At 42.3% G+C, this 137,589-nt stretch overlaps 1 protein-coding gene across 4 annotated transcripts; it reads right to left on the bottom strand.

The window, feature by feature from the left end:
* Positions 1 to 22,295: 22,295 nt before the first annotated feature.
* RC3H1 (ring finger and CCCH-type domains 1) lies at positions 22,296 to 86,860 on the bottom strand. Of its 4 annotated transcripts, none has more exons than XM_063428196.1 (20): positions 86,759 to 86,860; positions 49,946 to 50,334; positions 42,886 to 43,006; positions 41,726 to 41,965; positions 41,234 to 41,409; positions 40,480 to 40,680; positions 39,911 to 40,043; positions 38,245 to 38,396; positions 36,753 to 36,865; positions 35,805 to 36,083; positions 35,158 to 35,372; positions 33,185 to 33,552; positions 32,259 to 32,426; positions 31,509 to 31,661; positions 28,582 to 28,795; positions 28,019 to 28,109; positions 27,321 to 27,429; positions 26,569 to 26,745; positions 24,997 to 25,106; positions 22,296 to 23,319 (listed from the first exon to the last, which is right to left on the bottom strand). In XM_063428196.1, exons 2-20 carry the CDS (start codon positions 50,174 to 50,176, stop codon positions 23,169 to 23,171), a joined length of 3,402 nt encoding a protein of 1,133 aa, XP_063284266.1. In that variant the 5' UTR covers positions 50,177 to 50,334; positions 86,759 to 86,860; the 3' UTR covers positions 22,296 to 23,168. The 4 variants fall into 4 exon arrangements, with proteins under 4 accessions (XP_063284266.1, XP_063284269.1, XP_063284268.1 ...); XM_063428199.1 differs by having other exon boundaries at positions 38,278 to 38,396; XM_063428198.1 differs by having other exon boundaries at positions 39,911 to 40,037.
* Positions 86,861 to 137,589: the final 50,729 nt, after the last annotated feature.

Genomic DNA, 137,589 nt, shown 5'->3' with positions numbered 1-137,589 from the left:
ATGCGTTAAAAAGTCACCACCCAAAGAGCTTCACTATAATGTTGAGTGTGTTTTAGTTGTGATGATAAGTATGAAACATATTTTGGTGGAAGAGGAGTTTATTCACCCACAGTGTAGTTAGGTCACCCTTAAAGGACCACTATAGGCACCCAGACCACTTCAGCTTCATGAAGTGGTCTGGGTGCCTGGTCCAACTAGGATTAACCCTTTTTTCTATAAACTGCTATGTTTATATTAGTGTTAATCCAGCCTCTAGTGGCTGTCTCACTGACAGCCGCTAGAGGTGCTTGCGTGAAAATCACAGTGAGAAGACGCCAGCGTCCATAGGAAAGCATTGTAAATGCTTTCCTATTAGACTGGCTGAAGGCGCGCGCGGCTCTTGCCGTGCATGCGCATTCAGCCAAAGAGGAGGAGAGCTCCCCGCCCGGCGCTGGAGAAAGAGGTAAGTTTAACCCCTTCCTCTCCATCCAGCCCGGCGGGAGGGGGACCCTGAGGGTGGGGGCACCCTTAGGGCACTATAGTGCCAGGAAAACAAGTATGTTTTCCTGGCACTATAGTGGTCCTTCAATACAAGTTCTATCTGCATTTTGGATGATGGGGGCAGTTGTTCCCGTCAATTACAACTGGTCCCTTAAGACACATTTACAGCGTGGGAATAATGATGTACACCACCATCACCCCAAATCTCCACTTCTACCTAAGGTCTAAGTGTTATTTACTAAGATGAGAATTCAAAGTGAATTTCAAAATTAGGTCAGAATAGAGAACCAAAAGCATAGCTAACTTAAAGGGACACTACAGTCAACAGAACAACTACAGCGTAATGTTCTGGTGAGTATAATAGCTGCCTTCAGGCATTTTCATGCAAACACTGCCTTTTTAGAGAAAAGGCAGTGTTTATATTGCCCCTAGGGACACCTCCAAGTGACCACCCCTGAGATAGCCACTGGAGGTGCTTCCTGGGTCAGGGCTGCACAGTAAGCAGCACTGCCATTCAGCATTTCCACACTCTGCATGGGGAAGTTGCATTTTCTTCATAGAGATGCATTGATTCAATGCATTTCTATGAGGTGCTGATTGGCCAAAACGGCATTTGGCCCCACCCCCTTGCCGATTTTATCCAATCAAATGCTTTCCAATTGGATTGGTGATTCTGATGATGTCACCAAGGGGGCGGAGCTAGCGCCGGCGGACCTGCGCGGGGGGGGGGGGAGGGGGGGAGGAGCAAGCCACCTGAATGGTGGGTTTTGCACTATAGGCTCAGGAATACATGGTTGTGTTCCTGACCCTATAGTGTTCCTTTAAGAGAATCTTTCTATTTTGGCTATTTTCGCCATAAAGGGTTACTCCAACCACCATGACCACTTCGGCACTAGATTGCAGGTAAATAAAAAGTTTTTCAGGTTTTACAACAAAATGAGAGTGGGGGATCTTCCCAATAGTGGCCATTAGGGCACTTTATGCTGCAAAGTTTATAGTAGCCGCTTACTATTTTTGAATTCTTATTTTAGTGAATAGCCCTTTAAGGGAGACTACAGGAAGTATGTCAAATTATATTTATACGTTTTTGTCACTATAATCGATTTCGTCCTAAAAGGTTGGTGTGTGCACATAGGTATAAAATGAAGTTTTTTTTTTACTGTTTGAGTTTAACGGCACCAAAGCAAAGTTTAAACATTCTGTATTGGACACTGGCTGAGCAAATAGTATGTTACTGAGTAACCAAGCCATTATCTGTTAGCTAATCCCCCCTTTAGGAGCTTTGTGGGAGAACAAATATTTATTAACCTCATGATCTATTCTTTGCCACAAACATCAAACACTTACATTAAGACTGACTATTGGATACATTCAAGGAGTTCTGGGGGGCAGGGGGAGGGGGGTAATGCTCCCCACTATATCAAGAAATGATGGGTACAGTTTATAGTTCGTGTGGCTGTGTTTCAGCGTTCGTGAGAGGCAGGCCGCACTTTCAAAAGAATTGATTTGACTATGAAAAAAAAAAAGTATCACTTATACTATATATAAGTATCAGCTTATCTAGATAAAATACACTATACACCTTATAGTAATAGGTTCCTTTTATTTCAAACTCCTGTCCAGTTGGGGCAGTGAGGGTCTGTTTTCCATATCTTTGCATCCAGTCTGAACTCTTAATTTAATACAGGCATTGGGAGAACTCGACTGCACTACTGAACTTCCCAGGGTCCGTGGAGAATGATGGGTGTTGCATTACCACAGTTTTGTGTTGCCAATCTAATATTGGCACCCAAAGCATTGTAATAGAAGAGACCGTTCTCAGGAGATTGCATTGCAAAAAAAATAATTATATATAATAAATCTATGATGCACTCAGCTACAGCCCTACAAATATTGTCGCTATGGAGCTCTGTGATGCTCACACACCACAAATTACTGTGAGATGAATGAGGGTGGAGCTCTGTGATATTTGCACACATTACTGTGAGTATCACAGAGTACATTACTGTGAGTGATTATTGTGTGAGCTCTGTCATACTCACACTACATATAGCTATGAAACACTAATTTTACCACACGACAGGAGGCAGGGGCGTACCTGGAGCATTTGGCATATATTTAGCACTGAACAGTGTTTGTGTGTTTGAATGTAAGCATGTTTTTTTGTATGGAGTATGTGTGCGTGAATGTATGGGTACACACACAGGCAGTTACATAGAAACACAGTCATACACACATATAGACAAATTCTGACACACATACAGATAGACACAGATACAAACACATAGATACAAACAAACACAGATACAAACACACATATAGATACACACACATACAGACACACTGATACACAAACAGACACACATACACACACTGACAAATACAGATACACATATACCAACACAGAGACAGATACACAGACATACATGTATAAGTGTGTTTGTATAGTGAATGCAGTGTGTTTGTGTAGTGGATAGTGTGTGTGTGCTCTGATTAGATTTCGCGAGACACATGTTCTGCAGCTCTGCACACTGCAAAGCTGCAGAAAGGTCTCTGCAATGGGCGTAGGATGGGCATCGCACCCAGCGGCATATCGAGCAAGCCGCTGGGCCCCCTCGTGGTGTCGGGTCCTTGGTCAGTGACCCAGGACCCGACACAGTCTGCCCTGGGCACCCCCATAGTGAGAGGCACCCGGGGCAGACCGCCCCCTCCGCCTTCCCTTAGTATGCCACTGACCGGAGGCTTCGTATTTACATAACTCTCTTTACTGAAAATCTCCAGCCGCACAGAAACAGAACAGCCAATCAGAAAAAAGTCAGGTGATACCTAAAACGCCCTGACAGTCTCATCACTTCCTCTTTCTTTACTGCTCCAGACTGGCACACGTCAGAGTATTTTGTTTCTCCCTGTTGAATTACTGTTTAATTGTTTTATGTTTTCTAACTACACTGTTTTACACTTCCTGGCTCTCCTATACCTGTCTATTTTATTATAATTCTGTATCTTGATCTGTTTGCTTGCCTCAGCCCTCTGTTAGTTTTTTCTTGATCTGGTGTGTTCTCATTACCTCTCCCCTCAGTCTGTGAGCGTCGCGACTGTCAGTGCTGCGCCCACCCTGCGAGTCCATTGGAGGTCACGCCTGCTAGGGCTACCAGGCTTGGTGACAGGTTGGGGGGAGGCCGGGACGCTTATTTTGCGATATTGCGGCAGGCCGGCATTTGCAGGGCTTGCTTAATGTTGCGTGTGAATGGCGGCCATCTTGGATCTCACAAGTACCGCGAGATTCACTGCGGATATTTTCTCTCTCTATTCCAGATCAGGAATCACTCGATCAGGTCTTTAGGTGTGCTATTGAATTTGGATTTGCTTCAACAGACTGTCCCCTTTCCAACCTTTTGATCAGCTAAAGGTACCTCACATAAACTGGATTGTTACATTGCCTGTCAGTTTGCACTATTGATGCAGACTTACTTAACAGTACTGGATATTGGTTGCATGTGGAGTTTCTCTGACAACTGAGTGTATTACATGTTGCCCTTGAACAGGGATATGGATATATATCCATATTGATTCACAGCAGGCCATTTGCCTGGGGCTCACCCCAGGTGGTGTGCCATGAAAACCCAGAGGACACGCACATGAATGATTGAACGCTAGGTACAGTATATATATATACTGTATATATATACTCCGAATTTTGGCACAATATTAGTATGATATGAATAGCTGGGGGCTCGCCCCAGGTGGTGTGCCATGAAAACCCAGAGGAGACACACATGAATGATTGAACGCTAGGTACAGTATATATATACTGTATATATATATACTCCGAATTTTGGCACAATATTAGTATGATATGAATAGCTGGGGGCTCGCCCCAGGTGGCCCCCAGCTATTCATATCATACTAATATTGTGCCAAAATTCGGATGTGGGTGTCCTCTGGGTTATCAAGGCACACCACCTGGGGTAAGCCCCCAGCTATTCGCATAGGGGTCCTCCTGATGCAGACCTTACAGGGTCAAGTCCCCATATCGTGCAGGAATGCAACTGTTTATGGGGGCGGGGCCTGACAGGCTAACTGAGCAGACACACGTTGAATGAGCTCCTGGGCCAAATCAACGAAAATCACGATTAGCGGCAGCTAAGCAGCGGATTTTACCGCAAAACTCACGAGCTAAACAGGGGGGATCGCGGTGATCCGAACGACACCAAACTCGGAACCCTGCAGACCCGGATTACCAGCATTTAACCCACTGGGGCCTACAAGCTTCTTAGGCGTCGGAGAGACGGACGCTCGCCAGGCGCTGACGCTGAACCCCATTAATAATAGCGGACACCTGCATCCGCCCCCCCCCTTTTTGGACCGGGGGGGTTATCCCGGTCCCAGGAAGCCCTCCACGACTATACTCGCTACCTCTTCGGCTACACTGCAGTGCAGCATCCAGGATGGCAGAGTGCACAAGCAACTTCACAACCGAGGCCTACCTAGCAGCCTCTGAAGCACGGTTGAATCTGATATTTGAAAAATTTTGGGCACAATTGGCAGCACGGCAGATGGTCACACCACAACCCGTCCAACATACAGCCGAACCTGAGAACTCACAGACCTACCTGCACAGCCCTGACAAACGCCCAAAACCGCCAAGCACCCAGATAAACCTGCGGCGCCCCCGCAAAAAGCTACGAAAGTTGAAAATACATACGCCTGTCGCCCCATCGAGGCTTGCAAAACCCGGGGGAAAGCACATGGCGGTGAATAGCACAGACAAGGGCCAAGCTAACGGGACTCTAACACCCACAACCCCACAAGAGGGCAGACCTATGTGCAGGAGCACCACGAAGCACTCAGGCGCAGTACAGCCTCACACCCTCAAGAAAGGTACAGACCCGCAAGACATCTACCCATTGCAGAGCAAACAACAACCTCCCCACAGACTGGGCATCGGATGAACGGGTGAGAAGCCGCGGACTGTCTTTTGGCATGTCCCAGCAATGACCCTGGCACGGACGACAATGCAGACCCTGTTTAACCAGATGGACTCTCATTACAACTATGCTTTCTTTTTTGGTCCCATACATACCTCTACTCTAACGTTGCCTCTGAGACTGATACATGGACGCATTCTCTGCCTAACACCCAGAACAACAAATTTCTGAGTTTTGCATGCTAAACACCAAGCCTTGAAAAATATGCATTTTGTATTACTTTCTTCTTTGCACACTCTCCATGCTCTAAATGCTGTCACGGCAGTACACCTTTCCACTGACAGTGCGCCCACCATAGCTTGTTCACCTAATGTACCATCTGCTATATTGCTAAGTCTACCTGACCGCATAGATTATCGAAAGATTATCAATAGATAATATATAATGTACATATCGGGTTTATCCCACTGTAACAGCTACTATTAAGATTCACCGCTGTCTACTCCTGTAGCTAGACATCTTAGTCTAATCTACAGATCATCTTGTTATTATAATACCAGAATAGATATATTCTATATGTCTAGAAGTGTTCCCGCCAGACAAGCATATTACGCACTGATCGCTTTTAGACAGGAACACTTAATCTGAACATGTTGATTTTAAAAATTGTGCTGGTTTTTCACATGCTGACCAACTGTTAACAAATGTTTTGCCATATACTTGTCAATGCTGTTGGGGCATGACGAGGTAAATTGTTATACTTCCAAGCACTCCAAAAATAAAGAATTAAAAAAAAAAAGAAAAAAAAGAATGCAACTGTTTATCACGTGCACTGCATATTACTCATCTCAAACAAGGTACAGCTCTGATGTGATGAACCCCTGTTTTCCTACACCGATCACATATTAGAGGATCATCCTCAAGCATGTGCCATACCCCGTGTAAAGGAGTTGTCGGGTCACCCGCTACCACGAGACAGTCACATCTCAGCTACCACTCAAAGGTACCCCAATACCAATAGAGGGGAGCCGTCTAACAATGGCACTAAAACCTATACACTCACAGGCCACTATAACCTGAGCGAGTCCCAGTTGTACCAGGAGTCTGGCACCCCTACGTGCTGGCCCTAACAGCACTATCCCCACTGACTGTCACTGTCTCTTTCACAGGACAGAACCAGGTCATGGAAGAAACACCGCAACTGACCCAAGACTTCCAAGCAATGATTAATGCTGCTGTAGTGGCCTCAGTGGAGAAGTCTCTGCTACGAGCTTTATCCCAATCCCATGGAGATGCAGGCTTCCCAGACTTGGCGGAGGCCTCAGGTTTGGAAATCTCAAAGTCAAAGTGACATTGGAAGCGATCCAGCCCTCCAGCCTCTAGGGTCAAAGGCAAAGCGCTTGTCAATCGATCCAAATGAACAAGCCACAGGAACTCATTTCCCGACCACCACCATCCTCCAACGAGGACGACTATTGCCCACCACGTACCCCGAACATCGTGGATGAGTGGTGCGAAGGTTCACTGTCAGAAAAAGATGAATGGCAAGACCTACCTCCGACTTCCTCGAAATACATTAAGGAAACTATACTCTGTGAAGACGACCGATGCAGGGATATCTCGAGCGGCCCTAAGACCATGGTGGCCGAAGATGGGGTATTCCTGGACAAACAAGGGGTACCACTCTTCGATTCTCGCACTATCCACCACCCTCGATCATCAGAGTGGAGCCTCCCCAACCTCCTGGCGCGATTCGTACACCACGCAAGGGCATCGAGAAAGGCCTGAAGGTGGCACAAGATAAAATACTAGACTTGCTCGGCCCTATTGCAAAGATGCTCTACTTTGTGGATTTGGTGCTCTCCCAAGGCACCCACCTTGACCCTAATGCTATCCGCAAATGAGCTCAACATGTCTCCTGGGCAACACCAATGTGGCGCTACGAACCAAATGACGCAAATCTGCCTTGATTCACATTGACAACAAGCTATTGGAACTAGGAACAAAAGAACTCTGCCCGGAAGCAAATGGCCTGCTGTTTGATGAATCATTCATATCCGAACTTAGGAGGCATGTGATCTTGTTTACCACCTTAAATAAGGCACAATCATCCCTGAAGCAGGTCTTCCGTACCTGACCTGGATGAGGTGTTTTTGGGAGGGCTGGTCGGCAGCGGAGCCAAGACACCAGCCGCTTCTGGTCGACAGGCTCAAGATCGTACCCTCCGTCACCAAACTTCTTCCCAGCCACTACGCGGAGGTCCTCATTCTACAGAAGCGCAGATAGAGCCAGAGGCTGCAGAGGACATTGACGTGGTCGCTTCTCTACAGGTGAGTTCAACTACCTGCCTATCGGTTTCCAACTTTACCGCTGGCAGCCTTTCTCATTTCTTACAGAATTGGGAAACTATCACCAAAGATGCCTGGATACTCCAGACGGTACAGGGCTACGTCATTCAGACCTCTCCTGTGCCTCTAATACACGTCAGCAAACCAAGACCTCCTGGTAGATGAAGAAATACGCATCTTCTTCAAAAAAGGCGCAGTACAAAACGCGCCAGAGGGTGGTGGCTTCTTCAGCAATATCTTCCTGGTCAAGAAGAAAACAGGAAATTACCGGCCGGTTATCAACACCTGAATTATTACGTAGTATACAGGCATTTCAAGATGGAAGGAATTCATCTTCTTCAAGACCTCCTCATCGCGAACGACTGGTTTACTCGTCTATACCTCAAAGACGCATACCTGTCAGTTCCCGTCGCCCTAGATTGTCGTTGCTTTCTCCGTTTCAGGTGGAGAGGACAAGCATGCCAGTTCACATGTCTGCCATTTGGCCTCAGCTCAGCTCCGTGGTGCTTCACGAAGATGCTGAAGCCAGTGATGGCTCACATTCGAACCATGGGCGTGCTTTGTCTCGTTTATCTGGATGATTTGCTGATTTGCTGCGAATCCGCATCCAGGCTACTATTAAAGCCGAAATTTGTTGTTCACTTTCTGGAATCTTTGGGTTTCGGGGTGAACAGACAGAAGTCGTCTCTCCATTTCCTTCCCAATCTGTTCAGTTCCTCGGTTTCGAAATCGATTTGAGGAACTGCGTACTACGCCTTCCTACAGCAAAAATAGCATCCGGATAGAAACGATTCCACTCAGGATGCTCACTCAGATTGTTGGACTACTATCTTCCTCCATCCAAGCGATATTTTCAGGACCTCTACACAACAGGGATGCAACGCCTGAAGGCGAGATGCCTACGCTCTTTACACTCCTACGACCACTGGATCCCACTTTCAGCAGACGTTCAGACGGAACTCCTCTGGAGGCTCCTTCACATGCAAACCTGGAATGGCAAAGCTCATCCCCGAATTTCATTGTGGAGTCGGACGTCAGCCTCTGGAGCTGGGGTGCCCACTGCGTGGACTCCTCCACAGGAGGACCTTGGCAGTCCGAAGAGACCGATCTCCACAGAAACTGCCTAGAATTGATTGCGGGGTCCTTCACCATCCATAGCCTCGCCAAGGACATGTCGAACTGCTGCAATTCTGCTCTGCCTGGACAATATCTCGGTGGGTCCAGATCCCAGGCTCTCATAGAGGTCACAAAGGACATATACAGACGAATCCAGAAGTATCCCTACCTAACATTCTGAAAGCCTTCCAGGACTTCGGTAGGATATCCAATCTGAAAATAAACCTCTCTAAATCTTACATATTAAACATCGACATCCCGGAGCAACGGGCGACGCCACTACGCCAACACTACACATTTCAATGGGCCACACACCAAATTAAATATCTAGGTATCTGGCTAACACGGAAAGTGGGGGACCTATTCAGAGAAAACTTCACTACGATACACACACAGTTCCGCACAGAAATGCAGGAATGGGCATACCCTCACATGTCATGGCTAGGAAGGATACAAGTAGTTAAAATGAATTTCCTCCCTCGTCTCTTGTACCTCTTTCAAACCATCCCCATCTCGGTCCCCCGCACATTCTTCGCCACGCTCCGCACAGCCCTCGGACGATACGTCTGGAACGGGAAATGACCAAGACTCAGACACACACTGCTAACACAACCAAAAGACAGGGGCGGTCTGGCTCTGCCAGACTTCACCCTCTACTATAGGGCCTGCCACTTCCTCCGGATAATAGAATGGACCAAACACGGGGTACAGAAACAGTGGAAACAAGCAGAGGAACATGATGCTGGGGTCCCAGTCGCGGTATTGCCATGGCTACCACCCGGGACCAGGAGCGAAGGGAAGAAATGCTCCCCATACATAAAGGCTACCTTGCAAGAGTGGCACCGCACTAAGGGGAGACACGAACTAGCACCATACCCATCACCCCTACTCCCACTGACACACAACCCGAACTTCCCACCGGGACTAGACCCGAGAGCGTTCAAAACACTGGTACAAGACCCATTACCTAGACTCAGACACGTCTACACAACAAATGGCCTCAAATCACTTAGTGACTTAAGGGGGGACGTCGAACATAATCTTTTGACACGCTTAAAACATAAACAAATCCAGAGCTACATCGCAACGCTTCCACAGGGGACCATTTTATCAAGAGCCCCCACATACTTTAAAGAACTTTGCTTAACCCCAGACCCGCTAATTCATGGAGTCTCTCTCATGTACACCTCACTTCTGACATAAACACCGACCATATAACCTAGCTTTATTGGAAAATGGGAGGCAGCTCTGGGCCGCACATTCAATAAGGCGGAATTGGAAAAAATCTGCTACCTCACGCACCATTGCTCCAGTTTCAGTAAGACGCAAGAAACAGCATACAAACTGCTGACACACTGGTACTGCACCCCCGCCGCATTGGGCGTCCGCATCCCAGACTACCCCCCAGTGTGCTGGAGATGTGGCAAGGAGAGGGGTAAGCTCCTACACATCTGGTGTGACTGCAGCAAGATTGTCCCGTTCTGGAAGAACATACACACAATCATAGGGCAATTCGCGGATGACCCACTCCCATTTAGCCCAGCAGAACTGCTCTTACACCACACCAAGGTCCCCCGGACCCTATATAAGAAATCAATGACGATACGCATACTAAACATAGCTAAAACAATCATTCCACAACATTGGAAACAACAGATCACCCCGCCGTTGAGAACCTGGTTTACTCAGATGGAGGAGTTGAGATCCTTAGAAGATCTCCACGCTACCGCAAATAACACACACCAAACTTACCTCAACACATGGACGCACTGGCTGCTGAAGGCAACAAAACCAGATTTCCTGGGCGAATCCTAGGCCCAACGACAGGGACAGAACAAAAACCCCAACACACTGCAGACCTTGACGCTGACAGACCCCAGACAGACCCCCCCCGACGCTTTCCCACTACAGCCTACCCCTTCTACCCCAGTCACCCCTACCTACGGACCACGATATCCGCAAAACGACAAGGCCCACCTGAACCTATGGGAATAAGGGCGACCCGGGAGATACACATAGAGGAAGCCCTCCACATAGACAGGTATTCAATGACTTCAGTGGAGCAGGGGAGACGTCAGACAACCGCCACGGATCACTTAGAGATGGGGGCACTTCACCACCTAACAGGGTACAGACTGAGTAGAACACACTGATAGACGAGATCAGAATGGTACCAGCTTCACACAACGAGAAGGATGGTAGCTTTCTGTCACAACTCATAACGTCTTGATGGGACCTGCGAGTCCACATAGTACATGGGGCCTGCGAGCCCAAACTATTATACACCTTTGCAACGATGCTGGTTTTATCCCTTGCTCCTCATACCTACAAAAATAATACAAGTAACCAACGAGTTCATCCACAATGCGGGCCTGCGAGCCCAAATGTTGATTGTTCGCATTTTCCAAAACCAATGCTCGCATTCTTAAAACCAATTCTCACACATGTTGTGCACTTAATATCATATTCGATTTGACAAGGGACCTGCGAGTCCATCCACAACGCGGGCCTGCGAGCCCAAATATTGATCATTCACGTCTACTAAAGCCAACCCTCGCTGTTGCTAAAACTTACTCTCTCGCATGATGTACACTTGTTATCGATCTGAATATGTCAATAGAGACCTGCGAGTCTCACTGTTCATTACTTCCCTATCCTTGCAAAACAAATAAAAAATTATATTTACAAAAAACAAAGGACATATACAAGTTTTGGCTCTCTCGCGAAATCACGCTTCGGGAGGAATACCTGCCGGGAATTACCAACTTGATGGCAGACTGGTCTTTACGCCATTGGCGAAACAACAGCGATTGGAAACTCAAAGTCTCGATCTTCCAGGAAGTGAATCCTGTGAAGAACCCATTACATCTAGATCTATTTGCTTCCCGGACCAATCACCAACTTCCGAACTACTACAGCTGGCTTCCGGATCCAAATTGCAAAGCAGTGGATGCATTCCTATAAACATGGCGGATTCACGGGGCATATGCATTCCCTCCGTTCTCCGTGATGGCGAGGGTGCTCCTTCACGCACGTACCCACAGAGTATCTCTACTTCTCATAGCTCCACTTTGGCAGAGTCAGGCATTGTTTCCAGACTTATTAAAGATGTCCCACGATTATCCGCTTCTCCTACCCACATTCCCTCTACTTCTGATGGGACCATGGGGAGAACCGCTTCCCCTTGTGCTAGTTTAGAAGCTAGACCTAGTGGCCTGGATGATTTCAGGGGATCCTGGTCAGTCCATGGCCCATCAACTCGGCTAAAGACCTTTTATGGGATTCATGGGCTCCTGGCACCAGGAAATCCTATATTCCTGCATGGTCCGCATGGAGTAGTTGGTGTCTAGAGAGGGATTCTTATCCCTTTACTGCACCTGCCCCGTTAATCCTCAAGTACCTCTCACATGTTTTCATTAGGCCTGTCATACCGATACCTCAATGTGCTTAGATCAGCGATTTCAGCTGATCACGTTCCCGTACAGGGCATTCCGGGGGGTCAGGACCCATGGGTTGTTACGGGGGGCTACGAGACCTCCGGCACCGGAATAGTCACGTCTGTGGATGCGGTGCTATGCCTCTTTAGAGACTGGCCGGATAACTCGTACCTCTCTGAAACAACTTTCGGCCAAACTTACCCTCTTGCTGTGTCTTGTTTATTTTTGTCACGTGGCGGATGTCAGGGTGTTCAATGTCGACGGTTTCTCCTTCACTCCAGAAGGGGTTTCCTTTACGGTCTCCCGTCGTACTAAGTCGAATACCTCTTCTGTATTTTACCCGTTTTTCCAAGCGGACCCCAGGACTATGTGTGGTTAAGACATTAATGCAATATACTGAAATCTAAGCTCCCCTCTGAACCTCTTCGGGGGGGAGGGTCAGCTTTTGATTTCATATGTTAAGCCTCATGGACCGGTGTCTACTACAACACTGGCCAGATGGGTCCGCTGGCTTTTATAGTTAGCCGGCGTGGAACCATGCTTTAGGGCCCACTCGGTTAGGGTTGCGGCCGCATCACAAGCTTTCTCGGCAGGAGCATCTCTTGCCGACATTATGCGTTGTGCGGATTGGACACGCGAGAGTACATTCAGGGGTTTTTATTTTCATCAGACTTCTTACGCTTCCTTAATTCTTAGCGTTAAAAATGCAAATATGAAGCCTCCTGTCATTTGGTAAAATTGTAGATTATGCCAACGTAGTGTACCTATAATCTTAATTTTAGTAACGACAGGAGGCGAATATTTCCCGCCCTACTTTTTCCTCCCGAATTGTAGGTATGGCATTGTAGTGTTAATAATGTTTTTTTTCTCTGTTTAGACATTATAAGATTGTAATGTATCTAATTTATTTAGAACTAGCTTAACTGACGGTTTTATTTTTCCATCATGACATGCATAATAGATTTTCAATGATTCTGGTGTTTATTATATGCGGGCAACTTGCCAATTCAGATACCTTTCACTTTTTTCTTTTTCTTTCCGTGTAATTGGTTCTCTTCAAGGGACAGACTCGCCTTCCCGCATGAAGTTCCTACCCGGATTTAGGATAACACGGATTTGTTTAACGTTTTGACTTATGTTTCTTGTCATGTTTTTCTATGTTTTTTTTTTTACCTGTTTAATATTCGCTACAAAGAAAGAGGAAGTGATGAGACTGTCAGGGCCTTTTATGTATCACCTGACTTTTTTCTGATTGGTTGCTCTGTTCCTGTGCTGCTGGAGATTTTCAGTAGAGTTATGCAAATATTCGCCTCCTATCATTACTAAAATTAAGATTAGAGGTACACTACGTTAGCATAATCTACAATTCTCACACAAACGACACTTCTCAGTTTTCTTGCTGCCGAGCTCTGTGATACATTCATTCACACAACATATTAATGTGAGTTTATTTGCTTTGATGTACTTATCTAAGGAACACACAGTATATTAATTTATTTTTACTTTTGCTGCGGTTGGTGGATACACTTATTCACACACAATACATTATCCAATCAGTATTTTCACTGACAAAACAAGGACATTAAAAGGGTATTATAATGTAATGTTTATTTCGACATAGCTTCACTTTTCATGACCATGTTCTGTTTGTGCAATCAGCCTGTCCCAACTCCAATCTGCCAGTGAGGCTGCATAGCTAAGTAACACTAGTGGTCACCACCAGAGGTCAATACAGAGCACCTTAATGTCAGTGAGAATTTTGGCAGCAAATTTCAATTTAGTTTGAGTCAGTCTTTATTTATGTGAACATGTGAACAAAGCAAGGCAAGATAGGAGTAAATACAGGAGTACAGCAAGTTATGAGGACTAGGCATCCTTGGAAGGAAACCATGGTGAATGAGTTTTTTTTTTTATATGTGTAGGGAAAAAATGCAGCAAACCCAAAAAAAAAAAAAAAAATCAGTGGCTAATGAAACATCCCGTGTGGGCATAAGGTGTGGTAATATACGCAGTAGGCAACTTAGTGGTGCTTAATACCCATTGGGGATACTCTCTGGGGTTTTCACTGTCAGGTATCCGGTGATGGGAGGGAATTGGAGCAAGAATGGACAGATTACTATTGAAGACTGCTGTGGAACAGGAAAAGGCCTTCATACTGTTGAGGTGTAACCTCGTACTGCCCCTACATCAGGGGTAGGGTAGAACAATAAATACAAACAAAATATAAAAAAAAAAACTGCTGTACAAAAGAAAATGGTTAAAAGTATTTGGTCACTTAGGCTCTGCAGGGCCTATAAGTAACTAGGGTCCAGGTTGGTGGACAATGGCTGCTCTGGTAGGACAGGTAAGGTGCGTGGCATCTCAGGTTGCAGTCTGTGTAAGGGCTTGATGTTGGGTCCTGTTTGGAAGGAACTCTAACTGTAGAGGGATCTAGTTGTGCCAGGCCTGTCCCACCTCCTCGTCAGGGTTCAAGAAGGCGCTGTTCGCGAAGGATGGTGCTCAGCTTCGAGGGATTCCTTACTTGGTATGAAGTGCACTTGTACAAGAATAGCAGCAATTTCGGTAAGCCCAATCTATACTGGATGTATTTCTGTCTGAGGGATTGTAGAAGCAGCTACTGGGCCTTGAGCCACATGATAGTGCCCCTGTTAAGATTCGGGAAGAATGACAGAGAGGAGCCTTGGAGTAGTAAGGGAGTCTTCCTCAGTGTGGCTGCCTTTTCCTGTACAGACTGGAAGCGCAGGTCCAGGTCAGATTGTGTGGCTGCTGTGGAAGGCTTCGGCAAGCAGAACATTAATCATAGTTTTTTGACAAAAAAATAAACATTTTAGTTTTAATCGTATTTTAGACATGTGAATTGTTTTAGTCTACTAAATCTCTAGTAGATTTTAGTCGACAACTAAAATCTAATGGGTTTAGTTAAAGCCTCTTTTTGCCCCGTCCACAGCTCCTCTGGATGTCTCCCCCTCCAAGCCTGTCTGTCTATTGCCCCCCTCCCACCCCGTTACCAGGCACTCTGTGTCTTTCTCTCCCAGACCCTCTATGTCACTTTGTGTGTCCCAACGCTTCTATGCATCTCATCTCCCCCACGTCTCATTCCCCCAGCTGACCATGTGTCTAATTCTCCCAGCTGTCACGGGTCTTATTCTCCTAGCCCCCCTCTCTCATGTGTCAATAACCCAGTCCTCCATGTGTTTCAATCCCCTAGCCCTCAGGTGTCTCGGTTTCTAAGCCCCCCCCCCCAATGTGTCTCGGTTTCTAAGCCCCCCCCCCCAATGTGTCTCGGTTTCTAAGCCCCCCCCCCCAATGTGTCTCGGTTTCTAAGCCCCCCCCCCCCCAATGTGTCTCGGTTTCTAAGCCAGCCCCCCCCAATGTGTCTCGGTTTCTAAGCCCCCCCCCAATGTGTCTCGGTTTCTAAGCCCCCCCCCAATGTGTCTCGGTTTCTAAGCCCCCCCCAATGTGTCTCGGTTTCTAAGCCCCCCCCCAATGTGTCTCGGTTTCTAAGCCCCCCCCCAATGTGTCTCGGTTTCTAAGCCCCCCCCCCCAATGTGTCTCGGTTTCTAAGCCCCCCCCCCCAATGTGTCTCGGTTTCTAAGCCCCCCCCCCCAATGTGTCTCGGTTTCTAAGCCCCCCCCCCCAATGTGTCTCAGTTTCTAAGCCCCCCCCAATGTGTCTCAGTTTCTAAGCCCCCCCCCAATGTGTCTCAGTTTCTAAGCCCCCCCCAATGTGTCTCAGTTTCTAAGCCCCCCCCATGTGTCTCAGTTTCTAAGCCCCCCCCCAATGTGTCTCAGTTTCTAAGCCCCCCCCAATGTGTCTCAGTTTCTAAGCCCCCCCAATGTGTCTCAGTTTCTAAGCCCCCCCCCAATGTGTCTCAGTTTCTAAGCCCCCCCCAATGTGTCTCAGTTTCTAAGCCCCCCCCCCAATGTGTCTCAGTTTCTAAGCCCCCCCCAATGTGTCTCAGTTTCTAAGCCCCCCCCAATGTGTCTCAGTTTCTTAGCCCCCAATGTGTCTCAGTTTCTTAGCCCCCAATGTGTCTCAGTTTCTTAGCCCCCAATGTGTCTCAGTTTCTTAGCCCCCAATGTGTCTCAGTTTCTTAGCACCCAATGTGTCTCAGTTTCTTAGCCCCCAATGTGTCTCAGTTTCTTAGCCCCCAATGTGTCTCAGTTTCTTAGCCCCCAATGTGTCTCAGTTTCTTAGCCCCCAATGTGTCTCAGTTTCTTAGCCCCCAATGTGTCTCAGTTTCTTAGCCCCCAATGTGTCTCAGTTTCTTAGCCCCCAATGTGTCTCACTCTCCAGTGTTAATTTTGGCGGCAAATTTCAATTTAGTTTTAGCCATAGCCTTTTGACTAAAAAGCGATTTTAGTTTTAGTGGTATATTAGTCATCTGATCTGGTTTTAGTTGACCAGCTCACTTTGCTCTTACAGATCTTGATACCCCTGAATGCCCACCTATCCGATAATTCTAAAGAAAGCAGCTACCATGCCTGGGGGAAAAGATGTTTAACATAAAATAGAAGACATAGGCGAGAGACTCAAACTCAGTATGGAACAAGCACTCCCATGGGATAATATTATGCAAGACCACTTGGTGGCTTCAACACTATAGGGAATACATGTTTGTGTTCCTCATCCTATGGTGTCCCTTTAAAGGGAAACCAGAAGGCTCTTGCAGAATTGGGGCAGCAGCAGCGCCGCTGATTGTCTGAGAGCGTTCAGTTGACTGTCTCAGCCAATCAGTGGTACCCCATTCATAAAACTGGCTTAAAAAAGGTACCGCTCTCAGTCAATCAGTGGCAACGATTCTGCAAGAGTCTTCATATTTCCCAATTTAAAAAAAATTGAAGGACAGAGTGGCAGGGAGATTTGGCGCTGGAAGGTGCCAGCCATGTACCTCCTGGCACCAGAAGAACTTTATATAAATAAGTTATGGTGCCTGGAGCCCTTCAAAGTGCATTCCAAAATGTCCTGCAACTCAAACTTACCCATGAATTTGCATAAATTATCTTGGAGTGCTATTTAATAAAAGTAATTTAAAGTAGCTTATAAATGTATAATATAGTCAGCAGAATACTTTATCTATCTTTCCTTAACAAGTAAAATGGGCAAACACATTTTTTCATTTTGTTTATTAAACCTCTGCAGGGCACAGTCACAGAACAATCAATAAGATTGGTGAATATCACAAGCTCTTTTTCAAGCAAAATGCATCAAAAAGTTAAAAAGTTAAAAAAAAAAATTAAAACAAAAAACAAAACAAAACAAAACTGTTAACTCCACCCAAAAAGGTGATTAATAGCTGCAGAATGTCTCCGAGAGACTGGTATGAGCCAGAAGAACAGAAATTATTAATAATAATAATAATCGTAAACTGAATCCAGCCTGAAAGAAAAGAAATTTAATTTTGTTTAAAGTTATGTCCTACAACTGTCGAAATGTAGGGCACAGTCAGCTTTTGTGATTGTTAACTTTACGAGTACAAAAAAAATAAATATAAAAAACGTCCCAAAAAGCTAGAGAAGTAGTAACATGTCTGTATGACAAAACAGCACAGAAGTTTTTTTTTAACGATGCAGATTAAAAACAGAAGGTTGTGTCTGATACACATGTAATTCATTCCTAGATCCAATCTAGTAACGAACAATAAGGCTTGCAACCAGGGTTTCTAAAGCAATGTACTGTGCCCACCAAAAGCTTGGTGTTGGAGAAGAATAATGTTTATTCTCGTGGTCTGATAGCTTTGAATTGTTTGTATATATGACTGAATTCAAAGTCCAAACATGCTGATCCATAATGCTGTCAAAAAGATGTTGGTAGCATGGCAAACTGTTAACGCTTCATACAATTTTGGATGATTTAGCTACTAACAAGTAGAGTTAAACCGAGGTGCTGAAACACTAGGAAGAGTCCTGTGTGGGACCTCTCAGAGGTCTACTCTCACACAGCTACAATTACTATGCCCAATTCTGCTACAAATCAGCCAAACAATGACTATAGTCAAACAAGGACTATATGAAAGGGTACCAAAACACCCATGTAAAAATTAATGGAAACCCTGGATGGAAAATTAATGCCAGTGTTTTTATAGATTTCTGGCAAATCCTAGCAATCAACAGTGTGTAAAAGTCAATGCGATTAATTAGCTGTCCAAAAGTGGATTAAATTGATACTCCAGGAATGAAGGAGCAAAATCCACTTGGATACAGCCTCATGGATTTTTGTTTGTTTTGTAGTTGTCTAAATGTATGGCTTACATATATATAAAAAAAAATTACAGAAAAAAAAAAAAAAAAAAATACACCTTAGTCGTTTTGTCTTCTCTTGCTATGAATGAGGCAAATTTGGATTCTCCACAAACCATTACTGCATTATACAGCAGCAGGAGTGTGATTACCTCTCACTGATCAAAGAAAGAAGAAAAGATGGGTATTAGCGGTCTGGATACACTGGAGTGGTCCTTTCACAAATCAATCTAGTAGAGACCATTTGTCAACAGACTTTACGTCACACTATGTCATTATAGCGTTAACAGTTTAAATTCTTGTAAACCCGGGATCATAACTGTTTAGTAACAGAGATAAATTTATGGGACTACAAATATTTGATCACTACAAGCTGACAAATGCCCGACATTTCGCAGAAGCATGATGGGTTTTGCGTCATGCACATTAGCTGTTCTGACCGAAGAAGTCATCCTGAGATGTGATAGGTTTTTTTTTTGCAAAGACCACACGAGTCTGATCCAGTAACACAAACTTGGAATATGGGAGGCTTTAATCTGCAGATTGGAGTGCACTGAGAAATTTCATGACTTTTCATTTATTTCGGCCAATGTTACATAAAGTATATTGGAAGCAAAATCTAGTTTTAAAATGAATCTCGTAGGTCTTAAAATCTTAAAGCCACGACTCATTAGCTTAGGGTTAAATGACATACTGGCATCTGAGATCCATCAAAACAGCACCAAAGCATACAAACTAAACATTGGGAAACCAAAACAAGAAACGCAAGGAGACCCTAAAATCTTTCAACATCAGACCTGAAGAATGCAATCAGCTTTCAAACTGTTCACTGTTGATTATGCAATGTAGCTCAACTCTGTAACATCCAGCATTGACAAGAGCCATACAACATTACGGCATTAATTCCTCCATGGCAAAACAGGTATACGTAGAATCTTCATGTACATGTTCAACAACGCTTTTCACATTGAAAATTAAAGACCAATCACAACACCCTAGACTCCCTCAGGTCAGAACAGCTGTGCCCTGGCTTTCATTTGGAAACTTGGTCCTCAGATCAGTTGTATAAGATTGCCTACCAGTTAAGAGGCTTCCCCGCGTTTTTACATTTTTATTTTTTACATTATCGAGTTATAACACCATTAGAAAACAGCAACTTCACAGAAGTTATTGGCTAAACAAATTCGTCTGAATGCTTTTTCATTTTCTTTTTTTTTTTCTTCATTGTTTCGATGAGGCAGCTGATAGGAGTAGAGGTCTGATGGGAAGGTAAGGCAATTTTTAATTATATGACAGGGAAACATAGAAATGACTCTTGGTTGCCAAGTCCAAGATACATATGGGCAGATTCACTAAACAGTGAGGAGATTTGACAGAGCTGGAAAATGTAGGCCAAAACAGCAGAGTTGGGGGAAAGAACATAAAATTTGCAACTTCTGTCACTTGCCAATTTTGCTCCAAATTTTCAAATTTAGTTGCGAGTCCCTGTAATTCCTTTTAGTACATAAATTCCTCAGCTGTATATGTCACAATGCCCCAAGGAAAGAAAAACACAAAGCACAATGAAGTGGGTGGATGCCTTTCTTGCCCAATAAATATGGTAAGGTGCAGAAACTGTGTTTACAATCAAAAGAGGAAATTCAAAACAAACAAAAATCCAACAGATACGATTGTTTTCATATTAAAGAAGAGCCCTTTATATATGTGGAGCTTTCAAACAGTCTCACATTTTCACATGTATTTTATAACTGCAGTGTAGTGTTGAAAATATTGTTTTTAAGCAAAACAGACGGCCAAAATAATTCCATTATAGCAATACAAATAATGTGACAACCTTCTAAATTAGCTGAATATTTAGATGGTCAATGTGATTTGAATAATTAAGATTTTTCAGTGAAAAGAGTAATAAAAAAAACTAAAGGCATAACAGTCTTCATTAGAAAATCAATGAGAGCTGCTATTGTTAAGCATATATCGCTAATGATTTTATAGAATTGCAGAAATCATTATCCAAGCTACAAGTCACGCTTTGTTATAAGATGTGACAGGCTTGTAGCAATTGTGTTTTAAAATACTACATGTGTAGTCTGCCCATTTGTCTCTATAGTTAGGATATGAAAAGAAAAAAACATATATATAAGATTCACGGCAGAACTGTTAAGAAAAACAAATCATCGGTTGGGGTGACGCATCACGCTGTGCTATGCGCTTTGAGGCTATGGGAGATTTTATATGTCATGGCGTGAAGTATAATTACTTGATTAAAATAAACCGAGACATTACATTTTTAGCTACAACCAACATCTATGAAGACTTAAAAGGGCTGACTGTATTTAAAACTACTGGTTATTTAAATATGTAAACCTTTAACTGAGATGAGTACTGCACACTGGTGGCATGGTCAAATAGTTCAGAGCTTTTGAGAGAAGACATTTGATTATAGAAATAAATATAAGTAGGATGATCTGGAAAAAAGATCAAGAAAGCAAAATGCCATCATTTAAGGTGATGATGAATCTAAGATCTAAGGTGTTGACTAAGACAAAGGGCCCCACAGCATTAGTGAGACAGTACAAAAGAAAAGCAGACACGATTAGACAAAAGACAACAAAGACTCAGCACCAAGTCTAAAAGGGTAAATTTATATGTCAACAGATCACCAAGAACCTTCCCTGGTACTCCTATGGATTTAAAATCTGCATCAGACCTCTACTTTGTGCAATGGCTCACTTTCACAAGTGTAGCATTCAGACATTCCATACGTACATCCTACAGCTGCACTCAACCAAAAGGGAAAAAAATTAACCCTTAAAACATCATATATATGTATGCATGCATATATATATTATATCTACACACATAAATATATATATAGTTATATATTATCTGTGGTATCTTCTTTTTTTTAAATAAAAGAAAAAAAAAGAAAAGAAAAAAAAAAAAAAAAAAGAGTTAGCTTGAACTCCAAGCCAATATATGTAAATATCAAATGTGTGACCAGCAGGTCCGAAACGTTCAATTTAATTCAATGTGAAACAGTATATTAAACGCGGCGCCACTTCTTGGCAGTAAGAAAGGAAAAAAAAAAAATTTAAACAGGTGCTTTACATCGAGGCACCATCAGTTTGGAAACCTCAACTGGTAGGCAAATGAGGAACCTGAAACCCATATTTATTTTTGTTTCCCACCTTAAAAAAAGGTAGGTGTACTGTAAAATTTTCCTTTAGAAATTCTTTCAAAATAGGATTCGCAGAACGTAACGCTGAGGCGGACACTGACCCAGCAGGAGTTAAAGATTAAGAAAAATCGGAGAGAAGGGGAAAAAATTATAAACAACGAAAAACACTAAGAAAATACAAGAACAAAAAGTAATTAATTCTCGCTTTTACCCCACCATAACGATGTGGGACGATATTACATAGCCAGTTCTCTGCCTTGCAGAAATATATAAGAGAGGATCAGTCTTACTGATGTCAAAGTGACCCTGGAACCCAAGATACATGGAGAACTATGAAATTTCCAAATTAGTGTTTTCATTTAACACAGAGTTAAATATTTACCAATGATTTATTTATTTTATTTTTTTTGCTTGGAATCTGTCCTGATGTCACTACATGATTATGCACATCTTGCACCTTTCTATGTATCAACAGGATATTAAGCTTGGCAAAACAAAAATAAAGCCATTTCTTTGACATATCACTATAATAAAATAGTAAGGATAAGAATTGGATGCAAAATGCAGGTTTGTTATTTTTAAGATGGCATTTCTAAGATGAATTGAGGGTTTTATCTACAACCCCATATTGAATCCTTGAACTGGGCAATGCTACAAGCAGAGGACTGTCATAAAATATGACAGAATGCGTAAGGTGAAACCGTTTGGACAGGAAGTTAAAATCTCCCGTCATCCACGCAGTTGTGCCCATGGCTGAGAATGGGATGCAGCCAATGCTGACCTGGCTATGTAATACCATCCTAATAAAACAAGAAAAAATAAATGTAATCTACAGCAATAAGATCGTACAATTAATCAAACAGAGTATATATATATAATATCTTCCTTTTTTGTCTTTAAAGCCTTGCATCCAAGGCATCAAAAGGTATTAAAATTAAGTTCATTCACAGAACAAAAACAACTAATCTTGAATTGCTTGCAGATACTGCTAATTTTCATCTGTGTCTTTTTATATATATTTTGTATTCCGTATAATTTTTTTTTCTTTTTATTAAAAAAATGTGTTAATGTGAAAATATGTGCAGAGCTTGTTCTTACTAGTGGTGTTTTCAATGCACATCATATATGTAGTCGATCATGCTTCAGGAGAGGGAACAGGAAGGCAAGAGTCACAGATCTCTCCCATAACTGACCCCCAAAACGGGTCATATGAAGTTAGAACACTAAACTAGCCACCAACTGTTGACAACCCTTAACTGCTCAGTTCTCTCTCCAGAAAAACAAAAAGGGCTGTTCAAAAATAATAATAATAATAATAATAATAATTAAAGACAAAGACGCTCTTACACTTTTTTGTCTGCTTCCCACTAAACAAAAACACCTTCAAATAAACGTTTTTTTTTTTTAAAGGGTCAAGTATGTGGGTAAAAAGCCCTCGCTGTTTATGGAGCAGCAGTAGAGTTGACTCCAGTTCTAAGGGGATCATTCTTGTCCCCTCCAGACTGAGGATCTTCTGAAAGATTCAGTGAAGCAGTCTTGTTAGACATTAAGGTGATGTCCTGGGCCAGACCTGATCCATTTGGCACCTCATTGCTGAAAGAAAAAAAGAAGAGAAGAAGAAGAGGAGAGGGAAAAAAAAAAAAAACATGAAAAACAATATAGTAAATAGGGAAACACTTTTTTCTTAACTATTTGCTTCTCTGCTTTGTAATTAAACTAGAGAAAAGTTGCAGTTAAACAATGAATATGAAACGACAGTGACAACTAAAACCCATATTCTAAAAGAAAAACGTTTCTTGTTGATATCCCCACTTTTAGAACAATCATTCAAAAACGCTCTTTACACATAATCTCCATCCATATTGTAAAAAGTCAATTTGTATTTTCTTTTTGGTTGGAAAATAAATAATGAATTAGCTTTTCTACTCAGTATTTCCAGAGGCAGCTTTCTAGAATTTCTCTTTAGGACAGATTATACCCTTGCTATTTACCAGTAGATAAGCTTTTATTAAAATCAGTTGAGATCCAGGAAGAGAGGTCCTAGAAGATGTGTGATGGAGATGAAGTCATAATTCAAAAACTTAAGATTTTACGTTACTCCAAGCACCATGACTACTTCAGTGATTTGAAGTGGGCATGCTGCTTGGAGTTTGTTTGTGCAGTGTTTCACTGAGAAATGCTGCACATAAAGAGATAAAGCCTGGGATGGATAATGTGAATTCTATTTGGCGTGTTGTCAGCACGCTGGTGACATATGACAAACAGTGTGCCTCCTTTACCCCCCAGTCCATTTTCCCTGACTACCATCGCCAGTGAGGGAGAATGACAATGCCGGAGGAGGACTGGGCTGAGCCAGGATAAATGTTTTTTCTTTTATTCCATTTCTTTCTTTCTCGCTCTTTTTTTTTTAAATTATTATTTTAAGAGAGGGAGAGTCACATGACACACTGGTTATTTTGGTTGAAGCAACCCTATAATAGGTTTGAGATAAAACCATTGCAAAATGATCAAGTTATTTTATGCAGTCATTCTAGCAATGAAAAGTTCTACAGTTTGGGTCCTGCAAAAACCATCCCTTCCCTCCCAAAAAACTCTAAAAGGGTCTCTGCTGATATAAACAAACCACTGAATTCGTAATCTATTTGAATCCGTAATCTATATTTTTAACCTAAACTATATTAATTGCATCAATAATCAACATGCCTCATCTTGAAGGGTTACTCCAAGCAGCATAACCACTACAGCTTGCTAGCACCATTCCACGGTAAAGGGGCAAATTGCTTTGCGATGGTTTACACCCTCTTACCTGGGTCCCGCAGACACATGGTGATGGATGTCGATCCCACCATCCATTCATGGGCTGAGAGCGTCAACCAAGCTCTCTCAGCCAATGAATGACAGAATATGCACAAAATTGACATTAACTAGCACAGACTTCTCACTTTGGATTTGATGATGACATTGCCAGAGGTGGTGTTACGCCTCCAACAAAAACATTTAATATCTCTGTAGATGCATTGTTTAAACTAAAATGCTGCACATATAAACCCAAGCACCATGACCACTTCCAATCACTGAAGTGGCCATGATGCTTCGAGCAACCCTTCAAATAGTTACGGTTTTAATCACCCTGTATTTTACAGAACGTAATCCTATTTTTTTTTTTTTTTTTTAATAAATAGTTAAAAAGATAATAAAATATTTGGTGACACATCTCAATACCTGTACTGTGCATCAATGACTTAGGCTTTATTTGTGTCCTAAAACTACCTGAATGTCAGCGGGAGGTCATGCGGCAGAACCTTGGCTTGTTGCTCCAGCTGCCCATTCTCCACTTTGATGGCATCCTGTTTGTTTTTCATACCCAGAGAATGACTCTCCTTTGAAAACAGACAGAGAACATGTCTTACCATACTTGTGTATATATAATTAGGTGTATATACCTAGCTATCTAATGGAAAATAGCAGCAGTGAATAGACAAGAAAAGGGAAGCTCCTAGCTGCAGACTTGTTTAGTTATAAATTCACCCTGGCCATAATAAATAAATAAATCTGTGCAAAAGACTGATGTTTACAGGGATATGAAACAGGCAAGGGGAAATAGAAAATGTACTCAATAATTGTCTAATCAGACTAATTGTCAATGTAACAAGGCTGATTGTTGGTTTTCTAGTGGAAACAATGTGATATAGGTGAATAAAAGTCCAATCGTTTATAGTGCAAACAGATCAGCAAATTAGGACGTAGACACCAATTAGCTTCACGTTTCAACTACTTTGCTGATTAACACTTTCCTAATCAAATGTAACATACTAACCTAATTCATTAGGGATAATAAAAAAAGGCCCAATTTGTAGTTTTAATGGGCTTTACTAAAGAAACATTTTTAAAAAACAGCCACTGTTGTATCTATAGTGCCCAATGTGCTCTGATGCAGCTCCAGAGTAATTTGTCAAACTGTTTTGGAACAAATCAGGTCTTCTGATAGAGAAGCTTGATGTCTCTCTGCTGCTATGCATAGCCGATACCGGCCTGCTCTCTCAGCCAATGAGCATGGCCCTGATTAGCTCAGGGGAACCAATCGGTTTCCACTGCAAGGAGAATCCAGTGGAAGGGGCAGTGGGATTCAGGTAACTTGTGGAAAAAAGTTTGACAAATTAAACTGGAACAGCTCCATGGCACTTCTGGCATCATACGGACTACATCAGGCAGAAGTGGTTATGGCGCTTGGAGTGTTCCTTTAATTCTAACCCACCGCCAAAGGATACAAAAAGTAAGCAGCTATAGGTCAAATATATGTTCCCATTGCAGCAAAACCCTCTAAAAAAACATTTCACTTTGATTTTAATACTTTCAAAACAACTGTAAAAAAAAAAAAAAGTCAACTTATTATATCACTTATGCCGTTTCCACTGAGCGGATCGGTACAGTTTGGAAGGTTTAAAATGGACCAGTCCATTCTGGTGAGCGTTTCCACTGCAAGTCGGACCTTTCAGGGCCATGCGGGGTTTAGAAAAAATGCTCTTCCTGCCCACCATTCAATGGATTGCATAGTAGCTCTGCCCTAACCAAACCGTTCCATTTCTTATGGCCCTACATTTGAAGCAGGACCCTGAATGGATCGGTACGGTTCGCTTGTATGGACCACTTTCATAATGGAAACACTCAAAATAGCGAACAGTACCAAACCGAACCGAACCGATCCGCTCAGTGGAAACGAGGCATTAGCTACCATATCTGCAGTCAGTTTCACATTCAGCAGAATATAACAACTGAAAATAAAATCAAATGGACTAGCAACAGGGCACACTACATTCGTTCAAACATTTTGTTTGCACCTACCAAGCTAAGCTCAAGGGTCCTCTTCCCAATCTCACGCTCTACTTGATGAAGCTCACGGCTCAGCTGTTCACTGGACAACATACTGGAGGACCACTTGGCTGGAGGTGGAGGGGGCGGCTGCTGTGGACTGCCAAGTGAAGATGTCTCTCTCTGCAGCAGCAAGCGGTTACCCGCAGTCTATACATATAAGAATGTAACACATGATTTAAGGGCCAGGTGAGGCAGAGCAGGTACTTGTTGACAGACATGCCAATTCTTTTTTTTCCTTGCCAGGGAGCCTCCATACTTATGTCACAAAGAAAATAGGCTGCTCCTGTCACTGACAGCAAGCCACTGCATAAGGCAGTGGAAAGCTTTTTTTTTTTTTTTTAAATCAATGTAAGGGACACTAGATGGCTCCACATAGCTAGTAGAATCTATAAAAGGGTTTATTTTGCTGTGGTGGTACAGAGAATAAGTGTGCCAGCAACCAGTGATCCTGCAACAGCATGCACATCCTGACTAATCCCAACTGAGGCACAATTACAGATCATTCAGGTATTATCTAAATTTTATATTTTGCTTCTATTATGACGAATGAGAGAAACGCGTGAATGAGACTCTTGCAGACACGTGAATTAGAAGTAATTCAATGGCATGAAAACTTAGACTACAGCAAACCTTTTCAAAATGTACATAAGCACATAAAGAACATACAAATACACACAAAATAATTTTAAAAAGTACAAATCAAACATAAAAAATACACATACATCAATGCCACGCATCTGTGTATGCTGGCTTATTTGCTGGTTCAGCTGCTGAAGTTCCATCCTTAGCTGTTCTCTCTCAGATGTAGGTGAAGGTTTGGACATTCTTTCTCTGCAAGGATACGAAGCATTCCAATTTTTGATATACTGCATCACAATCCACTCAGGATCACTTTACACGTGGTGATAAGACATCAAGAGCAAAATTTTGGTCGATTATCTCACCAAAATACTGTGCTCTCTGAGACCATCTGATTTTACTCAGCTATTTTATGGAAGCGCATCTAGTGGCTGTCTACTACTATAAAAGCCTTAAAACCGAAAACTCTTTTTAAATGCATTTCCAGAGTAAATATTTGTGAACTAGGTGTGGTGATAGCCATGTTTTAAAAAATGTATTTTTTTTTTTTTTTTTAAAGAAAACCGAAAAAGCACCGCTTAAAAAAAAAAAAAAAAAAAAATGATATAAAAAATATAAAACAAAACAATCCCACACATATGTGTGATGTAAAACATTAGGGATAGAAACAGAAATTATACATTGAGAAACAATTTTAAAGTTTAAAAACAATATGTACATCATCTGCAAAATATATATAGCACAAAAATAAATAAAATAAATAAAATAGTGGCTAGGAACGCAAAGGGCCACAAGAATAAACAAGGGATTGGTTCAAGTTTCATTTTTACGTGGTTCTTACCTCTCACTCAAATGTCCCTGAGAAGAAATGTTTTGATGGTGTGGGTACTGAGGAGATCCCAAACTGCTGGGATTACTATATAAACTGTATTCTGGAAAGATAAAAATAAATAAATAAATAATAATCAAAGAAGGTACTCAAATTAAATACAAAAAACAAAACAAAAAAAAACTACAGAACTTCATTCACAAGTAATCCTAACCATTAATTTGATAACTTTAAAATGTGCAGAAGTGAGGTGGGGTCCATTTACCAGTTTGATTGAGCACTAAATAGGAGTTTCTGTGCGATAGGATGAAGAGAAAGATAAGGGGATTCTATAAGCTAGATATGCTTTGCAATGCAATATGAAGGCATGTGTATAAATGTTAAGGGGGAAGTGGTTACAAAAGAGTTTATTAGGCATATTTTGCTAGTAACATGAGAAAACATTAACGGATGTCACTCACTATTAGCGTACTAGCATAAAGAAAAAGGAATTAAATATATTAAAAAAGTGAAGGAAATTAGCTAGTTTTGCATGAAGTATTACTTCTCCCTTCTATATAGTATTGTAAACACACCAGAGATGCTGGATTTGGCAGCAGCACCTTGGGAGGCCAGTGTTGGCTGCATGGGTCCTGGTGTCTGATACATGGTCTTAGTGGTGCGGGAAATGGCACCAAAGCGAGACACTGTGGGTCGGTCACCAAAGGGTATGAGATCGTCCTCCCCCGCTTCGGTTGCTCTGCGTTGTAGCTCAATTCGCTGGTCCCTTAGGGCTTTGCTTTCAACATTCTGCAAAAAAAAAAAAAAGTGACAGTTTACTTAACTGAACGATCACGTCTCTGGAAATTACACTGTTGAATAAAATAATGAAATTACTTATTTTCACGCAATACTCCATTTTCTTTGAAATACATATAAAAGGCTAAGTGTACTTGGTGTGAGACCATGCTCAGTGCTTATTGAAAACCACATGGCAAAAAACTAAAGTATGTTTTAATAAAAACACGCTACAATAATGCCAACATCAAATACATCAAAATCAGAAACTAAAATACTGAACGTACTGAAAACTAATCTTTGGAACCTTTGCGTTCTTAAATAATTATGAATTATAATTACCAAGTCTGAAACATTGTACACTGTAAAACACAAACATTATTTCTATAAATTGTACTATATTTCTTAATGGGATACTATAGTCACCAGAACAACTACAACTTTTCCAATGGAATAGCCTGCCTACTCCCATCAGACTCTCCCCTAGTCTTCAATCGTTTAAGAAGTGCCTTAAAACCCATCTCTTTAACCCCTTAAGGACACATGACATGTGTCAAATATCATGATTCCCTTTTATTCCAGAAGTTTGGTCCTTAAGGGGTTAAGAAAGCTTATGTCCTCCCAGAGTAACCTACCTCACATACCTGTCTCTTGCTCTCTCCTATAGGGCAGCACTCTACTCTCTCATCCAGCTCTGCTTCACTCCCACCTTATTTGACTGATATTTCCTGTCATAACGTGTCTTATACCCCACCTAATATAGACTGTAAGCTCATTTGAGCAGGGTCCTCTTCAACCTATTGTTCCTGTAAGTTTTCTTGTAATTGTCCTATTTATAGTTACATCCCCCCTCTCATTATATTGTAAAGCGCTACGGAATCTGTTGGCGCTATATAAATGGCAATAATAACTTAATGTAGTTGTGCTGGTGTGTATCCATACCCCTGCAGGCTTTTTGCAGTAAACACTGTGTTTCCAGAGAAAATGCAGTGTTTGCATTGCAGCCTAGGGACACCTCCAGTGACCACACTAGAGGTGCTTCCTGGGACAGTGCTGCACATGCAATGTCTCCACCATCTGCATGGAGACACTAAACAGTCCTCATATAGATGCATTGATTCAATGCATTTCTAGGAGGAGATTAAGATTGGCCAGGGCGGTGTTTTGTTCTACCCCCATTCCTGCCTCCTTGGCTGAGATCATCCACCAGAATTGACAATATCAGCCAATCACAATGCTTTCCTATGGTAAAGCATTGTGATTGGCTGAGATCATCGCTTCTGATTAGGTCATCCAAAGACAATACAATATTTATGGGGACTATTTAGTGATTGTAACACTAAAGTATCAGGAATACATGTTTGTTTACCTATAGTGTTCCTTTAATGATGATTTCGGAGTTATGGGTAAGAGGATACATATCAGATATGTAGAAAAGACACACACAGAAACCAGACAATGCAAAACAGTATTGATTTACCAGAGGACATGGTTCATACTAAGATTCAGGCACCCTTTTGACCATTATGTACCAATTGTCATTCTTATGTAATTTGAGGAAACCTGGTTCCTGGATTGCTTTATAATTTCTATATAAGGTAAATTCAGTCAGAATAAAATGCATATTCTTTATTTTAGTTATATTAAGAAGTCACAACAAACACAATATCACAAACCTTGCCTTGCAGGGACCTACTGATGTTTGGGTGTAATTTACTACAGGAAAGGGAACAAATAAAAGAAATACAAATTAAAGGTATACTCTAAGCCAGGGGTAGGCACTCCAGATCCTGTGGACTACATCTCCCCTGATGCTTTACCAGCATTATGGCTGCAAGAGTATTATGAGAGATGTAGTCCATAACATCAGTAGTGCCAAAGGTTGCCTTCCCCTGCTCTAAACAATAAAACAACTTTACCTTAATGAAGCAGTTTTAGTGTATATATCATGCCCCTGTTCAATTCTCTGACATTTAGGAGTTACATTACTTGTGTCTGCAGCCCTAGCCATACCTACCCTGGCATTGACTAACAATCTCCATTAAAAAAAGTTTTATTTTTACAGCGCAGGGTTATTAACATTAGAAGTTTTTATCTCCTGTTCTGTCCATTAAACTTAAATCACACACATGAGGCCGCTGTCGCTTCTAGCATGCAATTAAAGCAGGAGGTAAGACATTCTAAATGAAAACACACTGTATAATAAAAGAATGTTTTAAAAATGTAGCTTTTTTTCAGGAGTTGTGTAGGGAAGACATGTGAGTCACAGCCAGGGGAGATGAAGTGAGTTGATTCATAAATGGCAGATAATTGAGCATGATCCATACTACAAAACCACTTTATTAAGCTCATGTTTTGTTGCTTAGAGTTCCTTTAAATAAGTGGAGGTTAATCTATTCTACCTGGACACTGTTTACCAATAATCATCATCTGAGCTGGCCTGTGCTACTCTTAAAAATGGATTCCTGAACCACAAGTTAAATTTAGCAGAGGAGGATGCATTTTAAAAACATGTGGGACCACAAAGAGTCTGCATGAGAAATACATGCAAATCTAAAGGTTTGGCTACTGATAATATCAGAAACATAAAACAATAGTAGGTGTAGCGAACAACCATCAGCATCAAAGATTATAAATATTTTATTCAAACAGACATTATTTTGGCCACAAAGGACTAACAATGAATAGAGAAAAGTACCACCCTCTGACTTCTATTTCCACTTACTGCTACTTCCATGCTGCCTCCTGCCGAAACGTCTTTGGGTTTGGCGTCTTTGGTTCCAATATAGGAGCCGATGGTGTCACAAGACCAGGGAGAGTACTGGCTATAGTCATTTCCTTTGTACTTTCCAGATACTTTCAGGTCCTCATCAAGGTACTAAGAAAATAGGAAAACAACAAACCTGAATTTCATTTTTAACAAAGGATGCAAATTGATTTTGTTGGCATTCACAAATTGTGGCCAATTAGCAGCAGTCTCAGTTTGTTCATGCAGCATGTCACACATTAACAGCCAGCCACAAAGATAATATTGGGAACATTCATAACATGTTACAAACAAGTTTAAGATGAACACACAGCATTCGTGTTTCTCACATGGGTGTTTTTTTCCATGAACCATTAAGATCAAATGAACCAAGGAGATAAATGCTACACATGGTTTTGAGAGCAAAACTACACAAATTAAGATATGATTTGCAGATCCAAGGAATAAAATAAATATGCTAATTAGAAGCATGTGATAAAACAAAAGTTGTTTGCAATACGAGAAAATGCAAAAAAGGATCTCCCACTCTTTCCAAATAAATGTTAAAAAGCACACAGCGGAGGGCTGAATCAATTAATTATTATTTTTAACATTATGGAGATAAAGATTATACTCTCTTTTCTGTTTAGGACGTCTAATCATGATTCCTTATCTGCCATGCTAGTCTGTTCCATGCAGTTCTCTTAGCACAAACTGGAGTCAATTTACCTCATCTGAATGGAAGGGATGAGAAAGTGTAGGTGATGGTGCAAATGGTGGAGGAGAGATCACTTTCCTTTCCTCTAGTTGAGCCATGATCTCCCTACGACGGCGGTGAAGGTCGTCCAGGCTAGGATGAGGCTGAGATGGGTGCTGAGGAGGCAAGTTATAGTGCTCCTGAAATTTAAAATGTATAGGTTGGTTAGGTCTCATTTCTGCATTTTTTTAAATACTAAAGTATTATAAAACATGTTATTTGAGGTTTACATAATTAAAAAAAACATCCTGATATAAATACAAAACATGGTGGGTTTTTAATGATTTTTCTCGGGTGGGTAAATTTTCCAAAGTGCTGTGGCCTGGTCCAAAGTTGCAACTGTGAAGATAACATGGAAATTTCTAAAGCACAGCTTGTTGCATACATCTTGCATCACCAAGAAGATTCGTGTATCAACAATAACATTCAATGGCTGAAAAATGTAATGCAGACAAACACCTATTAAACTAGTCAATTTCCATAACCTGTCTTTATGAAAAATGAACACATTAGGATTAGTCATAACTAGAGACATGAGTGGGCCAGGAATCCTGGTAAGCAGGGCGAAGGAAAGTGGCACTTCCATCCTGGTAAGCAGGGCGAAGGAAAGTGGCACTTCCATCCTGGTAAGCAGGGCGAAGGAAAGTGGCACTTCCATCCTGGTAAGCAGGGCGAAGGAAAGTGGCACTTCCATCCTGGTAAGCAGGGCGAAGGAAAGTGGCACTTCCTACCAAGGTCAAACATACTAATACGTTTGTGTCTATCCCCTTAAGAAAATGCAATAGAATTACAGATTTTAATAAAAACTTTTGCAAAATTAGCTCACATTAACAGAACATTTACAGCACACTTTCCAGCTCTAAACGGAGATTCCCCAAAGTACTGTGGAAAAACATACCCTATGATATGATGGTCTTATTTGTGGGTGTGGAGATACTGGATAGTAGCCTTCTACAGACTGGTATCTCTCTCTGGTTTCTGGCACATATGGAGACACGGCAGTAGGTGGCCCTGGACTTGCACGCACCAGTTCCTCTCTTTGATAAGACTGGGCATTAGAAGGATAAACTCGACGCCCATCGTAGTGTGGAGGGTACATTGGCTGACTCATGGGAGGATACTGCTGGGTAGGAGTGCCATATTGGGTACTGACCACCCTGTCCGGTAAGTAGGGGGCATAATGATCCAAATAGGTTTGGGCTGGCTCTGAGGCAGAAGATGGAGGTCTGATGAAACGTGAAACTGACTGAGTTGGGTAATAGACATCTGAAATAAATCAAACTCAGAGGTGAGAAAAAGAAAAATGAAAAACAAAAAAACATACTATTAACTCATGATTAAAATGCCTCCTTTAATCAAACCACCACACACTGTTTTCTGAAAATATAGCATTACAGCATTGGTTTCAAATGTGGAATAACTTATTTAGAACAGGAGTTGATGTGCCAGAGTGTTTTGTTTTAATTACTCTACATATATGATGTGGATTAAAACATAAAATTGTTGTTAGAGGGCTTTAAATTTCCACTCAACACTGGGAAGTAACTTTTAAGGCAGAATTTAACTTCTAAGCTTGAAGATACATTTTATAAGAGTGTATTCAACATTAATAAAGTATAGATGTAACAGTAAATGTTTAGGGTACTGCACTCCCCCTGCCTCCCGTCCTCCAGACATAGAATAAATGAAAAGTAAAAAACAAAAACAAAAAACAATGAGACAGCCACTAGAGGCTGGATTACCCTAGTGTAAACATAGCCGTTTCTCTGAAACTGCTATGTTTATAGAAGAAAGGGTTAATCCTAGCTGGACCTGGCACCCAGACCACTTCATTAAGCTGAAGTGGTCTGGGTGCCTATAGTGGTCCTTTAAAACCACTAACAGAAAAAATGGGCAAGCGAAAAGACCTGGGTGACTTTGACAAGAGCCACATAGTGATAGATAGACGATGGGTCAGAGCATTTCCAAAACGGCCAGTCTTGTGGGGTGTATCCAGCCTGCAGTTATTAGTACATACACAAAGTGTTGAAAGGAAGGACAGCCAGTAAAAAAGCATCATAATCATGGGTCATGCAGTTGAGCAACTGTGGGATGTGCTGGAACAAAACGCCAAAACCATGAAGGGCCCAACTCGCATCTAGCAGAACTTAAAAGATCTGCTGCTCACGTCATGGTGCTAGATACTACAGGACACATTCAGAGGTCTTGTGGAGTCCCTGCCTTGACGCATCACAGCTGTTTTGGCAGCACAAGGGGGACATACACCATAGTAGGCTGGTGGTTTTAATGCTGTGGCTGATCAGTATACTTTCCAAAAGCCCCAAATCAAGGGTTCTGTCAAATCTCCCAGGCTTGTTCCCTGATGTCCTGCATCTGGGGACATCAGGGAAAGGTGCCCATATAAGTGTTAGTGCATCAATAGAAACAATCACACAGTAAAGAATATTCTCAGGACCCTCAGGTCAAGCTCAAAGAGCTTCAATGGCATTTTGGGTGGTGAAGCTTGCTACAGCAACGGTTAGATAGTTTGCCATGCACACACTGCAGACACTTTTCATTCAGGTTCAACCAACACATAGACAGACCTTCTCTTTCACTACTGTCACTGCGCCTTCTGGCACAGCCTCCTACCCGTTCCTTCTCTACACCTCCAAATGTATTGATGTAGGACAATGTGCAGTTTCACACATGAACTTAATCAGCAAGGTGCAGGTAAAGGGAGATAAAAGAGTGCATATAGAAATGGTGCTTCAATGACTGCTGAAACCGAATTAATTAGACCTCATAATAGATCTGCATTGCTGCTCCACTAAGAGTCATGTAACACAGTAATGAAAAAGGACGTTATAAATAGAAAATGAGATTAATTACTTTGAGGGTAGGTAGCTTCAAATGGGGGGCCACTTCCACGAGGATCTTGGTATAGTATATCAGTCTGTGGAGGAGCATAGATTTGGGAGCTCCGTGGCACCATCTGGTACTGTTTAGACACAGGCAGTTGTTGCATATCTCCAGAAACACGAGGAGGTTGTTGGTGGGAATTGCCAGGTAAGGTAGCAATGGGAGTTTTCGGAACAGAATCCAATCTGGAGCAGATTAAGAAAAACAAAACAGGTCTTGATTATCCAACGATTACAACAAGAAGCCAAATTTCTGTAATGTGTGTAAATAAAAGTTAACTGCATGCAATGTAATCTATCGGTTCATTTGGTATGAACAGTGCTAAAAGTTGTGTATGCACACTCTAAACATTGATTTATCAAATATGGTCAAGGCATTGTCTGGGGTACCATGTTAATGTAAGAGCAGAGCTACCCAACTTTCTTTTTTTCCCTAACATCTGGGGTGACTTCAATGGCCATAATATGAAGCAGAAGAAAAGATTATAATGCTGCTTCGAAATAAACTACTTTCTTAATGAGGAGGGGTTGGTTGCATGTTCCAGCTGGTCACACAATTTTATGGGTATTGTCAACAAATCAAAGAAACAATTCTCAAAAAATTAGCTAGATACATACAACTCTGGAGGGGAACCTGGTGCACTGTTGCTTAGGTGATCCAATTTTCCTGGCTTCAGTACTGACTCAAAGCCAGAGTCTGTTCCCCTGGAGATGAGCTGTGTCACGGAGCCTCCAGTCACAATGCCATTGGGAAGGCCAGTTTGCTTCCGGGTCGGTAGGTCCATTGGCCCCTCGTCTGAGTGTATTGTCCCAGAAGGAAGCCCCACTTCGTTCAGCTGACCAAGAGAGGCACTCAGGGGCCGCCTAGGAACCAACCGTTTGTTCATTTTACGAAACCTACAAAATAGAGATCTGTTTAATCAAAAAAGCAAATCGAAAAGTGTTTGCCACGATTTATCAGTGGGAACTTATAAATCCCTTAAGGGCTCATCAGTCACATAAAAGAAAAATTATTTACACAAACTTGTATAAACATGAAAAGAGAAATAACCAAAAATGGACTACAAAACAGATTTTGTTTCTAGTTGTAACTGTATAAATCAATAAAACCAGGTTACAACACACATACCTTCAAGTGTAAAAAGGTAAACCCACTATAGAAAGCCTGATGTTTCAACCATCAGCAGGCGTTACAGAGAAAGCGTAAATGTGGTGGTTTCTAAAATTGGAACAAATGCCATGGAAACCAAAAACATTCTCCTGCTGACTCTACGTCTGGAACTTTTCCAAAACATGTATGTTATATATTGAACTTCTAGTGCATAGAAAGCCAGGGATTGTATCAAGTGCATGACGCAAACTGTACTACGGAATGCCTTAGAGTTACGGATGGCTGCGCTTTGGGTCACTATCGCACCTTACGTGTGAGAATCCATATGGAATGACTACAATAATACAACAGTGCACTTGCCACAAGCACATTTTTCACTAATTAAAAGTGTGTTATCGAAAAACATTTTTTAGAAGAATAAAGGGCAGCACACTTGCCCCAAATAATCCACTTACTTTTCCAACTCCTCCTGAGAATGAGCAAAGGTGCAACTTGCCCCACGGGGGCAACCTCCCCTCTGTTTCATATCTCGACACATATAAGTCTTGTACTTGCTGTGCTGGGGAGGCTAAAACAAACATGAAAGCAGACAGTTAAGTATTGCAATCATTCATTCACATATCACTATTGCCATCTATCAGTATGTTTGTTTCTTTGAAAAGAATATGTATTTAACATGGTGGTCATTCATGTTTTTACGATGGATGAAAAAAGCACACAAACACAAAAGGAACAATTTTGTCATTCCACCAAATTCCAGTTAATAATACGGTTACGTTTTAGTGAGTAACATACAACATTTATAAACATTTAGAAAGGTTAAGCAATTTACACGTTTAAAAAAGTGTTATGTGTACATCAAAAAAATCTGAGTATTACTAAAGTGGCCAATTTGAAGGGCAAAACCACCAAGCCAAACGGATATTTAATTCAATCTATGAATAAGCATTTATAGCAGCAATGTAAGGATGAATTGCAGCCCAGCAATTTCTGTTTGAACTTGTACTGTGCACTGAAAAGGGACATTTGCCATCTTGTGCTCTGTACACTTACGCAAGTTTGGACTGTGTACCAAAAAGAAGCAACATTAAAATGCTAAATTTTAAGCCTATGTATTTTGAAATTTCTAGGGTTTAAAAATAAATAAATACATAAAATAAAAAAAACTGACAGGTAATCCACCTGTAGAAAAAAACAAAACCGTTCAGCATGGTTTAGCAACAGACAAATGGAGAAAAAGAAAGAGACACGGAAAAGAGAAACACTGGGGGGGGCGGGGGGGGAGAACCACTCTGGGTACCATAACCGTATCAGAAGTACCTTTTTAATTTCTGATCTGTGAAAGGGAAGCTATGGATAGGCTGAGAAAGTCAGCAGACGGTGTATACTTATCAACGGTGCCTGGTTCAAGGCTCCCTTATTGAAGCCTTGGACTAGGAAGGAAGTGAGGGGACAGGAGCTTACAGGCTTCAGAGTGCTGACATCTGGGTTAACAATTTGTTTAACTCCTGAGGCTAAGCAGGAACCTGGGATCTCTATGCACATAACTGTAATCCAACTAAGTTGTTATGGTGCCCAGAGTGCTCCTTTACTGGTGATAGAGAGAAAACAGAATGAAGGAATGTTTAAATCTTATGGAAAGGGAAAGAATGTTTGGACAGACTAGACAAGATTGATGCTACATATATTGGAAAATATTACATATAAAAACAAGAGGAAATAATGAGTCCAGGATCAAACAACTTGCTGCTTTCAACACCTAGATCAGTCATTTCTCTGTACAGTGTGACAAATACCCATACACTAAAAACATTCAATTAATAGTGATAAGTGTAACATAATAACAAATGAAAAAGTGCCCATTTTATTCCTTCACCACAGCAAGTGTAACTAGCTCATTATCAATCCCCAAAGTGCAATGGTTTGAAACATAGTTTAGCTGGGTACCTGAGACATGAGGTAGTGCCTCGCCTCGCTCACCTGCTGCTGGTCAGTCCCCTTCTTGCTGTGATTCTGGATGTAATCCACCAGCCCATGCACCACAGTCTTCACTGCTACCAGACCATTTTCAAGTTGCTCCCATGTTGGAGGTGGAGCATCTGTAAGGGAACACCACTAATGTCAAAACTTGGACAAAGAAATGAAAAGAACAAAATGCTCTTAATGGATCAGTAATCCAAGGTTATAACTGGCATTTAGATAAGTAGAAGTTCAGCAGTAATTCCAGGATTCTGAATTTCAAGTCCTAGGGTACCAGGCAAGCTTGAAGTTACTCCCCCCACTGCAAACCACCTTTTGCAGCCTGACTGGTGAAAAAGGAAAGGGCAACAGCATTGTACAAGCATGTAGTCAACCTGACCCCTAATGACCTGCATAACACCTAACAATTCCAAGAACACAAGGCATACTTGAAGTTGAAGGTTAAAGTTGCATGTGAACTCCATATTTGTAGCCTTTAGCACTTTGCCAGTAATGTAGCAGCAAAGTCAAATGAAGTAAAAAGAATTCCAAATAACCTTTCTGCAATACATTTACAATTTTATTAGCATAACACATAAATAAAATGGTCTTAATACTAGTACGCAAGGCAAAAGTTAATCTCAGTTTAAAAGTTAACTATGTTCCATTAACATAATGGGGAAGAGGAGGGAGGAGCTCTCTCTGTGTCCTGAGTGTCTCGGGATGTCTGAAAAGCATGCAGTCTGTTTGTTCCAGGGTTTGAAGTACTCCTAGCACAGTGCATGTTGAGTGAGGACTGGTTGAAGACTAAATAAATCATTTTCAGAATCTCTGCAGAGCTTTAAACAGAGAAATAGGTAATAAAGGTAGGAGTTTAAAAAAAAAAAAAAAAAAAAAGTTGCATCTATTGGGGCCTCCACTCTTTTGTTTAACCGTTGCAGACATGAAGAGTCAAGCATTGTGCTGTCTATTCCCAAGAGTCAGAAAAAGGAATTAAGAAAATAATGAAATTTAAAAATTTCACTAGTCACTTGGAGGATGAGAGAAGTGACAAAGGGATGGGTGGGTTCAGAGCTGCGTACCAATTCTTAAAGAGGAACTATCACTTCCTCAATTTTAGCACAACTTAATACACATCCAAAATGTAGCTACTGGTTGTTCAACCTCAATCCTGAGAAGCTGTGAATATTAGTTTTACGCTCACAGTTCTAACAAACTATAAACAGAAGTAAATGCAGGAGAGGCTTTAAGCACACTCCTCAGAACTACATTTTTCACTCGCCAATCGCAAGTGGAAATTTTAAATCATGTGATATGCATTATACATTATATGTATTTCCGACAAAGCAGGTAATGAGAGCTACAAGAAGACAAAATAAAAATTTGAAAAAAAATGTAAGGAACCCTATAACATTAGAAATAACACTATCAAGCCCCTCTGCAATAATATATGATAAAATAGTAATATTGATTTTTCAATTAACATCTACGCTAATAAGATATAGGTAAAAATTACATGTTTATGGAATAGTGCATTCTAAAAATTATATATTCACTGAAAGGGCTACAAGCAACAAACTTCACAGTCTTCCGTCAATGACAGAAGAAATTTAAGATTTTGCAAAGAACATCAAAGAATCGGATGTGTTCTTACCTGGGCTTGGATCAATGTTTGCGAGCAGTTCCAGGTGTGGCCGTAGCCTGTTGAGGTTAGCAGGGTCTCCGGTCCTTTGCAGTGCAATGGTCAGTTCCTGGACACTCTGAGCAAACGAGGCCGGGGTCTGCAACTTAACAAAACCTTTCTTGTAATAAATTAACTAGAATTGGTGCCTGATCTACATGCTGGGCACAGGAACTGTGCTTCAAAATAAGTTTCTCTCTAAAAGAGTATGGAGTACTAAACAAAATATTTTTTACCATTAAAGCAACATGAAGCACCATAATTAATTTTACTCTGTCTCCAAGTGCCCTTTCAATATGCTGCTAGTTACTTCACTCAAAGTAATTGGGAGGGGAATTAGAACATAAATTAAGCCATTAAAAAGCTACTAGAAGCAACAAAGAAGTTTCTAACAGTTCGCTGGGTAATAATACGAATATCTGTTCATTAAGCTAAAGGGTGAATACTTAAGCACATACCATTTAGCAAATCCCTATTGGTTTTCTCTGAATGCCACAAATAAGTCATGCCAATGTAGGCAAGGAGAGGAAAGAGGCGGTTACCTTATCAATAATGGACTGCATATGAGATTTGTGAGACTGATCCCCATATAAGAGGGAGGACCACTGGTCAGGAGCTATGCGCAGGCCGGCCTCCATAGCGATCTGCACAATCTGTGAGTCATGCTCTCGACGCAGTGCTTCGTAAGTGCGAAATTCCTCCTTCAACTGCATTAGGGAAGAGTCTTCATCACGCTTTGTGACCTGAAATAATAAATAAAATGCACATATTTTACGTGAAGCAAAAGAAGGATAAGGTTGTATCCACCATTACTCAAACATTTTAATATTCTAGTCCTTGAGAATACTGGAACACAACAAGAAAATGACAATGAAGATACTTGTTTTAATTATATATTAGAAAAAAATACTGCAATAATACTGATGTTCCTTTCTACTAGCTTGAGCAAATCTGGCTATGATTCTTTCATTTTTCTATTTCTTACTTTTACCAACTGAACTATTTCTCACTGTAATTTTTATTTATTTATTTTACCATTTTCTGTTAAACTCATGGGATTACTGCCTGACAATCCAGGGGCTAAAAATACCATATCTCGACTAAAAGTTATAAAAAGGGCAAAGTTCCATAGATCATGTAATAAATGTTCTGAATATTGCTTCCTGTATATGAATGGAGTTGCAGTCACAGTGCGACTATATTTCTAAAACACAAGATGTTCTTAACATACAAGTTCTAATAAAATGACACTCATTCATCAATAGACAAATCAAGTGAGACAAGCAAAATCAGTACCTTAAAGCAGGAGGCTCTGTATAGCAGCTGGACAACATGCCCAATGCTAGTTTTCGAGGCTTGCGGGAAGCGTGGTTCCAGTCTCTGCACCACAAACAAAACCAGAACTTTTCGTGAAAGAGCAGATCCATCTTCTAGAGCCAAGAGGACAAGCTTCAGGGCCTCTTCCTGCATGGCTGAACACAAATACAAAGTTTAAATAATTAAGACTGGGCAAAAAACATTAAAAATATAATCTACTTGCCATAATCACTTCATCTCATTGAAGTAGTTATACTCCTTGGCATTGATCAGTGATTCACTGTTAAACCTGACAATGAAATGTGAGCTGTGAACAGGAGATTCAAGGCACCATAACCATTCCAATGAGATTAAGAGGTTAGTAAAGCGCTGAAGAATAAGCTGGCGATATAAATACCAATAATAATAATAGTGGTGCCTATAGTGCCTCTTTAAAGACACAGACAGATTAAATTGAGTTGAGTGCCGCACCTGGTCCTAGGAACTGACAGCCGCGTGCACGAACTGCTGCCCAGAGATTGGATGACAGTTGTTGAGGATTTTGATGTTGAAGGATGAGTTCTGTGACGGTCCTCTCTCCCAGCGAGCGGGCTGCTCTCATTGCTCGAATACGTCCTTCCTCTTCCACCAGCTGGCAATGCACGAGTGTCACAAGCTTTCTTTGCATGGGGCGGCTCAACACGCTCTGAGCAGTGCTGTTTAGGCCAACTCCTAGATCAACAAGAAGCAAAAAACAATATTCATCATAAAGGAAAAAAAATATCTGTCACTACTACATAAATAGCAAAATAAATGGATTATTGTGTATGATTAGCTGATCAGAAATAACAAATATCTGTTCAAAAGAGTGGAATAAATATTCAAATTCTGTTTATTTTTTTATCTCTCTTTGTTTAAATTCTCCTACTCTCAATGGAACCATAACGGACACTTTAAATGAACACTTTAAGCACCCAGAACACTTCAGCTCATTGTCCAGTTTAACTGCCTATGTCCCTTAACCCTGCCCAGGTAATTATTGCAGTTTTTAATAAACTGCAATAATTACCTTTGAGGGTTAACTCCACTTCTACCAGACAGCCACTAGAGGGGCTTCCAGATTGTTAGGTGATTTATGGTTGCCTGACACCGGACGTCCTCATGGTATGCATGACGACATCCAGCGTCACTCAAAACACCTTAGAAAGCGGTGGGGGAAGTACTAATGCAAGTGTGGCCATTTCTGCGCATGTGCATTGAGTCTCCCCCGCTGGCAGAGGAGCAGAGGCGGAGCCCGAGCCACCGCTAAGAGACATCAGACCTGGACTCAAGTAAGTGGCCAAAGGGAACTATAGTGCCTGGAAAACCATAGTTTTACCTTTTATAAATAAAGGCATGTATATTGAAATACTTGAAAGTGTCATAATGACATAAAGCACAAACATATACAACTAAACTTCTGTACTTAGTAGCCCAACCTTCCCAAATCTTTGATTCCCGATGTGTATTACAATGGATTATATTCACCCTTCATTGGAAAAACCATACAACCCAATCAGATCAGTAAACTCCATTTTGTGAATAAGGTTTGTTGTCAATTTTCATTCTGTATAAAAGGACATTTCCTATGACTAGTATTTTGCCTCTCTTACCTCTGGCAGTACTCAGGGGTTTCAGGTACAGTGCCAACTCTTCAACACACTTCTTGGACTCCTCATAGTGCTTGTTGTCTTCGGCCCCGCCAAACAGAGTAACCGGCTGTTGCTCAGGTACCTGGGGGAGAGGGGAGGAAGCAAATTTGAAAATTCTAGAACAGGAAAGCAGTTATAGCAAAATCTGAGAATGTAGCTCAAGCACAGCAAACCTGGTAAGAAAGGCCACTGAATATCGAATACAGTTGCCATTTGGCCTTGGCTCATACCCAAACTTTACTACAGTTATGGATATCGAATTGAATTTCAAATCTCAAACAATCCTCACCTGAATCTTCTTCAATTACTACTAGTAGGGCTGACATCCAGCAACAGCAAGATGACTGATTTACTCTCAATAGGCACCATGGCAAAACAACTGTTGTGATACTTACATGACACAGCGTGAACATGGTAATCTACCTTGAAATTCTTATGGTGATACAACATATTTGTGTAAAAGGAAACTATAGGGAAAATTATGCAATTTTCAATGCATTTCATAGATAATGCATTAAAAACTATTAAAAAACAAAACCAAAACAAATTTCCTTGCAGATGAAAATGTTAGTGGGTCTGCCTTTGGCTACAGGCAGACCCGCGCCTGATTAACAAGAGACACTTAAACCTATGGAGTCTTTTCTTGCCTTACAAACTCCTGTCCAGCAGGTGTTTAAGGGACTAGTGGTTTAATATCACCGAAGCAGTGGCACTCATTTAGGATGAGTAGAAGTGCTTTGTAAAGTGAGAACAGTCATACCACAGCTGCTATCACTCTACATAATCAGCTTAGTGAGCTGCACTAAATGTGTCAATCAGCAGAGACACTGTCTGTGGACGCACTCTCTATCCAGGAAGAAATTAGCTCAAAATCAAGTTAGACCCCATGAATAATTTTGATACAAACAAAACTGGGCATTAAGGGCTTCCTGGTGGAGAGATTTAAAGGTCTGGCTTACAGCTGTATCATTGTACAGCGCTACAGAATTTGATGGCGCTATATAAATAATAAAATAATAATAATAATAAAAGTGATTTTCATAAATCCCTGCAGTTGTGAGCCAGTCTCAGGAATAGGTGATAAGGCACTCTATCCAATTAGCAGCAACAATCAACCTTCAAGGAGGTCCCACAACCTTGTGAAAAGCAAGCAAATGTACACAAAGTGGTGAACTGCGCATAATGATAATACATAAGAAAATGGAGATTTACATACAAATAGTGGAGGAAACTTTCGCAGCATGTATTAACAGAGAAAAAGAAAAAAAATATAGTAGTGCAGCATATTAGAACTTAACTAAAATTATAGTGCCAAAGGAACATTCACAGTTTATAGAGCTAATATAGCTCTTTTACTGAAGGCATAGAGGGTAAAATCTATCATGGGAAACAATTTTAAAGGGTCACTATAGGCATTGTGACTGGGTCGTCTCATTTAAGTGGTTACAGTGTCTGGAGTTCCATGGATCCATACTTCCATTTAGCAAAAAAACATTTTTAAGGTTTTAATGCCAATGCCAATTCCTTGGGATAATGAGGCAGCATTAGCCTAAGCAGCAATAGGCGACTGTGAATGGATGAGAGTGTCAGGTGACTGCTTTTAGCACAAGACAATGCCCAGTGTTGTTATGAATTGCTATGGCTAGAATGAAGTTTGTAATAGTTTGTTTAGCCACACCTCCATAAGGTGCCGGAAGGTGGGTGGCCAGGGACCCTCATTCAGTGTCAAACTGCTGGAAAAAAAAGTGTAACACTGAATGGAGGGATAACACCTGGGGAAACCAGGCACAATAACCAATTAAATGAGATGATATGGTTATAAGGCCAAAAGCCTTACTATTCAAACCAACTATTCATCCCTCACTGCAAAGATTGCTTTTGACATCCAGCTAACCTGCAGGTATGATCTCACTAAATGAGATCTGCAGACTCCCGATGAACATAAAACTTACACTATATGGACAGAAGTATTAGGACACCTGACCATTACACCAGCAGGGACTCTTATCACCTCGCATACTAAATCCATATTAATATGGAGTTGGTCCCCACTTTGCAGCTGTACCAACTTACACTCTTCTGGGAAGGCTTTCCACAAGATTTCGGAGTGGTTTTGTGACACATCTTTGCACATTCATTCAGTAGAGCATTTGTGAGGTTCAGTCACTGATGTTGGACGAGAAGTCCTGGCTCACACTCTTCGTTCCACTTCATCGCGAAGGTGTTCAATGTGGTTCAGATCAAGGCTCTGTGCGGGCCAGTCAAATGCTTCCACACCATACTCATCTAACCATGTCTTTATGGACCTTGCTTTGTGCTGTGTGGCACAGTCATGCTGGAAGAGAAAATGGACTTCCCCAAACTGGTCCCACAAAGTTGGAAGCATAGCATTGTCCAAAATGTCTTCGTATGCTGAAGCAGTAAGATTTGCCTTCACTGGAAGCCCAACCCATGAAAAACAGCCCCATTATACCTCATCTACCAAACTTTATAGTTGGCACAATGCAGTCAGTCAGCTACTGTTCTCTTGGCATACTCCAGACTGAGTCTTGCCCATGAGACTGCCAAACAGAGGAGTGTAATTTGTCACTCCACAGAACATATTTCAACTGCTCCAGAGCCCAGTGGCCGTGTGCTTTACACCACATCATCCAACGCTTGGCAGTGTACTTGAAGACGCTGCTCAGCCATGAAAACCCATTCCATGTAGCTCTGGCCGCTGATATTAACGCTAGTGGAACTAAGGAACTCTTGGGCTATAGAATCAGCAGAGCGTTGGTGACTTTTACACAACTTTACATGGTCGTCTGCTTTGTGGCTGAGTTGCTAATGTTCCTAAACACTTCCACTTTCCAATAATATCACTTACAGTTGTACCGTAAAATATCTAGCAGGGATGAAATATCACAATGTGACTTATTGCAAAAGTGGCATCCTATCACAGTACCAGGCTTGAATTCACTGAACTCTTCAGAACAATCAATTTTGTTTGTAAATGCAGACTGCATGGCTAGGAGCTTGATCTATAGAATGTAAGCTCGATCGAGCAGGGTCCTCTTCAACCTATTGTTCCTGTAAGTTTATTTGTAATTGTCCTATTTATAGTTAAATCCCCCTTCTTAATATTGTAAAGCGCTACGGAATCTGTTGGCGCTATATAAATTGCAATAATAATAATAATTTTATATATCTGTGGCAATGGGTCTGACAGAAACACCTGAACTGAATAATTAAGAAATATGTCCCGATACTTTTGTCCATACAGTGTATCTGTGATCTATCAATGCTCTGTTTTTAGAAATGAATTCCCTCGACTGGTATGTGGAGCTGGACTGTAGTTGTATTACATATATGCCACATGATATTTTTACTTCGAATATTGCAGCACCACACCATTCTCTGATATCTATCTTGACATTTTGCACCACTAAATTTAGAAACGCATGTGGACATTTTACCAATTTATTTTGTTATGCATTTGTGATTAAAACCTTTAAAAAGTGCACTACAGTTTGTCACAATGAATGAAAAAACAACAACAAAAACCTACTCATATCGCTTGGCTTATTTCCATTTTGCAACATAGAAAAGGAACAGACAAAAGTGTGACAAATTTAGAGAAGGGAAGGAAATGTCGTTCTCACAGTGGCCTTTAAAAAAAAAAAAAAAAGAAAAGGGAAAAGCTCAAACGGTTCTAAAACTGTATGCGTAGGCGTCACGCCAACCTAACGTACACATAAAGAAGAGGACTGTGGAGTATGTAGGTGGTCTGAATGTACACTCAGGCTTACTAGAGGGCCCCTTACCCAAACCAACTTATGTAACAAGACAAATATAGCAGTGAATCCCTCGGAGAAAAAACAAAAACATGTTTCCCAAAGTGATGCTAAGCATTATCTAAGGAACAGTGCAGTTATACTCTGCAAGCTCACAACAGAATAAAATATTAAAGGACCACTACAGGCTCAATGAAGTGGTCTGGGTGCCAAGTCCACCTTGCTATAACCCTGCAGCTGAAAACATAGTTTCAGAGAAACTGCTGTTTACATTGTAGGGTTAATCCAGCCTCCAGTGGCTGTCTCCCTGACAGCCACTAGGGGCGCTTCTGCTATTTACACAGAGTAAATCGCACTTATTTGACGCTGGACGTGCTCGCGGAGTCCAGAGTCAAATAAGATCCCCATAAGAAAGCATTGAGTAATGCTTTCCTACGGGCGGGTTCGAATGCGCGGATGTCGGTGGGGGAGGAAAGGTTACCAGCGCCGAGTGAGCCCGGTGCTGGATTAAGGTAAGTGGCTGAAGGAGATTTAAGCACTTCAGCGCTGAGGGAGGGAACACTCCAACAGGTTTGTTTTCCAGGCACTTTAGTATCCCATTACTATTGTATTTAGTATCAATACATAAGTATATAAAATACCATGGTTGGGAAAAGCATTTATGATGGCCAGTACATACACACACAACAAAAAAATGTAAGTTACTTTTAGGAGATTTCTCAATGTTGTCTATGAGATGACTTATTTAAAAAAAAAAAATAATAATAATATAAAAAAAAACATGGGCAAAAAACATTAAAAATATAATCTACTTGCCATAATCACTTCATCTCATTGAAGTAGTTATACTCCTTGGCATTGCTCAGTGATTCGGGGGGGGAGGGGGTACATGAAATACATTTGAGTGGGCTTGATTTACTTGTCAAATTGTTTGACCCTATGAATAATACTTATACTTACATTTGTGCCATTTACTTAAATTAAAAACAAAAAAGCCCCGTTGTTTTTGTTATGGGACACTGAAAGCACCAAGACAAGTTTACCCTAATTACCCTTTATTGCACAGTGTGTTTAATTTAGAATTGTGTATCTCCTGCTCTGATAATGGCTTACTAGAGTCTGCAAGAGATCCCTGTGTGCAATTTAAGTTTAATTAACAGTGCAGGAGATATAAACTTAGTTAGTAAGTAAACACGCTGTGCTGTCACATCTGATTGAACTGGAATTTATTTTGTATGTACATTGCCCTCCACTAATATAGGCACCCTTGGAAAATATGAGCTAAAAATGGTTTAGTCAATATTTTGTGCTACCTCCCTTTGCAAAGATAACAGCTCTAAGACTTCTCACATAATTCCTGTTGACGTTGGAGAAAACATGGTAAGGGATCAAAGACCATTCCTTTATACAGACTATCTCCAGATCCTTACAATTTTAAGGTCAATGCTGGTTGACTCTCCTCTTCAGTTCACCCCAAAGGTTTTCTATGGGGTTTAAGTCAAGGGTCTGGGATGGCCATGGCAAAACCTTGATTTTGTGGTCAGTAAACAAAATGTTTGTGTTGATTTTGATGTATGCTTTGGGTTTTGGATCATTGTCCTACGAGTAGATCCAACCACGGCCCATTTTAAACTTTCTGATAAAGGCAGTTTATTTAACATCTGTTGATATTTGAGTCCATGATGCCATGTATCCTAACAAAATGTTCAGGTCCTATGGCAGAATAACAGCCCCAAAACATTAAAGAGCCACCACCATATTTAATTGTGTGTGCTTTTTCACGTGGCTACCACTCTGTATGCCAAACATCCCCTCTGGTGTTTTTTGTGAAAAAGCTCTATTTGTAGGGATCAAAAAAATGTATGTCCTAATGTAGTCACGAAAAGAAATTTACACAAAAGGCATCTGGTTTTTGATTCACAGTCTGGAATTTATACCTTTGAATGGAGGAGTGTTTGCATGGAGTGTCAATGCAAGTGTGATTGCAGGGGTCTGTATGTGTGGAATGACAGTTTGTGTGTCAACACTGGCTGGTGTATGTGCACAGCTTTACCCTCCCGCAAGTTACACTATAGCAAATTTACGTCACTCATTCCTAGAGTTACAGCTACCAAGAAGCTGCGCTATTCAGTACTTGCTGAGAATGTAGCTCTGTGTAGCAGAGTACATACTGCTCTGCTTCTGGAACCTCTGGGAACTAGAAAACCGCTGTAAACTTCCCAGAGTCACATGTGACAAAAGATACTGTGTACAATAGCTGTATCCAGCTCTCAAGTGACCAACAGTCATTCAAAAAATGGCAGAATGTGAACTTCAAATATACAGTATCAAGCTTCACCCTGTCTTTGATGTGGTTCACTAGCTGGTGGAGCACAGTTGTGATGCATGGGTACAATTCTGAAACAAACAGCATAGACACACTAGTGTAGTCTCAATACATGCAAGTTAGCTGGTCTGATTTTGTTTTGAAATGTGTTTCAGTCACTAGTGAACTATTTGTGTCACAAGCAGACAAGCAGTTCCCTCGTGCAGAGGGAACTTGCTGGTATTTCGGATCTGGACTGGATCAACAATAATGCAATAGCCGAGGTCATAGGAACACAAAAGGAGGAATAGTCAAAGAAGTCATACAAGAATACCAATACGGAATGCACGCTCTTGGGTCAAACAAAAAACACAAAAGGACATTGAGTCTCTCCCTGGTTTCTCTTTAAATACTGTGTTCACTTAGGTAGGTAACTAAGCCCCCAAAATGTTCTAGTTCTTAGTGTCATGACGTCAGCGCTCATTAGTCGTGTCATAATAGGAAGTGGGTTTATCGCGGCTGGTGTGAAAATCGCTAGGGACAAGCTGAAAGTTAGTAGGAGTGCCCCTAGTACCCTGCAATTAGATACCAGCCTGTGACATGCTCCTGATTGATACATAAGGTAACCTGACATAGATGAGCTAAACCCAGCTTGAGATCTGAGCAGGGACCCACCGAAAGACAGGCTAATTTAGCTTTTGTCCATTTTCAACTCTCTTGCTACTTGTTTTTCTCTCACAAGCAGACTAGGAACAACATGCGCAATAGTTCAAAGTTAAAACACCATTGAAATAAAAATCCTTGGGCAGTGAAACAGATTTGGTTATCTCAAGTATAAAATGTTTTAGTCAGATTGTTCCTTAGTAAAAAAAATAACTACAACCGTAATGAAGAACAAACATACATAATTAAATTACTCAAAAAGTATGACCATGCTTACCTGAGCCCCAACTAGCTGTAACAAGGCAGAGTTGACAGGGAGCAGCTCGATGTCGGTGTTTATGGTGGTCTGGTCGAACGGGCAAGCCTTGCGGTGAAGCTTGTTCAAGCACATCTTGCAGACAGTGTGCCCGCAGCCCAAGCTGATGGGCTTCCGGATGGTTTCGTCGAAGGTCTGGGTGCAAATGGGACAGGACAAGAAGTCGGTCCATTGTGGAGCTTGTACAGGCATAGTGTCCCACTTGGAAGATAGGGGCTTGCAAAGCGAAGGGTATGGGGGAGCTTAAGCACAGATTCCACTGGAATCAAAAAAACTTTCCAAAATAAAGTTTGTCTTTCGTATATATCTTCTGTAAATACAGACAGTCAGCACATAGTGGAAGATGCGACCTGAAGAGGAGAGAAAGAAAGAAACCATTAAAAAGGGGTTTCTAAAATATTAAAGAATGGAACTTTATTTCATTAACATAATGTTCATTAACAACATGATTTACTACCTAAAATAGTAGGAGTAGCATCGACATTGCTGGAGCTATAGATCGAATAATTGAAATGATACTCTGAGTGAGTCTAAGCAGATTTTCTAGATAGAGTTAAATTATAGAGAATAAATCATCAATTTGAACAATAAAATCAGCTTCGGGTATCATTTAAAATACACTTTGTTAGCCAACCTGTCCTCAATTACATTCAGTTATTCACTTTACGAGTCGGAAACAGGCCCAAGATTTGCACATATTAAACTACAAAAGCAAAATTATCTTCAAATTCAGATGTTTTATCTGTCCATCTATCCATCTTAACCAATATAAATGATGCAGTAAATGCATGCTTCCGTACCCTTCCACAAAACATAGCCTGTATTTTTCCCTATGTGAAGGGAGAAGTGCACAATGTGTATGTTCAAAATGGTACAAATTGACATAATTTAAAATAAGCATCTAGAGTATGCAGAATTCAATCTGCTAAAAAGTTCCAAGACTTTTTTTTTTTTTTTAATTCTTTATTTTATTTGCACAGTATAACAAATCGGCTTGAAACGCCACAATAGCTGTGACAAGCATGGTATATCAATCAACATAAAACAAATACACGGCTAGTGCTTGTATTGCGCATTTTATAGTCTTGTATTGTTGTGCTGCAGCCCTACGTGTAGTGGGGTACAAAGTGATGTGACGAAGGCCATATCTTCGTAGGTGTGCTCGGCTTGCCTTTAATGCTTGCCGGCGCTGTGGTGTCGTAGTAGTGAAACCACTCAATGTGTATAGTGCAGGTGTCCAAGACTTTTTTTTTAATGCAACGGGTGTAAACAAACACATACATTGAAAAGCAGATTGTGAACCTGGGTGTGGGGGTTCCGCGGCACGCGTGTCCAGGAATAGACTTTCATGTTAAACAGTTTGATCATGAGAAAATTGTTAAAGCTGGAGTGGCCATTTAAATATGTATTGTAGATATTGGAAAAGGAAAGAAAAAAACAGCACCCCCTCTAACCACAAAGAGACTTGTTTCTCAAACGGCTGCCGGGGAGTGTTTTATTGCCCGAGAACATATTAGTAAAAGCAGTGCTCAACAAATTCCACGAGTCCGGTCACCACAGCGACTAGAAATTTCGCCCTGGCGTCTGGTGTTTGCCTGATCTCTAGTTAGTGTGGCTGCCGAGGGAGCTTTGACGGTGGCCGCCACGGGAAATATTGGCCTGGCCGCCTGAGGAGAATGGAGGCGGCCAGCTGAGGCAGCATGGAGCTGGCCGCCCGCGGGAGCAGTACGCTGTCTGCCGCTCCTCTTTGCTCCCCCGCGCGGTCTAATAATGCCGGCAGCCGGAATATGACGTCACTCCAGCCCCGGCATCATTACAAAGAGTGTGAGGGAGTAGACAGGAGCTGCAGGAAGATTACTGCTCCCTCGCACGCCGGAAGAGAGCAGCCTCACTGGACCCCAGGGAAATATCCACTCAGTTCTCCTAAAGGTAAGGAGGCTGAGTGGGGTTCATTTAAAACAAAAAATGTGAGAGAGTGTGTGTGTGTGTGTGCCTGTGCATGCGTGTGCCTGTCAAGAATGAGTGTGTGAAAGAGCCTGTCAAGAGAGTGTTTGTGTGAATGTCAATTTTGTGTTTGCGAGTCTGTCAGAGTGTGCGTGTCAGCCTGTTGTCAGTGTCCGAGTGAGTGAATGTGTGTGTGTGTGTGTGTGAGAGCCTGTCAAGTGTGTGTGTGTGTGAGAGAGAGCCTGTCAATACTGTGTGTGTGTGTGAGAGCCTGTCAAGAGTGTGTGTGTGTGTGTGTGTGTGTGTGTGTGAGAGCCTGTCAAGAGTGTGTGAGCCTTTTGTCAGCGCGAGTGTGTGAGAGCCTGTCAAGAGTGTGTGTGTGTGTGTGTGTGGGGTGAGAGGAGAGAGGGTGAGAGGAGAGAGAGAGAGAGAGAGAGAGAGAGAGAGAGAGAGAGCCTGTCAAGCGTGTGTGAGCCTTTTGTCAGTGCGAGTGTGTATGTGAGCCTGTCAGAGTATGTGTGTGAGAGCCTGTCAGAGTGAGTATGCACGTTTAGGTACCTGCCCCCTGCGATCGCATGAGAAAAGTGTTTTTACTCACCTTTTTTCCCCCATTTTCCACCAGTTTCGCCATGACTGGTACCACCTCCATGGCTGAGATTATCAATCTTTATGATCTCAGCTAAGCCATTGCTTTCCCTTAGGAAAGCATTGGGAGGATTTTGTACATGCGCAGCAAATGTACCAATCCATATCTCCTCATTAACTTAATGAATCTCTATGAGGAACATTCAGCGCCTCCATGCAGAGCAATGAGACACTGAACGTGGGTGCTGCACATGGTGCAGCAGTGACTCTGGGCTCTCTAGTGGCTGTCTGAGTGACTGTCACTATAGGTGTTACTAAGCAGCAATGAAAACAGAAAAGGCAGTGTTTACACTGATAAGCCTGTAGGAACAGGCTACAGACAAGGGCTTGACAAATTTGTTTGGAATCTAGGAGCCAGCTTTTGTTTTTAAACTAGCAAAGTTTAATTTACGAGAAATATACAATTCTTAAAGGGACACTATAGTCACCAGAAACACTACAGCTTAATGTAGTTGTTCTGGTGTCTGTAGCCTGTCCCTGTAGCCTTTTCAATGTAAACACTGCCTTTTCAGAGAAAAGGCAGTGTTTACATTGCTGCCTAGTAACACCTCTAGTGACAGTCGATCAGACGCCACAAGAGAGCCCAGTGTGCAGAACCTTTGTTCAGCGTCTCCATGCTCTGCATGGGAGGTGCTTAATGTTACATATAGAAAACATGCGCAATATTCTCCCAATGCTTTCCTATAGCAAAGCATTGGTTTAGTTGAGATCTTAAAGATTGATTATCTCACCCATGAAGGCAGGACAAGCCGCGGAAAACTGCCATTACGTGGGAAAGAAGGTGAGTAAAATCACCTCTCTCGTGATCAGAAGTGTGTAGGTACCTAAACAGACACAAGAAGAGGCACACACACCGACAGAGACGCGCACACACACCGACAGAGAGAGAGAGAGAGAGACACACACACCCACTGAGAGAGAGAGAGACACACACACCCACTGACAGAGAGAGAGACACACACACACACCCACTGACAGAGAGAGAGAGAGACACACACACCCACTGACAGAGAGAGAGAGACACACACACACCCACTGACAGAGAGAGACACACCCACTGACAGAGAGAGACACACCCACTGACAGAGAGAGACACACCCACTGACAGAGAGAGAGAGAGAGACACACACACCCACTGACAGAGAGAGAGAGAGAGACACACACACCCACTGACAGAGAGAGAGAGAGAGACACACACACCCACTGACAGAGAGAGAGAGAGACACACACACACACCCACTGACAGAGAGAGAGAGAGACACACACACCCACTGACAGAGAGAGAGACACACACACACCCACTGACAGAGAGAGACACACCCACTGACAGAGAGACACACACACCCACTGACAGAGAGAGAGAGAGAGAGAGACACACACACCCACTGACAGAGAGAGAGAGAGACACACCCACTGACAGAGAGGGAGACACACACTGACAGAGAGAGAGACACACACACACCCACTGACAGAGAGGGACACACACCCACTGACAGAGAGAGAGACACCCACTGACAGAGAGAGAGACACACCCACTGACAGAGAGAGAGACACACCCACTGACAGAGAGAGAGACACACCCACTGACAGAGAGAGAGACACACCCACTGACAGAGAGAGAGACACACCCACTGACAGAGAGAGAGACACACCCACTGACAGAGAGAGAGACACACACACTGACAGAGAGAGAGACACACACACTGACAGAGAGAGAGACACACACACTGACAGAGAGAGAGACACACACACTGACAGAGAGAGAGACACACACACTGACAGAGAGAGAGACACGCACACTGACAGAGAGAGAGACACGCACACTGACAGAGAGAGACACGCACACTGACAGAGAGAGACACGCACACTGACAGAGAGAGACACGCACACTGACAGAGAGAGACACGCACACTGACAGAGAGAGACACGCACACTGACAGAGAGAGACACGCACACATACTGACAGAGAGAGACACGCACACATACTGACAGAGAGAGACACGCACACATACTGACAGAGAGAGACACGCACACATACTGACAGAGAGAGACACGCACACATACTGACAGAGAGAGACACGCACACATACTGACAGAGAGAGACACGCACACATACTGACAGAGAGAGACACGCACACATACTGACAGAGAGAGACACGCACACATACTGACAGAGAGAGACACGCACACATACTGACAGAGAGAGACACGCACACATACTGACAGAGAGAGACACGCACACATACTGACAGAGAGAGACACGCACACATACTGACAGAGAGAGACACGCACACATACTGACAGAGAGAGACACGCACACATACTGACAGAGAGAGAGAGAGAGAGAGAGAGAGAGAGAGAGACACATATATATATATATTTTCCATTTTAATTTGAATCCACCCAGCCTCCCTACCTGTTGGGAGAGCTGAGTGGACTTTCCCTGGGGTCCAGTGGGGCTTCTCGCTCATCCTGCGTGTGAGGGAGCAGTGATCTTCAAGCGGCTCCTCTCTGCTCCCTGTAGTGATGCTGAGAGACGGAATTAAGTCATATTCCGTCATATTATACTGCTATACTGTTTGAAGATGGCTCTCCCAGTGGCCCCTCTGCTTCCAAAGATTTTTAGACAAATTGTGTTTTCCAACAGATTTGAATAATTTACAAATCTTATCCAAAAACATTTAAATGAGGCCTTTGTGACTTTACTAGTCAAGTATGGTAAGAGTTAATCTTCCCATGATGTCAATTTTTTGTGATTAAAATTAAGGCATGATGATCCAATAAATACTTACAAGTTTGCTAAAACGACTCATCCTACAAATAAAAACTCATATTGCAGCGCATAAAACAGGTGGTCCAACAAAGTATGCATCACTAGAGCTGAGCGGTCATCACCATCACCAGTGACTGCTGTTTAAAAGTTCCAATAAAGATGGACTAATCATGCTTTCTTTAACTAATCCAATTATGTAATTCCACCAATAAATTTTCCATATTTCAAAATCTTTTTGGCTGGCATACAGAAAACGGCATAAGCACACAGATCAATAATAGCAAGTGTAGGCCTTGAATTCACAGGAAATAAGGTGGAAGCAGAAGCTTAGGAGCACTGAAAAGTGTACAATTTTCCCAAGCATACAAAAAAATAAAGAATGTTTTGGAGAGGTTGTGGCAACACAGTGTAATGTAAATGGCACAATTATCAGCTTTATAAAAAATACTGCAAGTGAAATATTTGCAAAAAAATTTACACACAGCCAGTAATGTAGAAGTAGACTGTGTTAATATGTATATTAAAACAATATTTTTCTCCATATTTAAAGAAACGGTAAGAAATTGCTAATTAGGGAAATGGTGAAAAGCGACAAAACCACTAAAAGGTAGGCCTGGTATTGCTGGTCTGTTCTTTCCCACACTGCTTTAATGTGAGACTGTTAAAGGGAAATTACATGTCCTTTTGCTCGATTGCAATGGGAACAACATCTTAATGGAGGGAGCACCATAACCTGTAAATGTGGTCATAGTGGTTATGTTGCTAGTGTGCGTCAGACAACGTATCCAGGTTTTCTGTCAAACCATTTCAACAGTTTAAAACTGAGGTTGACCAACGCATTCCGGCATTGTAAATGCACATGTGGATCAATATAATTCACATTTAGGGCAACAGCCACCTGGCACCATAACCACTATATTACATTTATTTGGGGGGGAGGGACCATGTCAGCAAGGGAACCTTATTTTTGGTTGGATCAACCCCCAATATAAAAAAAATAAACAAATTAAAAACACTATTATACATATGATCTCATATCCAAGATTTCGGCAAAGACAAATTTAAGGAGGCAAGTCTCATCAAAAACTGTACTGGCAGGGGGGCAGAGCTTGACAGCCAAGCTGAATGGTCGCACCTCAGCAGAGCTCCTGTCTAAATAGCCTGAAAATCTAGCAAAGTCGCTGCAAATTCAATGCCTTTACACCCCAGACACTGGGGCTTAATATCCAGACAATGCATAACCGAGTCTGGGACCACAAAATGCGACCGATTCCAGAGGATGGACCTGAGGCCTACCTGCGGCCTACTCAGGAAGCATGGGGGAGACGGCCGATCCCTCAGCCGACTGCAGCCTGTAACAAAGGAGGTCTCCCCGGAACACTCTCTCCCCCCTTCCGGCAACCAGAGCATGTGGATCAGGACAGAGAAACCGAGCTCAGCCACCTTGCACCGCCGACTCACGACATGGCGGAGACCACGTGGATCTCAGCATCCAAGCCCAGCTTGCCTCCACTGTCGGAGCGGCTAGACCGCCTATTCAGCAATTTTTGGGCCAAACGCACCAGCCGCAGAGACACCCGGACACAAGTCCCACCGGCATTAGCCACAAAGGACATTACACAGCAGCCTGCAGCTACGATGCGGAACCCGAGAAAGATCGAGACAGCAGGGAGTGAGAGGCGGAAGAAACGCCGAAAGCCCCAGCGCCTGACTCTTAGACCGCTGGTGAGTTGCCCAAAGCCTCAACGGAGAAGATCTCCAGGGCTGCCCCATCACCACCCCTCTCACCCGCAAAAAGTCCTCTCTAAGAACCGGCCTAACACACTCAGGCAGGTTCCGTCTCAGAACAGCAACCCTCCAGGTCTAAAGGCACACACAGGACTCCCAAACACTCACCACTCCAAGCCACCAGGAAACCTAGAGGCAGCACGGAGCCAACTCACTGCCCAAAGAACGGGAGTGTTTGGTCCACTCGCTCCCCCGAGAGGCAGCAAAACATATGGCTGTGACATACCCCTGGCAGGTGTTGGCTGACCGGGACATTTGACAACACAGATGAGTCATTCACCCTATGCCTCATAAAGTCCCTACCTGCTACTAAGGACATTTTCTTGTTCCCCTGAGAAATATAGTGTTACTCCCATGCTCATATGCTATGCTCTGCAATTCACACGCTAACCCACTGCAATTCTCTTGTATGCCTATCGGCTAACAACACTAGTATAAACATGTGCCAAACTTTTAACAAAGCAGAACCTCTACACACTCTATAGGGCTATGTATAATAACAATGTTCAGCCTGCATAACACTCCATAGCCTCAATAGACTTAGCATGCTCCTACATTCCTGTATTAACCCATAAAACTGTGCAAAGTTAATAGGACACATAACTGTTTCTCTATGTCTATGTATATGTCTAAGTCTTTAATTTGCTATCACTACTAAGCTTACGATATTATCTTGTTTACATAACTACTTAAAAAAAAAAGTGCAATGTCATTAATGCCATGTGATTAAGACTGCATGCAAACTTGACTGTACCAGCTATTGTGGCAGTACAAATTCGACGGTTACCCTTATGCACAAACAAAAAAAAACAAAAAAAAGGGAAAAAAAAAACTGTACTGGCAACGGACTAGGCAAATTCTTTATTAAAAACGTTTGAATCGGTATCCATTCTGTTTTCACTAATTAAATTAGGTTTACTGTGGAGTAAATAAAGTACAACACATACTTTTTTCCACATCACTTCATGGTACAGTGCAGCCATAACCAAGATTTAAACACATTTTACTTCAGTCCACAATGCTATAGACAAAGCACAAGACGTTGTGGGATTCCCATGACCTACACAGTCACCCAAGCCTTACTTGCAGTGTGTAACAACACAAAGAACAGCGCACTCCATATTTAACTTAGCTTTGATTTGAAATAATGTCAAAGGTGAAAGTATCTCTTTAAATGTAACTCTAGAAGTACAATTGGTATTTTGACAGATCACATTAACAAAAATGACTGGACCTCTAACTGCAATCTATTGTGATCCATGGGAATGGCACACCATGTAGAGAATGCCCTCGATATAATGCTGAATGTAGGTGGCAGGATTTTTCTGTTGCCCACAATAATTCAGCACACAAAACAAATAGTAACTAAAGAATGACTCAGTGAGGTAGGAAAACAATTAGACAGATAGAGACAGACACAACCCAGTTCACGTGCATGGCTGACTCAGAGGAGGAAGTTTCTCTCACATCAGGCTAGGCTTACAATGCACCTTGACACCTGAGGGGTATTAAGTGTCACATGCCAAAATGTTGTTAATAATGAGTGACTGTGTACTAAGTGGCAAATGCCAAATGCAGACCTTGGAAAACGAGGTCAAAGAACACGCTAACTGGGCACAAGTCAAGAGAAAGGAGGCCTATTTTACATTTTTTCTTGCCAATGTCTTTTTTGGCAACTGCTATATGCATAATATTTGAAAAATATGCTGTAAGAAAAAAATATATATATATTTCTTTTTAAAAACACATGCTTTGTCACCTAGAAAGACTCAATATTTTTAGTTGTGCTTGAACCGTTCTAGATGGTGAACACTGGCTCCTTCCACAAAACCAAAAAGAAAACTTGTATTTAAGGTGTTATGTGGGGTGGGCGTGTTCCTTTAAGAGCGACTGCACTAAAAAGACTAGAAGCGAAACCCAAAGTAATTATAGGTAAGCTGGAGTTGCCAATTTTAATGCTCTATGCAGAGTACACATTTAAAATAATTAAAGAAAACATTTAAAGTGACACTGTCAACACCCCTCTCCCCCCACTTTTTTTTTTGACACGAGGTGTCTAAGATTCAATCCCCACAGCAGTCATCAATCCCTGCCATTCTGTTGCGGTTTAAACAAAACAAATAGGAGAAAATCAAGAACTAAAAAAAAAAAAAAAACAAAAAAAAAAAAAAACAGCAAAGTTTTTTCTCATTGCCGCGTGTTGTGTCATTGGTGCACTCCTGTAAAAATAAAGTACCACAAAGCGTGTATGACTTATTTCACAAGAATACGAGTGATTGCATGCACTTCAGTGCAAATGCTCCTGTGCACAGTAATATTGTGGGAATGTTCAAGACTCCATTTTCTATTGAAAAACAAAACTGAAAGTGCAACTACATTCTTACAATTGTGCCTGCAGAGTGTGTTTTCTTTTAACCTACAGCATGTAGACTAAGCTAGCGAGGTTGTTTTAAACACCTAGCCCCAAACTTTAGATTTCTAGAGTGGTTATGGTGCCTGGAGAATTTGTATCAATCTAATATTTGTTTACCGGCTTTATAAGCTCGATCAAATGCTGAAACAGCACAGCCAACAGACTCCGAGGACCGAATCTATTTATAATAAACACCGCGCCATGGCTTGATAAATCCTGTTTTGCATTCATAGTATCACTGCTACAAGCTTCATCTGGGTTTAATATTCCTGTAAAAGTCAAATAGTAAACATCTCACCAATGTGTCAAAACTTCCTGACCTTGAATCTCTATTGCAATCAATATACAGTATTCTCAGGAGCAGGCAAATAGGTAATTACTCAAAAAACAGAGATAGCGTACAGGTAGAGTACACAAGGCACAAGAAGGAAGTGCTGTCAATTCTATGTTCAATAAGAACTATTAATTGCTTTGCTATTATACTGCTCCAGCATCAGAACCAGTTTCACGTCCTTAAATTGCAAATATGTTGTGGTTTGGTGTACAATTCTTTAGATGGAGAAGATTTGTTCGATTGTGAATATAGCTTTTTTTTAATAAATACATTTGCTTCTTGTTAGAGCAACCAAAACCCATCTACTTTACTCTTCAAAGTGTTTCTGGATTTCTTCAGTCGAACAAAAGCAGCTTACAAGCAAAACCTTAACAACTGTACAGTTAAATTGCCACTGCAAAATCCAATGGCCTACATAATACTAAAGATACAGTACTTCAGTTCTTAATGTAATAAGTAATTATAACTACAACTTAGAAATGACTTGGTAATCTACGTTCACTGCATGCAAAGTCCTTTTGTACAAAACCAAGGATAAAGTACAGTTTTGTTCTAGAACACGGTCACTGTCCAGTGACTGAAGGACTTGGCTCAGATTGCTAAAGAAATCTATGCAGCTGCTTAACTGCTTGCGATTCCAACAGGTCATCTCCTTGGCAGCACCAGGAACCATAGGATACAATACTACAAACACAAATGCTGACATAACAGTGCTATCAAGATGCAAAAACACTGTGCTCACAAGGATATGTTTAATCCATTCATTTAGCACAGTATCGGACGTTTTTTTATGGAAAATATGACAATTGTTCCCATAATGAGAAACATAAAAACCATCAAAGCTTCCTGTCAGATGTTACACAAGATTCCACGCCCAGATCTGCCGAAAATCATCAATACTTGCAGCGAGGGCAGACCAACAAAAACCAGGGCAGCGTGGGCACAGACTAGAAGGTGGCAAGCTGCTTACCGATCTTGTGTTCCTCCATCAAGTGTCCGCAAGTTACAGAATGAGCGAGCTATAGCTGGGTTTAGACAGAAAGACTGAGATCTTGCTTATGAGCATGCAGCTTTTTTTTTTTTTTTTTTTTTTTTTTAAACTGAGCTTCCTCATTCTTTCTGCCTGTATCTCCCGCAAGCTATTTTCAACACCCTCCTTAAAGAGACAATTTCAAAAAAACATTTCAAAGAGGAAGTGAACTGCAACGATCAACACAAAAATACAGCAGGCAAAGGTTTTCAAAAGAAATCCCCAATTTTCTTAAAGAAATCATATTTCCCATGACATAAAAATAGCACATGGGACAAATCTGTTAAAGCAGGTTAAAGGTATTCAATCAGTGCCACACTCAGTACCAAGAACTTCAGCCGACACCGGCAGTGTTATTTTGTAGGATTGTTTTGTGTACAGCTGTGTTCCAGTGTTGGTTAAGATCGTAAAGGTCGTATTTTAGGTGCTTTATTGTGCATTGAGAACGCTTAATAATTAATTTTCATCTTCTTCAGATAGCCAGCAGATATTTATATAAAATCTACTTACTCCTACAAGCTATAAGGGGTAAAATGTGCTTATTACTTATTTTTTTATTGTGAATGTTAAATACAACATGCACAGCCTCGGCCACAGGAAATTTGTCATGGAATAGATACAGCATCAAGAGTATACATGAAGTATTCACATTCACTTTTTTGCTTTTAACAATAAAACATAATTAAAACAAAAACAAAACAAACTTGTCAAGTATCTATAGAAAATGTTCTGACAGTTTAGAAGGTCGGCTCAAAAAAAAAATCTTTAAAAAAAAATAATAATGTTATTTGACTGCTTTTTAAAAATATAATTGCCCACAGATTATTTGGTCCAAACAAACAGAGCATACACACTATTTAGCATTATAGGAGTTGTTCTGTGGAAGTTGCAATGAGGAGTGGAGTCACCGTTTAAAGTGAACATTTCACTACACTATGTAACATCCACCTATCACTCCTGCTTCTGTCTCATCCTCACCTACCCAACTGGCCCGGCTTGGGAAAAACTTTACCAAGAAGGTTGCACGTCCCCCTGACAGATGACACTTTAGCTTCAAATCCAGCATGCGAGTCGACTGGGCATGGACAGATCATATCATTAAATATCACCGTAAGAAAATATAGAATTTTACATACAAAAATCTATGCATTTGATAGACGGCAAAAAACTAGTTGTGCCTTTTCATAGACAGTACAGTAATGCTAATTGGAATTATTTAGAGAAATAATCTGATAAAACACGTGTAATAGCCAACTTCAAACCGTTCTTCAGGATGTGTATTGAAAGACTTCTATTTTACAATGTTTTTTTGTTACTTAAAAAATAAATAAAATAAAAAGAGCCTTTTAGCAACAATCTAGCTAATTTATGCCATCATAATGAGAAAATCAGATACACGAATAATAGCCACTAAGAACAGTAAAATAAAACACTTGCACAGCTCTGTCTTATCGAGGTGCAGATGTCAAACCATGCTTACGTTGAGTACCATTACATTGGGTGATAGTAACAACCCCTGGATGTTGGGCTAAGGTAACATCACCAGGACGTACTTGGAAACCAGAGTTATCTGAATGTACCTTTTCTGGTTAAATATTTTGTTATTATTATTTACATTTTGTCTGATCGGAGACTGTCTTACAGTAATAAAAAGGATAACTACAGAGGAGGTTCATGCTCCCATGGCTTCTACACATCATTCTTTGCTAAATGTAAACTAATACACAGTACCTACCTGCATATCACACACAGATCACAAGTCATATACAGCATACTCGTGATACTAGTTATCACATACAGGACCAGCGTGTATATTGCCAATAGATACAATATTTACAAAATGAACACACTACACCTATCTGATGTAAGCAGTCCAATCCAGCAAAAAACATTTTTTAAATGTCCTTTTTCTGTAAACTCCCATAAGCTACAGCACCTGCAGAATATCAGCAGAGAGCAGTCAATTCTGGTATTACATTGAAATAGAAGCCCTGGAAAATCTATTGTATCTACTTCATTCACACATACAGCATGTATATACATGTTATATTTTTAAAAAGCCGCAAGAGTTTAAAATGAAACCATTTATTTCAACATAACAGTCTTGGGATTAGCAGGCAACAGACCAGGATAAGAAGATTTGTTTTTGCAAGTTTATCTCACCTAGATCAAGTAAAAAATAATGGACATTATGGAAACATATATACTTTCATATGATGTATTATTCCTTGAAGGGCCAACAAATAATTAGCAAGGGAGAAGGCAGCGATAGTGTCAGGAATGCAAAGCTGTATTCTGGAAACTGCAGTATCCCTTTAATAGCAAGGAGGTCTGGTGTCTTGTCACTCATACCGCAATATATACTGGTATGTAATGAGATCACAATAACCTAAAAGGCAAACCAAGGTCTTAAATCCAGAGGAATCAATCAGGAGCTAAGGCTGCAACTTTGTATCGCACGCAGAAACAAAATAACTGAGGGATACAAGGATGTACCTAGTGTCTAACTCTAAACAGACAAGGAAATAGGGGGGGGAACGGAAATAAGCCTTCACATGTGCCGTATAGTGTAATTGAGCATTTACTTAATTGAACAAACCAGAAAACTAATCTAAATTACTTGTATATAACTTTGTGCCTTTATATTTATGATTTACAAAATACATTCTTTATTCTTTTCTTTTCATTTTTCAAAAAAAAATGTTATGTGAAATGTCAGAAGAGTAAAATCAGCTGTCTGATATCCTATCATATTTCTTTGATATATAATAACACTTTAAACCTTAAATAACTTGTAGATTTTCAAAAAAAAATTCTGCCACGTACAATTATTTACCCAAGAACCTTGCCACCTTTCTACACAACTAAAGAAACCATGTGCAAAATGAAAAACAAAAACAGCCAAAGCAAAAACATAGCCATTATCAATAATAGACACACAAGCACAAAAAAAAGAAAGGGGGGGGGGGGGACGACGGGGGACGGACGGGACCAAACACTTATTAAAATATTTGTATTTTGGGTCTGAAGTACATCAAATGGATATTTATTATACAACGGAAAGGACTGGCTTTAATCTGAAATTAGGTATAATATAGTCTCATATCTGGGTAGGTGAAAATTTTGTGTACTATATGTGTGCAAAAGAAGTCCAGAATGTCACTTTCCAGGTGTATTTGCAAATTACTCAATTGCACCATATCATCATACATGGATGATTACTGCAATTTGATTTTATATGTTCTCATCAATATACTTGCAAATCGTTTTTTGCCTGTACCATAACACAGGTTTCTTTGACAGCTTAACTTACGCACAGTTTTAGCATTGACGCAAAGAGATTGCAACTCTCGGATATATACTAGGCTCACATTTGGTCAACTTGCAAGTGGGCAAGTTAAATTCAACTGTGTGTATTTGACACCCCACAGACACATGAAAGCAACAGTTAGTCTCAGTGGCTGTATTACAGATTTACTCTCAGATTTCCCCTAAAGCAGGTAACATTTTGGATTTTAGGTAAATCATGCAAAGGGAGAGATTGACAATGAACTGATAACATATAATGTGAGGCTCACACACGGGATCCACATTTGTGCCTGTCCTGTTCCTGAAACTGCTCCCTAATTAGTTTCCAGGAAATTGGAATAGCAGCTAGACAAGCTACACCAGCCTACCCTGTAACCGCAGTCACTGAGAGTCAGGGTGGATTTGATTTAAATCACTAGTCAGTAAGACTCGATTTAATTCATGAGTTTTAAAATGTAAAGACACATTCTTGCTGGTAGTTATAGGCTTTGATATTTGAAACCAGATGAAGATTTCATATTGAGAATAATAACCTGTCAGATTAGTAAAACAACTATATCAAAACAGATTTTAGATTAATAGGTTAATCATTCATATTTGGAGAACTACTTAAATTGATTTATTTAGCTAATGTAGGCTTAATATGTATTTTTTGTATTCATTCAGCACGCATTATGTATTTTAGCAACTGTATAAAAATGCAGTGCCATGCGGTGTGTATATAAAATGAATATATATTCTAAACGTTCACTTCACCGATGCCCGTTCTAGGCACAATCTAGGCTCAGTTCTCAACTGTTCCACGCTTGACCTGGGTTAAACGACATTACTCCTACCACGCTTTATCTTGGTAATGCATGTGACATTGCGATATATGAAACTAAAACTACCAATAAAAAAGAGATTGACAAAAAAAAATTAATATATATATTGGCTCATGGCAATACCCATGACAGTATTGGAGAGAAAAAAACATTATGACGAAATAAAAACCTAGCACTTAAGGTTATGTGTTCATTGTTTGTACATAGATTAACCCCTTAAGGACACATGACATGTCATGATTTCCTTTTATTCCAGAAGTTTGGTCCTTAAGGGGTTAAAAGAACAACAATGGGATTAAGATCTTTTCCTGGACTATAGTCACCCAGACCACTTCAGCTTAATGAAGTGGTCTAGGTGCCAGGTCCCTCAGGTTTTAACCCTTCAGATGAAAACATAGCAGTTTCAGAGAAACTGCTATGCTTACATTTGGGGTTAAGCCAGCATCTAGTGGCTGTCTTCCGGACAGCCACTAGAGGCGCATCTGCGACGCTGGAGGCACATTTCGCCTCCATCACGCAGAGCGTCCATAGGAAAGCATTGAGAGATGCTTTCCTATGGACACTTTGAATGCGCATTCGGCTCCGCTGACGTCGGCAGGGGAGGAGAGGTCACCAGCGCCGAGGGAGCCCGGTGCTGGATTAAGGTAAGCTGCTGAAGGGGCCACAGGAGGGTGAACCTGAGGGTGGGGGCACCCTCAGGGCACTATAGTGTCAGGAAAACCACTTTGTTTTCCTGACACTATAGTGATCCTTTAACAAAAATGTAAATATTGCATCAATATACAGCCTTATGCTACATAACTAAGCTCTATTTTATGCTGAATAACATTTGAACTATATTGTATTCTAAATAGAAAATTATCTTTCCATAGATTTTTCCTCCAAAAGAATTCTATTAAAATAAATTTTTTAAAAAATCAGTTTTTTTCTAAAAATCAATTTTAGTCCTGCCGAGAGCACTAGATTACATTGGGTAAAAAATAAAGAGAAGAGAAGAAAATGAATTCAGGTTGATAACTGATAAACTGCTGTGTCATCGAAGCTCCATGGAATATCATTATCATTTATGTAGTGCCAACCTATTTTGCAGAGGTTCACAATTTTACAAAGGTGATATAAAACAGTAAGTAACCGGTAAAACCGAAATCATAACAAAATGCTGCCTGGACTCCTTAGGTGTCAGTTACATTACCATTTGTGAATGGTTTGTTATAAACCAAGGTCCAAGGAATTAATTATTCTGCATTATCAACTTATTTCACTCAGCCCGAATTTTCATTACGCTGTAGTTGTTCTGGTGACTATAGCGTCTTTTTAAAACTGTTATTTTAATCAATATAGCCCAAGTTTTCTAAAATTAACAGTGATAATGCAGAAGTGTTAGTTTTACACTATCAATTCCAGAGAGGAAGCAGAAGAAAATAAATAAAAAATAAACATACAAAACACAGCTAACAGTTGCCAAGTGACAGTTTCTTTTTAAGAAATATATTTGAAGCCTCAGGCAAGTCTTATCTACATATACAATTAACAACCTAAAACCATATAAAGCAGACTGCAATGATAATCATACTACCAGTACATTACACCTTCAATAGTAATTACTATTTGTGTCTCAGCCATTTCAGAAAAATCTGCCATATGACAGACCATATGAATCCCACACAAGATGCTCTCCATTATAAAACCAGAGTTGCTTAGTTACTCATGGCTGTCTGTAGCCATGTGAAGTGATTACAAACAGGGAAATGTTACAGAGTAAAGAATAAATGGCTTTATTAACATATACAAGTAATCTAAATCTAACCTTTGTATATAGAGTGCTACATTGTAACACATACACATTTCTCAAGAGATGCACAGAAGCAAGACATGTGTAGTTAAAGCGACACTTTAGTCACCAGCATGTCCCTGCAGGCTTTTCAATGTAAATGATGCCTTTTAAGAGAAAAGAGTGTTTGCACTGCTGCCTAGTAACCAACACCTGTAGTGGCAGTCACCCAGTCTGCATAGAGACGCATTGATTTGCGCAGAGTTTTGACGCTCACGCATAATAAAACCCAAAATGCTCTCCTATGGGTCCGGCATAGCAATGGCGAAAAGATAAGTTAAACAGCTTTTCACTGCAATCTGAGGGAGGCCGACACCTAAACAACTACTCCAGCACTACAGTGTTAGGAATACATACTTGCATTCAGAACACTATAGCGTTCCTTTGAGCAGGAATGACAAATTCTACCATCATCGTGTCTTAACCCCTTAAGGACACATGACATGTGTGACATGTCATGATTCCCTTTTATTCCAGAAGTTTGGTCCTTAAGGGGTTAAGCACCAAATCTCTGTTGGTTTCACTAGCTGCTGGCAAATTGCTGTGCATTCCATTCATGTGAATCTAGTTCTCCTCGACGTGAAACACGAAACAGGCTTTGTAAAATCATAAATTAATCATGTACTGATAATCAACTGTCCTGAGTTGTGCCCCCCTCCCCGCACTTGAATCGATGGAGCACAACTTTACAATTATACACCACAATTGCCAACGCGCAAAAGGGGAACCATTGGAAAACTAATTTAATCAAGCAATTTTTTTTTGTCACATGTACCCTGCTTCAGTAGGCAGTTTTAGTAGTTTACAGAGACATCAACAAGTTATCAAAACAAATGAAAGTTGGTATGTATTCTCTGGACTGTCCCTTAAGTGGAAAGAGTATATAAAAGGAAACTGTATTAACCAAATATGAAACGTTACTTACTAAAAACAAAACAGACAGCCGTGTGATGAGGAAGATTAAGCTTATGAATTCAAATATTACAAGGTTCTCCCAAGAGATAGTTTCTCCTCAGGGGCATTATGAACAGAAGGAATGAATGCATATTCAATATCAACAACAACAAATAAAATAGCCAGCAAAGACTGAAAAGAAGTAACTAGCAAGACAAATCATTGCATTTTTTGGGGGTAGGGTTTCAAGAAACAGAGCATCTGTCAAAATGTGCACACAATGTACTTTTGAAATTGAAAATATAAGTAGTAATAACTGTAACTAAATAGCTAATATATGTCTATCCAAGTATATGTCACATCTACTGGAAGCAGACCACCACTGAGACGCTGGGTGGAAGAAGTGGAAGCAATGCGGAAATTCGAAGACATGAAAGCGAACACCCCGAGGCAAAGGGACCGCTACACAAGGCTGGTTCCACTGGCTACGCCACACCACATCAGACTCCTTCCAACGCCGCCTCACACCATAATCTCCGCGAGACGAACGAGTGAGAGAATGACAGACCCAGGCTGGGGTTTGGGGGGGCTGAGGGGGATGGGCAGACCGAGGCGGCGACGGGAGACAAAATAACTAACCACCAACCCTCAACCCCCTCACCTACCCCCCCAGGACCCTTCCACACAAACACTAACACACTCAAACAAATTACCACAGACACAAGAGAAGACCACATTACCGGACAAAGAGAAGAAGCCACATAACACAACTGCAATCACCCGCTAAGACGATACCCCCACGACACAACCAACCCCACACAACACAAACACCAGAGAACAATCAGAGAGACTAAAGCAGATGAGTACGGACCGAACAAGACATGACGGCACAACACAAACAACCCCCCAAACATCCAACACAACCACATGGGGTACGAGCCACTACAACGCCTCCCCACTCCGCAAAAAAAAAGCCAAAACAGACACACACTAACACAACTGTCAAATACATAGAACGAACGCAAGACCAAAGTAATGGAAACACCCCAACCCGAGGAGCTACACAGCGACAACTCGAGGATGCGAAACCACTTGACACATCAGACACCGTGCCACCCACTAGACCCCAGTGGACCCCACAAAAACCACGACAAGCGATACAATAAGACAAGACGAAAGGGGCCATTGCGGGGGTAGGCAGGAAAGACGCCAAATAAGTGACAGCCATCCAGACGTTCAATACGCTTTAAGCACTCACACCACACCTCCACACAAAGATCAACCACACACAGCCTTAAGAATGATCCAAACGCAATCAACATGGGCAGACCCCCCATAGATGCGTCAAGAAGCGCTACAACACACGACGAGACCCAAAACATGCACCAGAATACGCACCACAACCACCGAACAACAGACGGACACAGGCAAAACCACCACGCGCTCTGTCAGATGATATAGCCACAAATGATATGATCAAACCGCCTCTGCGCAGGCAACTAAATGTTACGATTGATGCAATGAGAAATACGCCTCTGCTAAGGCGACTAAACGCTACAATAAAGTACAATTGTAAACCAAGCCTCTGACATTAAACCAATAAAGATATTTAAAACAAGTACATGTCACAAACATTTTAAAACACAAATTAGTGTTTACATATTGTATAAAGGGTTTTTTTCACCCACCCCACTCAGAAATGAGATTATTTTAAAAGTAAATGAGTAAAGCAATGAATCTCAAACCACAGTGACATGACTGACTCATATGTTATATCTGACAAAGATGTGTGTATTTCCTTGAAAAGAAAAATTACACAATTTTAAATAGTTAAACACGTGTGTGTCGTTAAACTGACTTGTTATATGACCTCTAAATGACATCTGTGTGTGAAGTTTAAACTTTTTTTTTTTTAATTGAGGATTCGAATGATATATCTCAAGTACAAGAGATGCAAGTTACTGGGCAAGATTTAAAAGAGGAGTTTTAGAAAGTACAATTAGTAACAGGTATATTTATGTAATATTCAACATTAGTATTATTTGTTTCCTTAATGAGTGCAACATCACAAAATATACTTTAAATTAGTGAATGGACAGCTGTAGATCTATTCAAAAGTTCTCGAAGTGAAATTGGCATATCATGGATAATTAACAAGGCATCACTGTATAGAAAAAGTTTAACATGATGGCAAACTTATAGTGAAAAAATGAAATTTTCTTCCCTTTCTAGACATCCCCGCTACAGGTAAACATTACAAATATAGCTGTGACTAAAGTAGACAACTGTCCCCCCTAAGGATTGTGAAGCTGCAGACGAGGTGTTTTGAAATATGTTGCATTACATCGGGGGTGGAGTGACTGCATGTGCAGCCAATCCAACTCATCGCACCGGGTAAGAATTAAGCACTTTTTATGAAGGATACCATTTAATCAGGACATATGGTGGTGACTTTGAAAATACAAAAGACCAGTGCAACCTGTAACAATTCTAGCACAGAGCAATTTAACAGATGCTGAGTGCTACAGAATAATTACAATGTATTTGAAGTGAGCTTGTAAAAAATAAACTTACCTTAAATGCTCCCATATACATTGTATACAACATATCTCACCGAGATATATTCAATGTAAAATATAGAGACGTATACACCTTTCCTCCACTTTGTGGGTGTTACTCTTCATGAAACAATGCATCTCTATGCAGAACGTTCAGCACCTCCATGCAGAACATGAAGACGCTGTACGCCAGTGCTGCACTAGCACAGGAAGCACTGCTAGTGGCTGTCTGAGTGACTGCCACTATTTGTTATTAGGCACTAATGTAAGCACTGCCTTATCTCTTAAAAGACTACATTAAGCTGTTCTGGTGACTACAGTGTCTCTCTAAAACTCACTGATTTCAATCAGATGGTTTCATGGTGGAGATTTGCCATGCATGCGCACTAGCCTCCCAATGCTTTCCTACGGGAAAGCATTGGATTGGCTGAGATCATCAGTCTTGATGACCTCAACCAAAGGAAGGGGACCAGCCCCGGACAGAGCAGCATGGGAAAATAATTACCATTTCTAATTATTGCAGGAGTGACGTCACCTAAAAAATGACTAAGGCACTATAGCAGTGATGGCGAACCTTTTTGAGCCCGAGTGCCCAAACCGCAATACATGCCAACTTTTTTCCCCTCAAAGTGCCAACATGGCAATTAAACCTGAATACTGAGGTTTACGTTTAGAAAAAACTACTCGTACAGTTAACAACTTTTGTTTTAAAAGAAGAACACAACAGAGATTTAAATTATAAAAATTTAAAATAATGATATAAATTAAGCTTATATTAGTATCTCCAACAAATGCAATACATACACACAGACTGCTGAACACATTCACACACCAACTGCTTGATACAAACACACACACCGAGACACAGACAGACTGCTAAATACACACACAGTCCGCTAAATACACGCACACTGCTGAGTACGCAGTCTGCTGAATACACGCACGCAGTCTGCTGAATACACACACACACACACACACACACTGCTGAATACATAAAGACTGCTGAACACACACACATATACTGCATTGAGGGGTGCAGTGTATGTGTCTGTGTGTAATGTTGTGTGGGGGGTTGGGGTGCAGTGTGTGGGGGGTTGGGGTGCAGTGTGAGGGGGGGTAGGGTGCTTTGTGTGTGGGGGGGGTAGGGTGCTTTGTGTGTGGGGGGGGTAGGGTGCTTTGTGTGTGGGGGGGGGTAGGGTGCTTTGTGTGTGGGGGGGGGGGTAGGGTGCTTTGTGTGTGGGGGGGGGGGGTAGGGTGCTGTGTGTGGGGGGGTAGGGGTGCTGTGTGTGGGGGGGTAGGGGTGCTGTGTGTGGGGGGGTAGGGGTGCTGTGTGTGGGGGGGTAGGGGTGCTGTGTGTGGGGGGGGTAGGGGTGCTGTGTGTGTGGGGGGGTAGGGTGCTGTGTGTGTGTTTGGGGGAAGGGTGCTGTGTGTGTGTTTGGGGGAAAGGGTGCTGTGTGTGTGTTTGGGGGAAAGGGTGCTGTGTGTGTGTTTGGGGGAAAGGGTGCTGTGTGTGTTTGGGGGAAAGGGTGCTGTGTGTGGGGGGGTAGGGGTGCTGTGTGTGTGGGGGGGTAGGGGTGCTGTGTGTGTGTGGGGGGTAGGGGTGCTGTGTGTGGGGGGGGGGGGGTAGGGGTGCTGTGTGTGGGGGGGGTAGGGGTGCTGGGGGTAGGGGTCCTGGGGTAGGGGTGCTGTGGGTAGTGGGAGTAGGGGTGCTGGGGGTAGGGGTGCTGGGAGTAGGGGTGCTGGGAGTAGGGGTGCTGGGGGTAGTGGGAGTAGAAGGAGTAGGGGTGCTGGGGGTAGTGGGAGTAAGTTATTAAATCAGTATCCCTTCCCTTCCCTTCTTGTTACCTTTGGTGCAGGGGAGGGGGGGGAACACAGTCATCCCTGGTGGTCCGGTGGTGGTATGCAGGACAGGACAGGTCCTGCATACAGGTCCCGCGATGCTGTGTGGAGCGTTGCCATGGTAACGCGCGGCAACGCTCCACACAGCTCGCGGGAGGACGGGAGAGCTGCTTCCTCGATCCCTCCCCCCGCTTCCGGTCCTGCCGACACGGAAGCAGAGTAGGCGCCTGCCGTTTTGGGCAGGCAGGCGCCTACTCTGTAGTGATGGCAAAGCTATGGCCGCGTGCCCACAGAGAGGGCCCGGCGTGCCACCTGTGGCACGCGTGCCATAGGTTCGCCATCACTGCACTATAGTGTTAGTAATACACATTTTTATTCCTAATGCTATAGTGTTCCTCTAACCCTGTAATGTAAACATTGCAATACCAAAGAAAAATTAACTGTTTTACATTGCAGAGTTAAAAGGACAGAGTCACAGCACCCAGACAACTTCATTTAGATAAACAGATGAATAAGCAAAACTTACATGATTGCTAATCATATGTCGAAGAGCAATTCCTTTTTAAATTATTTTATAAAACTGGACTTCAGGCAAGTAATATCCACACCTCTAACAAAATGAAAGCTTGGGGGTGATTTTCACCTGCACCCTAATCGGATTGTTAAATAGGTTTTGCAAGGATCTGTGACAAATTATTAAGCTTTAAGTTGTAATGCAAATCTAGTCTTTAGAAAGAGAAGCATGTGCCCTCAGAGCAATGAGCTACTTTTTTTTTTTTTATTATTATTAAAGGGACACTATAGTCACCTGAACAACTTCAGCTTAATGAGGTTGTTCAAGTGAGAACTATAGCTCCCTGCAGCCTCTCATGTAAACACTGTATTTTCTGAGTTGATTGAGGCATAAAACTCCTTAATCCACTCAGATTTGCTGTCAGCAGAGCACAGGGCAGCACTGTGTCTCCTCCCTCTGCATGCAGACACTGAACTTTCCTCATAGAGATTAATTGATTCAATTCATCTCTATGAGGAGATGCTGATTGGCCAGGGCTATGTTTGAATCATGCTGGCTCTGCCCCTGATCTGCCTCTGTCTCAGCCAATCCTATGGGGAAGCACTGTGATTGGATCAGGCTACCACATGTCAGCAGACTGCTTGTTTTTCTGAGTCTAACAGCATGCAGATTTACAGCTTCAGGCTTGACTACAGTAAGATTTTTTACTATATTTATGGAGGCATGAGGGGCCCAGGGGGGCTAAATGGTGGTGTTAACACTATAGGGTCAGGAATACGTTTGCGTTCCTGACCCTATAGTGATCCTTTAATTCTTTATTTTCAATTACCGAAAGTACATGGTATCAACAGTAGTGCGGCATGTGCAAAAGCCAAAGCGTGGTTCAGACAGATTTGGCTGACATAGATTGTGGCTTACATGCATTCTGTCAAGGTTTTTGACCTTTTGTCTTACAAAGAAATAACCAATTAACATTTAGGAGTTAGACCCTTGCATCAAAGACCGCCTCGAGCAGTTGGGGTCGTTCATGTGCATCCATGTCGGTGCGTCCTCCCTTTTGGCTTTCAGAATTGAGCAATTCTGTTTCCCCTTCCCACGGGTCCCCACCGGTCCAACAGCCGAGGCTTCTTTCTCGGCTCCAGAGGGGCCGTGACCCCCCGGCCAAGGCTCTTCGGTGGGTCCTCCAGCGGGAGTCATGCCATGACATAAGTTGCCTTTGGTTGCCCCTCTTTGGGACTCCGGGTCGCAAGGCCATGTATCGTTGCTCCTCATGGGCGCCCCGTTTAGCCTATATCGCTATGCTCGAGGAGTGTGTTAGAGGAAGCTCCGATTCAGGGCGAATATGAGAGAAGATAAAGTATAGGAGAGAAAAAGAAAGATGGACAAAGATTTCCACGTTGATGGCCGCCCTACATATCCCCACTCATAGTGAGGTTTCTTTATATTCCAACCAGGGTTCCCATGATTTGGAGAAGGCTGGCTCCGTGCACCTGACCCTTGCCGTTTTGTAGTCTATTTTTGGAACCACATCTCTCAAGGACGGGGCTTAATGAGCTACTTTTTATATTTTATTATGGGGTTATTTTAATAATTTGTTCAAAGATTCCATGAAATATTATTACAAATCTGATTAATTTTGTTAGCATGACATGCTATAGCAATTAGTAATGTACTTATCATATTTTATTTAGCACTTCTACGTGACATGGACAATGGTCCAAAATGTATGATTCTCACCAAAGCACTCTGAGCTCTTAGTTGCAAGAAACAAACTATAAACGCCAAGCTTGGTGTAAGCATACACCTCAAAGACTCAACAGTATTTCATCTTGGTACTTTGAGGATAGATGGAGATGTTGGGGGTTAGTGGGGACTAAAGCTGAAAGGGACACTATAGTCACCTGAACAACTTTAGCTTAATGAAGCAGTTTTGGTGTATAGAACATGCCCCTGCAGCCTCACTGCTCAATCCTCTGCCATTTAGGAGTTAAATCCCTTTGTTTATGAACCCTTGTCACACCTCCCTGCATGTGACTTGCACAGCCTTCCATAAACACTTCCTGTAAAGAGAGCCCTATTTAGGCTTTCTTTATTGCAAGTTCTGTTTAATTAAGATTTTCTTATCCCCTGCTATGTTAATAGCTTGCTAGACCCTGCAAGAGCCTCCTGTATGTGATTTTAAAGTTCAATTTAGAGATTGAGATACAATTATTTAAAGTAAATTACATCTGTTGGAAAGTGAAACCAGTTTTTTTTCATGCAGGCTCTGTCAATCATAGCCAGGGGAGGTGTGGCTAGGGCTGCATAAACAGAAACAAAAGTGATTTAACTCCTAAATGACAGTGAATTGAGCAGTGAAATTGCAGGGGAATGATCTATACACTAAAACTGCTTTATTTAGCTAAAGTAATTTAGGTGACTATAGTGTTCCTTGAACAACTGGAGAGATTGCCTGAACATTAACATGAACAACTTTGGTTAATATTCTCACCCACCAGTCATGTGCCATTGCCTTTGTGGTGGACGAGGGTTTGACTTTGCAACTGCTGGATAAGTTATTGCACTTTACTGAATTGCATATCTTGAAGTGCAAAAAAACATAATCGAAACATTTACTGAATGCATCAAAACCTTTGATCCATGTCCTCTGGAGACAATCATGCTTGACATTTAAACAATGTTTAAAAGGAAAGGCAGCAGGGGGGACCCAGGTAAGTTGACAACTTAAAATGTTACACTGGGAGGGCGGCAAGGTACTCCTGGCACCATGACCACTACAGTATGCTACAGTTTTTTACAATTTCTTGGAGTGTTTCTTAAAGTTTAGCATCACTCTTCCTAATTCCTCATTTGGGCAGAGCTCGCTGCTGAAGCTACTAGTATGAGAACTTGCAGCAAATGCAGAAACTTCAAAAGTGAAAAAGTAATTTGTAAAGCTTTCCCACTACTACTTTTTAACACAGCTCTCCTTTAACCCCTTAAGGACCAAACTTCTGGAATAAAAGGGAATAATGACATGTCACACATGTCATGTGTCCTTAAGAGGTTAAACAGATGCTGAAAATGTTATGGTTATACACGGCCTTTGGTGATGACTTGATAACGGCTTAGAACAGCTGAAATTTTGCAACTCTCTGTGTAAACCACCTGAAGAAATAAGAGTCCTATTTATTTAAAAAAAATAAAAATACCCAACAGAGGCAATCTCTCAAACAAAACCAAAAAATACAAAATATACATATATAACAGAGGCAATGCCCCTTTTCCACTTCCTTATCAAAAGGGTTATTAAAGCATGTGTGATGAATCATCATTACAACAGCCCTCATTAATGCAACATGACTCATCAAACTGTATGGAAATATCAAAGCACAATAATATGTCATTTACAGGATAAAACTTCCCCAAAACAGGTAAGAAAGGAGAAGAAAGCAAAGCAAAATCCGTGAACTAATCAGTATTTTCCAAGAGGCAGTTACAGTAAAACACCATGCTTTTTATCATAAAAACAGTTTCAGTCTTCCTTCCTATGAGATCAGTATTGCATGCAGCTACTTCAGATTACAGAGAAGGTGTTCAATAAAGACTTTACCCAATGTGGAAATCAGTACTTATATCCTACTTTACTTTCAATCTGAGATTTAGAAGAGTGCTTTAAAGTGGAGAATATTATGCTGTTGAGAATTAAACTGGATGGGAGGGTGGTCAACTTAACTTAAAGCGCTTGCTGTGTGCTTATGTTGCTAGGAATACTCTAGTGCATGGGTGCCCAAAAGCTAGACCTCCAGATGTTTTAAAACTACAACTTCCATGATGCTTTGTCTAAAAAGAGTTGTATTTCTGGAACATCTTGGGATTTATCTTTTGGGCACCCCTGCTCTAGTGCGACTCCATGATAATAGGGCAAACAGTGATATGCCAGAGTTCCTCTAATACCGGATAAACGGTACCTGTTTTGTGCCGTAGCTGGATTCCAATACCACTACAACAGCAGAGTGCTCTCATCCAATGAACGAGCACCTTTGCAGGGAATATTAGCCAGCTTGGAATTCTTCTTCTGGCTAATGAAGGCAGCAATATAAAATATCTATGGACAGCCTTTCCTACTGGTTGCTGGATAGATGCAGCATGCAAGCCAAATGGTGATGTTACCATGTAGGACATACAAGAGCTGTACAAAGAAAATTATTTCTGTAAATACCTATTGAAAACAAACTTGACATTTACTTATTTTTTCCACTTGTGATGACACCTAATTAAACAAAGATATTTTAGTGTTCATCAGCCCTCTAGCTTCACCCTGCAACCATTGCTTGTCAGGAGTTGCATCACTACTACTTGCATACAGAAGAAAACAAAATGGCTGTCTAATAAAGATCCTATGAGATTTGTAAAGTTGGCAAAATATTCTTAAGGGGCCAAAATGAGACCACTTTCACCTCTAATACCAGTCAAAAAAAGAAAAAAGTAAAAAAAAAAAACAAAAAAAAAAAAAAAACAATTTACTGGTGCTCGTAAAATCTAGATGAATAAATTAGTGTCAGTATAAGGCACTGTGATGAACATATGTACATAATATATACACACAATGTATTGCTGACCTTACTGCCACAGAGGTAAAATGCATGGTCTACTCTAGAAGAAATATGTTATGTCCCATAGCGGTTTATTTTATTCAAACATAAAAAAATAAGCAGGTGAACTATCGGCTCACAATTTAGTAACAGTGGGAATTCCCAACAGAGCGGTTTTTTTCTTCTTTCTTAACTGACAAAGTATTTTTACATTTAAGAAATAATGTACCATTACTTTAAAAAATAAAACGGTATATTTGTTCTTTAAAGCAACTGAACTCCCGACATCACATCTGTCTTCTCAAAAGAATAATAAAGGTAATCCACAAAGAACATTTAACAACAAATAAACAGCCATTAAATGACACACCCAAAATTGTTATATATATATATATATATATATATATACACACATATACACACACACACACACTCCAAGCCTCCTGAATGCATCAGCCAATCCCAAGACTCTACATCACTATCAAAAATGAGCAGTTTTGGATCCCTTAAAAAATAACCATGCGCAGATAAGGAAGAAAGATAATATAGGCCACTAATAAACCAGCATAATTAAAATGTCCTATATTTCAAATGATGCTGTAAGCAGGGGCTATATTTAATTCAATGGGAAAATAAAATCTTACAGATTCCATACCAAAAAGACCAATTTCAACCCTTCCTTTACCATTATGCAGTTTTGCTGTTCTCTCTGCAACGATCAGGAAGTATAACAAGTGACATGGATGAGCAAATGGTAGGACTACTAGTCTCTAAGAATATAGAGGATATAACCCTCATTTTATGAGGCAATATTTTTGATCTGTGTGTAAACAGCTACCCTGACACCTAGTGCAATTTGTAAACTCTCAGAAGTAAATGGAACAGAATTTCAAAATGTAAGCTTTCCATATGCAACAGTATGCCAAAGAGGGGAGATCAATCCTTTTTTTTTTTTTTTTTTTTTTTTTAAAGTACAAAAATTATACTTTAACCAAAACCAAAAAAATTAACAAAACACATGCATAGTAAGACGTCATATAAAAAGTTTGCAATGATGACTAAACAATTACAAGAATACCGTGAAACTGTAAAATTTACTCATATGCCGCTGATATTAATACCATAACTTGATGACATTAAGAAGATGTGGTCAGACAGCAGGTGTAGTGTGTTGTATCATGCAGTAAAGATAAATACTATGTCCTCACACACCCTTTAACATTAAAACTGTCTCTGTTTCACATTAAGGGACACTATAACTACCAAAACAACTACAGCTTAATGTAGTTCTTGTAAATATAATAATCATTATATATGCAGGCATTTTCATGCAAACACTGTCTTTTCAGAGAAAAGGCAGTGTTTACATCCCCCCTAGTGGCACCGCCAAGTGGCCACTCCTCAGATGGCCACTGGAGGTGCTTCCTAGGGCAGTGTTGCACACTACGCAGCACTGCCTTTCAGCTTCTCAACGCTCTGCATGAGGACGCTGAATTTTTTTCATAGAGATGCATTGGTTTAATGCATGTGGCTCCGCCCCATCGCCGATTTTAGCCAAACGATTTCCCATAGAGAAACATTGGATTGGCTAAAAATCAGCAATTCTGATGATGTGACCAAGGAGGCGGATAGGGGCGTGGCCAGAGCCAGCAGACCCGCGCAGCATTGGAAATAAGGGGCGTTTTAATTTTCTTTAAGGGGCAATGGAAGGGGGGCAAGGCATCTAAATGGTGGGTATAACACTATAGAGTCAGGGATACATGTTTGTGTTCCTGACCCTATAGTATTCCTTTAGTAAAATAAATTTAAAAAAAAAACATCTGTGAAACGTCAATCAGAAATCAAGAGCATCAATCATGTCTGGTGCACAATTCTATTAATCTGAACACTATAAAACGCACACACAAAATCGTATAGTAGATAACTTAAAATAAATGAACCTCAAAAGTAAAATCTGAAGATTTCCTATAGTATTCCTTTAGTAAAATAGAAGGAAAATTAGAAATCACAGTGTAAATATATATATATATATATATATATATATATATATATATATATATATATATATCTGTATGTTGATATACAATTACACACAGATATAGAGATGTATATGTATAAAAACATACATGTACATTTTTTTTTTTAACAGCATGTTCTGAGCAAAGAAAAAAAAGACAAAACACATACATTTCAAACACTGAGTCCACACTGATACCAATCCATGCAGTAACACACAGAAGCCATGGGGACTACCTGGTACATCTGTGAAACGTCAATCAGAAATCAAGAGCATCAATCATGTCTGGTGCACAATTCTATTAATCTGAACACTATAAAAGGCACACACAATATCATATAGTAGATAACTCTTAAAATAAATGAACCTCAAAAGTGTCAGCGTGTAATAGTATTTGGTTTCAGCATCAGCTGAAGTTAGTGCTATGGTAATTTAAAAGAAAAGTCCAAACTACCAAAGTGCTTAAAGGGTTAACAACACCCCGTCTTTCTTACTGTAAAGAATAATCAGCACGTTTATAAAGTTCCCAAGCTACATCCTACAGCCTCACAATGGTTTTCTATGAAATTACAACACTCATCAACACATGAAAGATTAGAAATGTTATAGGTGAATTTCAGTTTATTTTTAAATTTATTTTGTAAATATTTAGACAGACAATGACCTCACAATCCAATTCAGTCCAGGTACAACCAGGCCACGCAATGCAAATGAGGAGAATCAATTTCTCATATTTCTCTATGTTTACTGCCTATTGCAAATGACAGAGCATGTTAAAGAGGTATCAATTTCTACATTTAATTTTATTGTCCACTACTCAGATACATACATATAGGGGATACGTAAACAAAACATAAAATATCCCGAGAAGAGACAGTACCTCTTCAATGACATGTGACACCATGTATGTCATGAGTCTTGCCACAAAAGGGTTACAGACAGCTGATCTACAAGACAAAATTACTTTTAAATATACACGCAGCACAGTAAAGTTAAATTACCCACACTGTGTATGACGTTCAATGTCTGAGACCCAAACATGCATAAAAGAAAACAGCACAATCCCACCCATAATATAGAAAAAGATTTTATGTGCAATGCTGTGTATATTGACACAACTAAACTAATCTGCATTAAAAAGAAATACATGAAAATACGAACTGACAGAAGGGGGAAAAATAGGAGAGGTTTTCAGTAATAAACATGGCACGGTTTCGGGAGAACAATTAGGTCTTCATGTGTTATTTATATGCTGATGAGAAATCCCAGACAACCATTCGCGTGATAGCAAACGGTAAACAAAGGAAGGATTGGTTGCACAGAGACACAGCAGTCAAGGAGAACCAGGCTGAACAGCTCTTCCACATCGCTTAAGGCAACAACACTCAATGTTTAGGCTCCATAGAATGGGAATTAAAACATAAGATGTAAAAAGGTGTTGTTCTAGTAAACATTCCATAGGTTCACAGATAAAAACTTCCTTTAATGGCATGTTTACTGCATACATAACCAATATGTAGGAATAATCAATGGCTAACGCAACACAACTCTAATGTATATTAAAAGCTTGTGAGAACACAGGGATCTTCTCAAAGCATGTGATTACTTTTAATAGAAACCCTTTGCAGTCCTGGAAATCCCATGTTTAATAATACCTAATACAAGGTGTCTGGCCCTCCAGGATTTATATGAGTGAGCTTACACACATTTTATATATGTGGATAAACAATTTCTTTAGAAATTGTGATCAATTGATGACTGTTATAGAAATTAAGAAGGAAATATAAAAAAAGCACTGCAAAGTCTGACCTTTTCAATGTTAAAATAATAACCTTGATGTGCTTGTCGATGTATTGATACTATATATGCAGTTTTAAGGGACGTCATGGACTTGTACATCAGGGCTCGACAAATCCCAGGTGCCTGGTCGCCATGGCGACCAGAAAATTTGTCCTGGCGCCTGGGATTTATGAGCCTGTTAAACCCCTGAGGTGACCGGCTGCCTGAGAGCAGAGGCAAGCAGTCCGATAACAGAGGGCTGAGGCAGGTTGCTGACTGAGGGAGGCGGCCGGCTCATTGAGAGGTAAGGGAGGCCGACCGGCTTATGGAGAGCTGTGAGAGGGAGGCAGGTAGCTGACAGAGAAAGTGGGGCGGCCGGCTCATTTATTGCTGAGGTAGGTGACTGGATAATGGAGAGCAGAGGGAGGTGGGCGGGTGGACAGACTGACTGACGACTTAATGCCGCAGCAAGAGAGCTGTAATCTCCATGCTCTAATCCCTCGCGCTGCTTGCAGTGATGCCTGGTTATGACGTCACTCCGGCCCCCGTTTCACTAAACATTGCGCGAGAGGGAGCTGAGTAGGGAGATGACAGCAGCCGTTTGGGACCCCAGGGACAGCCTATCCACAAGTAAGGAGGCTGGGGGGATTTAAATAAAGTAATTACTTGTGAATGTGTCTGTATGCCTGTAAGTGTGTGTGTGCGTGGGTCTGTATGTCTGTAAATGAGACTTCCTTCCAATCACATGGGAAAGGTGTTTCTCACCTTTTTTCCCACGTCGTGCTGATGACACTGTGGCTGGCCCCTCCTCCATGGCTGAGATTATCAATCTTGACTATCTCAGCCAATCGAATGCTTCTTCACAGGAAAGCATTGGAAGACTATTGCGCATGCGCGGCAAAATGCCACTGCGCCAATTTAACTTCTCATAGAGGTGCATTAAATCAATGCAACTCTATAGGGAACATTAATGTAGGTGCTGCACATTGTGAAGCACTTCTAGATGCAGTCTGTGTGACTGTCGCTAGAGGTGTTAAGCAATGTAAACACTGCATTTTGTCCGAAAAGTCAGTGTTTACATTGAAAAGTGTTCAGAAACCGGATATAGACTTCAGAACAACTGCATTATGCTGTAGTTGTTCTGGTGACTAGTGTTCCTTTTAGAATTTTATTTTTGGTTCCCAACTTTTCTAGCTGGCTGTTAGAATCCAAGCAAATTTGTCAAGCCCTGTTGTATATTGTCTGTGTGCTTGTTTTTTGATTGAAAACAAAATGCAACCCTATTAAATGCTTTTATTATTTTGATATCTGCCTACAAACAGTGATGGTATTTAATGTTTCCTGAAAAGGTGAATATACTTGGGCTGTTAAGCAAGTATAAACTGGTGGTATTTGCATTTAAATCCTTACAGTTTTGAAATAAGGTTTTCTAATGCATTTCACATTACACTGTGTACTTACAAAAGGCTTGAGGGTTCAGATTTCAGAAACAAAATTCTAAGCAACACAACACTCTTATCTCCCATGCAATCAGAATATCGATGCACCTGTTATGATATGCCCAGACATGAACGTCAGAAAAACCCACTCCAACCTATGCGTGTTTTTCAAGCTTTTTATTCCTAACACTATAAATGTTCCTTTAAGGGCATTTTTACAGGTACACTTAAAGAATTAAACATTTCGATTTCTTTTTCTTTTTTAAAACAAGGAATTAAATGCAGCAAATGTGAGAGGCCTTAGCCAAATCCATTTTATAATGCAGCGCCATTTCCCATACGTTAATGTCATAGGCATTAATATTGTCTCTCCTGCAGCAAGATTAAACCCAGTAGAGAGGTGTATTGGGGGGGGGGGGGCACCAGTCGCACGATAACTTCATTCTGGAGAAGATTATAATGCCTAGAGTATCCCTTTAACGCATCACACACAGGTCTATTTTTATTACTCAGTCACCAGATTTAACCACAGAACCATTTGTATATAAACTCAAAACTTCTATACAATAAGGAAAAATGTGAACGTTCAATCCCAGATAAGAATTTTTACATACATGTATAAATGTAAAAACTCATATCTGGGATTGAACATTCACATTTTTCCATATTGTAGAGAGGTTTTTTTCTTCTTGTATGTGTATACATACATATACATATACACACACACACAAATATATTTTCAGCCCATTAACGCTTTATTAGACTGTCAATCATTCTATTAGTAATTGTGGCAGCAAAAACACAGAAAACAGATTTGAAAATTATTATTTTAATGAAGGCCCAGATACTTTTTTTTTTTTTTAATTGGGAGCTACTAATTGGTTTAGAACATCAGCTGACCACTCTAGTCAATCAGCAGAACTCCGATTCAGAAGACGGATGCAGCCTGAAGGACTTTGTGACTGGCGCTGGAGGCAACCTTTGAAGTTAACCCATTCAAGAACGGTTTAGCCTCTTAAGTTAAGAGAGCACAGGGGGCCTTCTGGCACCATATTATCCTCATTTAGATGAAGTGGTTATGGTTATTGGAGTGTTTCTTAAAGATTCTGAAATCTGATGTCACTTGAATGCTTGTAATTGTTCAATAAATTAAGCCCTCAGCTTTAGGGAACAGCATATGAAATGAATGTGCATATATTAAGCACACATGACTACTGTAAAGGAGAATGGAAATTAAAAGTTCTTAATTGAAATTAATGGTGGCTAACCCCTATGACAAGGCTTGTACAGGTCACATCACTGGCAATTGGTGTCTGCCATTGAGTCGTGAAGAGCTCCAGATGCCACAGGAGGATCACAGTGAGAAATAATCACAGCGTTCCTATGTTGTGATAGAAAGCTGATTCCCATCCACACTGCTTGCCATGATCAGCTCAGCTGTCCATGGTTTCTGACTACTTCACTAGTGATTGACTGGACCCTGGCAACATGATCACCCTAGGGGACAATCATAGTATTAAACATGCCTTAGCTGTCAGTAACTCTTCTCACATGTATCACTCACTGGCATAGGCGCCAACCTACTACACAGTTCATTGTTGGGGATAGAAATAACGTCAAATTTGATGCTGGTCTGTAAGGTTACATAGATTAAGTCTCTGGCAAGAAAAAAAAGGCATCCCTGTAATTTGACCATTTAAACTCACCCAAATCATGGTTGTGTTGCTATACTAAGAAAATGTAGCATAAAACATATGTAGGGAGTTTTAAGTACTGTATTAGGACACAAAATAAATAAAATGTACCACTAAATTCATCAGAAAATGGTTTTGATATGGTCAAGGGAAAAGACTTAGTATGCCCCATATTAAAAAGCGCAATGTCTTCATTTACAAATGGTAAGCTATGATAGGGCTACCATTTTGCCTGAAAAGTGTAAATGGGCATAGTCAATCAATAGATGATTTGCACACCAGACAAACACCACACTTATTCCCTTTTCTCGGCTAGGTCATGCACGGAAAGTAGTGGCGCCATAAGGGTGCATGGGCAGAGAAGAAAAAAAAAAAAAGTGTTCCACTTTCTTGTTGAAACTGTATACTCAACACTGATAACCCTCAGAAATTATGATGATGCCCCTCTTACAATATGAAATGTTAACTGTAATCGCTAAACCTTTATATCAGTTAAGACCACTGTGTCATTGCAAATCTGTTTTGCTATATTTATGTCTTGATTAAAAAAAAAAAAAAAAAATAGATGATTTGCAAAACTGAACTTGACATATCTATAATTTGACCTTATATAGTGCTGTACTCAGAGGCAGTGGCAGCATACAAATGTGTGGTCTTTACAGTATTGGGACACAAACAGTCTGAAATTCCAAATAAATATGAAAATGATAAATACAAACAGCAGACTTAGTAGAGAATGGTGATAGTGATTATGAGAAGAGTTCCCCACTAATAGGGCCCTTCTTAGCAGGGCCACTGCCAAGCACTGGGTCTCCACAAAGCAGGATTAAAGAGATATGACTTCTGCAGAGCTGGAGAAACTGGATGCAAATCTCGTCAGCCATTGACTGGCTTTAAAAAAAAAAAAAAAAAAGGAGGGTCAGCTGAGCATGCTCAGCAAATAAATGACATTCTGCACATATAGAAATATGCACAAAATTTACATTAGCCAGTCTGGAAATCCTGTTTCGGTGTGGCTACTGATGCCCCGTTGACATGATGGAGATAGAGTTACACCTCTGACAGGAAAGAGGTTAAACTCTGTATGTGCAGCACTTGATAGTGAAACACTGTACATAAAAACACCAGTCACCATGGCAACTTCAAGACATTAAATTTGTCATAGTGCTTTGAGTAACCCTTTAAATTCTAAGCATATGAGGCATTTTAACAATCAGGACTAACAAGACGATTATTTTCAGTTACTACAGTTGCAGTAGTTGTGAAGAAATAATTATAGGCAAAAAGAAAGAAAAATGTGTTTATTTAACAGCTAATATTTATTAATGATGTGAAAATGTATATATATATATATATATATATATATATACATACATACATACATACATAAACTTTGGAGTATGGTTCTTTTTCCTGTATCTACGTTTTGCCAGACCAGCACCGGACATTAACGGAGGTAACATCACACACACTTATATGTATATATTATCAGAAGCTCTAAAGCAAATTAGAATATATTATATATTTTGCCTTCTTTTTGACCAAGAGCAAAAAAGAAATGTGAACTTGGTGGACACATCTCTTTTCAGCCTATGTAACTATGTAATATATAGGTGCACTTAACAGAAAGCATAAAAGTACAGCAAAACAGACGCATAGCACACAAAAAAAATATAAAAAAATGCCTCAGCTACAAATTAATGTATTTCGAAAAATCCACACTTAGTCACTAATGGGTTAATTTTCTAGGCAGATATAAAATTGAGTTTACAGTGGACCCTGTTACCTTTATACAACATGTATCAGCAAATATACCCAGGCTTGGCATCAAACCACTAATACATTTCCATAAAAAAAAATAAAAAAATAGATAAATAAAAATAAAAAGCACACAAAAATAATCATAAATCCAACAGTTTCCATTATTCTCCATTCAGATTAATTTATGGGTGTGTGTGTGTTATATGGGCACCCGCCTGCACATGAGAGCTTACATGTAAACACACAAAGACCCACTGCTATGGCTAATGGTGGTCACCATGCAATGCTGTGTATTGTACCCGGGCCTGGCTCGTGTTAAATAAGATATCCCGGTACATGGTGGCCGTGCTACGGTCAGTAGCCACGATAATCACGGTAAGTGGCTTCCTGTGTGAAGTCAGTGAAGGATTTCAGGCTAATGGCGAGCTCCTGGGGGAGTGTGATTCCCTATCCTGGCACCCCCCGAGCTCGGCCCTGGCACCCCCCGAGCCCGGCCCTGTGTGTCTGGGCGGGGCGGGGGCCGAGTCACATCCCGGGGCCCTGGCTCCCTGAACCCAGCCCGCCGCGCACAGCGACCCCGCGGGCAGCCTCGAAACTCGAGCCCGGGAGAAGCCTGCGGCCTAGCCCTTGTTGTGTCGCTGGCGGTGCAGATTTGGACGCCCCGCCTATGAGAGAGATGGGAATAGCAGGCCGTCCGTATATAGCCGCACAATGCCAGCCAAGCCGAGCAGGCCGCCAGCCGAGCCCTGGCTCGCAGTAAGGCGCTGGCCGGACATGGCGCTCGCTCCCGGGGAGGAAGGGGGGCCGCACTTACCGGCGATGGGTCTCAGCTGTCCGTGTCCGGGGCATGTCGGGCTGCCGGTGGAGGGCTCGCCTGGCGGAGAGCGGGGAGCATCGTGTCCTTCCGGCTGCTCTTCTTCCTGCTCCCAGAATCCCCTTCGGTATCCTCTGCTCCCCTCCCCCAACCTCCCAGCCTCAACACCACCCCCCTCTCCCCCACCACCACACAGCCCTGTCCTCTAATCTAACATAATAATATAATAATAATATTATAACCATCCCCTACTCCCCCCCACCACACAGCCCTGTCCTCCAATCTAACATAATAATAATAATAATATTACCCTCCTCTCCCCCACTACACAGCCCTGTCCTCCAATCTAACATAATAATAATATTACCCTCCTCTCCCCCACTACACAGCCCTGTCCTCCAAGCTAACATAATAATAATAATATTACCCTCCTCTCCCCCACTACACAGCCCTGTCCTCCAAGCTAACATAATAATAATAATAATATTGCCATCCCCCCTCTCCCCACCACACAGCCCTGTCCTCCATTATAACATAATAATAATATTACCATCCCCTCCTCTCCCCCACCACACAGCCATGTCCTCCAATCTAACATAATAATAATAATATTACCCTCCTCTCCCCCACTACACAGCCCTGTCCTCCAAGCTAACATAATAATAATAATATTACCATCCCCTCCTCTCCCCCACCACACAGCCCTGTCCTCCAATCTAACATAATAATAATAATATTATAACCATCCCCTCCTCTCCCCCACCACACAGCCCTGTCCTCCAATCTAACATAATAATAATAATATTACCATCCCCTCCTCTCCCCCACCACACAGCCCTGTCCTCCATTATAACATAATAATAATAATATTACCATCATCTCCTCTCCCCCACCACACAGCCCTGTCCTCCATTCTAACATATTATTATTATTATTATTATTATTATTATCACCATCCCTCCTCTCCCCCACTACACAGCCCTGTCCTCCATTCTAACATAATATTATTATTACAATCCCCTCCTCTCCCCCACTATACAGCCCTGTCCTCCATTCTAACATAATAATATTATTATTATTACAATCCCCTCCTCTCCCCCACTACACAGCCCTGTCGTCCATTCTAACATAATATTATTATTACCATCCCCTCCTCTCCCCCACTACACAGCCCTGTCCTCCATTCTAACATAATATTATTATTACCATCCCCTCCTCTCCCCCACTACACAGCCCTGTCCTCCATTCTAACATAATATTATTATTACCATCCCCTCCTCTCCCCACTACACAGCCCTGTCCTCCAAGCTAACATAATAATAATAATATTACCCTCCTCTCCCCCACTACACAGCCCTGTCCTCCAAGCTAACATAATAATAATAATATTACCCTCCTCTCCCCCACTACACAGCCCTGTCCTCCAAGCTAACATAATAATAATAATAATATTGCCATCCCCCCTCTCCCCACCACACAGCCCTGTCCTCCATTATAACATAATAATAATATTACCATCCCCTCCTCTCCCCCACCACACAGCCATGTCCTCCAATCTAACATAATAATAATAATAATATTACCCTCCTCTCCCCCACTACACAGCCCTGTCCTCCAAGCTAACATAATAATAATAATATTACCATCCCCTCCTCTCCCCCACCACACAGCCCTGTCCTCCAATCTAACATAATAATAATAATATTATAACCATCCCCTCCTCTCCCCCACCACACAGCCCTGTCCTCCAATCTAACATAATAATAATAATATTACCATCCCCTCCTCTCCCCCACCACACAGCCCTGTCCTCCATTATAACATAATAATAATAATATTACCATCATCTCCTCTCCCCCACCACACAGCCCTGTCCTCCATTCTAACATATTATTATTATTATTATTATTATTATCACCATCCCTCCTCTCCCCCACTACACAGCCCTGTCCTCCATTCTAACATAATATTATTATTACAATCCCCTCCTCTCCCCCACTATACAGCCCTGTCCTCCATTCTAACATAATAATATTATTATTATTACAATCCCCTCCTCTCCCCCACTACACAGCCCTGTCGTCCATTCTAACATAATATTATTATTACCATCCCCTCCTCTCCCCCACTACACAGCCCTGTCCTCCATTCTAACATAATATTATTATTACCATCCCCTCCTCTCCCCCACTACACAGCCCTGTCCTCCATTCTAACATAATATTATTATTACCATCCCCTCCTCTCCCCACTACACAGCCCTGTCCTCCTATCTAACATAATATTATTATTACCATCCCCTCCTTTCCCTCACTACACAGCCCTGTCCTCCATTCTAACATATTATTATTATTATTACCATCCCCTCCTCTCCCCACTACACAGCCCTGTCCTCCATTCTAACATAAAATTATTATTACCACCCCCTCCTTTCCCCCACTACACAGCCCTGTCCTCCAGTCTAACATAATATTATTATTACAATCCCCTCCTCTCCCCCACTATACAGCCCTGTCCTCCATTCTAACATAATAATATTATTATTATTACAATCCCCTCCTCTCCCCCACTACACAGCCCTGTCCTCCATTCTAACATAATATTATTATTACCACCCCCTCCTTTCCCCCACTACACAGCCCTGTCCTCCAGTCTAACATAGTATTATTATTATTCTTTCCCCCCACTACCCAGTGTGTGCCTTTATCATGGCTATACTATTATATTATTATTATTAATTATCCTCTCCCTCATAGCAATACTCATAGTATTATTATTATTCATCCCCCCATTACACAGCCTATGTCCTCCATTATGGCAATACTAACATATTATAACTCTACCCTACTGCACAGCCTGTGTCTTCTATTATGGCAATACTAACACATTATAACTCTACCCTACTACACAGCCTGTGTCCTCCATTACGGCATTTCTAATATAGTCGTTTTCCTTTGAGGAAGTTGGTGTGTGTTTGTATAAGGTCCCCAATTCTTCACTGTGAAGAGCATTGGGTTGGACTATCACGTAGGAAGCCATGTCTCCTCCATGGCATTATGGCTTGAAGACGTCATGGATTTGAATTGTTGCTGTTTCGTATCCAGCAAAAGTCTGCTTTTGATTCACCATTGAGTGCACAAACCTTTTCTTCATTTGTATGTAAAATAGAGGCTATGCCATCTCAGTCTATGAGGCACTTTATTCCTGCATATTGTGTGCAGCCCATCAGTTCTCCCCCCCCCCCCCCCCCCCCCATACACGTAAGTGATAACAGAAACTAAACGGAAAACATTGAAATACATAATATAGGGTACTCCCCAAACTGAATCAGGAAATGTACGCATTCAGGACATAACAAATCTAAGTTATCAATAATCAAGGTTATGTACAAATTGCAGATATATCACGGACAACTGTATTACAGAAATCAGTACGCTCACTAGAGACCAGGACTATTAAAAACAGACAAATGTCTGCCAGGAATCACGTGTCATAGCAGAATCTGGCACTCAGAATGACATATGAGGATATTACAGAAATCAGGATTATCTATCAAAAGTTCTGGAATTAGAAAAGAGACATGGGAACCTTCCCAATGGAGCAAAGTACAGACATAGAACAGATATGAGATATGAGCATATCACTTGGCATACATACAACAATATTCTTGATAAGAGATCAAGGATATGTCACAGTCACTTAAGGTAAAGCCTGAACCGGCACCAGTTTGGGAATAGGATATAATATAAATTAACATCTAGACACAAGGAAACAAAACCATGACACAGACAAACAATATAGGTGACGTACTTCAGAGAACATAGGGGAAACTTCACTAAGGTAGGGCACTCAGTCTCTGCTCACGCTATAGTAACCCAAACACAACACAATATAAAAAAAAAACAAGACAGACAAACAAGAACAGAACCCAATATCAACATAAAATAGGGCAAATGACAAGCAGACTTTACATATGCATTCATCTTGGAACCCCGTCGCTACTCATTACTGACTGCCGCTAACCCAAAAAATGTAGCACCAGTCTCTAGCCTACACATCCTAATGAAACAAAATCTTGCTACAACCCTGTCTCTATTTTTTATTGGTCAGCTACTATTTACCTGTTTCTTATTGCCACCCAGAGTGACATGTGCATGCACAGGTGTTTGTGCTTTACCAGCAAGCTGCATATATGTGAGTGGTTGGTATTTGTAGTGGCAGTAGTCATTAGTGATAGGCTACAAAACATTTTAGCGGTAATTTGTAGCCGCTACAAACTCTACAAGCCACTGGCTGTCACCAACAAGGTTGTAAGGAAAACTTATGTTGGGTAAGGAACTATAAGGTAAGTATACCCTTTATGTATACTTTTGCTAGTGATTTAATTACACCATTGTATAGAATAAAAGTATAGCTAGCTATTGCCAGTTTGTGAATGGTAGTGATGTAGATTAATTTAGAAATAAACAAATATGTTTAAATGTCTATCTGTTCCTGTCCAAATCTGAGATGATTAAATTGCGTATACGCAGAAGTAAGTTCACACTGAGACACGGAGTTCAGGTTAAAAGCACTTCAAGAAAATGTAATGGCATCTGATTAAAAGCGGGCTCGTAGACCCTTATAAGAGCAAAATTACATCATCATTGCATATCAAGATAGCAGTAAATAAACATCATTAATTGGATTAAGTGTTAAGTGGTTATGTCAATGTCCACCCATCAATATTATTAATTGGCTCAAGAACTAAGTGGTTAGCTAGGTGTCCTCCCACCGGGAGGTGGCGTTATTCTGGACACGGGTGTGGACAGATGGCTCATGCGCCATCTTACCCAGCACGAGGCTTACTCGGTGGGAAGGGGGGCTTGGGCGTCATTTTGGGTAGTTAGTGATGTCAGACTCGTGGTCAGATTCAGGGTCCTTTTTATGAATAGAACATTTCATTAGTGCAGCTTTCTCATGGCCTTGGCTATACTTTGTTGCATGTTACAGGAGCTCAATAATTCCGGTTTGTTAGTCATGTCCTTCTAGAAAATACAGTCTTTATTCATTATACTAAATGCTTGTTAGGAAATTCTGTCATGTAATGTAGTTAAAATGGAGGATCTGTCAGGTAATGTGGTTAAAATGGAGTTAGTGCAAAAATTCAATACAGGTTATTAATAATTCTACATCAGTCCCCCCTATGAAATGTTAGATTCTAAAAAAGATAAACTTTATTGTGTTAATACCAGAAGACGTGTTAGCCCAAAGGCACAGAAACCCCGTGGCCGCTAGCTAGGTGTTAATGCAAAGTGCAATTCTGTCCCTCAAGCTGACCCTAGTAGGCTATCTCATCCGTCAGTACGGCTCTCGAACGCTTCACTCCCATGGGTATCCCACGGTGGCTAGCCCACCACTTCTCCACACGGTAGGCTTTACCTATACTGACGGATGCTGTCCCTAAGCTGGTCCCTACCTAGAACTCTTGCACTTTATCAATAAAAGGGATAGTTTGCAGCGGTATACAGGGTGAGTTGAGATCTTGAAAATCTTGGTCATCAACTGCCAGATGTGCAAAAGTTGGTGTTGCTTGGTCTACAGTCTTCTGTAGGAATTTTCTCAGACAAGGGAGGACACAACAAACGAGAAGAGCAAAGATAAAAAGAGAAATTAGTATTGCCATACCAATATGCATTAAAGCTTTTTGCCATCCTGTCATCCAACCAAACCATCTTTCCCAGGGATCTTTTATCCCAGAATTTCTTTTTAACTCTTCATAGAGCTCATTTAATTTTTCTATGGCTAAGGTGACTTTACCATTAGGGCCTGTGTTTTCTGGGATGTAAGTACAACATGTCATGGTGTCGGGCAAAATTTTACATACACCCCCTTTTTCAGCTAGAATGTCTAAGGCCATTCTATTCTGGAAGGACATTTGGGATGTAGCCTGCAGCTGTTTGGCTAATCCCTGGAGGGCATCCCTGGTGTAGTTAACAAAGCGTTGTTGGTTGTAATAAATGTAATTTATCCAATTCAAATTCTTGTTTGCAGTAACTATGGTAAAAAGTGATTCAAACCCTGCAGCAACTTCATCTCTTGCTTTAAATTCATTAGGCACTCCCCTAGGCACCCCATTAGCATCAATGTAAATGTGAGGGTCAAAACTGCCTTTTACTGGGGCTTCACGCTTAACCTTGGTTGGTGTGTGTTTGGACTCATGTGTGTCAGGGTGTGTGTCAGAGATAATATGTATAGGCATGATGGCTTTAGCCAGAGTACACTCCCCCCACCATTCCTTGTCCATCCTGGATCTTAGCTGTAAATCCCCACACAACCAGTAAATATCCCCCAATGACCTAGTATGGAATTGCAGCAGGTTCATGGAGACAGTTCTGTAGGTGGCACAATACCCTTTGGAGAAGTTACCCAAGAATTTACCAATTCCATCATAATTAGCATAACAGGTGTAATTACCTTTATAAACTGTAACACCGTATGGGGGTTTGACATCCTTGGCTAAGAGAGGATATTCCACTGTCCATGCTTTACAGAGGGACCTATTGAAATTGTAGTGGTAGGCAAAAAGACTCAAAACACATTCTTCTATATCTACTGGCAAGGTTAAAGGTACGGTGCCGAGGTGAGGCCGGGCACCACCACACACATAGCATGCGGTTCTGTTATGTTTGTTGGCATTATATTTCATCCATTCTAACCATAAATTAACATCATTAAAACCTGTTTCAGCGGCCATAGTATCTTCAAAGGTGGAGTTAGCAATGGCCATCATGTCTTTAAAGGACTGGATGTGTGGTTTTAATGGATTTGAGACCATATGGGTGGCCCCTTGCCACTCTGGAGAGTGGCACATATCTTTAAGGTAGAAATGCCCTAGCTTGTTATAGGAACCTTTCTTCCAATACATTACCATTACATACTGGTCTGCATCTGTTGGACTGGGATGCTCAATATTTAGGATTAATTTCATAGGTATACCCCCTCCAGGCTTCCTCAGAGTCATTCTTTGGAGAAGGGATCTACCATGATCATCTACTTTAGATAAGGCACTTTTTGGTTTGTAACCCCAGGCAGGCCCGGCATTCCATCCCGCCGCCCCCCAATGGTTACAGTTGTGCCCCCATTGTTTGTCAACTACACAAACATAGGGGTCCTTTAAATGAGGGATATCTCTATAGATATTTTGAATTTATGACGTAGGGAATGGGCAATCTACAATGTCACAGTAATCAAAAGTGTAAGTAGCCACACGGGTACATGAGGAATTGTACCAGAAGGTATACCCACTGGCATCTTTGGAGATGGCTACTTGTTGGGCCTTAATTAAGCTAATTAAGGAGATGATGTACCAGAGGTACATGGTTGTGCGGTATCTGCTTCCTCTGGGGCAGAAGTCTTCTTGCAATGGGAAGCGTGGATCCAATGCGGCCTGCCAGCCAACTTGACGGAGGTTGAAGTAATTAAGAGAACTTGGAATGGTCCGTCAAACCTTGGTTCCAGGGTGTGTTTCCGCACAAATTTCTTGACCAGGTTGTGGGTACCCGTATCAGATTCAGGATCTGGAATTGAAGAGAAAACTTGGGCATGTATTTTGTTCAAGGCACTTGCAAGTTCAGTTACATAGTCTACTAAAACATCAGTTTGAAGCTGCAACTGTTGCGGGTAATAACAACCTAGTCTGGGTGCAGTCCCAAATAGAATCTCATATGGGGATAATGAGTGCTTCCCTCTAGGTGTGTGCCTAATGCTGAATAAAGCTATTGACAGGCTTTCTGGCCAGGGCATCTTGGTCTCTTGTGACATTTTAAGCATTCTGGCTTTTAGGGTGCCATTCATGCGTTCCACTTTGCCACTACTTTGTGGGTGGTAAGGGGTGTGAAAGGCTAGGGTCACTCCCAGAGCAGTCCAAATTTCTTTAGTCACTGTTGCTGTAAAGGCTGAGCCCTGGTCACTTTCAATGACTTCGTCCAAATCTACATACAATATCTGTAAGTAGACGTCTTGCTGTTGTTTTTGCAGTGATATTGGTTACTGGGTAGGCTTCAGGCCAGCCTGAAAACATGTCCACTATTACTAGTGCATATTCATGAGGCCCACTCTTGGGCATTTGTATGTGGTCAATCTGAATTCTCTGGAATGGGTATGTAGGCTTTGCCAGATGTTTCAAGGGCACTTTGGTTGGTTTTCCTGGGTTGCATTTTGCGCAAATGACACAGGCCCTACAGAAGTTGTTGATCAATGTTGTGATTCCAGGTGCTTCATAATACTTCTGTATGAGGGCAGTCATTAAGTCTTTTGACAGATGTGCAGGTACATGTGCCCACTGGACGACTGCTGGATATAAATTCTTAGGAAGACAGAATCTAAGGTTGTTGTAGTATACACCATCCTTCAGGACTGCTCCTTTCTTCTTCCATTTCTGTATTTCTTCGGGGGCAGTTGTTGCTTGCTGTTCCCGTAGGATTCTTAGGTCAGTAGGAAGAGTCTGCAAGGTAAAAATAGGAATTTCTTCGTGTCCGGACACTTCTTCATCCACTTCCTGCAAATTTCTTGCTGCTTGCTTAGCAGCCTGATCAGCCAAATGGTTGCCCTTTGCTTCATCTGTATCCAACTTCCCATGTGCCTTCACTTTCAAGATGGCCACTTCTTCAGGGAGTAGGAGGGCATCCATTAGTTCCTTGATTGCAGAGCTGTGTTTGACTGGTGTACCGGCAGTGGTAAGAAATCCTCTTGTTTTCCAAATTAGGCCGAAGTCATGTGCCACACCCAGAGCGTATCTTGAATCTGTATAGATGTTGGCACGCTTTCCTTCGGAGATTTTGCATGCTGAAGTCAGGGCTTGCAATTCAGCTTCTTGTGCAGACATTGCTGGTGGTAAAGATGATGATTTGATAACTTCATCTGTTGTGGCATATCCTGTGTGGTATTTTCCTTCTTCATCAGCATACCTTGAACCGTCCACAAACAGAGTGAAATCAGGATTTGTTAATGGATTCTCATGTACAGTTGGTAGATGTATTGTCTCCATTTTCATCTGTTCAAAACAGTCATGAGGTGTCTCTGGGTCATAATCATTCACTATGACCAAATCTTGAAATTCATTTTCCAGGAAGTGACGTGGCCATGCTTCAAGATGGTCAGTTGTTGGGTATTTGACAATGCCATTTTCCTGTAGCTGTGATTCATCCATGGTGGCCCATAATTTTGCCATGGGCCCAAGATCATTCCATGATTTTGTTTTCAACTTGGTGACAGGGACATGTGGAATGGCAGTATCCCAATGACGGTACAAGTATTTGAGTTCTGAAGGTAGTTGAATCAAGGCCATGCTGTTGCCTTCAGAGTCACAGTAGAAGTCTTGTGCAGTGAGTTTCACCTCCACCAGGTGATAAAGCTCATCTTCGTAGCAAGGTTCAGGAGTGATGTTTGGCTTATACCACATGGTACAGAAGGCATATCCTGGTCCCTCGCAGAGAGGAGCTTGTTCATCATGAAAGGATAAATCAGGATGCATTCTCTTGATGGTCCCAGCAAGAAGGTAGATGTAGGTTTCATCCATGATAAACCCATAGTGGATACCTCCCTCAGGTAGTGGGAGAAGAGTGGACGGATTGAGAACTTGACATCTTTGTATGGTAATGTTGTCAGGTAACAGGAGATGACATTGGAGGCGTAGGTGTCTTGCAGGAGACACATGCTTGAGTTGTACTTGGTTGATGATGGCAGAAATGTCATGAGGGGCCAAGACAACTAGAGGGTGGCCAAGGACCAGGTCTGCAGTTCTTTCAATGAGTTCTCTTGCTGCAAAAACGGCTCTAAGGCAAGATGGGGTCCCTCTGGCCACGATATCCAGCTGGCAGGAGAAAAATCCAATAGGCCTTTGACGGCCTCTTAAGTCATTTGTTTGGGTAAGGACTCCTGTAGCATGGCCTTGTCTTTCAGAGACAAACAATTTGAAGGGTTTGGTATAGTCTGGTAGGCCTAGAGCAGGAGCAGATGCAATGGCACGTTTTAGTGTGCAGAAGTTGTCATGTGCTTCATTGGTCAGGCAGAATGGGTCTGACTTGAGTGCATCATAGAGTGGTTGCATGAGCAGAGAGGCTTCTGGGATCCATGCTCGGCAGTAGGAAATGAGGCCTAAGAAGGCATGTAGAGATTTTGAAGTCCTTGGAGGTAGAATATCCAGTACTGCTCTAACTCGGTCACGAGTGAGATGTCTGGTGCCTTGAGATAGACAATGTCCAAGGAAGATTACTGTAGGTTGACAGAATTGCAGCTTGAGAAGTGAAGCTTTGCATCCTTGTTCTGCTAAATAGCAGAGGAGACTAATTGAACATTCTTCAGTTGTAGGTATGTCATCTCCACAGAGCAGTAAATCATCCACATACTGGAGCAGGACAACTTTTGGATGGTCTGCTTGCCATGGATCAAGGATAGAGCACATGGCCTTTGCAAACTGACTTGGAGAGTTTTGTGCCCCTTGGGGCATGACAGTCCATGTGTACTGTTGCATTTCATGTGTGAAAGCGAACAGGTATTGGCAAATTGGATCCAGTGGTACACTGAAGAAGGCATTGGCCAGATCAATGACTGTGAAGTATTTTGCAGAAGGTGGGACCCCAGAGAGCAGAGTGTGTGGGTTTGGCACAATAGGGGTGTCCAGGACTGTTGCTTCATTCACTGCACGGAGATCCTGGACCATTCTGTACTTCTCTGGTTCACCTTTTGGAGTTTTCTTCTTCACCGGAAATAATGGGGTGTTGCATTTTGATTCACATTTCACGAGAGCACCCTTCTCCAAGAGTGCTTTGATTTGACTTGAGATAGCTGCAGCTTGAGCTGGTTTTAAAGGATATTGTGGTTTTCTTGGTAACTTAGCTCCTGGAATGAGCTTTACCACCACAGGTGGAACTTTTAGGTGACCTATGTCCTCTGGGCCTGAGGACCATAGTTTTGCAGGTACCTTTGTCTTTAGTGAATCCGGGAAATTGGACCTCTGTTCCTTTGCCTCCCAATGGGGTTCTTCTAGATGGAGCATCAAAGGCAGGGAGCACAAGGCTGAGGTGTCTGATACAGATAGAGGAGTAGACAGTTCTACTTGTCCATCTGGAGTGAAGATGATAGATGCCTGCAGGCGTGAGAGGACATCAGCGCCTAACAGGTTAATTGGGCATGTGGAGGATACCACAAAACGAGCAAGCAAGCTAGGGTAGTTGCCAACTCGTAATGGAGTTGTTAAAGGACTGTGTCTTGGTTGGCCATCCACTCCTACACAAGAGACATCGATATTTGATAGAAATGATGGGTCTGGCAGGTCTTGTTCTCGTAGAACACTTCGGGCTGCACCTGTGTCAACAAGAAATGTAGTAGGTTGTCCTTCAATTGGTAGAGTCACAGTGGCAAGTGGCCCCCCCCTTATCCCCTGAAGACACTGCCATGACAGGGGTTAATGACACAGGCTTGCCAATTTCCTATTCATCAGGTTCCTCAACTATTGGAACTGTTTTTGTGGCCTTGGGGCCAGGGGCAGGCTTGGACATCTTCTTGGGTTCAGGGCAATCATTTTTGAAATGTCCTTTAGCTTTGCAATTGAAGCAATATCCATCCTCGGGTTTGGTGCCTTTAGGGACAGGTCTGGTACGGGACACCATGAGAGGAGCTGAATTGGGCCTTCTGGGAGTCTGGGCAGATTCCAGACCCCTAGCAACTAAGAGTAAGGTATCCAGAGGGACTACCTTATATTCAGGGCGTGCAGCAATGATTCCCTTGAGTCTTTAACACCTTGGACAAATGCACCAGACAGCATTTGAGAATGGATCTTGTCTGTAAGATCAAATCCCAAATCTGTAAACAGTTGAAACAGTCTTGCATGAAACCTTTCCACTGATTCTCCTTTGTCTTGTACAATATCAGTAAGGCCAGCAGCCTGATCTGCAAGTTTGTCCTTAGCCCACTCTTTTAGTTGGTTGCAAAAAGTTACTCCGGGGGGGTAATCAATGTCACTTATAAGCAGATCTGTACTGAGGTGGCGGGCCATGCTGGGCCAGTATGCATCTCCGGCTTTAATAGCACAAATGCTCAGTAAATCACGCCATGCTGCGGAATAAGTCTTTTGAATCTGAACTATCCCTCGGTAAAAAGGCATAGGTTGCTTTTCTGGGTCAGGGAGTGATTTCATCAGGGCACTAGCCTGAGTAGGATTAAAAGCTACATATTTAGGAGGGGCCCGATCCCCCCCGGCCCGTATGTCCGAAAGGATCATCGAGGGAACGGCGAGGCAGAGGCCCCGTGGCATCCTGTGAGCCCTGGGATCCTTCCTCATACTCATCTTCGTCTGTGACCTGGACCCCTCTGATTAATGGGGCCATTTGAGGTGTCAGAACCGGGGGAAATGAGGGAATCCCAGAAGCTGGAGTGGCCAGTGGATTATGAGCTTGGGGTGAGTAATCACCGGGAAGTACCGGCATTAGGGGTGCTGGATGACTGGGGGCCGCCATATTGGAGGCGTGAAAGGAAGCTGCGTTAGGGTTAAGGGAGGAAGTGGCGGCCATGTTGGATGTGGGCACATCCGGGGCAGACTGTGCCGGATTGGGCGTGACCGGGGTCTGGGGAGTGGCTTGGGAAAGGAAGTAGGCTTGGTTTGGATAGGGCAGGGCCAAGGGGTAAGGGAAGGGGTAGGGCCAGGACAACTGGGTAGGGTTTTGGGCGGAACCTGGGGAGGGTGGGTTAGTTGGGCAGGGATTAGGGAAGGAGGTGGGACATCCGGAGTACGGATATGAAACTGAAGGGGTGGGAAGGAGAGAGAGCGGAGAGAGATTGGCACAGGCGGGTGTAGTAGGAGGGGCCGGAGCGGGTGTAGTAGGATTGACAGTAGCGGGTGAGGAGGGGTTAGAGAACTGGGTGGATGCAAGTGGGAGGGTAGGATTATTGACGGAGAGAGAGCGTAGAGAAGGAATGGCGGATGAAATGTTAGGATTAGGCAGAGAAGGTAGTGCAGGGATGGATAAAGATGATGGGAGTGTTAGGGATGATGATGGGGAAAATAATGATCCATCAGAATTCAGGACCGGACAAACAGGGGAAATGACGGGGTGGGTGTTGGGAGGATTGGGAGTGGGGAACATGGTCAGCTAGCTGTCACTTATTGCTGACTGAACCTTGGGAATGGACATCCCCTGGGCGCCATTTTGGGGCGCTGGCTGAGGGAATGCCCCAGCAACACAATTATTATGATACACAAACAATTTTACACCTTTGTGATCTATTTCTTCCTCAACCCAACCTTTCTGCTGAATAGCCTTTGCTACTCTATACCATGCTTCTGCAGTACGTAATAAATCATTATCTGTAAGCTTGCCTTTCTTCTCTGTCAGTAATCTACGCCAGCTTTCTGGCTGCAATCTACCACATGAAGGCACAGCAATTTTACACACTTTAGCAATCTTTTCAACTCCTTTAACCATCTCTTCACCCTCTCTATCTTCAACTAGATCACACGCTAACCAGCCCTTACCGGGCTTACTCAATCCCTGTCCCATATCCCCCTATAAAAGGCGTCCCAGATATAGGGAAAGGAAAATGAAACAGAGGGTCTACAATGCTCGACTGCCACTCGGAAGGGTGGGTCCCCCCAAGTGCGTCTTCCCAAAACGTAGACTAGTCACTAATCCCGCCTAGGAGCGAGGTGAGAAGTGTGTGACCAATCACTTCTCTCACAAGAGAAATAGGAGTGGATAGTGTAAATAACACAGGAAGTAGAGTAAAAAGTAAAAGTAAAAGTAAAGTAGAGACAGACACAGGAGTTTGAATGACTCACAATAAAAAAAAAAAACAACAATTCAATTGAAATACAGTGCATGCATCACAGTTCAAATAAATTCAACAGTAATCCCTTTCCTTTACTCATGTGACCAAAGCCACCTCCCTCAACCTGGTAGTGTCCCCGCTCGGAGAATGACTTCCTCAAGTCTCACTACCAGCGGCCAAGGATAACAGCTAACACCGGCCCGAAATCCATATGCCTCCCTCGTTACAGCGGTCCGATACTCGTGACCACCACTATCCTCACCCTCGTAGCGCCCCTATGAACCCACTCATAAGTCTCACTACCCCGTGGTGATGGAGACAGCAATGCCTGCCCGAATCCACGCACCACAAATAAAAATTGGAATGCCACCAGCCTCAGCGCTCGAAGCTGGAGGGTACCACCTCTCTGCAAGCAGAGCTATGTGCACAATGAGGCTAGCTAGGCTATCAAAGTAACACCATGGGGAATCCCCAGGAAGTAATGAGTCTACACCCCTCCACAGATTCCCCCCCCCCCCCTCTTTTTCCTTACTGCTGCAGCTACCCAGCACCTAAAAGAGGTAAACAGGCAAAGAAGACCCCCAGGAAAACTTCCACAGGTCCACCCCCCTTTTTCCCTACAGCCACAGCCACGTGGCTCCTAAAAGGAGTAAACAGGCAACAGAGGACCCCAGGCACACACCTGATGTAGAATTATTAAAAATCTTTATTGAACTTGTATTGAATTATTGCACTAACTCCATTTTAACTTCATACTGTGACAAATCCTCCATTTTGTCCTCATAACCTGACTTCTTCATTTTAAAACTACATTACATGACAGAATTTCCCAGCACATCTAACACAATGGACAAAGACTGTATTTTCTATAAAGACATGACTAACTCAGGAACTGCTGAATTTCCCCTAACTCGCAACATAGTATAAATTGAAGGCCATGAGAACACTGTAGTAATGAAATGTTCTATTCATAAGAGACCTTGCACCTGACCACAGACCTGACATCACTGACTGTGTAAAATGACGCTCAAGCCCCCCTTTCCACCGAGTAAACCTCATGCTAAGGGAAATGGCGCTTGAGCCCCTTGTCCCCACCCGTGTCCAAACAATACCACCTCTCGGTGGGTGGACACATAGCTAACCACTTAGTTTTTGAGCCAATTAATTATATTGATAGGTGGACACTAATCCAGACACTTAACAATTAATCCAATTAATGATGTGTATTTACTGATATCCTGATAATCAATGATGACGCAAAATGCCTCTTAAAAGGGCCTGCGCGCCCGCTTTTCTTCACTTGCCAATAAATTTTCTCGAAGTTATTTTAACCTGAACTCCGTGTGTCAGACTGAATTACTTCAGCGTATATACGCAATTCAATTTTCTTAATTTGGACAGGAACAGATAGACATTTAAACATTTTGGTTTACTGCTAAAAAGTACCATAACAACTTTGGCGCCCAACGTGGGGCTCCGGGCTATGTCTGGCCGGTGAGCCGTCCTAAGGAAGACGCTGTTGGACGGAGGAATCCGGGGGGAAGGAAAGGAGACTGATCACCTCCAGGTACACGGTAGAGACTTCTGCAGAGCCACCGGTATGTTCCGGCCCCTTTGATTGACCCGTCCACGTGTCTGTGACTGCTTCCCGGGAGGACATCAAAGACAGGTAATATCTTGCCCGGAGTCTCGTTACTCACTTGTTTACCTGCATTTAGTCTATCTGTTGCCTGGGTGTGTTTGAATTGTTTGCCTGTTTCCCCTTTTGGGATAAAGGGGGGTGGACCTGCGGGGGTTTTGCCTGGGGTCCTTTGTTTGCCTGTTTACCCCTTTTGGGTTAAAGGGGGGGTGGACCCGGGGGATTTGCCTGGAGTCCTGTTGCCTGTTTACTCCTTTTAGGAGCCACGTGGCTGTGGCTGTAGGGAAAAAGGGGGGTTGACCTGTGGAAGTTTTCCTGGGGGTCTTCTTTGCCTGAATCCGCCTACCCGGGGTGGTAGACACGGATTGGAGCGAGGTGAGAAGTGTGTGACCAATCACTTCTCTATCAGGAGAAATAGGAGTGGATAGAGTAATAATATAGGAAGTGTAGAGAAGGTAAAAAGGTAAGGAGAAATCCTTAGAGACAGACACAGGAGTTTGAATGACTCCTAATTAAACAAACAAGACAACAATACAATTAAAATACAGTGCATGCATCACAGTTCAAATAAAATCAACAGTAAACCTTTCCTTTACTCGCGTGACCTAAGTCACCTCCCTCAACCTCGTAGTGTCCCCGCTCGGAGAACGACTTCCTCAAGTCTCACTACCAGCGGCCACAGGAAACAGCAATCCTCCCTCAATAATTGTGTTGCTGGGGTATTCCCTCAGCCAGCGCCCCAAAATGGCGCCCAGGGGATGTCTATTCCCAAGGTTCAGTCAGCAATAGGTGATAGCCAGCTGACTATGTTCCCCACTCCCAATCCTCCCGATGCCCATCCCATCACCTCCCCTGTCTGTCCGGTCCTGAATTCTGATGGATCTTTCTTTTCCCCTTCCCCGTCTCTAACATTCCCATCATCCTCATCCATCCCTACACTACCTTCTGTACCTAATCCTACCATTTCATCTGCAATTTCTTCTCTACACTCTCTCTCCGTTGATAACCCTACCCTCCCATCTGCATCCGCCCAGCTAACTACCCCCTCCTCCCTTGCTCCGGCTCCTCCTTCTACACCCACCCCTACCAATCCCCTCCGTCCTCTCCCGTAACCGCCCCCACCCCGGCCCAATATCCCACCTCCTTCCCAAATCCCCACCCAACTCTCCTGCCCTCCCCAGCCTGGCCATACCCTTTCCCGTACCCCATGGCCCTGCCCTATCCAAATTATCCATACCCCCTTCCTCAAGCCACTCCCCAGGTTCCGGTCATGCCCAGTACGGCACAGTCTGCCCCGGATGTGCCCACATCCAACATGGCCGCCACTTCTTCCCTTAACCCTAATGCAGCTTCCTTTCACGCCCCCAATATGGCGGCCCCCAGTCATTCAGCACCCCTGATGCCGGTACTTCCCGGTGACTACTTATCCCAAGATTATGACCCACAAGCCACCCCCGCATCCGGGACTCCCTCTCATCCCCCGGTCCTGACACCTCAAGCGGGCCCCTCACGCAGGAGGGCCCAAATCGTAGAAATAGATGAGGAAGAGGATGACAGGGTATCCCAGGACTCATTGGAGGCTGCGGGAGCCTCAGCTCATCGTTCTATCGATGATCCCTTTGGACACAAGGGTCGGGGAGAACGGGCCCCTCCTAAATATGTTGCCTTTAACCCCACTCAAGCTAGTGCTTTAATGAAATCACTCCCTGACCCAGAAAAGCAGCCTATGCCTTTTTACCGAGGGATAGTTCAAATTCAAAAGACTTATTCCGCCGCATGGCGTGATTTACTGAGCATTTGTGCTATTAAAGCAGGGGATGCATATTGGCCCAGCATGGCCCGCCACCTCAGTACGGATCTGCTCACCAGTGATGTTGATTACCCCTCCGGAGTAACTTTTTGCAACCAATTAAGAGAATGGGCTAAGGACAAACTTGCAGATCAGGCTGCTGGCCTTACTGATGTTATACAAGATAAAGGAGAATCAGTGGAAAGGTTTCATGCAAGACTGTATCAAATGTTTACAGATTTGGGGTTTGATCTTACTGATAAGATCCATTCACAAATGCTGTCTGGTGCATTTGTCCAAGGTGTTAAAGATTCCATACGCAAAGGAATCATTGCTGCACGCCCTGAATATAAGGTTGTTCCTCTGGATACTTTACTTTTAGTTGCTAGAGGTCTGGAATCTGCCCAGACCCCAAGAAGACCCACCTCCGCTCCTCTCATGGTGTCCCGCTCCACTCCTGTCCCAAAAGGCACCAAACCTGAGGATGGACATTGCTTTAATTGCGGGGCCAAGGGACACTTTAGAAGTGATTGCCCTGAACCCAAGAAAGAACCCAAGAGGCTGCCCAAGCCTGCCCCGGCTCCCAAAGCCACTAAAACAGTTCCAATAGTTGAGGAACCAGATGATTAGGAAATTGGCAAGCCTGTGTCATTAACCCCTGTTATGGCAGTGTCTACAGGGGATAAGGGGGGGCCACTTGCTACAGTGACTTTACCCATTGAGGGCCAACCAACCACATTTCTTGTTGACACAGGTGCAGCCCGTAGTGTTCTGCGAGAACAAGACCTGCCAGACCCATCTTTTCTGTCCAATATTGATGTCTCTTGTGTTGGAGTGGATGGCCAGCCAAGACACAGCCCTTTAACAACTCCACTACGAGTTGGCACTAGCCTGCTTGCTCGCTTTGTGGTATCCTCCACATGCCCAATTAACCTGTTAGGCGCTGATGTTCTCTCACGCCTGCAGGCATCTATCACCTTCACTCCAGATGGACAAGTAGAAATGTCTACACCTCTATCTGAATCAGACACCTCAGCCTTGTGTTCCCTACCTCTGATGCTGCATTTAGAAGGACCCCGTGGGGAAGCAGCAGAACCGAGGTCCAATTTCCCAGAAGTGTTAAAAACACAGGTGCCTGCTAAATTATGGTCCTCAGGCCCAGAGGACATAGGTCATCTAAATGTCCCACCTGTGGTGGTAAAGCTTATTCCAGGAGCTAAGTTACCAAGAAAACCACAATATCCTCTAAAACCAGCACAGGCTGCAGCCATTTCTATCCAAATCAAAGCACTCTTGGAGAAGGGTGCTCTAGTGAAATGTAAATCAGAATGTAATACACCATTATTTCCTGTGAAGAAGAAAACTCCAAAAGGTGAGCCAGAGAAGTACAGGATGGTCCAGGACCTCCGTGCCGTTAATGAAGCAACTGTCCTGGACACCCCTCTTGTCCCAAATCCTCACACTCTGCTCTCTGGAGTCCCACCATCTGCAAAGTATTTCACAGTCATTGACCTGGCTAATGCCTTTTTCAGTGTTCCACTGGACCCATCCTGTCAATACCTGTTTGCTTTCACCCATGAAATGCAACAGTATACCTGGACTGTCATGCCCCAAGGGGCACAAAATTCTCCAAGTCAATTTGCGAGAGCCATGGGCACCATCCTTGACCCATGGCAAGCTGAACACCCAGAAGTTGTTTTGCTCCAGTATGTGGATGATTTACTGCTCTGTGGAGATGATATACCCACTACTGAAAAGTGTTCAATCAGTCTCCTTTGCTATTTGGCAGAACAAGGATGCAAAGCTTCACTTCTCAAGCTGCAACCTTCAGTAATTTTCCTTGGACATTGCCTATCTCAAGGTACCAGACATCTTACTCGGGACCGGGTAAGAGCAGTACTGGATATCCCACCTCCAAGGACTTCCAAATCTCTTCATGCCTTCTTAGGCCTCATTTCCTACTGCAGAGCATGGATCCCAGAAGCCTCTCTGCTTATGCAACCTCTCTATGATGCACTCAAGTCAGACCCATTCTGCCTGACCAATGAAGCTATGGATAACTTCAAATCTCTTAAACGTGCCATTGCTTCTGCTCCTGCCTTGGGCCTACCAGACTATACCAAACCTTTCAAATTATTTGTCTCTGAAAGACAAGGCCATGCTACAGGAGTTCTTACCCAAACTAATGACTTAGGAGGCCGCCAGAGGCCTATTGGATATTTCTCATGTCAACTGGACATTGTGGCCAGACTCCTTCCTGCCTCCGGGCTGTTTTTGCTGCAAGAGAACTCATTGAAAGAACTGCAGACCTAGTTCTTGGCCACCCTCTGGTTGTTTTGGCCCCTCATGACATTTCTGCCATCATCAACCAAGTCCAGCTCAAGCACGTGTCTCCAGCCAGACACCTGCGCCTACAATGTCATCTTCTTCTGCCTGACAACATTTCCATACAAAGATGTCAAGTCCTTAATCCATCCACTCTTCTTCCACTCCCTGAGGGGGGTATCTACTATGGATTTATCACGGATGAGACCTACATCTACCTGCTCTGTGGATGTATCAAGAAAATCGTGCATCCACATTTAACATTTTACGAAGATGAGACACCTCTTTGTGAAGGCCCGGATTACGCCTTCTGTACCATGTGGTACAAGCCGAACATTGCTCCTGAACCTTGCTACGAAGATGAGCTTTACCACTGGATTGATGTGAAGCTCACTGCTCAAGATTTCTATTGTGACTCTGAAGGCAATAGCATGGTTCTGATCCAATTACCTCCAGAACTCAATTACCTGTACCGTCATTGGGATACTGCCATCCCACATATTCCTGTTACCAAGTTGAAAACAAGGTCATGGAATGATCTTGGGCCCATGGCAAAGTTATGGGCCACCATGGATGAAACACAGCTACAGGAAAATGGTATTGCCAAATACCCAACAACTGACTTTCTGGAAGCATGGCCACGCCATTTCCTGGAAAAGGAATTTCAAGATCTGGTCATAGTGAATGATTATGACCCAGAAACACCTCATGACTGTTTTGAACAGATGAAAATGGAGACAGTGCACCTACCAACTGTGCATGAGAATCCATTGCCAGATCCAGATTTTACCCTGTTTGTGGACGGTTCAAGATATGCTGATGAAGAAGGAAAATACCATACAGGATATGCCGTAACCACAACAGATGAAGTTATCAAATCATCATCTTTACCGCCAGCAATGTCTGCGCAAGAAGCTGAATTACAAGCCCTGACTTCAGCATGCAAAATTTCCGAAGGAAAACGTGCCAACATCTATACAGATTCAAGATATGCTCTGGGTGTGGCACATGACTTCGGCCTCATTTGGAAGACAAGAGGATTTCTTACCACCGCCGGTACACCAGTCAAACACAGCTCTGCAATCAAGGAACTAATGGATGCCCTCCTACTCCCTGAAGAAGTGGCCGTTTTGAAAGTCAAGGCACATGGGAAGTTGGATACAGATGAAGCAAAGGGCAACCATTTGGCTGATCAGGCCGCTAAGCAAGCAGCCAGAGATTTGCAGGAAGTGGATGAAGAAGTGTCCGGACAAGAAGAAGAAGTTCCTGTTTTTGCTCTGCAAACCCTTCCTACTGATTTAAGAATTTTGCGAGAACAGCAAGCTGCAATCACCCCTGAAGAAATCCAGAAATGGAAGAAGAAAGGAGCTATCCTAAAGGACGGAATATATTACAACAACTTTAAATTCTGCCTTCCAAGAAATTTATATCCAGCAGTTGTCCAATGGGCACATGGGCCTGCACACCTGTCAAAAGACTTAATGGCCGCCCTCATACAAAAGTATTATGAAGCACCTGGAATCACAACATTGATCAACAGCTTCTGTAGGGCCTGTGTCATTTGTGCAAAATGCAATCCAGGAAAACCAATCAAAGTGGCAAAACCCATGTACCCATTCCAGAGAATTCAAATTGACCACATCCAAATGCCCAAGAGTGGGCCTCGTGAATATGCACTAGTAATAGTGGACATGTTCTCAGGCTGGCCAGAACCCTACCCAGTGGCCAATATCACTGCAAAAACAACCGCAAGACGCCTACTTACAGATATTGTATGTAGATTCGGACTTCCAGAAGTCATTGAAAGTGATCAAGGCCCAGCTTTCACAGCAACAGTGACTAAAGAAATTTGGACTGCTCTGGGGGTGACCCTAGCCTTTCACACCCCTTACCACCCACAAAGTAGTGGTAAAGTAGAGCGTATGAATGGCACTTTAAAAGCCAGAATGTTAAAAATGTCACAAGAAACAAAGATGCCCTGGCCAGAAAGCCTGTCAATAGCTTTATTCAGCGTTAGGCACACACCTAGAGGGAAGCACTCATTATCCCCATATGAGATTCTATTTGGGACAGCACCCAGACTAGGTTGTTATTATCCGCAACAGTTACAGCTCCAATCAGATGTTTTAGTAGACTATGTAACTGAACTTGCAAGTGCCTTAAACAAAATACATGCCCAAGTTTTCTCTTCAATTCCAGATCCCGATTTGGATACAGGTACCCACAACCTGCTTCTCGGAGATTGGGTTCTGGTTAAGAAATTTGTGCGGAAAAATACCCTGGAACCAAGATTTGACGGTCCATTCCAAGTTCTCCTGATCACCGCATCCTCCGTCAAACTGGCCGGCAGGCCACATTGGATCCACGCTTCCCACTGCAAGAAGTCTCCTGCCCCAGAGGAAGCAGATACCGCACAAGCATGTACCTCTGGTACATTATCTCCTTCATTAGCCTAATTAAGGCTCAGCAAGTAGCCATCACCAAAGATGTTAGTGGGTACACCTTCTGGTATAACTCATCATGCACCCATGTGGCTACTTATACCTTTGATTATTGTGACATCGTAGAATGCCCATTCCCTACATCACAAATTCAGAATATCTATAGAGATATCCCTCATGCAAAAGACCCATATGTTTGTGTAGTTGACAAACAATGGGGGCACAATTGTGACCATTGGGGGGCGGCGGGATGGAATGCCGGGCCTGCCTGGGGTTACAAACCAAAAAGTGCCTTATCTAAAGTAGATGATCATGGTAGATCCCTTCTCCAGAGAATGACTTTGAGAAAGCCTGGGGGGGTACACCAATGAAATTAATCCTTAATATTGAGCATCCAAGTCCAACAAATGCAGACCAATATGTGATGGGAATGTATTGGAAAAAGGGTTCCTACCACAAGTTAGGGCATTTCTACCTCAAAGATATGTGCAACTCTTCTGAGTGGCAAGGGGCCACTCATATGGTCCCTAACCCATTAAAACCACACATCCAGACCTTTCAAGACATGATGGCCATTGCTAACCCCACCTTTGAAGATACCATGGCCGCTGAAACAGGTTTTAATGATGTTAATCTATGGTTAGAATGGATGAAATATAATGCTAATAAGCATAATAAGACTGCATGCTATGTGTGTGGCGGTGCCCGGCCTCACCTGGGCACTGTGCCTTTAACCCTGCCAGTAGATATAGAAGAATGTGTTTTGAGCCTTTTTGCCTATCACTACGATTTCAACAGGTCCATATGTAAAGCATGGACAAAAGAGTATCCTCTCCTAACCAAGGATGTCAAACCCCCAGATGGTATTACAGTATATAAAGGTAATTACACTTGTTATGCTAATTATGACGGAATTGGTAAATTCTTGGGTAACTTCTCTAAGGGGTATTGTGCTACCTACAGAAATGTCTCCATGAACTTGTTGCAGTTTCACACTAGGTCATTGGGGGATATTTACTGGTTGTGTGGGGATTTACAGCTAAGATCCAGAATGGACAAAGAGTGGTGGGGGGAGTGTACTTTGGCTAAAGCCATTATGCCCATACACATCATCTCTGACACACACCTCAACACCCATGAGTCCAGACACACTAAGGTTAAGCGCGAAGCCCCAGTGAAAGGAAGCTTTGATCCTCATGTTTATATTGATGCCGTTGGGGTGCCTAGGGGGGTGCCCAATGAATTTAAAGCAAGAGATGAGGTTGCTGCAGGATTTGAATCACTTTTTACCATAGTTACCGCAAACAAGAATTTAAATTGGATAAATTACATTTATTATAACCAACAGCGTTTTGTTAATTATACCAGAGATGCCCTCCAGGGATTGGCCGAACAGTTGCAGGCCACATCCCAAATGGCCTTCCAGAATAGAATGGCCTTAGATATGATTCTAGCTGAAAAAGGAGGAGTATGTAAAATTTTGCCCGACACCATGACATGTTGTACCTACATCCCAGAAAACACAGGCCCTAATGGTAAAGTTACATTAGCCATAGAAAAATTAAATGAACTTTCTGAAGAGTTAAAAAGGAATTCTGGGATAAAAGATCCCTGGGAAAGATGGTTTGGTTGGATGACAGGATGGCAAAAGGCTTTAATGCATATTGGTATGGCAATACTAATTTTTCTTTTTATCTTTGCTCTTCTCTTTTGTTGTGTCCTCCCTTGTCTGAGAAAATCCCTCATCAAGACTGTTGACCAAGCGGCACCCACTTTCACACATCTCGAAGTTGATGACCAAGATTTCCAAGATCTCAACTCACCCTGTTTACCGCTGCAAACTATCCCTTTTGTTGATAAAGTGCGAGAATTCTAGGAAGGGACCAGCTTAGGGACAGCATCTGTCAGTGAATGGTAAAGACCCCGTGTGGAGAAGTGGTGGGCAAGCCACCATGGGCCACCCATGGGAGTGAAGTGTTCGAGAGCCATACTGACGATGAGTTAGCCTATTAGGGTCAGATCTAGGGACAGACTTGCACTTTGCATTAACACCTAGCTAGCGGCCACGGGGTTTCTGTGCCTTTGGGTTAACACGTCTTCTGGTACTAACAAATAAAGTTTTATCTCTTAGTATCTAACATTTCATAGGGGGGACTGATGTAGAATTATTAAAAATCTTCATTGAACTTGTATTGAATTATTGCACTAACTCCATTTTAACTTCATACTGTGACAAATCCTCCATTTTGTCCTCATAACCTGACTTCTTCATTTTAAAACTACATTACATGACAGAATTTCCCAGCACATCTAACACAATGGACAAAGACTGTATTTTCTATAAAGACATGACTAACTCAGGAACTGCTGAATTTCCCCTAACTCGCAACATAGTATAAATTGAAGGCCATGAGAACACTGTAGTAATGAAATGTTCTATTCATAAGAGACCTTGCACCTGACCACAGACCTGACATCACTGACCGTGTAAAATGACGCTCAAGCCCCCCTTTCCACCGAGTAAACCTCATGCTAAGGGAAATGGCGCTTGAGCCCCTTGTCCCCACCCGTGTCCAAACAATACCACCTCTCGGTGGGTGGACACATAGCTAACCACTTAGTTTTTGAGCCAATTAATTATATTGATAGGTGGACACTAATCCAGACACTTAACAATTAATCCAATTAATGATGTGTATTTACTGATATCCTGATAATCAATGATGACGCAAAATGCCTCTTAAAAGGGCCTGCGCGCCCGCTTTTCTTCACTTGCCAATAAATTTTCTCGAAGTTATTTTAACCTGAACTCCGTGTGTCAGACTGAATTACTTCAGCGTATATACGCAATTCAATTTTCTTAATTTGGACAGGAACAGATAGACATTTAAACATTTTGGTTTACTGCTAAAAAGTACCATAACACACCCACAGGTCCACCCCCCTTTATTCCAAAAGGGGCACACAGATAAACACTCTACCCGGGTACTTAAGCTAGAGACAGGCCAATACAAACACACCCAGGCAACAGATAGACTAAATGCAGGTAAACAAGTGGGTAACAACTTAAGGCACCGGGCAAGATATAACCTGTCTTTGATGTCCTCCCGGTAGCAGTCACAGACACTTGGACGGGTCAATCAAAGGGGCTGGAACATACCGGATAGGCTCTGCAGTAGTCTCTACCGTGTACAGGGAGGTGATCAGTCTCCTTTCCTTCCCCCCGGATTCCTCCGTCCAACAGCGTCTTCCTTAGGACGGCTCACCGGCCGGAGGCCATAGCCCGGTGCCCCACGTTCTGGGCGCCAAATTGATGTAGATTAATTTAGAAATAAACAAATATGTTTAAATGTCTATCTGTTCCTGTCCAAATCTGAGATGATTAAATTGCGTATACGCAGAAGTAAGTTCACACTGAGACACGGAGTTCAGGTTAAAAGCACTTCGAGAAAATTTAATGGCATCTGATTAAAAGCGGGCTCGTAGACCCTTATAAGAGCAAAATTACATCATCATTGCATATCAAGATAGCAGTAAATAAACATCATTAATTGGATTAAGTGTTAAGTGGTTATGTCAATGTCCACCCATCAATATTATTAATTGGCTCAAGAACTAAGTGGTTAGCTAGGTGTCCTCCCACCGGGAGGTGGCGTTATTCTGGACACGGGTGTGGACAGATGGCTCATGCGCCATCTTACCCAGCACGAGGCTTACTCGGTGGGAAGGGGGGCTTGGGCGTCATTTTGGGTAGTTAGTGATGTCAGACTCGTGGTCAGATTCAGGGTCCTTTTTATGAATAGAACATTTCATTAGTGCAGCTTTCTCATGGCCTTGGCTATACTTTGTTGCATGTTACAGGAGCTCAATAATTCCGGTTTGTTAGTCATGTCCTTCTAGAAAAGACAGTCTTTATTCATTATACTAAATACTTGTTAGGAAATTCTGTCATGTAATGTACACAGGTTCAATACAGGTTATTAATAATTCTACATCAGTAGTTACACTCGAAACTATTGCATTGAAGGGACACCACTACCCAAATACAAAATAAATAAACATAACTGTTTAGTAGATTTACCCAAAATGAAAACTAGCTTACATTTAATTATGTATTTTTTATTAAGGTGTAAATCTAGAAACTGCTTGTAAAATCTGCACTATTCTTGTCTGCTGCCTTTTCAAATCCTCCCTTTCTAACCCCGCCCAGACTTTCTGTGGCTGTCCAATCACAGACTTCCCAATGCAGCTCAATGAGAAGCCTTTGCAAGGCAGGTGCTCTGAGCAATTGCTGGCTTTTGAGTTTAGCTCCACTGAGCTAACCAAACCAGGAAGTAACATTACCTGTTGGCTGCTTGAAAGCCAAGAGCGTGTAACCAGATTAATTTGTAAAAGTGTCATTTTCTATTGTAACCTGCACTTTTTGCAAAATGAAAAATAGAGGACATATGCTTCACAAATAAAGCTTTTCAGCAAGCTAACATGCTTTAGGCATCACTTTAACTATTTATTACTGCATTAGTCAAATATTTCCTGTTTTATTTAATAATTACTTTACAGGAGGGTTTCCCAGTTAATTTTTCCCATGGAACACTTTGACATATTGTATCAAGATAGTGGAACCCTGTGTGTGTATCTGTGTGTCAAAGTGTGTGTATATGTGTTTGTATGTGACAGTGTGTGTGAATCTGACACACAGATACACACACTGGCACATAGTGGCACACAGATACAGGGCCGCCCCTGACAAAGCACAGGGTCTGGGCCCCCCCGCTCCCCCTCACTCACCGCCCACAGGACTCCTACCTAGTCCGCTGCAAATGATGCAGGACTGAATGTGGTGTGTATAGTGGAAGTGAATTAGAATGTGTGTAATGGATGTAGTGTTTGTGTGTATTAGATACTGTTTGTGCAGCGAATGCAGAGAGTGTGTTTGTGAAGCGGATGCAGTGTGTATAGTGAACGCAGAGTGTGTTTGAGTAGTGGATGTAGTGTGTGTTTGTGTAGTGGATGTAGTGTTTGTGTGTACTAGATGCAATGTGTTTAGTGGATGCAGTGTCTGTAGTGGATGTAGTGTGTGTATTAGACGCAGTGTCTCTGTATAGTGAATGCAGAGTCTTTGAATGTGTGGTGGATGTAGTGTGTGTACTGTGAATACAGGATGTTTGTGTAGTTGATGCTGTGTGTATAGTTAATGCAGAGTGTGTGTCAGTGTAGTGGATACAGAGTGTGTGTCAGTGTAATGAATGCAGAGTGCGTGTTAGTGTAGTGAATGCAGAGTGTGTGTTAGTGTAGTGAATGCAGAGTGTGTGTTAGTGTAGTGGATGCAGAGTGTGTGTGTGTTAATGTAGTGAATGCAGAGTGTGTGTTAGTGTAGTGAATACAGAGTGTGTGTGTGTTAGTGTAGTGGATGCAGAGTGTGTGTGTGTGTGTGTGTGTGTTAGTGTAGTGAATGCAGAGTGTGTGTTAGTGTAGTGAATACAGAGTGTGTGTGTGTTAGTGTAGTGAATGCAGAGTGTGTGTTAGTGTAATGAATGCAGAGTGTGTGTCAGTGTAGTGAATGCAGAGTGTGTGACAGTGTAGTGAATGCAGAGTGTGTGTCAATGCAATGAATGCAGAGTGTGTGTCAGTGTAGTGAATGCAGAGTGTGTGTTAGTGTAATGAATGCAGAGTGTGTGTGTGTGTTAGTGTAGTGAATGCAGAGTGTGTTAGTGTAATGAATGCAGAGTGTGTGTGTTAGTGTAGTGAATGCAGAGTGTGTGTCAGTGTAGTGAATGCAGTGTGTGTGTGTTAGTGTAATGTGTGTATGCAGTATGTGTGTGTCAGTGCAGTGAATGCAGAGTTTGTGTTAGTGTAGTGAATGCAGTGTGTGTGTGTTAGTGTAGTGAATGCAGTGTGTGTGTGTTAGTGTAGTGTGTGTATGCAAAGTGTGTGTGTTAGTGAATGTATGCAATGTGTGTGTGTTAGTGTAGTGAATGCAGAGTGTGTGTTAGTGTAGTGTGTGTGTGTATGCAGTGTGTGTGTGTTAGTGTAGTGAATGCAGAGTGTGTGTATGCAGTATGTGTGTGTTAGTGTAGTGAATGCAGAGTGTGTGTTAGTGTAGTGAATGCAGTGTGTGTGTGTTAGTGTAGTGTGTGTATGTAGAGTGTGTGTTAGTGTAGTGAATGTAGTGTGTTAGTGTTGTGTGTGGTGTGTGTATGCAGTGTAGAGAGTAATTGTGGGGCCCTGGACTGCCACAGCAGTCCGGGCCCCCCAGGACCGCCGGGCCTGTGACAACCGTTATGGTTGTCACCCCCTGATGGCGGCCCTGCACAGATACACACACCTTGACACACAGATACACACACTAGCACATAGTGGCACACAGATACACCTTGACACACAGTGTGTATCTGTGTGTGTGTGTATGTATGTATCTGTGTGTCAAAGTGTGTGCATCTGTGTTTATATTTGCCAGTGTGTGTATCTGTGTGTGAGTGTGTATGAATCTGACACACAGATACACACACTGGCACATAGTGGCACACAGATACACACACCTTGACACACAGTGTGTGTCTGTGTGTCAAAGTATGTGTATCTGTGTTTGTATTTGCCGGTGTGTGTCTGTCTATCAAGGTGTGTGCATCTGTGTTTGGATGTGCCAGTGTGTGTATCTGTGTGGCAGTGTGTATGAACCTAACACACAGATACACACACTGGCACATAGTGGCACACAGATACACACACTGACACTCAGATACACGCACACCGACACACAGATACACTGAAATATACGCACACATATACTGGCACATACACACACACACCTATACACACAGTGACACTCAGATACACACTTGTGCGTTCACTCACATACACACTGACACAGGTAAACACAGTGACACATACACGCTGACCGAGTCCCTTTGCAGCAATGCCCATCAGGGCAAATCACTGCGGAACCCCAATTTTGTTCTCGCGGACCCTAGGGTTCAGCGGAACACCAATTTGGAAACGCTGATTTACAGCACTAAGAGCAGTGAATGGATGGTCTTAATCCTCTAAAGATATTCCATAAAAACAGGTAAGATACATCTTTAGATGAGACAATCTCATATCTCCCAAGTGTTCCTATTTATGAAGGACAGATTCTATTTGGAGCCCAATTCCTTCTGTCCCTCTTGTATATCCTAATGTCTCTTATTTCTGGGAGCACCATTTTGTTTTGAGTGAATAACAGAACTCCACAGCAATAATTCAGTAATGTGTCTCTAAATAACAAGAAACGTGTTTAGAACTCAGTCTGTGTAAATAATTTATATTGCTCTTAGTTGCATAAATTGTTATTACTAAGTCACCTAAATTTTCTCAGTAAGGCACCACCCCTGGTCACACCCCCACTCAAATCCCTAAAATTAAAGTATCCCTCTTTGTACATTAGAGATGTTGAAAAGTATGCAACCTGTTTAAAACAGGGAGGGGTGAACAGAAACATTTTCAAGAAAATAATCACAAGGTTATTCACTAAAGGGAGAATTCAAAGTGAATTTAAAGGAACACTCCAGGCACTATAACAATTTCATCAAAATGAAGTTGTTATGGTGTCAAGAGGTCCCTGGCGTTTTCTTACCTTAAGACATTAAACCTTTCTGGAACTGTTTGGCCCCAATGATTGCCTCCTGCGCTGGATCTCCCTTTCCCCAGGGACATCTGGCTTCTTCACTTGAGTTTCATGTAGCACAGAGTGCCACGGGGCAGGGGAACCGCTGATTGGCTAGAGCGTCAGCTTGAATGATCATGATTGCAGCTAATTCCTGACAACAATCCAGGCACTATAACAATTTCATCACAATGAGGTGGTTATGGTGTCAGGAGGTCCCTGGCACTTTCTTACCTTAAGAGGTTAAACTATAGTTATTTAGCATGATTATTTACAGTACTGTTAATATGCCTTTAGTATATTGAGTCACTCTGTTCTCATAGGCAAACACGTGTAAAATTGTCTGACTAGATTTTCATGATGAACAATCACATTATTGCAGCCAATTCCTGACATTTTTACAACAAAAGGATTTCCTAATTTACTACTCATAACTAACTGAATTAACTTCTTCTTTTTTTTTTTCTCATTCATCTTCATAAGATGATGAGGTTTGTTCAATAAACCGAGAATTATTGGACCTTCCAGAAGGGAACTGTGAATTTTGGGACACAATATTACAATTTGAAATACTTCCAACTCTTTTTTTTTTTTCCAGCTATTTTTAGTGTTAATTACTAAAGTCAAATTTGTCAGGAGTTGAAAGGGAATATTTTGTATTTTTTTTTTTGACAATCTTGTTTATGATTTTATTTAAAGAGTTTGTCATATAAAATTTCAACAGAGAGTGAGGATAAAGATGATAGAGATAGTACAGGATATTCAGACAGTATCAAGGAGAATTCTCCAGGATATCTTGAATGAAAATGTAGGCACACTAGACACGCTGAAAGACTAGTTGCCTAGCTCGTGAGTCCATAGTTGACCAAATTAGAAAACCCTAAAGCGCTAATAACTGCACATGGTTGTGTAGTGTGGTCTTTTGACTGATGTGGTCGGGTAGATGGCCGAAGCCAGTGGGGACAGTGGAGTCAGTGTAGTCTCCCCCAGGTAGCAGCCACCTTTCCTCCATTTGACTTATCTCTTCAATGCTCCCAAGAGTCCCAAGCCAGTCTTGGAATGTCAGAGGGTCCTTTCGTAGCCAAAACGCAAGGGAACGTGATGCCATCAGCAAGTGCCTAGAAAGCGATTTATTGAATTTCGAGACACGGAGAGTAGAGTGGTTGAGTAGTATATTGGCTGGATGCCAACACACACCTTCGTCTGCTACTAATATGGTAGTGTGAATTATCTTCCAATATGGAATTATCAGCGGGAATTCCCAGACGATATGTAGAAGTTTTCCAAGTCCGCTCCCACATCTCCAGCAGACACCCAGGAAAAATTAATGCAGTTTCTGTAGTGTATTGTACCAAGAGGTAAGGAATAAATTAGCAATTTAGGGCAAAAATAACAAATTAGCAACAATACCTCTGTTAAAAAATAATAATAAAACATTTACATTTATTCCCCGTCCCTGTGGCTTACCTTGAGACAGGGAAGTGGTTATGGTATGCGCTGGTGGTGCAGTGCACCCCCTGTAGGTGCAGAAAGGTACTTCCTGCTTGCGCATTGGGAATGTAGTAGTAACCCACCGCAACGCTATGATACGGAAGTCAAAACAGGGACCAGCTGTAGATTCAGTCTCTCCCTCTAATGGAATTAGTGTGGACTGATCTTTGATCTCCCCACTGGTCATGGAGCCTCCTCTCTAAACTGGCTATCTCCACCGCCGGCCTCTGCCATCACTATCGCTCCCCACCAGGCATTCGCCGGTTTGCCTAATTGCAAGTCCAGGCCTGCATGACAGAGAGAAAGAAGGACTTCACTATGCAGAGAGTATAGGGCATCATCTCATCCCTCTATACCACCAAAAATCCTGAACCACCCCTAGTCTAAAGGAAAGTGCAAAAACTAAAGAAAATTAACAACAATGGGGCAAAATGTGTGTATGGGGCTCAGCACCTACTCTATGCCAGCCAGAGGCGTAACTAGAATCCACTGGACCCTGGTGCGAAAATAGCCCTCCCATGTGTCTTATTCCCGCACCCAGGCCCCCATGTGCCTCATTCCCTCTGTCCCACAGCCCCTCCATGTGTCCCATTCCCTGTCCCCCCTCAGCCTCTCCATGTGTCCCATAGGCTCCTCCTCCTTCAGCCCATTCATGTGTCCCATTCCCTCTTCCCTTAGCCTCTCCATGTTTCTCATACCCTCCTCCCTCCCAGCCCCTCCATTTGTCCCATTTCTCCATCTCTTCCCCTTCCCCCTGTGTCCCATACTCTCCATCTCTCCCCCTCCCTGTGTCCCATACCCTCCCTCTCTCCCCTCCATAAGTCCCATTCTGCTTTCCCCCCCTCCCTCCCTTCCATGTATACCATAATCCCATACCCTGTCTCCCTCCTCCCCTCCCTTCCATGTGTCCCATACCCTACCTCTCTCTCCCCCCTCCCCTCCATGTTTCCCATTGTTCCCTCTCTCCCCCTCCCCTCCAGGTGCCCCATTTCTCCCTCTCTCCCTTCCCTGTGTCCCATACCCTCCACCTCTCCCCCCTCGTGTCCCATACCCTCCATCTCTCCAACCTCCCCCCGTGTCCCATACCTTCCATCTCTCCCCCCTCCACTCCCTGTGTCCCATAACCTCCATCTCTCCCCATCCACTCCCTGTGTCCCATACCCTCCATTTCTCCCTCTCCCTGTGCCCCACACCCTCCCTCTCTCCCATCCCTGTGTCCCATTGTTCCCTCTCTCCTCCCTCCCCTCCTTGTGTCCCATTTCTCCCTCTCTACCCCTTTCCTCCAGGTGTCCTATACCCTCCATTTCCCCCCTCCTCTCCCTATGTCCCATACCCTCCATCTCTCCCCCTCCCCCCGGGGCCCAATCCCTCCATCTCTCCCCCCTCCCCCCGTGTCCCATACCCTCCATCTCTCCCCCCTCCTCTCCCTGTGTCCCATACCCTCCATTTCTCCCCCTCCCTGTGTCCCATACCCTCCATCTCTCCCCCCTCCCTGTGTCCCATACCCTCCCTCTCTCCCCTCCATGTGTCCCATTGTTCCCTCTCTCCCCCTACCTTCCCTGTGTCCCATTTCTCCCTCTCTCCCCCTCCCCTCCAGGTGTCCCATACCCTCCATCTCTCTCCCCTTCCTGTGTCCCATACCCTCCCTGTGTCCCATTGTTCCCTCTCTCCCCCTCCCCTCCCTGTGTCCCATTGTTCTCTCTCCACCTCCCCTCCCTGTGTCCCATTGTTCCCTCTCTCCCCCTCCCCTCCGTGTCCCATTGTTCCCTCTCTCCCCCCTCCCCTCCCTGTGTCCCATTGTTCCCTCTCTCCCCCCTCCCCTCCCTGTATCCCATTGTTCCCTCTCTCCCCCTCCCTGTGTCCCATTGTTCCCTCTCTCCCCCCTCCCCTCCCTGTGTCCCATTGTTCCCTCTCTCCCCCCTCCCCTCCCTGTGTCCCATTGTTCCCTCTCTCCCCCTTCCACTCCCTGTGTCCCATTGTTCCCTCTCTCCCCCCTCCACTCCCTGTGTCCCATTGTTCCCTCTCTCCCCCCTCCACTCCCTGTGTCCCATTGTTCCCTCTCTCCCCTGTGTACCATTTGTCCCTCTCTTCCCCCTTCCCCTTCAGGTATCCCATACCCTCCATTTCTCCCCCCTCCCCTCCAGGTGTCCCATACTCTCCATTTCTCCCCTCCAGGTGTCACATACCCTCTATTTTTCCCTCCTCCCATTCCTGTATTCCATACCCTCTCTCCCGCCTCCCCTCCCTCTGCCCCCTGGAGTGAGGGGCCTGGTCGCAGCTGCGACCGTGGTAGGTATGCCAATGATGCCAGCAATGTCGTCATAGAACATTTTTGCCTTAATGTCTAAAGGACCAGCGTATTGTGCTCAGGTATGCTATGGAGGTGCCATAGGCATAACTGCAAACTGTAAACCATATTTTGATTTTAACTTTATCTCATTGCAGCTATTAACCAATCAACTCTCTATTCTTGTGGGCAGCATTCTTAGTGTGCAAAGATTTATCCAGAAATCCACAGTTTGTTTAAATGTGATTTTTATCTGAGGTGCAAGATACTAAGAACACCAACTTAATAGGGAAAGTGAGACATGGGTTCTAAAATGGGATGGTACCACCAGATATAGTATGCTTCGGAGGTATACCTGCTCTGTTCCACCTACGCAATTCTAGGGTTAAGTAACTGGAAAGTGGCCATTTCTGCAATGCCGTGTCTCGATTGAACAATACGTGTCACATAATAACAAATTTAAATATACTCCCTAGATAAAATACAGAGAAACAAGCAGGGTTAGCACCACATAATAGTTGAATGTGGGATGTCTATTTAAAGAGTTAATCGCTGTGAAATATGATGGAATAGTTGTATGTGATGATGGATTCGGTTTGGGCAGTGACCGATTTCACAGTTTTAAAGCTCCTGTTTGCCCTCTTGCGAGGAATGTTGATACTGCATTCCGGCAGACTCTCCCCACCCTAAATGCATTAGTCCGTCTGCACTGTAAAGAGCTGAATTGCAATGCACTAAGAATATCTTTACTTTAAAGGGGATAGATCACTTTCCAGGATTTTCAATACTAAGTTTACATTCTTCTGTTTTTAACAAATATATATTTGTAAGGTATAAATAAAATAAAATGTAGAAATCCACCTCTTTTATTTTTCTTTCAATTCTTTTATTTTTGTTGTGCATTGCAAGTAACACAGAGAAGCATAGACATTGCAAATATAAGCATTAATGAGTGTCGATAAGAGGTCGCAATATTTGTATGAAACTCTGCACAAGTTTCGGATTCCTCTCGGTCACCAAGTGACTTTGATTGCTGAGGAACCGTAATCGTGGATCACAAGCCATCAAAATAAAAGTATTATTTAGAGTTTCCCAGCAGAGTTCTCATGAAGTGCGACCTTTTGGCGCCGTGTTCAAGCTCCGCCCCCGGGATTCACCTTTTTTGTTCAAGTAGGTGCCCCTATCTTAGCCCCCTGTCTGTCATTATTTCATGCTCTGTCCTTTGCACCTGGAGGTCAGCATAAAGAAAGCACACAGAGAAGGGGAGAAAGGACACATGACATGTGTGACGTCACGATTCCCTTTTATTCCAGAAGTTTGGTCCTTAAGGGGTTAAACAATATTTAGATGTCGCCTCATAATTTAAAATGTTTGTCCTTGCTTTCCCTTATCTGAACTTTAATCTATCTTTAATATAGGTTTAACAGAAAACAGATCATATCACTAAAACATTATCACAAGCTACAATTTATTTTCAGTGTTTTATTTAATGGTTTCAAAGAGAAGTGACAGCAGACATCCCAATATGCAAAAACAAATTTCAGGGAGGTGGCTTCCCCGGCAACTGCATGCGCCTTTCCCCTCCTCCCCCCTGTGCACACACACCCACCCCTCCTAACTATTTAACAACATATTACAACTGCATAATCTGTAGGGGGCATTTATTGAGGGCATTTGTCATATATAATATCCCAGAAATCACACACACATACAATCTGACATACATTGTATGTCAGATTGTGTGTGTGCTTTTCCAGATATTCTATATGATTCGCGGGTGACAGGGAGCTGCCCTAATCCGCCTCCTTGCTGATGTTATCAGAATTTATTATTTTGGCCGTGGGTGAATGGGTGAAATTGGCAAGGAGGCAGGGCGAGGCCAATCAGCACCTCCATATAGAGATGCTTCAAATGAATGCATCTCTATAAGAAAGTTCAGCGTCTCCATGCAGAGTGTGAAGGCGCTGTACGGCAGTGCTGCACACTGTGCAGCACTGACCCAGGAAGCACCTCCAGTGGTTATCTGAGGAGTGGCCACTGGCTGTGTCCCTAGGAGGCAATGTGAACACTGCCTTTTCTATGAAATATTACAGGGGATGATTATACTCAGAGCAACGACATTATGCTGTAGTTCTGGTGACTATAGTGTCACTTTAATATTTAAATACCCATCTTTATAAGTTTGAAATGTATTCAATAGTAAATTTGTAAAAGAAAGTAATAATTTATGATTTAGTTTTTTTAGACACTGAAAATACCTAGCTAATCTTTACACTGTAATTTTTTTGTTACTCTCAATGCTTTTTGGGGCTTGATGGACAGCCGTAAAAGGCAATCAACAAGCTGCATAACCATTATAGTGGTTATGGTGCCAGTACTGCATGACCCCTCCCAAGTTAGGGAATCAAACTGTTTGACAACTTCCCTGGGGTCCACTGCTCTGGAAGCTATTTGCTCTCTGCCATTAAAACATTTATACCAATATATGCATATTATATTATTAATAGTTTTATGTCTATGTTATAGCAGAATTGTATAACATTTCTATACTATAACTACTACTGCTGCAACACCCATGGATTCATATACATACATACATAAACAGAGAAACATTCTATTTCCCTCAATAAGTGGCCAATGATTGGCTGAAAGTATTCGCGTACATGCTCAATTTGGATAGACCATCTTCATACTGCAGAGCAAGGATCCTGGCGACAGTATCCAGAGCCCGAACTTCAGGGTTAAATTGTAGTAAAACAGTTTAAAGCCTCAAGGCAAGACAGTTCTTCGGACACTCCTTCTCAATAGCATATTCACTCAGCTGAAGTGGTTACAGGATTGTGATTTAAAGGGACACTATAGACACCCAGACCAATTCAACTTATTGAAGTGGGCTTGTCCTGTTAATCCTGCAGATGAAAACATAGCATTTTTAGAGAACAGTCACTAGAGGCATTTCTTGCTGTTCCACAAAGTTTAACTACCAGCATATTTAGTGAATTGATAGTGAAAATGGTCTTTTTCTAAATAGCTTTTACTGATAAATAGTGCTATTATTCACCAAAGCTTCCTATTTTTCAAAATGGGAAACTTTGAAATTTTCATGCAGTATTTTTATATAATAGCTAATGCTTATTTTTAGAAATAGAGACAGCAGATAAGGAGAAATGTGCCCATTCATACTGTCCTTTAAGAAACCTCTGACTCATTTTATTTATTTGTTTTCTTCAGGATAACTTTCTAAACCCTGTAGACTGTAAGCTCGTTTGAGCAGGGTCCTCTTTAACCCATTGTTCCTCGTTTGAGCAGGGTCCTCTTTAACCCATTGTATTTATAGTTAAATCCCCCCTACAGGCCCGGACTGGCCATCGGGCACACCGGGCAAATGCCCGGTGGGCCGCGGTGGCCAGGGGCCGAGGCCGGCAGGGGAATGTCCCAGGATCTCCCCTGTCGGTCTATGCAGGGCCGGCACTATCCGAGCGCCGGCCCCGCTGTGTGCCATGACGGGCCGGTGGGGAGATCAAAGATCTCCCTCACCGGCCCACTGAAATAGACATGCGGCTGGGGAGGGAGGGAGAGGACCCGGCGGAGTTCTATCTTGCAGCTCCGCCGGGTTCCTCTCGCGAGATCCGGCGCGTCGCCATGGCAACGACCGGATCTCGCGAGAGTGAACTCTAGCCTCACAGGCGCCGGTACCCCCTCCAAGACACCACCATGCCGGTCCTCCCTCCCACTCACCACCGTGCCGGTCCCCCCCTCCCAGGCTAAAGGTAAGAAGGGAGGGGGGGATTTAATGCCTACTTATTTTTATTTTTTTACCAACCCAAAACACACACAGACAATCCCTTCTAATACTCACACACAGCACTCTCACACCCATCACACAGAGCACTCTCACACCCATCACACACAGCACTCTCATACACAGCACTCTCATACCCATCACACACAGCACTCTCATACCCATCACACACAGCACTCTCATACCCATCACACACAGCACTCTCACACTCATCACACACAGCACTCTCATACACAGCACTCTCATACCCATCACACACAGCACTCTCATACCCATCACACACAGCACTCTCATACCCATCACACACAGCACTCTCATACCCATCACACACAGCACTCTCACACTCATCATACACAGCACTCTCATACACAGCACTCTCACACCCATCACACACAGCACTCTCATACACAGCACTCTCACACACATCACACACAGCACTCTCATACACAGCACTCTCATACCCATCACACACATCACTCTCATACCCATCACACACAGCACTCTCACACCCATCACACACAGCACTCTCATACACAGCACTCTCACACCCATCACACACAGCACTCTCATACCCATCACACACAGCACTCTCACACCCATCACACACAGCCCTCTCACACCCATCACACACAGCACTCTCATACCCATCACACACAGCACTCTCATACCCATCACACACAGCACTCTCACACTCATCACACACAGCACTCTCATACACAGCACTCTCATACCCATCACACACAGCACTCTCACACTCATCACACACAGCACTCTCATACACAGCACTCTCACACCCATCACACACAGCACTCTCACACACAGCACTCTCACACCCATCACACACAGCACTCTCATACACAGCACTCTCACACCCATCACACACAGCACTCTCACACACAGCACTCTCGCACCCATCACACACAGCACTCTCGCACCCATCACACACAGCACTCTCGCACCCATCACACACAGCACTCTCGCACATAGCACACACAGCACTCTCACACACAGCACTCGCACACTCAGCCCACAAACATCACACACACAGCACCCCTCAAACACAGCATCCATCGCACACACACTGCACCCTTCACATACACACTACATCCCTCACAGACACCCACTGCACCAAACACACACACACAATACTTCCGAACATATTTATATTATATATATATATATATATATATATATACACACACTACAGGACCCCTCACACACATACTGCAGTCCTAAACACATTACGTTCCAGACACACACTACAGGGAGTGCAGAATTATTAGGCAAATGAGTATTTTGACCACATCATCCTCTTTATGCATGTTGCATCCAAGCTGTATAGGCTCGAAAGCCTACTACCAATTAAGCATATTAGGTGATGTGCATCTCTGTAATGAGAAGGGGTGTGGTCTAATGACATCAACACCCTATATCAGGTGTGCATAATTATTAGGCAACTTCCTTTCCTTTGGCAAAATGGGTCAAAAGAAGGACTTGACAGGCTCAGAAAAGTCAAAAATAGTGAGATATCTTGCAGAGGGATGCAGCACTCTTAAAATTGCAAAGCTTCTGAAGCGTGATCATCGAACAATCAAGCGTTTCATTCAAAATAGTCAACAGGGTCGCAAGAAGCGTGTGGAGAAACCAAGGCGCAAAATAACTGCCCATGAACTGAGAAAAGTCAAGCGTGCAACTGCCAAGATGCCACTTGCCACCAGTTTGGTCATATTTCAGAGCTGCAACATCACTGGAGTGCCCAAAAGCACAAGGTGTGCAATACTCAGAGACATGGCCAAGGTAAGAAAGGCTGAAAGACGACCACCACTGAACAAGACACAAGCTGAAACGTCAAGACTGGGCCAAGAAATATCTCAAGACTGATTTTTCTAAGGTTTTATGGACTGATGAAATGAGAGTGAGTCTTGATGGGCCAGATGGATGGATTGGTAAAGGGCAGAGAGCTCCAGTCCGACTCAGACGCCAGCAAGGTGGAGGTGGAGTACTGGTTTGGGCTGGTATCATCAAAGATGAGCTTGTGGGGCCTTTTCGGGTTGAGGATGGAGTCAAGCTCAACTCCCAGTCCTACTGCCAGTTTCTGGAAGACACCTTCTTCAAGCAGTGGTACAGGAAGAAGTCTGCATCCTTCAAGAAAAACATGATTTTCATGCAGGACAATGCTCCATCACACGCGTCCAAGTACTCCACAGCGTGGCTGGCAAGAAAGGGTATAAAAGAAGAAAATCTAATGACATGGCCTCCTTGTTCACCTGATCTGAACCCCATTGAGAACCCGTGGTCCATCATCAAATGTGAGATTTACAAGGAGGGAAAACAGTACACCTCTCTGAACAGTGTCTGGGAGGCTGTGGTTGCTGCTGCACGCAATGTTGATGGTGAACAGATCAAAACACTGACAGAATCCATGGATGGCAGGCTTTTGAGTGTCCTTGCAAAGAAAGGTGGCTATATTGGTCACTGATTTGTTTTTGTTATGTTTTTGAATGTCAGAAATGTATATTTGTGAATGTTGAGATGTTATATTGGTTTCACTGGTAAAAATAAATAATTGAAATGGGTATATATTTGTTTTTTGTTAAGTTGCCTAATAATCATAGGCGTGCGCACGGGGTGTGCCGGGTGTGCCTGGGCACACCCTAATCCCCGCGGCACGCCTATGGATTGAGTCCTGCAGGAACGGAGTTGCTGCACTTTTTTTGTGCAGGAACGCTGTTCCTGCAGGCACTCAGCGCCCTCCAATGCCCCCCTTCCTCCCCCCATGTCCCCCCTGTCATGGATGGGAGGGGGGGGCAAGAGGGGATGGAGTGTGTGTGTGTGTGTGTGTGTGTATATATATATATATATATATATATATACACACACACACACATATATACATACACACACTGGAGTGTATATTATTTTTTTTGGGGGGTGGGAATCTTGGTTCCCACACTTTATTCCCCAGGACTTTATTCTCCCATGTCGGCTCACGCAGAACCGGCGCTGAGTGTCGGCTCTGCTCTAAGCCTCCATGGGCCGGCGGGGAGATCAAAGATCTACCTCACCGGCCCACAGCAGCATGAAGGGAGGCAGGAGAGGACCCGGGGAGCTCTAGACAGCAGCTCCGCCAGGTTCCTCTCGCGAGATCTGAGCGTTGCCGCGGCAACGCTCAGATCTCACGAGAGTTAACTCTAGTCCCGCAGGCTAGAGTTCACTCTCCACTGGACCACCAGGGATGGCACATAGCAGCAAGGATCCCCCCTCCCTACATAAGGTAAGAAGGGAGGGGGGATATTTACTAATCTGCCCCCACCTCCACAATCTGTCCAAACATACAGCACCCACACACAAAAAGCACCTACAGACATACAGCACTCTCACACAAACAGCACACACACACCACCCAAACAGCACCCACACACATACAGTACACATACAGCACCCTCACACACACAGTACACTAACCGCACCCTCACAAACACACACAGCACCTTTACAAACACACAACACCCTCACACACAGCACACTAACAACACCCTCGCAAACACATACACACAAACAGCACCCTCAGAAATACATGACACCCACACACATCACACAAACAGCACCCTCACACACACAGCACCATCACACACACATCACACAAACAGCACCCTCACACACACAGCACCCTCACACAGCACACTAACAGGACCCTAACACACACACACAAACACCCTCACACACAAACAGCACCCTCACACACACACACACAAACACCCTCACCCACATAGCACACTACCAGCACCCTCACACATACACACACTAAGCAGCACCCTTACACACACCACCCTCACACAGCACACTAACAGCACACACACACACACAGCAGTGTATGTATATGTGTGTGTGTGTATATATATATATATATATATATATATATATACATATACATGCGGCGTGTGTTTGTGCTTTAGGGTGCACACCCTAATGCAATAGGCTGCGCACGCCTATGCTAATAATTATGCACAGTAATAGTCACCTGCACACACAGATATCCCCCTAAAATAGCTATAACTAAAAACAAACTAAAAACTACTTCCAAAAATATTCAGCTTTGATATTAATGAGTTTTTTGGGTTCATTGAGAACATGGTTGTTGTTCAATAATAAAATTAATCCTCAAAAATACAACTTGCCTAATAATTCTGCACTCCCTGTAGATCCCTTACCCAACTCTGGATCATATACGCACACTAGATCCCTTTATACACTCTGAATCCTTATATACACACACTCACTAGATCTCCTACACATTCTGGGTCCTTCAAACACACACTAGACTCCTGTATACACAAACACTGCGCCATCTACACACACACACATACTACATTCCTAAAATACACATTCTGGATCCCTTATATACACACTAGTTTCATTGTAAACAAACACATACTACACCCCAAAATACACACTCTCTACAACCCCTACAAACACTACATCACCTATATACACACACACACTATAGCCTGTATGCACACACTTACATTCTCTACAGCCCCATGCCATATATGCATTACATTACACCAAAAACACAACACTACTAAAACCGACCTTATTACACAATACCACACCACAATCAGCTCACTCTACACACACACACAATACCACAAGCAGGCTCCAAACACATGCACAATACTCTTTCCTGGCCCTTTTGTCTCCTGGTATCCATTTATAGAGACACCAGAGACAAGTTGCAAGGAAAGACAGTGCAAGCATGTTATTAAATTTGCTTGCACTGTGCAGAACAAATACAGGGCTTTTTTTCTCATGCTAGAGCTCTTTAGCAGAGCTCTGCGCATGGTCTGCCCTGGAAGAGCATTGAACCAACATGCTCACTTTGAGAGGGGGCGTGTTTGTCATTGGTGATGACGAAACACACCCTCTCTGCCCCGCCCCCTTCTTAGTGGGCCGCCGTGATAAAAAAATGCCCGGGCTGAATTTTTCTCCCAGTCCGGCCCTGCCCCCCTCTCATAATATTGTAAAGCGCTATGGAATCTGTTGGCGCTATATAAATGGCAATATAATAATAAACAAATTTACAACAGGATTACTTTAAACTATAACCTCTCCTTAAAGGGACACTGTAGGCACCCAGACCACTTCAGCTCACTGAAGAAGTCCGGGTGCAATGTCCCATGTACCGTAGCCCTACAGTGGTAATTATTATAGTTTCTGAGAAACTGCAAAAATTACATCTGCGGGTTAACGCCTCCTCTAATGGCTGTCTACCAAACTGCGACTAGAAGGACTTCTGGAATTCAAACGGACCTTTAGTCCGTTATCTAACGCTGGACATCCTCACACTAAGTCCCCCTGCTGGCTGACGTCAGCTGGTGAAGGGCGTAGGCGGAGCCTGACCCAGCGCAGAGGGACATCAGCGCTGGATTCAGGTAAGTGACTGAAGGGGTTTTAACCCCTTCCGCCATGCGGGAGGGCACAGGATTCTACAGTGCCAGGAAAATGGCTTGTTTTCCTGGCCCTAAATAATTCCTTTAAATGATGAATGTATTATTTATCAGAGTGATACATTTAATTAAGACCTCCAATGGTGACTTTGCCCCTGGGGGTTTGGTTGCTACGGGGTGGAGGGGAATGTGAGTTATACTTACTGGAACCTGTCCCTTGTGGCCACCGCCATGCTCTTCTTACCGATCCTCTTCAGCTGCCCCAAGCTTGCATCAGCATTAGACTCTCGCACATGTGAGAGAGTACATACTGAGATCTATAAGGTCATCCCGCAAAAACCCCCACAGACAAAGACTTTTTCCCCTCGGCCCTCACTAGTGATGGCTGGGGGCTTGATAAAGCTTGAGAAAAAGTAGGTCTGTCTGTTTGTCAAGCTTTTGAAGTGTAGAAAAAATACTCTCGACTGCATATCTCTTGACTGCATTGGAATTTTTGTGAAATTCCAACACAGTCAATGTGTCAGTTTGGAGGCAGGAGATGACAGTGCCGCTTTAAAGAAATATTAAAGGGACGGTATAGTCACCAGGATAACTACAGCGTAATGTATTTGTTGTGGTGTGTATAGTATGTCCCTGCAGGCATTGTCATGCAAACACTGCCTTTTCAGAGAAAAGGGAATCAGACAGGGTTTTTCAGTGAGAATTCATGCTGAATTCAAAGTGAACTTCAAATTTAAGGTCAGAGGAGCTGAACTGAAAACTCATCTGCTTTAGAGCATGTTTCCAGTTCGGATATTTTGACATGAAATGTGAAATTCACTTTGACTTCATCTTGAATTCTCCCTTTAGTCAATAACCCTGATAGTTATGCTTGCTGGAGTGCGTAATCACAACTACAGGGATTGCTCTGTAGTTGCTGTGATGCAGAGAAAAATAACTACCTGTAGGAGTGTTCTCCTACTCACTCTGAAGTGTACTCTCCTTTATCATCAAGGTCTATGATGTTGGCACTGCCTTTTATGATGAGAATTAATTGACAAGTATTTAAAAAAAAAAAAAAAATTCTTCTAATTTATATCTGTTAGCAGAATGTATAGATGGAATTTAATGTAGGTTTTGTTTTTTCTTCACTTGCGGGAACCACGATAAGAAATGTGCTTTGCTGATTATCTCAAGGCATCTCTTCTCCAAAGACAGATTTACATTCAGACAGAATGCTGGACTGCTAGTTACTTGGCATTCTAGGTTTGTCAGAGAGTAAACTGCAAAGGTTCAACTGCCAACTCTGGCCATAAACGTGGCATGGAAAGAACTGTTGAGAAATGTTTCTAAGCAAAGGCATCACAATAAACAAAGGGCTATTTTTATTCCTTTCGAAGCTGCCCCATTCCTTGGTTTCAGTACATTAACATTAGTGGTGTGTTTGAAAAAAGATCCGAACTTCAGAAAACATCTTTAGACGGAAAAAACTAATGATAGAATTTAAGGAACTATTAGGATTTTCTCAAAATGTATATAATAGTAAAACTGGGTATTTAACCCCTAAATGACAAATCACAGGATCATTCCTTCACAACAGTCTAGTCTTTAGAAGGAAACAGTCACTTTTTGTTCCATAGTGATAGTTTCTCTTTAAATTTTCCCAGTAAATGTTATTGGAGTGTTTACAGGGCTGAGGAGTTCAGTTTAGGTTAGTGTCTCGACTGTAACTCTTTCCATGCTGTGTCCAGAGCACCTTCTTGGATATTGCAATAACAGTGTATGTGTGCATTCCATACTCACAAAACTTAAAGGATGTCACTACAACTTGCAATTAGTGGCAGGCTGTGCCTTTACAGCCTTGATAGAATTGAAAAATGTTTGCTGCTTTTTAAAATAAAAACAGAGAATGTGAGAATTCATATATGTAATGGAAAAAGTGAGCAAAAACGATATGAGACCCTAGTGGAGATTTACTGCATGCTTAAGGGCAAGCTCTAGAGTTTCTCTAAGGTGTCTGTCTCAGAGTCCTTATATTCTGTTTTTGTTGCAATGCATTAGCTTGGTCTCTCCCTAACTTAAAAGGGTAGTCCATCTATACTGTACAGAATGCTGTAATCCTTGATATACAAACCGTGCACTAACCCACCTTTTTATATTTCTGTAAAACTGTTACTTTATGAAAAACGCAAAAAGAAAGAATTCTTAAAAGAAAAAAAAAGGTTAATCCGGACGTGAATCCTGGGTTCGTTGTGCCTAGAGGGGTTTCAGCTACACCTCGCTGACAAGGCCCAAAGACGGCCGTAACAACCGTCCCTGGTTGCTGTATCTTTTGTGCAGAGAGAGCTTGCCGGCATTTCAGATCTGGACTGCCCTTATGGGTGGGATCAGTCTGACATGGAAATGGTATAGGTTCACTGTGTAATGGAACAAATGAGCAAAAACGTTCGGCCTTTTTCATATTCTCTGTGGGGTTTTTTTTTCTTTTAGAATAACTAATTCAACATCTAACTTTTACTCACTAAAAATGGTTATTTGCTAACAGGAGAATTATCAGGGATTCAAAGTGAATTTTAAATTTAAGGCCAAAATAGCCAAAGTAAAAGTGTCCCCCTCAGCACTCCAGCTGTGGTCAGTGGGTGGGCGCTCTAATTAATAAACCAAAAGAGACCTAATGCTCCCAGCTCCCACCCACAGCTCATGAATCATTTGAGGGCTGGATAGCTGAATGTGCTTCTGCCCTGCCTAGTCCTAGTGGTTACATTACAAGAGGAGCATTTAAATGCATGTATGTGCTCCGTACTGGCTAGGGGACAAAGGGGGAGGGAGAGAGGGTTATTTTAAAAAGACACAATGTACAACAGAATGAGCACAGGGTGGTAGGTGGACTGGGAGGTGTTAGCAATATTCCCCCTCCAAAGGGAAGATGATCATGTCTGTCAGCAGCCTGCAATATGTGCTGACAACAGACATACTTCATGCACAGAATTGAACGTTCTTGGCTGTCAATGTCACATGTGCTGGGGGTGCAACTAGTCCCAGCACCCAATAACAAATATTTCAATATGTGCAGTGTTTCAAGCAGAAATACTGCACATAGCTACACCTACCATCGTGACCACTTCAAATCACAGTGACCACAAGTATCAGGTTGTGCAAAAATGATCAGTTCCTCTTCGTTTGTAGACAGTATATTGGTTTTGATCACCATAGAACCTTCTAACCTGGGATTCTAATAACATTGTAAGCTTAGAATAGACAGAAATTAGATTACGGAGACAGAAGGAATGTCATGTTTTGGGCGTATCAGCATCACATCCTCCAGACATCATCAATTCGTGATAATAAACATAATCATGCCAAGCATAATTTCTTAAGCTTCCTCAGTATGTTTACATGTTTCAGGTCCATTAACATTTCAGTCCAAAGTTACACTCTGGTAACATTTTGATAGTAAGGTGTACAGCACAATTCTATATGCACAATTACAGAGGCTGTGTTTTTGTTTTTTTTATATGTAAAAGATATCTCTAACTTTCTAGAATTTGTAATATGAGGTTTCCGTATCCTCTGTATTTAACAAATACATGTTTGTGAGATGAGAAAAATAAAATGAATTAGAAAACCATAAAGCTTTATGAATCTCTATACTAGAACTGAGTTCTTGTCTCTCTGTCAATCATTTTTTTCAATTGTCAATGTGTGTATATGGAATATGGAGAACAAAAACAATAGCGGTTATGTACACAGAATAATTCTGGGGTAAAGTGGAAATATGGAACCATTACCATGGAAACCAACGTTTAAATCTTTACCTCTGTAATACTCTTTAAAGGATCACTATAGGGTCAGGAACACAAACATGTATTCCTGACCCTATAGTGTTAACACCACCATTTAGCCCCCCTGGGCCCCTCATGCCTCCATAAATATAGTAAAAATCTTACTGTATTCAAGCCTGAAGCTGTAAATCTGCATGCTGTTAGACTCAGAAAAACAAGAAGTCTGCTGACATGTGGTAGCCTGATCCAATCACAGTGCTTCCCCATAGGATTGGCTGAGACTGACAAAGAGGCAGATCAGGGGCAGAGCCAGCATGATTCAAACACAGCCCTGGCCAATCAGCATCTCCTCATAGAGATGAATTGAATCAATGAATCTCTATGAGGAAAGTTCAGTGTCTGCATGCAGAGGGAGGAGATACTGAATCACAGGATGCTGTGCACAGTGCTGCCCTGTGCTCTGCTGACAGCAGATCTGAGTGGATGGAGGCATATTATGCCTTCATCAACTCCGAAGTCCCTCTGGTTCACTCTGAGTGACTGCAACTGGAGGTGTTCCTAGCTTTCAATGTAAACACAGTATTTTCACAGAAAATACAGTGTTTACATGAGAAAGGCTGCAGGGAGCTAGAGTTCTCACCTGAACAACCTCATTAAGCTGAAGTTGTTCAGGTGACTATAGTGTCCCTTTAAATATAAACTCCAATGTGTATACATTGTTACATTGGCCGAAAAGAGACATGTACCAATCAAGTTCAGCCTTTTCTACATTGGTTTTTGCTATTGATCCAAAAGAAGGTTAAAAAAAAAAAAACAGTCTGAAGCGCTTTTCAATTCTGCAACAAACTAGGAAAATTGTCCTAAATGGCAGTCAGATCTCTTGTTCAAGAAGCTATTACCCCACAAATTAAAAAGGATATTCCTCAATATTATGTTTTTGCAATTATTGATCTAGTTGCTGTTTAAACTTCTGTACAGACTCTGATAAAACCACTTCTTCTGGCAGAGAATCCCACATTCTTATTGTTCTTACTGTAAAAAAAAACAAAAAAACCCTTTCAATTGTCTTAGACTAAATCTCCTTTCTTCCAGTCTAAACATGTGACATTGTGTCCCAAATAAATTCCTTGGAGGTATTTAAATCAAGTTCTCTTGCAGCTATTCAGTCTTGAGAAAGTCCCGTGGGCGGGACGAAACGCGTAGACGTGACTGCATGTGTGGCTGGTCCCGCTTGATCTTTTTCGGCTGCCTCTTATTGTTTATTTATTTGTTTTCTATTTTTTATTTGTTTTCTATTTTTAACTTTCAAGTTTTGTGCCTCTTACCACATATTATTTTTCGTTGAGGTGAGTGAGGGGTGTTGTGCCTATAGACTCCTGACACTGGGAAGCTGAGGACTGGCGGCTATACAGTCAAGGCTGCTCCATCTCAATTATACCGCGGTCTTTTGAGAAGATACCGACCGCGGTATATATCTCCTAACTGTGAGTGATTTACCAGCTGTCTCTGTGGGTGGTCTGCCACAACTTTCACCGCGGTCTTTTTTGAAGATCCCGACCGCGGTGCATATCATCGTTCCTCGACGGACCCCTTTTGAAGTGGGTCGGATGCCGGCGGCATAGAACTCCCTCCCAAACCCCCCCTGTTTTTTGGTTTTTTTTTCTTCCATTACCTCGGTGGGGGGCCCACACCGAGGCAGGTACTTTTATTATTGTTTATTGACTTTTTATATATTTTCTATATATTTATCATTCCTTTATTGTTTATAGATACATTTTTTGTGGTTGCTTTTTTATGTTATTATTTGATCTTTTTGGCAGCTGTTTTGATACTTTATTTTACACTTTGTACCCACAATATAGAGTTAGGTGATAAATTATTTACATGCCACTCTGTATTGTATTATATATTCAAAAGAGAGAGTTGATTGGTACATTGTTTATTATAGTGGATCCGTGCACACATTGTGATTTTTTATTTATTTAATGTTTCCCTTGATTTTTTAAATAAATATATTTATTGTATAGGAGTTATATCTCAATAAATACAATAGTCATATTTTTCTAAACATCTATTCTTGAGCGCACATACTTTTTTATATTCTTTTGAGCTACCACTCAATTTCAGACGCTTGTGAATGTATGTAGCTGCCAACCCCTAATATTTGTTGTTTAATACACCTTGTATCCATTTTTCCAAATAAATTCCTGTTTAGCAACAGATTTCCAGATAATGGTTTGTATTGGCCCTGCATAAATTTGTATAACGCTATCATATCCCCCTGAGGTGCCGTTCTTCTAAACTAAGCATATTTAAATCTGTTAATCTTTCTTCATAACTAAAATGTTAATTTTTTTTTAAATTAATTTTGTAGCCCTCTTCTGCATTTTTTCAATTCTCCTATATATCTATGTATCAATATATATTTATTTGTTTAGAATCTGCAAAATGAGCAAACCAGTATGTGACCAGAAGCTATAATTTTGGGGCATTCCAAACACATATGATACAATGTGCCTTTGAGCAGGTCATGCAGCAAAGATCCCAGGATGATTCAAATATCTTACCATGTGGTACAATTGTTCATCTTTTGTATATAGATGAACAATTGAAAGGGGGGTTTTAATGGGACAGTAAACTGTGCTGAGTCAATAGCATAATTTAACAAAGTATAGTGCAAGACAAAAAAAAACTCACACAAATTTCTTTGAGCCCATGGAAATGTCTCTCATCAAATCATAAAATCTGGCACGTTAGAAGACATGAGACTTAATGAGGTTCTCCCCCAAAATAGGACACAGAAACAAACCAGTGGGAAAAGGGCATATACTCCATCAAGATAGCACACAATCCCCTTCTGTCTTGTAGCTGACTTTCAGTATTATAAACAAAAGATCCTTTATTGCTTAGAGATAAAGCAACCAAGCTGTATCATTAGATTTCAAAAAGACGTCTGTTAATGTCTCTCTTTCACATGATGTTGCATTATCGATGTTCCAGATTCAGAATAACAGAGCAGTCTGTTTGAACCTAAAGTTATACTACTGCTGCAGAGAGGTTTGGCCTTTCTGTACATGGAAAAGTATTACAATAAAAGCCACCTGTCTAGAGTGATCTCCTGGTCCATTCTTGATTATGGGTGGTACTTGAGATCAACTTCTCACAAAATGATTCGGCTGCTCTGCCACGGTTGGACCCTGTGGAGCTTAAAAGAACACTGGCACAGTAAACCGCATTTCTGTGCTTTTAAGGTATATCGCCTCCCTTCAGATAGGATTCCGAACCCAAGGAACATGAACTTCCAATAGTGTAATATGTATAAATCATTAACCTTAACAATAACCAATTGGTTCTGAGTTTATAGGTTTGTTGACAATTTGGAGGCTGGCAAGAACCCAACGATTGCCTCTGGAGTTGAAGACCAAGTAGGACCCCAAAGGGTACTGAGTAAAAATTTATTACACCAGACACAATTTTAACAAATTAAACAGCTATGTAGCACAGGATAAAAACAAAGAATGCACATAAGCAAAAAAAGTTAATATGTTAATGCATAAAAGTATTTCACTCTATCAGAGCTTCCTCAGTCGGGGGATATTATCATCTCAGAGGTCATCCATATTTAAATGCCAATCATATGCGTCCTTAAATGTCCCGCCCATCTTCCCTGGTTCTGTGTATCTTCTATAATGAAGGAGCGTCCCGTCCCTGTCCAGATATCACTTCAATAATCAGTCCCTTCTCCTTGTTTGTGATGTCACGCTACACATCGGCGCGTCGCTTCCAACTCTCACTGGCCAGTCTCCAAGTTACTTCAAGTCCACCTAGCTGCCAGCTCAAAGTGAATTTTCCTACACTCGCATTGGGCAGACGTCCTTACAGAAAAGTCCTCCAAATTGGTTATAGGCAAAAGGTGTGATAAACTGAGAAAAAGGGAAATTAATAGATCAAATATATGTGTCTGTACAAAAAATGATACTGTTTGTAACAAATACTTTATGGGGAAGATTTCTTACTACATAAATACACTTATCACATACAGTGAGGGAAAAAAAGTATTTGATCCCCTGCTGATTTTGAATGTTTGCCCACTGACAAAGAAATGATCAGTCTATAATTGTATTGTAGGTGTATTTTAACAGTGAGAGACAGAATAACAAAAAAAACATTAAAAATCCAGAAAACGCATGTCAAAAAAGTTATACATTGATTTTGCCATCAGTCCCGTATGTCAGCAGAGCCTGAAAGTCAGCATGATATGCGACCATCAGCCAATAAGTCTAAATGGGCCATGAATGTCAGTTCTTCGACCCGTCTTAACTCTTTTTGTCTTTTTTTTCCAGTAGAGGGGTGTGACAGAGCTCCAGTACTCCAACTGAATACCTCCTCATAGCTATCAGG

Source organism: Pelobates fuscus, chromosome 7 (assembly GCF_036172605.1).
Source record: "Pelobates fuscus isolate aPelFus1 chromosome 7, aPelFus1.pri, whole genome shotgun sequence".
NCBI lineage: Eukaryota > Metazoa > Chordata > Amphibia > Anura > Pelobatidae > Pelobates > Pelobates fuscus.
This window is presented reverse-complemented; position numbering and strand designations above follow the sequence as displayed.

Bases quoted from the DNA above. Each gene is read 5' to 3' on its own strand.
- RC3H1 (XM_063428196.1), bottom strand. From the start codon at position 50,176: ATGCCTGTACAAGCTCCACAATGGACCGACTTCTTGTCCTGTCCCATT. The intron at 35,373-35,804 runs GTATGTATCTAG...AATCTGCTCCAG, and splicing joins CCAGGTTCCCCTCCAGAGTT to ATTGGATTCTGTTCCGAAAA. The intron at 27,430-28,018 runs GTAAGAACCACG...GTATCCTTGCAG, and splicing joins CAGGGACATTTGAGTGAGAG to AGAAAGAATGTCCAAACCTT.